We start from the raw sequence: 144,179 nt of genomic DNA, 5'->3' as shown, positions 1-144,179 counted from the left end.
TGGAAATGAAATTGAAGCCATATCAGTCACCATCCATGTCAGAAATCATTTAGTAAGGAGAATAATTTTATGCAACTTTGAGAAGCAGGGATCATCAGGAAGCAGGTAACGGCAGAAATTAATCAAATGACGATGGGCCTGATAACCGGAAAAAGACCATCCCGGGGTAAGTGCCCCAGCAGCTCAGACCACGCACAGCCTTAATGGTCCTTCTTCCCTTCCTGATTCTGTTTCCTCACGTGACATCCATGAAATTTCCATATGATGTAAAGGCAACCAATGAAAGCTTAAAAGCCTGAGAGAGAGACCGGAAAGGGGGAGTGAGCGAGATAGGGAATTTTAATTCTGGAGAGCAGCTAGAGTTTGTTGGACTCTTTTTTCTTTTTAATTAATTTATTTTATTTTATTTATTTTTGTTTGCTTGGGTCTTTGTTGCTGCACGCGGGTTTTCTCTAGTTGTGGCGAGCGGGGGCTACTCTTCGTTGCAGTGTGTGGGCTTCTCATTGTGGTGGCTTCTCTTGTTGCAGAGCCCGGGCTCTAGGCGCGCGGGCTTCAGTAGTTGTGGCTCGCGAGCTCCACAGCATAGGCCCAGCAGCTGTGGCACGAGGGCCTAGCTGTTCCGTGGCACGTGGGATCTTCTGGGACCAGGGCTCCAAACCGTGTCCCCCACATTGGCAGGCGGACTCCCAACCACTGCGCCACCAGGGAAGCCCCTGTTTGACTCTTATAATCTATTAATGGCTTTAACTTAATGAAATAAAATAATTCTGTAGGACATGAAAATGAGAACTAAGATGAAAATAAAAACAGATGCAATGATCCAATAAATTTCTCCATATTAGGAATGTAAGCCTCTTAGAAATACCTACTTAAATCCTTTAACCTCAGCTTAACAAGAGTAAAATGCAGCTCACACCCAGAGGCACTAAAATAACACACTTTGAAATGATATTCAGCTTCGCAGACAATGAAGGCAACACACATTTAAATAAAGTACCATCTCACACTTACTGAGCTGGGAGATGCAAATTAAAATAATAAATATAATGTTGGCAGGAGTTGCTAGGAGCCCTATAAATTCCTGTAAAGAGTGCAATAGGGACTTCCCTGGTGGCACAGTGGTTAGGAATCTGCCTGCCAATGCAGGGGACATGGGTTCGAGCCCTGGTCGCGGAAGATCCCACATGCCGCGGAGCAACTAAGCCCGTGCGCCACAACTACTGAGCCTGTGCTCTAGAGCCCAAGAGCCACAACTACCGAGCCCACGCACCACAACTACTAAAGCCCGTGCACCTAGAGCCCGTGCTCTGCAACAAGAGAAGCCACAGCAATGAGAAGCCCGCGCACCGGAACAAAGAGTAGCCCCCGCTCGCCGCAACTAGGGAAAGCCCGTGCGCAGCAACGAAGACCCAATGCAGCAATAAATAAATAAATAAATAAATAATTTTTAAAAAAAGAGTGCAATAAACTTGGGAAACAACCGTGCAATCTTCAATAAGAGTCAGGATGTTGATCACAGGCTGGGACCCAGTAATTCCAACTTTAGAATTGGTACCCTCTAGATGCAACGGAAAGGGAAAAAAATTGTATGTGTAAAGATGTTTTTAATATGCCTTCAGTAATGTGGAAATGGCTGTTTTCCAACTATAAGTAACCTAAGAATGATATATAATAAAATAATTTGAAATTTGAAATACATGAGCTATGTACATCCTGGAAAAGTATTTATGAAGTCATTTTGAGTGAAAAAGAAAAATTAAAATGGTAGATCCATTCACTTATTCAATAAAAATTTGTTAAATGCTTACTACTTTCTCATACCCCGGGGACTTAATTACATATCCCATCCTCATTTGCCATGAATATTTCCACGTTAAGCACATAGACCAAGGCCACAAAGGTTTTGGTGGTGTGCTAACATGAGGAATCATTTGCTTGGGAGAAAAAAGTGGAAGAAATATTAGGAAAGTAAAATTTCAAATGGCATGTGCAATGATTGGTAAAAGTTTGAATATGTCATTTTTCTTTTGTAAAAACTTGTGTGAGAATCTCACCTTTATTTGACTTCTAAGTATAGGGTAAAAAGAAATGTCAGGAGTGAAAGAAAAATGAAATCGAACAAAAACTTTCAAAAGATTTCAATATGTCATTTTCCGGAAAGGGAGAACACCACAAAATAGATGCGTGATGTAATCTTTTACAGCCACTCCCCTTCCTAGAAAAATGAAAGAATTGCCTATGAAATAACACTAAGCTAAGCAGGGACTAGGCTTAAATAAAAATGTTTTTTTTTTGCGGTACGCGGGCCTCTCACTGCCGTGGCCTCTCCCGCTGCGGAGCACAGGCTCCGGACGCACAGGCTCAGCGGCCATGGCTCACGGGCCCAACCGCTCCGCGGTATGTGGGATCCTCCCAGACTGGGGCACGAACCCGTGTCCCCTGCATCGGCAGGCAGACTCTCAACCACTGCGCCACCAGGGAAGCCCAAATAAAAATGTTTTAAGCAACAGTGAACTTCCTCATTGTCTCTCATTTTTGAAAAACAAAGAAAAATGAGCTAATGAACTATTATGATAAATAATTTACCTAAAAAGTTATGCCACCAAAAAACTCTAGAAAAATCATTCTCATCTTTAAAAGAGAAGCTAGATAGACTGCCAACCGGCCATTGCAAGAATGGCCCTCAGGTGTCTGGGGATCCTGGCGGGACTGGCGAGGGAGGCCCTCAATGGTTCCTCCGTCCAACCTCGCAGCACATACCCAGGAATGTGTTGGAGGAGGGAAGGTTGCACCTGCAGCAAACAGGTAGCCAGGCCCCCCCAGAACAGAGGGGGAGGGGCATAGGCATGGGAAAGCAGGAACACAGAACTCAGGGAACAGTGATGCTCTCTGCGCCCAGAGACACTCACTCCACATGGGCGTCATCAACCTCAGCTGTCCATCACTACCGGGAACTTTGGGGGCCTGGAAAGTCATACCTCTGGCAACACGCCACATTATCTCCTGCTTTATGTAATAGTCTCTGGATGTTTTCGAATCAATTGCCGTTAAAGAAAATACATATTTTCTAGTTGTAGCTGTTGGCATCTTTCTGTCACATCACCACCCAAATGTGACAACCACGGCAGGTCTCAGGAAAACAGTACATCTCAGCAATAATTGCACTTGAGAATCACCTGGGAGCCTTTATAAACCAGCAACAGGGCCCAGGCTTTGGAGATATGGACTTAATTGATGGGACCCAGGCAGCAATATTTCTAACTCGCAGGTTGATTGCAATGATGAGAACCACTGACAACACCATAGACCATATACGGTTTGATATTTTAGCATCCTATAGACATGGTTCCAATCCATAACTTATCCCTACTACACTCTAAACACCTGTTACCCACTTTTCCTATGTTGGTGCTAATACTTCATTAGGTAAGACCTTGGGATTACTTTTAACTCACACAAGTAAGGTTACTGGACTTCTTATTCTGTTTGACCTAGTATTAACAGGTGGAAAGAAAAACACTTTTTATTTTAAAACCTTGGACTGTAATAAAATGTACCAAAAGACATAATTTGTATCTTCTATAAGAGTTCATTTAATTGGTGATTTTAACACAGGCTATTTAGCTTTTAATTATGTCATCCTGAATTCTGATCTTCCACCTTCAGACAAGGCAATAGCATCATTTTCCTTCACTCAACTTTTAGGAAGAAGACTCAAAAACAGCCCTTTAAATTGTTGCTCCCCTTGCAGGGAATTTAAGCAGCCTCTGTCAGTAATGAAGTCCTAATATAGTCTGGCAGTGAATACTAAGGATGAAGATTCAATCAAATCAGAAGACACTTTTGCACTGCCCTATTTCTTCTGAAATTAAACAACCAAGAAATGATGGGCTACATGAGGTCATCAAGACAAAACTGCTGTCATTAGAATTGAAGAGGTCTAAGAAATGAGTAGAAAATGATCTTTCTTGCAAGCATTAATTAAAATCATGTTAAAAGGCTAAAAGGCAATGCCTATGAGCACCTGCTAAGTACACAGAATCAATCAATTCACACGAGGCACACTGAGGGTAAGCAAATGGTTAATGACCCAACTTTTAGCTTCTTGAAAGTTGAAGTAAAAATAGAGCTCAAAAGTCTAAGAAATGTCTTGTAGGCAAATGGTTATAACTCGCTCTTTTAGGAGAGCAGCCCAGTTGTTTAAGATCCAATATCCTCAGTTGGAAGACATTTTTTCCAAGAGAATCCTTGGAGCCAAAGCAGAGAAGTGACAACTGTGCATGTCAACATGAGTGAAGGAAGGAAAGGATTCTACTTCATCTCTTTCTAGAGATTTCCATGTAGCCCCTGAAGAAAACTCAGGAGCCATGGGTTCTTTGTGGAAAGCTCCTCCATCCATTGGGACTCTCAAACGACCTTTGACCTCCAGCTTTCCCTCCTGCCATCCTCTCAGCTCACAAATGCCCATCTAGCTCATCTCCAAAGACCAATTCATGTGCCATCTCTTTTGGGAATTCCCGCCCCCCGCCCCCCCCTGCCCCCCATTATATTCTGGCAGAAGGAATCTGTGGCCCATTTGGTACTTGTTCTGGCCACTTTTGCATATAATTGTGTGAAAACTCACAGTGAATAGGATATATCCCACCCCAGGACTTAGAGCAGCGCCTTCCCTATCAGTAAGTGTTTAAAACGGATTTGACAAACAAATGGAAACTGGAGGAGATGTATCGAATGAGTCTCTCCTTTAGAACACCTGGAAAAGTGCTTATACTTTCCTTAACAATTTACTGAAAATTTTCTAAGTCAGTTTTTCTTAACCAAGTCTGTGAGGACCAGGGATGGGTGTTAGGGCATCTGTGAACCTCTTGAAATTGTGTATAAATTTAATGTTTATTCTAGTATGTGGCTCTCCTCCCCTCCAACCTCCCCACTGGAGAATCTTTACAGCTTTTTTTGAGTCTTTAATGTAACCATAATCCAAAAATCAATTGTAAAAATCAGTCCTACATATATTTTTATATAAACAATAAAGTATAAGAGTTTCTTGAAATGGTTAAGTAATGCAATGAGCCACCTAGGGCAGTCGCCACCTTGGGTATCTATTAAAGAAAAACAATTCTCTGTTCTGATTACTCCATACAACTATTCCCTGAGGGCCAGAATGAACCACATGACTCAGGATCTTCTAGTATTGAAACTAGAAGGGGCCTTAGAGATCAGCTAGTCCAGTGGCTTGAAAACTGTAGAATGCACAGAATCATCTGGAGAACATGTCAGAACACTGACTTCTGGGTCCTGCTCCCACAGTTTATGCTTCAGTAGGCCTGGGAGGGGGCCTAGGAATCTATTTCTAACCAGTTCTAGGGGATGTTGACGCTGCTGGTCTGTGGACCACACTTTGAGGACCAATGATCTAGTCTTATTTCCTACTGTATATATGACAGAGACCTTCAGAAGCTGGGTGTGACCTGCCCAGAGTAGCACAGCCAAGTTGGAGACCTGGGTTCTAACCACACTCTGATTGGCAGGGTCCTCTTAGGCAGGTCACATCTGGGTCTCTGAAGCTTGTAGATGACTAGCACAGACACAAAAATCTGTCTTAGCTGGAGACATTCATACTGGTTGGTAATACTAGTTTCACCTGAAACCACAGAAGTTATGAAGAGAAAAGAATTTCTTATTCCGCTCATCCCAAGCAGAAAATTAAGAGTTTTGTTGATTTTTTTTCTTCCTCTAAATGATAAATCTCTGTGGCAGTTTTATTGCTGTGGCTAAAATGTTCTTTTGAAACAAAAACATTATGTCATCCTTCTGACAATGCAATAAGAATATTCTTTTCAAGGGGTCACTTTCATAGTGTTCTAATAATGACATATTTTTCTATAAACCTTTTAGATAACTTTTTTTTTCCAATCATTTTTAAGGAGTACATTTTCCAGCACTTGGAAATATCCTCTCCCAGCCCTCCCTATAACTAAATAAGACCATAGATAAAAGCATGATCTACAAGATTTGGCTTCAACCAAAGTTTCACCTCTATCTTGTCTTATCTTAGACTGCCACGGGTCTAACTTCAGTCTACTGTTTGTTCCTAACCTCCCCCTCAATGCCACCAGACCCTTCCCAAGCCTGCTTTGGTTTACACGCATTGGTCTTCCTGCTTCTAGGATCTCTAACCGGTATTCTGGACCTGTCTTGTAACCCTTCTGACTCAGGACATGCAAATTCATCTTCCTGTAATACGACTTGGCTTTCAGAGGAACAGACTCCATTGTCCTGCTTCATCCGGAATATAACCTTTTAGTATCGCGTGTCAGACTGACAGTACTGTTTCCAAAGCGTTGCAGAAAACAATGAGCAGAGCACATTATAGTTGAAATGTGCTTTACTCAACATCACCATGTACGAAACTGCTGAAAAGCATCTGTAAAGCCTTCCCAGAATTTTAAAAAACTTTTTCCAATCCCACAGTGCTCATTCTCTACCGTTTATGAAAAATTGCAATTATTCATTATACTTTAAACAATGAACTTCACATCAAATGTGAATATAAAATACAAAACCCCATCTCTGTTATATTTTCTTCCAGTCATAACCACCATCACAAGTTCTCTAATGCAGTGTATTCAGAATTTAGGAAGATTGTACGAAAACCCGGCAAATCAGCCTCATCCTGGATGGGAAGGATATCAAACTGAATGGACCAAGCTATATAACCTAGGAATGAGATGGATCCTGCTTTGTCCATAGTATCATTGTCTTCCACAGAGTTTTACTTCTAGGCACCCCTGAGCTGAGCATGACTTTGTTTTCTGACTCTGGGCTTCACATCACCCAAGACCAGGGGAACAGCAGCATTTTATTACTGATCTCACATCCACATCACAACCATCTATTTGAGTGCCTTCTCTGTGCCAGATCCTGTGCACACATTGCTTCAAAGGTTAAGTAACTTCCAAGGGCTCCAGATCTGGGAAGTGACAGACCTGAAGTGATATTTGAATCCAGGTCTCATCTTACTTAGACTAGCAGTTCTCAAAGTGAGGTCCAGGAACCCCTTGGGGGGTTCCTCAAACACCCTTTCATGGGTCAGCAAGGCCAAAAGAATTATCTGAAAAGGCTATTAAAGTACTTCTCCCTTTTCCAACGATATTTCTGTGTGAAGCTGGATTTTCTCGCCAGACTTCAACCAGAACAATGTATCGTAACAGCTTGAATGCAGAAGCAGATGAGAATCCAGTGGTTTTCTTTCTATTAAATCAGACATTAAGAAGATTTATTAAATATGTAAAACAATGTTACTCTTCTCACTCAATTGTTTGGTTTGGGAAAACAGGGTTATTTTTCATGAAAATATGTCACTTGTGTTAACATGTAACATGGGTTTACTAATGTTATTTTTAAATGGATTAATGCATATTTTAAAATATTATTAGTTTTGGCTTCTAAAATGGTAAATATCAAAAGGCATAGATTACTTAAAAAAAAGCTCTTTGTGGATCCTCAATAATTTTTAAGAGTGCAAAGGGGCAACAACTGCCCAAACTTTGAGAATCACTGCTCTTAGATAACACTCTGATTCATCTTGTCACCTCCATTGCAGAAGGAAAGTTCTCATTGCTGGAGAAGGGGGTGGGTGGGAAAGAAGACCCCTTGCTTTTAGAAATCCAAATTCCTATAGCACTTATTATACCATAATACACCAGGCACTTAACTAAATGTAGAAGGGAATAAATGGTCTTAGAAGATACACTTGTGCTCAGCCCCTTCAGCTAAATTGAAAGTTTCCTGAGGACACAAGAGCATTAACTCCCTTGGAATCTAGAACATATTCAGTCTTGAATAAAAACAGTGATTAACTGGAAACCTAAAAAAGAGTTGGTATCATGAAGGATTTCATAAGTTTTACATAGGTTAATAGTAGGTTGCCAAGGAAAGAACACACATAGTATGGAGAGACACAGTCTTGAGTTCAAATCCTGACACACCTGGATAAGTTATTTGATTTCTCTGAGCCTCAGTTTCCTTACCTGTAAAATAGATCTGTGTTCCTAATTCACAGGGTGTGAGGAAAAGTAGATACACTGTATATGTATAACATCTGTCATGTAGGAGGCACAAAAGAAATATTATTCCTCCTGGAACCACAATGGGTCAGTTCTAGGGCAAATGCTGCACATCTGAAAATCCAAATACTCGAGGGGACATTTTTCTCAAGTGAATTTCTCAACTCTCTGCATCTCTTGGCTGTTGATGTCATCAAGCTAGGTCAATTTCCTGTAGGTGTCACGTCAGTCTAGTTTTAGTCCTTTAGAGACATACACACATTCTGCTCTTGGAACTCACTGGCAACAGATATAAGCACTGGGAATTCCCCTCTATGAGAACAAAATCTAAAGAAACTGAATATTACACTATAGTGATCTTTTCAAAGTTGTAAAAACTTATATTATCGACAGTAATACAACTCCACTTAGTGGTTGCTAAGTAAAAAGTCTAAATCTTAAAGCTGGATGCAATATAAACACTTTCAAAATATAATCAGATGGTATTATGGGAAGTATTAAATTAAAATGTTAGCCTAAAATTTAAGTCCCTGTTTATTAAAAGAAAAAAAAAGCAATTTCAGGTAGTAAGTCTAAGTTTACCAACTGTGACGATATCCCAAAGTGTTTTATTTAAGATTCTTCTCTTGTTACACCACCGGAAAATTGGATCTAAATCCATTTACCATAGGCAAAGAAAATGTTTACAACCTAAAACTGTATTTACACACAGCTGTAATGTAATTTTGCCTTAAAAAAAAAAAGGTATAAAAGTAAGAATCTGTGAGGGGCTTCCCTGGTGGCGCAGTGGTTGAGAGTCCGCCTGCCGATGCAGGGGACACGGGTTCATGCCCCGGTCCGGGAAGATCCCACATGCCATGGAGCCTGCGCGCCCGGAGCCTGTGCTCTACAACGGGAGAGGCCGCAACAGTGAGAGGCCCGCGTACCGCCAAAAAAAAAAAAAAAAAGTAAGAATTTGTGGAAAACGAGGGAATGAAAAAGAATGTTTCTATGTCCCTAAATTCCATGAAGCATTTGGAACCACAAAAGCATTTTATGAAATTATCACTATCTTTTGTTTTGCATTCATATCATAAAGGAGTCCATTCAGCTAATGTTTGCCCTTTCCTTATAGATATACTATTTTTTAACCTAAAACTTACACTAGGTGGAGCCCCATGTACAAGATTTAGAGTGATTTAAAAAAGGGAAAGGAAAAAAAATTAACAATTGAAAGCAAAACCCAAAAGGCACTCATATTTTCTCATTTTTTAAGAACGTACCCTCAAAATCTACAGTACCATCAGAAAAGAATTTTTCTTTCTAACAATTAAAACCATGACAGTGAACAGGACCATCAACATTTACTACAGAGAAGCACTGAGTGCAAAGCTGCTGCTACAGTCAAGAGCTGTAAGGTTCTGAATTCAATGCAAACATTACATTTCCTCTGGGGAGGAGGTATACGGGGCATGGGAGATAAATCTTTTCTGGATCCTTGTAAAAATATTTTGACAATGCTAATGTTCTCCCGTGTCTAAAGTGGGCACAGTCCTCAGATCCGTCATGACATTCCAATTAGAGATACACTGTTGTGAAAAACAAGTCTCTTAAAAACATCAGAGCATGCGTAAAAGAGAAAACATCCAATATAACAGCACAGGGAACTATGTTCAATATCCTGAGATAAACTAAAAGGGAAAAGATTATGAAAAAGAATGTATATGTACGTATAAATGAATCACAGTGCTGTACAGCAGAAATGAACACAACATTGTCAATCAACTATACTTCAATAAAAAACAAAACAACAGAATACGTTCAAACCTCTAAGCTGTCCATGACGCAGAAATGTAGGAAGCCCTAATCACACATTTAGGAATGTCTGAGGAGGTAGGGGCTTCTGAACTGAAAAAACCAAAACCAAAACCAAAATATCGCATGTTCAATTATGGGTCGGTAGGACCTGCTGTTAAAAATAGGTTCTAACTACTCTAGAGCCTCTCGGTGGACTCAAGCCGGAGGAGATAAGGCGTCAGCGATAACCCGCCAGACTTGGCCATCACTCACTGCTGATGGATAAAGGCACCACGATTGCCCCACAAATATCTCCCTTCACCGCTGCTAGGTCAGCTCCCCCGCGCGCTATCTCAGGGCTGTCTTTCCAACGCAACGTGCTCGAAATGCAAAGTTCAGACCAGCAGCAAGAACCCTTGCCCAATTCCCCAACGCTTGTGCTGACACAGCTGACGTGATTCTGTCAGTTTACTAGGCAGTAAAATGTTGCAGAGTCTCTTTAATTTTTTTTTTTTTCCCAGACCTATACAAAATCTTGGGCCAGGCCGGACCTAGTTCTGCTGACAGCTGAATTATGTAGCACAGTAACCTTTGAACAAGTACAATTCATTGACCTCACATAAATTCTCCCCTAGAAAGTCCAAGAAATGGGTTCAATCAGGGTCAGGTAGGCATGGAGGCAGTTAGCACCTACCCCAAGAATCCAGCATCCATCATAACTGGGGATTTATACCTGTTCAACCAAACAGTTATGGAAAACAGAAAATTATGTTCTTTGATGTTTGCTTCGTATTTTCCACAGGCAAGCTGATTTTGTCCTTTGCAAGCCATTTACTAAATTCAAATTATTCTGCTACATAAATGATTTATAGAAGCAAAACTAATAGGAGTAAAGAAGAATAGCACTTTGGAGTGGATAATCTTTGATGACAGAGGTGATTTTTTAAAAAGAAGAGAAACTATCTGAGCTTTGGGTTCTCAAGCCATTCCTTGGTTAAAACAAAGACTGGATGAATTGGACAAACTACATTAAATAGAGAGCCTTTTTCAATATCTATAAAACTGACAGCTTCTATGTAAAATCGGTCATTCAACTTTTCATATCTTCATATCAAGTTTTCATGTTGATGCAAAGCTATTTGTCCTTCTCCTCCAATGTCACCACATTGGAGTTTTCCAATTAGTTTTCCAATTAGTTTTTCAAATGGAAAGGGGGTGGGACCTGCCCTGTGGCACAGAAAATACACACTAACACATTTCCCCCAAACACTGCACTTTCCCCATCCCTCTTGCCAGTCTTGTAGCCAGTATTAATACTATGATAATAGAGTCTTACAGAGTAAAGCTTATATTCTAATTGTTCCCTAAAAGATGGAGGTTAGCCAGGCACCTTGTATCTACTTCCGGCATGATGGATACAAGGGAAGTGATGCTAAATCCAATAGGGAAGATCAATACAGACTCGACAGATTTACAGCCCTTCAGCCCTCCTCTCTTTATCTCAAGGGTAGCATCTTCAGAAGAGTCAGCAGAGGAGAATGGATAACTGATGTTTTAAAACTTTTAAATATGGGACTTCAGGACCATCAGAAAAAAATGGTTGAGAGAGACAACTACAGACTAAAGTAGACTGTAGAATAACTTTGCCGAGCTAATAATCTCACTCTCTATATGCCAGGGAGGGAAGAACTTGATGAATCAATTGTTTTCATTTTGCTGACACTCCGTATTCGTCCTGAGAACAAGTTCTTTCTAAGCAAAGTAATGTTTAACTACTTCCTTATCACCAACACTGCCTTATAAGCATAATTTAGAACTCTGCTATTATAATTCAGTTTGCTTTGTTTTTTTCCTTTTCACTAAAGCTTTGAGAGAGAGACAATGTCTTCTTCATCAGCACTGCCATCATCTTAGCAGTTAAAGATAAGGTAGAGAAAACAAAGGACCTACATGTACATGGAAGTCATTAAAAGGAAACAGGGGTCGCCTTTAAGTGAAAGGGAGGTGAACAAAGACACTTGCTTTTGAAAAGACAGTGGAAATGAGCTGAGGCACACCTCCATCCTGCACGGGGCTCAGAGTCACCGGTGGGGACAAGGGTGCACAGTGAACCTGGGAGGTGATTAGAAGCCAACATCACAAAGCAAGACCTGTAGGGCTTCCCTGCTGGCGCAGTGGTTGAGAGTCCGCCTGCCGATGCAGGGGGACACGGGTTCGTGCCCCGGTCTTAGAAGATCCCACATGCCACGGAGCGGCTGGGCCTGTGAGCCATGGCCGCTGAGCCTGTGCGTCCGGAGCCTGTGCTCCACAACAGGAGAGGCCACAACAGTGAGAGGCCCGCGTACCGCAAAAACAACAAAAAAAGAAAAACAAAGCAAGACCTGTAGGCGGCTGTAGGCCCAGCCCTGGAACTGAAATATAGCCCCATGTTTGGTGACTTTTTTCCCTACAGAAACCAAGCCTGAGAGGCACAAGCATTATTTCATTTTCAGAGTCTGGAAGTGGAATAGAGAAGAAAGAGTTATGATTCTCATTTCACTGGCCATTGTAGGTTTTGATAAGAGCACCCCTCCTTCCAATAAATAGACGTCCTTGGTTGTAGAAGCTATAAAAGTTGAATGAGATATTATTTCAGGCAGAAAAGTAAAAGCTACCATTTCCTGGAAGAGTCAAACTCAAGTCTCTGGAGGTTCAAAGCTCAGCTCGTATGACATCTCATTCCAAAGTTTCATTCTGCTTTGCATTATGATCAATCCTCTAGACAGCTTTATCTACCAATGGTTTGAAATCTCCTTGATATTTGATTTTTTCTTTAAACAATTTTTTTGGGTCCCACACTGGCTACTATAGTGCTGTGTATCTTTCGGGGAGTCAACAAATATTTATGAAATGAGTAGCAGAAATGTCAGTATTTGGAATAGTTACAAACAATGCATTTGCTGCTTTTAGGGCTGGAAGCCTGAAAGCTTAAAGGGTCTTAAAAAATTGTATCTCCTTATTCAGAGAAAAATCCATTTTATTAAAACCATTTCTATTAATAGAGCAGATAGAAATCACCCACGTGTTTCATTTCCTCCTCTTATCCCCAATTTCCCAAATTCACAGGCATTTTCTCTTTTTCAGTTAATTTCACAAAAAAGTTCTGTGCCTATACGGTGGACACCATGATATCCTGCCCGGATCCCCTTACAGGAACAAAGGATTTATAATCCTCCAGCTTCTAGAAATGCTGCCAAAAGGCAGTCCTCAGCTGTCAGTCCTTTGTGGGGTTGCCTCCACTGAAGAAAACTGTCTTGCACAGGTCACACCTCCTTCCAGTAGGGGTAAGGATGCTCGGGCCATCTAGCTCTAATTGGGAACCACCTGGAGGTCATTCCAGCTATAGAGGTCCCCATAGGGTGAGCTGAGACCTTTGTGGGGATCACAACTTCTCCTTCTTCCCAGTCCTGCTTTCCTCCTTGGCCTTGGTCCCAGGAGCTCTTGCTAAGAAACACCTTGGCCGCCAATGTCCATTTCATAATCTATCCTCAAGAAACACAACCCGTGACAGCCCTGCAGACTGTAGGCGTTAGGCGTAAGGAATTGTTAAAGACGAAATCCCAGTTCTTCCTGATTTTATAAAACCAAAGAGGGCATATATAGATAAATCCATCACTCCCTTATGACATGCAAAGACACAGGGAGACACATGCAGGGTGCTGTAAAAGTCTGATGGATTCTTATACCCAGTAGGGTGGGAGGAGAGGATGCTTATCAGGTCAGAATTCTTGCAGGAGCTGTGTGTAACAGACAAGCAGAAGTTACTAGATAAAGACAAGGGAAGGAGTGGGAAGCAGGAGGAAGAAAATGAGAGAAATCATGGATACATGTGAGTTCCTGGGATACTAATGGCAGGACACACATGGGACACAGCAGGAGTGACAAGTGACACAAGTCTGGGGCTAAAAGCAAAGTGGCAGATGCATCTGGTAGGTGGTAACAGGATCGGGGGAAACTTGTGGGTCATCCTAAAGAGCTTTGTTCTTGACCTTTTTTTCAGACCGATACACAAGACAGATGACTTTTCATGCAAATTATACTTCCAGATTTTTCCAACTCCTCACCTCTAGCAAAATTACTTGGGAATATAAAGCAAAAAGCAGAACAGACATTTCAGGAGGATGAGGGTGGTATGGATAACCCCTTATATAAACATGTAAGTACTAACATCATCTACTATATACAGAATCAGTCATCTTATAAGACAAATCTTCAGTGCATAAGATTTTTCAAAATATCTTGTTTTATATTGAAAGAAGAACCTTGTCTTTTTTTTCAGACCTCCATTACATGGGTAATATTAAAAAAGTAAATAAACATGGGCTCTTGAAGAGTAACTATGTTATTTTTTGTTATTGAAACAAATGAAATGTACAGGTTTTAACTTTTTAGTTGTATGATTCTTCCTCCTGCAAGTTTTACTCCTTATCATCACTTCGATGTTTACTTGGTCATCAAAAATTACTGTCATTACGGGTCAGAATGTTCATAACATCACTGCATACAACACAGTGTTGGAGCTCTCTTAATCTATCCCTGTCTTCCTTCTTACCTAGAAAGTTTCCACGAGTAAAATTACATTGCCCAAGTTAATAACTACAAAATCACAACTCACAAGCGCTACAGAAACTCTTGATAAACAGAATTATTAGCTGTACACCAGGAACCGTTAGGTGATAAGACAAATAAGGAGGGCTGATGATTTTATACACAATCCCCAGCACACAGCCAGATGCGGCATCCGATAGATAGATAGACAGATAGATCTTTATCTATCTCACACACAGAAGAAATAATATGGAATAAAAGTGAGTGCAAATAATAGTGCCATAGAGGTAAACTTGAAAACAGTCTATTTTACTTAAAAAAAATACTTTTTAAACTTTAATACTTAGACTTATTATTAAGAGCCCCTTACCTGTGACACCCAGACAAATGATTAATGCTCACCAGGCTGTTGCAAAACTATGGTGGAGAGGCAGTACCAGAAGCAAGATGGAACCACTGGGGTGTTTAAAGCAAGAGGGAGGCATGGGCAGATTTATAGCTTGGCTATGTCTCTCTGGAGCAAGATGGAGGATGGTATAAAGATGAAAAGAAGGGTTTGGCAAGCTGCTGCAAAACTCAGGTAAGATGTTATGAGTATCTGCACACCTTGGGTAACCGGAAATCCCAGCATCTTGTCCAAGATGTCCGTGGTCGGGCTCCAGCAACTCCTACCCTTGTCAATGGAGACCCTTGGGAGATTCAAGCAGGGTGAGCTAGGCGACCAAGATAACTTTCTGCTTTTTATGTCTCTCTGATTTTGAGAAGGGCCTTATTACCCTAATAAAGCAGAAAATTAGCTATTAGAAAAGTACTCATGATGGATTTAGAAGCTCAATAACCCTCAAAAGCAAGAGTTGGAAACCTAAATGGAATTTGTAGGTACAGGGTTTATATGAATTGGGAAAGAATTTAGCTTCTGTTCAATTTTTTTTCCTGCAAAACTACTATTAGTTCTATCAAAATATGATTATAGGGCTTCCCTGGTGGCACAGTAGTTGAGAGTCCACCTGCCGATGCAGGGGACATGGGTTCGTGCCCCGGTCCGGGAAGATCCCACATGCCGCGGAGCGGCTGGGCCCGTGAGCCGTGGCCGCTGAGCCTGCGCGTCGGGAGCCTGTGCTCCGCAACGGGAGAGGCCACAGCAGTGAGAAGCCCGTGTACCGAAAAAACAAACAAACAAACAAACAAAAAAAATATATATATATATGATTATATTGTCAGATACAAAGATATCAACTCCTCTTGAAACAGAAATCTCTTTCATAGGGCAAATCACCCTACTAATTGACAAGTCTTTTACTATAACCACTCCTGCCCCGCCTTCACTCCCTGCCACGACTCATGAAAGAGCTTTACATAACTGCCGGATAAAAGACAAATTTCGTTGTACGGGACAAAGTATTGTCTGAGATGCACCAAAATTCTGTCTTTGAAGGTACAGAAGAGTCCAAGAGTATATTAAAATGGTTAAAAGGAAATGTGTCTAAATGAAAACATTTTATGACTAGGACCCTGGTGGCCTTCAGCAGGTCAAGCTGTACCTCAGTTTACTCATCCATAAATTCAGATGATAAAAAGTTCCTGTATCATGAGGTTGTTAGGAAGGTTAAATGAGATGCATGTGGAGTCCATCACCCAGCACCTGGGAAAGAGGAAGTGATGAAGGTGATGCTGAGAATAAGGGCGCTGATGACATGTGATTGTGCACATCCCAAAAAGTAAACCATGTCAGGGTGACAAACCCACTAGCTTTTTTTTTTTTTAAGAAAACGATCCCATATTGACCAAACCAGTAACTCTTTAGGCTGCAGAGCCAGCCTATCCCCTCCCTATAAATGGAACAAAAACAGATTAAAAAACCAAATGACCCACACATCAAAAGATTCCTTAATAGACTAGAAGGGAGCCTTAGAAAGTGAAGGAAAAGGAGAGGCTGGTGGGAACACACATGCCCTACAACAGAGTCGGATGAGAAATAATAAGCGAACACCCCGACTTGTACTTTGCTGCTTTTAGGACCAGAGATTTCTGAAGATTCCCAGAGCATCTCACAAATACAGTGTTATCTTCAGAAGGCTTTCCAGGTCCCAGACAAAAGAAGAATTCACAAGATTTGGGGCATGATTAATTTAAAAGAAGTAGGTTCTGGTTACTGATTATTATTGGAAGAGAAAGTGAGATTTTAAGGATGGTTGACCAGTGGGTTATCATTTACGAGAAGGAGGGCGATGGAAAGACCCAGAGAGACACACAGAGGAAAACACACAGTGTGAATCCCATAAGGAGATTTTCGATGTGGAACTGAAAAATGATAGCATAACCCATTAGGCAAAATAGCTGATTAGGTAGTAATTGTGTCAAATCAACTACTCACAACCCAACAGAGTAAACTCAAATGATACATATTCCTTAGGGTATGGATGGGCAACTAAATCATCTAAGAGAAAGATTCGCAAATTACTTACACCACAGTAGAAAATCTTACAGCCATCCACGCCAAGTTTCATGCTAACATTCAATATAATGTTAGAGATTCCAGAAATAACAGATGGCAATAACAAGTGTATTTGCTCCCAGCAAGTGAAATCCCACCACCTCAACTGGCTAAGATGGCAGTTTGAAATTTATTTGAAATTTAGGCAGAGGGAGACCCAAGATGAAAGGGGAACTGATAACCAAGACAGTGATTTTCCTGTGGAAATACACCCCAACTGATTTCTTTTTTCCAGGAATTAGCCATGCTAAGTACTTTTAAAATATGGATAGAAGCTATTGGACCAGCCACTTCTATAATATCAGGCTAATCAAAGGCTTTTTAAAAAATCTTGCTTCCCACATGCTTGATAACTAGAAAGAAATGTAACTAAAAATCTATTTTTTTGTATTCAAAACCTGCCTGTCATCTGGTCTCCATTCCACAGCAAGAAACCCACCAGCAGACATCAACCCTCTCTCCCCTCCCTGGTCCTGCATGTGCAATAGGTGAGTGCCCAGTACATCCTTATTGCCCAGTTTTGGAAGAGCAAAGTTAGAATTTGATATTTAACAGTGTTGCTACCTTGAGTTTTGAAACCATCGACTGAGAACCAATTAAAGTGGGAAGATTTCATGTCAAGATTCATGACTCATTTAATATAAATACATCAACAATGTATCATTTCCAATACCTTTATATTAGAAACGATCCCAGCATTACAAAAACAAACACATTTATATCTGCTGTAAATGGTAATTATGAATATTTGCGGTGTGTGATTTATAGAAACAATTGAACAAGAGCCTTAGAAAATTCCATTTGATTTGTTATAAAGAACTATTCTTCAAAAATCATATAGGGCTTCCCTGGTGGCACAGTGGTTGAGAGTCCGCCTGCCGATGCAGGGGACACGGGTTCGTGCCCCGGTCCGGGAAGATCCCACATGCCGCGGAGCGGCTGGGCCCGTGAGCCATGGCCGCTGAGCCTGCGCGTACGGAGCCTGTGCTCCACAATGGGAGAGGCCACGACAGTGAGAGGCCCGCGTAAAAAAAAAATCATATAAACCCTCCCCTTCCAAAAATAAAGAAAACCAACGGCAAAACGTTAAGGTGCATGGGGTGCACGCACATGGGCACTAAGATGCTAAAGATATTGTCACATCAAACAATTTCACTTGGCAATTTTTTTCTTCCCCAGACAAGAGAGAAAAATCAACAGCTTAAACATTAACTTCAGGACTCACCCACATCGCCCGTGTCACATGCAGAGATAACAGTTTTCCAGGTGATGGGCAGGTCACGTGCCATGTTCCGAGGGGCAGCAAGACAGGGAGGGTGAGCAAAAAGGAGAAGAAAACACAGATTAGAAATAATCCAACAACTGGTGGTAACTCACCCCTATTCTGAGCATGGTAATAAGAGTTCTCTCCTTTCTAAACCTGCCCCATTGCCAAGACACTGTGGGTTAAGGACAAAGTTGCTATAGAAAAGCAAAGGTAGATAATTCACAAGAGATACAAAGGGATCTCTTGTTAACATTTTCATTGAGCAGCTGCAAATAAGAGAAAATGCATGCAGACCACATTTGAATATGTAATAGATGTTTCCAGAAAGAGACCATGAAAGAGTTGTATGAACATATAGGGACGTAAAAATAATTAAAGCAAGTCTGGACTAGAATGGGGGGGACGGGGAGGGAGTTTGAGACTGGGGCCAAGTAAGGACTTAGGCTAATTCAAAATCAAAATCAGAAAACCCAGTAAAATTATTTACACATTCCCACAAGCATTTGACTAAAATAATTCCAATTATACATTTTCCAAGAATATAAATTATAACTCATTTTAGAATGTGCTGAAGGTCAGAGCCATAGAATATAATTTGAATTCATCAATAAAAAGACCAAAGAAATAAGTTATTATTATCTTTTTTATAGAGGCCATGAAAAACTTTTACATGGCATAAAATTTCTAGGCTATGTTGTTTTTCAACCCTACAAGCCATAATAGTTGCTCTGTTAGGGAAGAAATTTCACAGCGTAAAGTCACATAAAACATAATATCAAGTAGATGGAACTCCCCAAACAGGCTTCATTTAAGACAGAGCATCTGTCACAGGCTTTCCACATGACAGTCACCTTGGAAGACCAGGCAGTGCCAAGGTCATGCTAGAGGGATTCTGTGATCCTTGGATCAACCAGGGCCTCCTGGGCCTCTGCCCTACAGATGTAAACTACTAATCCATTACATCAAAAGCTACTATCAACTCAGAAGAACTGAAAGCAAGGTCTCGAAGAGATACTTGCACACTTGTGTTCATAGCAGCCTTGTACACAATAGTCAAAAAGTGGAAGCAACCCAAATGTCCATCAACACATGATGGATAAACAAAATGTGGTCTGTACATAGACTGGAATACAATTCAGCCTTAAAAAGGAAGGAAATTCTGACATGTGCCCCAACATGGATGAACCTTGAGGACATTACACTAAATGAAATAGGCCAGACACAAAAAGGACAAACACTGTGTGATTCCACTCCTATGAGGTCCCTGGAGTAGGCTCATTCATAGAGATAGAGAGTAGAATGGTGGTTGCCAGGGGCTGGGGGGAGGGAGAAAGGGGGAGTTGAAGTTCGCTGGGAAGATGAAAAGGGTCCTCGGGATCAGCTGCAGAGCGATGCAAAAGGATGTAACACTGCTGAACTTAAAGATGGTTAAGATACTAAGTTTTATGTTATGTGCATATTACTACAATTAGAAACAAAAAGCTGGGCTTCCCTGGTGGCGCAGTGGTTGAGAGTCTGCCTGCCGATGCAGGGGACGCGGGTTCGTGCCGCGGAGCGGCTGGGCCCGTGAGCCATGGCCGCTGAGCCTGCGCGTCCGGAGCCTGTGCTCCGCAACGGGAGAGGCCATAGCAGTGAGAGGCCCGCGCACCGCAAAAAAAACCCAAAAAGCTACTGTCAGAATGATTACTGGAAATTTTGGCCACCCCGTGTAGACTCAATCTTCAAAGGAAAGAATGAATAAGAGTCTAAGTCACAGCAGAAAGTGTTAAAAATACTGTAATTTGTAAAACAAAAGCATCCTAGCACAAACTCAAGAAACCTGGTCTTCCTTCTCAGCCGATGGCGGGATGAGAGCAGTTACTTAAAGGGCACTGGGTGAAGTCGTGACAGATATGCCTGCAAAGACCAGAGAGGGTCGAGCTGTCAGCACTCAGTCCACAGCCCTCTCCTGTTCCATCCAAGTCCACGGACAACTTGGAAAGTGCCCATGCGAGGTCTTCCTCCATCTAACGTCCATCCAAACTTTTAAAACATCCAACGTCCTTTGGATGTTTTAAAAGTTTAATGACTTGGCTTGTGGGTAGCATCTGGTTTAATCTCTCCTAGTAATGAAATGGTGAATTTTCTTCTCAGTGAGAACATGCGAACTGTCATGTTACTGGCCAAAGGATACAGTTGATCCTCTCTGGTATATTAACTATTTTTATTTCCTAAAGAATCAGAAAAGAGAATACGCGGTGCATACACGAATCACTATTATAGAGTGAGCTTACACATCTGCTTTCTATCACCTTCTGCCAATTTCTATCACCCTGTGCAAATGGTCCCTGAGTGCATGGGTTGAACCCTCAGTGACGGGAGATGGCCAGCATGGGGGGAGGACTTGGGGAATCCGAGGTGTGGGTTCAGTGGTCCATTAAAGAAACTGGGGGGTGTTGAGCAAGTCGTTAAACATCTCTGTTTCCTTGAGTGGAAAAGGAGAATAGTAGATGTCCTGGTTTTCTCATCGAGTTGTGGTAGAGATGATATGAAATGATGTTTGAAAAAGACCTTGGGGAAATAGCAAGCAGGGCAAATTCAGAGTGGGCTTTGGAATGTCTGCTTCTCAGCAGGAATGCTCAGCTCCTTCCTTGGATAAGGAATGTCCAAATAGACAGGACATGCTGTAGCCTCAACTTCAATTTCCAATCTTATTTCCCGTTATCCATCAGTCATCCTATTGGCTTATTTCCAACCAACCTATGGGCCATTAGAAGGCTCATGAATCTAGAGTAGGTTCCTAAAGTGTGATCCAGGACCCCGGGAGGTCCCTAAGCCTCTTCCAGAAGGGCTGTGAGATCAAAACAATTTTCCTAGTCATACTAGGACATAATTTGCATTTTCGCTCTCATCCTCTCAGGGGTGTACGGTGCAAGTTTCTAGAAGCTACATGATCTATGAGATTTCACTCTCAGCTTCTGACATGGAAGCAGAAGCCTACATAAGAATCCACTCTTTTCTCCTAAGCCAGACATTAAATAGAATTGCAATAACACTCTTTACCCTAAATTGTTTTTGTTTTGGAAACACAGTTAACTTTCATAAAAAGAATTGGGGGGCTTCCCTGGTGGCGCAGTGGTTGAGAGTCCGCCTGCCGATGTAGGGGACACGGGTTCATGCCCCGGTCCGGGAAGATCCCACATGCCATGCAGCGGCTGGGCCCGTGAGCCATGGCCGCTGAGCCTGCGCGTCCGGAGCCTGTGCTCCGCAACAGGAGAGGCCACAACAGTGAGAGGCCCGCATACAGCAAAAAAAAAAAAAGAATTGGGTTTATGTGGCATGGACTTTTATTTGTAAGTGAATTAAAAATAAGTATTCAAAAAATTTCTCAGCTGTATTTTCCAATGCAATACATATCAATAAATATACCATGCATAAACAAAGTTTCCTTGTGGTCTTCGATCATTTTTAAGACTGAACAGAGGTCCTAAGACCAAAATGTTTGCGAACTGCAGTGTCGAGAGCACAGATCAGGAGGGCAAAGGATGAGAGACCAGGCTGCAGAAGGAAGCAGGAGACCCCAGAGGCCACGTGCGGGACTCTGGTCTTTACCTAAGAACTAGTCTATACATTGTAGAAGGCTGCAGTCAGGCTAGTCTATACATTGTAGAAGGCTGCAGTCACTGTCTCTTTCCGGGTATGCGATAGATGTACAGAATCACTCACCTACGTTTCCAGCCTCTAATGATTCATTATAGAAAATGAATTCATAAGGCTCCAACATAGAGCTTCATCCACCTATAATGAATCTCAAGGTTGCTTTCAAAAAGAATAACTTCCTCTACATGGTCAGTGCAGTGCCTGCATCGTGCTTACCTTTTAAAACCCACGTTATGGTTAATTGAGAAGTGGCAAATGTTTATAGAGGAGCCCACATTCCAGTGGAACCAAAAACCAGGCTCAGAGCTCTAAGGATGCTCTGTGGAGTGGGAGGAAATAGAGCTTCTAGGAAAGATGGTCCTTCCTGACTTCAGTGAGGCCCTCCCCTGCTGCTTGCAAACCTTCTCTGCTTCCTTGTTGGCCTCTTGGTACCTGTCCCCTCAGAAGTGGTTGCAAGCTTTATCCACCCTCAAGTCCCTTCTGCATTCCCCTAACTCTTAGGGAAAAAAAACCTCACTTCTCTTTTCACCCAGGAGCTAGAGGCAGCCAGCTATGGGGTTAATATCCATGACTATAAAATAAAATTTATGAGTTGTTAACTTTAGCGTCGGCAAGATAAAAATAATCTTAATATGCAGTTTCCAGGAATAAGTAGCAACTGAAAGCGTGATTATGATTTTAATAACAAGAAAATAATTGTATGTCCATAAAATCAGTGAGAGAAGACAGATCTAAGGCATGTCAAGGTAAGGAAATGTGTGTGAAGGGGACGATGGAACACAGCCAGGAAACAAGGCTGGTCATAGCAAACATTCTTATCCAAGTACATTTCCAGGGACACCTGCTGGAACAGCATCACTGAGGGGACAGCCTGTACCTTAAAGAGAGCAACCGATAAGGTGCTAGAACCTTCCATCAAGACTGAGATGGTAGAACATCAGGAGAGGAGGGCACATCTTTAAAAATGCTAAAGACATATGAGCAAAAAATGCATGGAGTTAAACTTCTCAATGGATCTGATTATAGCTTTTCTTTAAAGGTGCTTTGTTTTAAGGGTTAGGGGTAGGGTTAGGGTGTGAAGGAGGGAACCGGTATGATTTCATAGAGATAGTCTGTATTTGTGTGTGTGTGGGTGGGTGCACCATGTGGCATGCAGGAACTTAGTTCCCCACCAGGGATCAAACCCGTGCCCCCTGCAGTAGAAGCGCGGAGTCTTAACCATTGGACCACAGGGGAAGTCCCAGACAGACTGTATTTTTGAATCAACTTTGGCTTGGTGAGTCACTTGCCCTGGGCAAGCCTTGATTTTGTTGTCTCAACATTACTACAGAGGTGTGGGGAAAGCCAGAAATAAAGGCATTTTCAGCCCTTAGATCAGAATACTTAGAGCATAGTAGGTGCTCAGTAAATGGCAGTTCCTTTTCTTGGTTTCTTCCCTTTTTTCTTCCCATCACAACTGGCCATCCAAGAGCTGCTCAACTTTTAGGTAACTACGACGTATATGTAACAGAGAGAGAAACAGAAAGGGAGTGAATGAGTATACAGCGAAGATGGATGCCTGTAATTCATGAATAGACTAAAAACAGAATCCTCTAACCCGTGATGATTTGGTTGAAACTCTCCGCCCTGACATCTGACGTTGGATGTGGTAACTTGATTGATGTGGCTTCTGGAAACTCCTTCAACTTTAACATTTGTCTGGAATCTGTGATTGCATTTACCTACTTACTCCCTTTTCTCAAGGACAACCCTTTTCGGTGTCATGAAATCCTTCCCTCCATGGGTCTGAAAGCCCCTTCTGCCTGGAATGTCGTGGTTCTGAGCTCTCTGGTTCAACCCCTCGTTCAAGGGGTCTTCCTGATTTTCTTTACATGGGTTCCCTGCCCTCCCCTGGTTCCATCTGTGGCTTCTTTTCCTTTCATTCCATTGGTGACCTCATGGGTTCTTGAGCAGGCTGACTTGCACCATGGTCACCTGGTTCCTTACATAGAAAGAATACACCACACCCCTGCCCCACCTCCCCCAGCTGCAGCTTCTACACCTCCGGCTCCCACAAGCCCACCTGAGTTCTCTGTCTCAAGCCCACCATGTACATGGCCACCTCACTCTCTCTCTCCCCACCCTCCACCACTCGGCATTTGTCTGACCCCCAAAGCCCTACTTTTCCTCCAAGTCCAGGGCGAACACAGCCCCCTCCGCCAGGAAGCCTTCCCAGCCTTTCTGTCAGAATTTAGTGCCCCCTCTCTGGTGTTTCCCCCAAACTGGGGCGGTCACTTAAAAAGTGCACGTTTTTATTATGCAATAATTTCATATATGTAAATATACACGTGCAAGTGTAATAATAAAATGAACACTTGTGAACCCATCACCTAATGTAGTAACACAAGACTGTTACCAAAATCTCTGCATCTGCCATTCAGTCCTCCTGCCCTACCCCCTGGCTGCCACCAACATAGGTTTTCCTAAAGAATACTGTTAAGTTTTGCATGGTTTTGAAAAAAAGAAGCCTTATAAAAATTGTATTATATCATTCAATCTTCTGCAGCTTTTATTTTGATCATCATTATTAATGATTCATCCACATGGTTGGTTAAACCTATATACTTCATTCATTTTTGTGGCTTCTATAATATCTCATTTTGTGACTGGGCCATTATTTACTTATCCATTCTCCTGTCCAAAGACATTTGTGCTGTTTCCAATTTACTGCTATTATGGGTTGTTTTTTTTTTTTGCAGTACACGGGTCTCTCACTGTTGTGGCGTCTCCTGTTGCGGAGCACAGGCTCCGGACGCGCAGGCTCAGCGGCCATGGCTCACGGGCCCAGCTGCTCCGCGGCATGTGGGATCTTCCCGGACCGGGGCATGAACCCGCGTCCCCTGCATCGGCAGGCAGACTCTCACCCACTGCGCCACCAAGGAAGCCCATATTATGGGTATTTTTGAAACAGTTTTTGGTGCATATGTGTGACAGTTTCTCAATGGTATATAATTATATGCAGAATTACTATGTTGGAATATGTGCACAGCTTTATAAGAAAATGCAAATTATTTTTCAATATTATTGTTATCAGTTTATCTGCTTCTCTCCAGTGATGTATAAGATTTGATATTTTCATAAAATTCTCTTTTGAAATTCATCATTATCACATTTTGTATCATGTTTACTGGCATTTATATACTTGTCTCCCTGTGAGATGATAAGCATCATATTTTATTCACACTTTTATTTTCATGGCCCACATCAGTAACTTGCTTGTAAAAAAATAAGTGAAAACCAAACTGAAGTAAATACAACAACCTGTATTTGAGTTACAAGACACTATTTTTTTATCAAAGTATAGTTGATTTACAATGTTGTATTAGTTTCAGGTGTACAGCAAAGTGATTCAGTTATACATATATATTTTTTTCTATTCTTTTTCATTACAAGCTATTATAAGATATTGAATATATTTCCCTGTGCTACAGAGTAAATCCTGTTGTTTATTCATTTTATATATAGTAGTGTATATCTGCTAATCTCAAACTCCTAATTTATCCCTCCCCTCACTTTCCCCTTTGGTCACCATGTTTGTTTTCTATGTCTGTGAGTCTGTTTCTGTTTTGTAAATAAGTTTGTTTGTATTATTTTTTAGATTCCACATGGAAGTGATATCACATGGTATTTGTCCTTCTCTTTCTGACTTACTTCACTTAGTATGATCATCTCTAGGTCCATCCATGTTGCCACAAATGGCATTATTTCATTCTTTTTAATGGCTGAGTAATATTCCATTGCGCGCACATGCGTGCGCGCGTGTTTATGTGTATATATACATCACATCTTCTTTATCCATTCATCTGTCATTGGACACTTAGATTGCTTCCATGTCTTGCTTCCAGTTCATAGTGCTGCTAGGAACACTGGGGCACGTGTATATTTTTGAATTAGTTTCCTCTTTTCCAGATATATGCCCAGTAGTGGGATTGCTGGGTTGTATGGTAGTTCTATTTTTAGTTTCTTAAGGAACCTCCATACTATTCTCCATAGTGGCTGTACCAATTTACATTCCTACCAACAGTGTAGGAGGGTTCCCTTTTCTCCACACCCTCTCCAGCATTTATTATTTGTAGACTTTTTGATGATGGCCATTCTGACCAGTGTGAGATGATACATCATTGTGGTTTTGATTTGCATTTCTCTAAAGATTAGCAATGTTGAGCATCTTATCATGTGCCTGTTGGCCACCTGTGAGACATTCTATTTTTTAATGCAAATAGCATGAAGGGTTATGGAGTTATCAATCCCTTGCACACATACAAAAATATGATTAATTTAATCAGGTGGCTTTCCTACTATTACCAGGTTAGAGCAGCAGAACTAAGAAAATGGTAGTTTTATTTGAGAAAGAGAGAAGGTAACACATTTGGAATGAGGAATGTATTTTGGGAAGAAAGCCTAACTATAAGCATAGAAGTGTGACTCAGGATAGTATGTGGACATCACAGCCCAGAGAAATGGGCAGAAGATGGATGAGGGATTCAGGAACGGATGCTATCTGTGCATCCAAAGATTTGTGCCTTCGGCTGCCCCCATGGCTTCCTGGGGCCCCACTGGCTTCCTGTCTGAGTCCCACCACTGGTACTAATAGTTCCAAAATGTGCTCATGACATAGACTGAGTATAGCTGTCTGAACTAGCCTGGAAACCTAACCATAATTTTCAACATCTTCTCTCCGGGCAAAGAATTCAAAATTCCAAACAAATACTGACAAATGCACTTTTGGAAAAGGGATTCATCTGTAAAATGGGGAATGCCTATATTCCGAAAGTAGGTCTCTGCCTTTTATCAATCTAATCTTTTCACCCGTAGGACCGAAAAAGCCAAAGGCTGAAGAACACAAGCATTTCTATGCTCTAAAAAACAAAATGCACTACAAACATTAAATGACCCTGTGATCATTGCTTGCCTTCTGCTTTGAAAAATAACTCAGAAAAGGAGAGCCAAAACTTGCCAAAGTATGAGATTTGCGGGCATTCCTTATGGGGGGAGGTGCAAACGTTCCAAAGACCATAGGCTCAAATGAAAAGGAAGACTCTGTAGGCAGCATTGCTCAACCTGTTCCAAAGGGCACAGGACTACTAAAGCCAGGTTTCTCCCCGGCATGAGTGCAGTTGAAAAATAAAAGGCTTCAAGATGTTCAGAGGTCACTGACCTTGTCCTGTACGTATCTTTGATGCTGGCTTTCATATCAGGAGCAAACTGATACTTTAGTAGGTCAATGCCAAAAAGCATATTTCTGAATTCAGCGTGTCTCTTTGTGAACAAAGAGTCAACACAAAGTGGGGGAGAACCACACCATAAATCTCGAGCAAGCAACCCCATGCGGACAAATTTAGCTTGTGGCTACAACCAGGAACCCATCGGACCGTGAAGAGAAGGCATCTGGAACGCAGCTCAGTGTTTTCAGCCCGGGTGGAACACATGTTCTCACAGCTCTCTGACTATTGGGTGTAAAGGGAAAATCAAACCCCTCGCTGAAGTTACAAGGAGAGGTTTAGCAGAGACAGGATCTTTAAACTATCACTCTGATGAACTCAGCCACTTAAACTTTTTTGAAAACGAGTGAACGGATGTGCTTAGTTTCCATCCCGGTTGACGACGCTAAATCAAGTCACTATGATTCTTTGCATTTATTGAACACCCACTATGTCCTCTATGTAAAAGGACAGCCCCACAAAAATCTGGCTCTTGGCTGTTAAGAGAGTTTTGGGATCAAGAGGTAGAAACTTCCAGCTGTAAAACAAATGAGTCACGGGGATGAAATCTATAGCACGGGGAATACAATCAATCACTATGTAATATCTTTGTATGTTAACAGAGGGTAACTAGACTTATCGTGGTGATCGTTTCGTAATGTATTGAAATACCAAATCACAATGTCGCGTACCAAGAACAGACATAGTGTTGTAGGTCAATTATACTTCAAAAAAAAAAAAACAAACTGAGAAAAAGAGATCAGATTTGTGGTTACCTGAGGTGGGTGTCGGGTGAGAGGGGGAAATTGGATGAAAGTGGTCAAAAGGTACAAAGTTATGAAATAAGTAAATACTAGGATATAATGTACAACATGATAAATACAATTAACACTGCTGTATGTTATATATGACAGTTGAGAGAGTAAATCCTGAGAGGTCTCATTATAAGGAAGAAAAGGTTTTTTTCTCTGTTATTTTTTATCTATATGAAGTAATGGATGTTCACTAAACTTACTGGGGTTATCATTTCATGTTGAATGTAAGTCAAATTATTATGCTGCACACCTTAAACTTTTACAGTGCTGTAGGTCAATTACATCTCAATAAAACTCAAAGGAAAAGAAAAGATTTTTGGTTTGTTTGTTGTTGTTGTTTCAAATTTATTTTATTTATTTATTTTTGGCCGTGTTGGGTCTTCATTGCTGCGCATGGGCTTTCTCTAGTTGGGGCGAGCGGGGCTACTCTTTGTCGCAGTGTGCGGGCTCCGCATTGCGGTGGCTTCTCTTGTTGTGGAGCACGGGCTCTAGGCGTCCGGGCTTCAGTAGTTGCGGCACGCAGGCTCAGTAGTTGTGGCTCATGGGCTCTAGAGTGCAGGCTCAGTAGTTGTGGCACACAAGCTTAGTTGCTCCCTGGCATGTGGGATCTTCCAGACTAGGGATCAAACCCGTGTCCCCTGCACTGGCAGGTGGATTCTTAACCACTGCACCACCAGGGAAGCCTGTTGTTGTTGTTTTGAGGTAGGGACTAGGGCAATATTCAGAGGCAGTGGGCAGAGAAAGGGGGAGAGCATATTTACTTGACACTAATTTTCTATGAACACAATGCAACTTTCTTTATTGATACCCAGCACTCACTTTCATTGGCATCCAACACAGTGAAGTATAATGTGAGAGAATGGTTATTTTCCTTGTTTCATTTTTTTTCTATTCTCAACTCTCTTTCTCAATCTTGTTAAAATTATACTTTTGGTCACAGCAATAATTTTATGAGTCAGATACTTTTTCCACATCCACTCATTTCCAGGTAGTAAGTGAACTGCACTCCAATAGGACGTCACCGGTGGCTCAGCCCAGCTGTTCTTTGAAGCATCATACAAGCAGCTCACCGCTAAAGCCACTTGCTACATTTCCAGCCCTGCCCAGTGGACTTTTACCTTCCACTAGACTGACAGCTGGTCAGATGTAACCAACACCCCATTTCCTTAGGCCAAATGGAGTCCAGGAGAAAGCATTTTGAAAGATGTGCTATACTTTAGCCTGTGCTTATCACTTCAATAGATTTTAGTGAAAACCACACAGATAAATCATCTTGCCAGACTTTGTGAAGATTATCCAGAATATCTCTAAAATCATCCAAATCTAGGCAGAGAGGTGAAAGGAGAGGAAAATAAACATGAAATCCTGGGTAACATGGTTTAACAGGGAAAGTGCCGAGCCAATTCCGAAAAACGAGACATTGACTGTCGTCAGGCTAATGTGACCAATTATCTGGAGAACAAAAACTATATTACCTGTGCTCCCAAAAATAATACTATTACTATTATTATTGTTATTAAAGAATTCTTTAGTATATATTTTGTCTTGTTTCATTTTTAATTTATTTTATTGAAGTATAGTTGATTTACAATGTTGTAATTTCTACTACACAGCATACTTAGTATTTTTGTACAGCAGACCCTGTGCAAAGTGATATTTTCATTTCCTTGGGCTAACATTGTGTTTCAATAATGCTAACATGTAAAAACTATCATGAAGTTTATGTGATGTTATCAGGTTTAAAAAAACAAAAGGTTTTTAATTCATGATGATGCTTTAGGGTTGTGGATTTGAAAGCTGGAGCCACTGTAACTCCATCATAAAGATGAATAAACCATCATCTAGGGAAATTAAGTGCTGACGAACCCACAATCTGGAAAATGACATCACTGCTTATTTTTCCTGAAACACACTTAGTTATCTTCTAATCATATCTAGGGGCGAGCAAAGCTACACTTGAGACAAAATACTACATGAAATAACCTGAAAGACAGGCATATACTCATATATTAAAAGTACGAGACATAAATCAAAACATCGTGATACTTTTTCACTGAGTGAAAAGGTTTGACATCTGGGTCACACATACACTTCAGCAGCATTACTCACTGTTGAGTTACCTAATTCATTTTTATCTTTAATATGTTTTTCAAAGGAGCAAATAGCTAAGAATAGCACAAGTTACTCATCCTTTATAAAAACAACGTATTCCATAGATCACGTTGGAATATGATAATATTCCCCAAGATTCATAAAATTTGTGAAAGTATCTAAGCCACCCAACCTTTGAAGAATGAGATCTCTACATTTGTAGCTTTTGTTATTCCAACATCTAACCATAGGAGAAAAAGTTAGGGGTCTCCTGGGAAAGAACCCAGGTCAAAGGAGAAGAGAATCAAGGTCCCAGGTTAGTGTGGGGTGTGGTGCTTAGATGGGAAAGCTTCCTACTTGCCCACCTAGCTTTTTGTCCTCTTACACCATCAAACTCACCCCACCCGTACCCAGAGTAAGCTTTCTATTTCTAGCCTCCTGTATTACTCTTCTGCATACATCCCTCCCATGGTTCCCCACTGCCTATTTGATAAACTCCAAGATTTCACAAGCTTGCAAGTTGGGTACACCTGTTCACGCGTTTACTATGTGCCAAGGATTTCATATGAAACCCTGAAAGCTGGAACAGATTTGGAGTGTGATACAGAGTATGCCTGGCTCCATCCTCCATCCTGACACCCAGATGCTCATGTCTGGGTCCTGAGTGAAAGAGCCACTTCACCTCAATCACAGAATCCACCAAGTGGCACTGTTGTGTGGTGGTGTCTCCAAGAAAAGGGGATGAATGCTGGACCTCCCGGGCCACGGGGATAACACAGCCGACTGAGCAGTGATCCAGAACCTGCACCCAATCCAGACCTCAGGAGAGCTGAGGTCACCTCTTGGCCACGTGGGTGCCTCTCTGTTGGGTTCAGGCCACAGTGGTTTATCAGCATCCTTTGGTGCATTTGGGATCTTTAATGTCAAAGGTCACTAGTGTGGCTTGAATAAAAGCAAGTGAAAATGGGGGGGGCGGGTACAGACAGCACAGAGGGGATGTGGTCTTGGAAGCAGGGGAGGGATTCCCCAGGGATTCCTAAGGTCGGTTAGGAGAAATCTGACTCTGTTTAGAATTACCACAATTGCAGGTGGTGATAGAGTCAGTTGTCTTAAAGTTATTAAGCTTTTTGGCCTGGAAAAAGTTATATCCACTGAAAATTAAACTGCTCTTCCAAGAAATAGATCAGCTCTGTCCATTTTACCTAATTATCTTGGTGATTAAAGGGTCAATGTTCATCACCTCAAAATCAAGGAGTCCAAATGAACTTGTCATGGATTATCTTACTGCAGACAGAGGATAAATGTCTACACCACTCATTATTTTTGCAACATGAATGATGCACATATAGAGAAGGTATGAATGATGCATCATTCATAACAAATAATAATAATATAACAATAACATTTGTTATACATAACAAAATAACAATTTCTAATTGACTTTAAAATGCAGAAACTTTTGCAGTAGGATTATCAGGTTTATCTTCCTAACTGCATTGTACCTTGGTTACTATTTTTTCTTTTTCTTTTTTTTTTGCGGTACATGGGCCTCTCACTGTTGTGGCCTCTCCCATTGCGGAGCACAGGCTCCAGATGCGCAGGACCAGCGGCCATGGCCCACGGGCCCAGCCACGGGGCACGAACCCGTGTCCCCTGCATCAGCAGGCGGACTCCCAACCACTGCGCCACCAGGGAAGCCCTGGTTACTATTTTTTAAAAAAAACTTGAAAAGTGCCAAAAAGAAAATTACATTTAAACATACTCAGGATTACAGTTCATTTTTTAATGATTAAAAAATAAACAGCGTCAGAACCAAAAGTCTGAGACACAAATATTGAGACTAAAATTTGATTGGTTAAATACACATTTCATACTGAATTAAATGTTAATATAATATACATCATAGGACACAAAGGAATGGGTACACTTGTTCAAGCACTTACTATATACCAGACATTTTGTAAGTATTTTTCCTAGTCCTAATAACAGCTCTGCTAGGTAGGTATTACTAAACTAGTTTTGCAGAAGAAACCTAGACTCAGAACACTTAGGTGATGTGTCCCCAGACATTCAGGAGAAGCTGCGGGCACAGGACTGCAGCTGGGTGAGTGTGGCAGCTTGATTGTCCCCACCTGGCACTCAAATCCTGATCTCAGGCTCTGTTTCCAAGGAAATCCAGAATAACATGTCTCCACGATATAGAGACACTGACATATGTGTATGGGCAGGGGATGGAAGCTTAGTTCATAGACGTGTAGAAGGTGGGTGAAAGCAGGGAGAATGCTTTCCAAAAATGACATTACTGTATTTAAACAGTTTCTAAGGATCCGTGTTGAAAGTCATTGTTAAGACTTCGATAAAAGGGTGTTTCAGGAATTGGCATGAAAGGAAGACACTGAGATACAGAGGGAAAACAGGCAAAGTGTGGCACCTCATACGTGTCCCCACCCCAATATCCACCCACATATGATCGTTGTTTTCCCATCTTTCCCAAAAGGTACTCTCCGCAGAGCTCCTACACAGTGGGATGGGCACTGACCGTAACAGCAAGGCTCTCCTGCTCATTTTATGTTGTATCACCATGTTCACACTGCTCTTTAGGGTCTGCACGTGATGCATTTTAAACATTCTCATTTTGTACAGATATTATCTTATCTGTAAGACAGATTTCTATAAGAAAGATAGATTTTGGGTTTCTCACAACCCAAACTAAAAAGGGCATCCAACATTCAAAAAAACAACTATCTTTGGTGGAATGCAAATGTATCTCGGTCTGTTTTAACGCAGACCTCTAGCTTATCCAAACAGTCCTCGTCCGTACGGGCTCCTGGTTTGATGATTTGGCGCTGCAGAATTTTGTGGCTGCTGGGGGGAAAGAAAGACGTTCTCTTTTGAAGGTGAATATTAGTCTCTGACTAGATATTTGCTTGCATTTGTGCACCCCTATGTTCACGGCAGCACTATTTACAATAGCCAAGACATGGAAACAATCTAAATGCCCCTCGACGGATGAATGGATCAAGAAGATGTGATATATGTGTATATATACACACACACAAAGGAATATTACTCAGCCATTAAAAAGAATGAAATAATGCCATTTGCAGCAACATGGATGGACCTAGAGATGATCATACTAAGTGAAGTAAGTCAGAAAGAGAAAGACAAATACCATATGATGTCACTTATATGTTTAATCTAAAATATGACACAAATGAATATATCTATGAAACAGAAACAGACTCACAGATATAGAGAGCAGACTTGTGGTTGCCAAAGGGGATGGGGGTGGGGGAAGGAAGGATTGGGGGTTTGGGATCAGCAGATGCAAACCGTTATATATAGAATGGATAAAAAACAAGGTATAGCACAGTGAACTATGTTCAATATCCTATGATAAACCATAATGGAAAAGAATCTGAAAAAGAATATATATATAAAACAATCATTTTGCTGTACAGCAGAAATTAACAGAACATTGTAAATCAACTAGACTTCAATAAAGTTTTAAAAAACAAATATTTGCTTGTATTTGAATTAGATCATGTGAATCTTCCATGAAGGACTTTTATATCAAAGAGGTTACAGAGATGGAGAGATTTGTATGGCAAAATGCTGATTTAAAAAAAAAACACAACCATCAGACTAGTAATTAAAATATTATGTCTCACTTTGAGATGCCATTTAGTTTTTGTTTGTTTTTTTTCATTTTCTCTGTGATATAGTAACACTATCATTTCCATTAGCCAGTTTGGAACAGTGTCCTGAATAAGAATCACACATGTGGCCAAATGTTTTCACCCAGTGGATGACCAACATCTTTTCTATTTTGTAATATATTTATGTAAACCCTATAAACACCATGTGTGGGGACTTCCCTGGCGGTCCAGTGGTGAAGACTTTTTGCCCTCCAGTGCACGGGGTATGGGTTCGATCCCTTAGCAGGGAGCTAAGATCCCACATGCCTTGCAGCCAAAAAAACCAAAACATAAAACAGAAGCAACATCGTAACAGATTCAATAAAGACTTTAAAAATGGTCCACATCAAAAAGACATCTTTAAAACACCATGTGTAAACATTACATAGCACAGATACAACAGCCCTTGATCACTTAGATCATCCAATTGCTCAGATTCTAGAAGAGGTTTGAGAGTATAATTCCAACATTACATAATAAGCGTCTCAGTCCTAACCATTCAAAACCTCAGCACCTGATCATGTCCTATTTTTTTTCCTACTTCTTCCTTCCTCGTGTGCAATGGGCTGTTTATTTGATGAGGATTGATTTATCCTCTGAAGTTTGAAGGCTTGTATATTTAACTGTTTGGAAGCATTTCTCTTCCTAGAACAAGCAAGCTGGCAAGCTTTTTATAATAATTTGTTTTTCCACCTGTCCTCAAACATATTGTATACACAAGAGGGTTGGCTTAGTCTTTTTATTCTTCTCGATCAGAGACATTCAGACAACTACCCATGCTAATTAACACAGGCATGATTATATATTTTGATAATATAGTATGTATATTTTGCAAATCAAGGAGCCATGAGAGGAATCAGATGAAAAGCTTCCTAAAAGGAATTCTACATCAGACAAATTCATGAGCCCCAGACAAGAATTCTTCCCTCCTTCTGGATACGTTCAGCATTTACAGGCATCTTGCCCAGGATATCTGTTTTCTTTCAGCCCAGTCACTGTCAGCTTTGGCTTCCCCACATTCTGGTCTGTTTTGTAAAACTCCGTCCAACTCACATGACTAGAAGCTCATTTCTACAATGAAGAATGTCAATAATGACACAGATTCCTCCAGCTACCAAAGCTTAAGTTATTCATTTAATTAGACAAAAAGGACATAGAGGGTAGTGTGTGACTTTCAGATAATTGCCTCTTTTTCACTTAACCTTCGAAGACCCGATCAAGGGTTGGCTACTTCTTCCTCCCTACGGACTTGACTTGGGTTTGGAGCATCCTTCTTTCATTGTGTTTCTCAGGCATCACAACATAACCATTCAGTGAATGAAAAGTGATGGAGCCTCCACTCTGGGCACCACTCAATGATGAATACAAAGATGAATAAGTTGTCCCATCAACAGGAACACACTACAGAATAAAGACCTGGTACGTGCCACATAAGAGGAAAACGCAAAGATCTGCTGAAAGGGGAGGGAGCCCTTCTGAGAATGATCAGGGAAAACTTCAGAAGGGAAGTGGTGTTTGAGCTGGACCTTGAAAAACCGGTGGGATTTCAAGATGAAGATACGGAGAGGAGGGGTATTTCCGTTGAAGGAAATGGATGGGCAAAGGACGTGGAAATAAAATTTAAAGGTGTGCATCCAAGATGGGGACGGGTGCAATGGGTTTCCTGCCAGGGCCAGTGGGAGATCACACTGAGTGCTGGACACAGGGCTGTGAACACAGATATACAGGGTTGAGATCTTATCCTTCAGGAAATAGGAGAGACCTGAAGTTTGGAGCCAGGCAATGATGTGATCAAAACTGTCCAATCAAAGGACTGAGCTGGAAGCCCGGGTTAGGGGGCTGGGATGAGAGTGGGATGGGATGATGACCACAACGGTCCAAGCAGGAGGTGACAAGAGTCTGGGGAAGGACTGGTGACAATAATATAGAAAGGAAGTGACAGTGGGAGTCACCACAACAAGACCACTGGCATTTCTGTGTGTCTCCAGGGCAGCAACGTGAGAAGAAGAAGGTGTAAAAAATGAAGACCAGGCTTCCTGCCTGGCGACTCAGGACATGTACTGGGATAAGGGAGGAAAGTAGGAAATTGATGAATGAAAGTTTTAGACCTATTCAGTCTGAGGTGACTGTGGAACAGCTGGGTAAAAATATCTACTTGGCAGTTGGAAATGTGAGACTGGATTTCTAATGGAGGCTGAAGAGAAAGACCTGGTGATAATTCATCCAGCCAACCTATACTCCTGGGTCTAGCAAACCGGAAGCTTGATGCCAGGGTAGCTAACCTAAGAGCCAGAAATAACACGCCATAATAACAAGTAAATGTGAGGTATTTACATGTGATTGATTCCTCACCAGGAAGTATCCTTATCCCTATTTTACTGATGGGGTCACTGTGGCTCAGAGACGTTACATAACGCGATGGAGCAGCAGTGAGGGGTCTGAGTTCTGAGTCCTGCCCGTGCTTCCCCACCACACTGAGACACGGCAGCTCTCTCCCTCCTTCTGTTTCCGAATTCCCAATGTGAGTACTACCGGGCATTCCTTTGCCCATTCATATCTTTCCTCCGGTTCTGATCTGGGTTCATGCCACTTGACTGAAATCCTCCTAATCGACCCCAATTATATGCAATGCTATTCCCTATCACATCACCACGCTTAACCTAGTTAGCTCCTCACTCTCTCGCTACTGAGGATTCCAAGGTACTGTACTTCTAGCTCCGGTGTCCCGATTTCTGTCCGCAATCCCACCGGGATATGAGCCCCTGTATTAGCTTTGGGCTCTGTGACCGGTGGCCCTTCAGCACACAAGTGGCCCATCTATCAGGCCTGCTTTGTACCTCATGTCATCATGACACCGAATGCTGTCAAACAAAAGCCTCACGTGCTACTCAAGTAGCATTAAAACACAGAGATTTTCTTCCTCTCAGCAATCTGGTGGCTGCTTTCATTTCTCTATCGCCATTTCCCTGACTCCCTGGCAAAATGACAAATCAGAAACTTTCTAACAGCCATTGATGTTCCTCCATCTTTACTGTGAAGAGCACGGTTCGATAGCTTTTACAATCTCCAGCCCCTTAAGCAGCTCTCCGTGGAAAGTCATGTTTTCTAACTAATTGTGGGTCTTGCTGTTCTTGGTTAACTGGTTCTGAACTGGAAAATTCTACGTTCCATGTGCTCACTCTCACAGTCTCCATCCCACTGCCTCTGAGAGCGCTGGAGTCATAAATGGGTTCTCACCGTGTGGCAGGTGAAAATGATGAGGAAGTGGCTGCCCACAGTGGACCGTGACTCATCAGGCTCCCTGGATCTTTTTTTTTTTTTGGGGGGGGGTACGCGGGCCTCTCACTGCTGTGGCCTCTCCCGTTGCGGAGCACAGGCTCCGGACGCGCAGGCTCAGCGGCCATGGCTCACGGGCCCAGCCGCTCCGCGGCATGTGGGATCTTCCCGGACCGGGGCACGAACCCGTGTCCCCTGCATCGGCAGGCGGACTCTCAACCACTGCGCCCCCAGGGAAGCCCATCCCTGGATCTTTTTAATGAACCACTCACTGCCAACCGCCCTGACTTCAAGTTCTACACAAATCATTCCCTGCTTGAGTTTTTGCTCCTTTTTTTAAAAATTTTCAGAGATAGCATGTTAATATTCAGTGTGTTGTGAGCAGAGCTGGCAATGCGGTGTTAGGGATAGCATGAAGAATCTTAGGATTCAAGAAGAAAAGGAACACAGAGGCTTGGAGACGGCTCTTACATGTAAGAAGCGTGGGCGTGTAGGAGAGAGAGGGCTGAGTGTTATAGCTCAGGAAATGGCACTGGAAGGAATAGATAAACAGGCCGAGCTTCGAGAAAGTTCTTATTAGTCAGTTTATATAGTTCTCTTCCCCCTCCAAAGCCAAAGCACAGGACCATCCTCAGTCAAGTGCCCCTTGTTGCTGCCACTCAAAGCGCTGAGATCTCTTAACTTTCTCCCATTGTCTACCCAGTAGCACCAAAATCACGTTTCCTTTTTGGCCCTGCCAACCAGCATGTATGGGCAGAGGCCCTGTCATGTTCAACCTTGAGTTCCTAACATTTGAATAATGAGTTTATCTAAAGTGGATAGAACCCTTGTGAAAGTAGTGAGATCTCCATTTCTAGAGGTATTCAATCCGAGACTGTTACAGAGGGACTTTAAACATGCAACGGTCATGCTGTTATTTCTAAACTTCCCAACACCTTAAGTGCGTTTTTATTTAAAGTGATTTCACAAATCCCAAATAGTTTAAAAATACAGGTAAACAATGCACATTCGGCCTCATAATGACTATTATAATTGGTTTAATATTCTGATTTAAAAAATGACTGACCCTAGAAATTATTAAATGTCTTTTCAGGCCAACATTTTAAATTATAAGTATCAGTCTATATATGTTTGTTGAACACCTACTATATACCAGGCCCTGGGGGGAAAAAGGATGAGACAGAGCCCTGCTCTCATTAACTTACACCACAGTCTGGAGGAAACCTCCCTTATTGCGGCTGAGGTATCACAGTCTAGTTATGAAATTTCGCTTTACACCCCTGCTCCTCTGAACTGAGAATGTTTTCCTGAGGGTACTACAGTTCTAAGAATCCTCTTTAAAAGTCCTCTTTGGAAACTAATGTTACAGGAGAGGATCTTTAACCCCTTGGTGTCGCTTAAGTCTCTGAACGTATGTAATTGATCCAGGTGGGAAATGCCTGTGGCAGGTGAGAGGGGGAAGAAGGCCTGCAAGGTCATTTCCAAACCAACCTGAACCTGACCGCTTCCCTGCTGTAAATTAAGGGTATGTGCACCCGTACTCCCACCCCTTCCCAACCTCCACCTGCAGCACAATTCCAGCTTGGGAAGGACGAGCCTTGCCGGGCCCTCCAGTAACTGTCATTAGGAGAAATGCACCCAGACCCTGCGCTACCAGATTAGAGTCTGTTTCTAATCAAAGGAATTTAGATTTAAACCGGAATTATATTGGGGATTTACAGTCCTTTCTACTTTCATTCATTTCATGGATTCCAGCCCTCTCCCCGCCCAGTCTTAATCCAGTGCACTTCGGAGGGAATTATACAGTTGTCCACGAGCCCAGGCTGGGGGCGCAGGAGGCTGGAACCCTCGGTCCCCTAGGGAGAGCGGCGCAAAGGCCCAGGAGCCGGACCTCTTGCCTGGGTCAGCCTCGCCTTGCCTCGGGGATCTTTGGCGCTCAACGGCTTTACCCGCCGGATCCTGCGTTCTCCCTTTCCGACTCTTTTCGGCGCCGCCCTCGCTCCCCGGAGGATTTCGCCTCCAGCACCCCTGGCTTTCGGGGCGCAGAGGCTTCACTTCTGCAGAATGAAAAGCGAAAGCCGCGGCCGGCGGGCCGAGGCGCGGACCGAACGCGCCACGTGGCTGCTGCTCGGGAATCCGCAGGGGCCGGGAGGGCTGTCACCACGCGGCGCGGACCCCGACCACAACTTCCAGCGCTAGTCGGGCGCCCCCGAGCTCACCGCAGCCCCGACGCGCCCTCCCACGCCGGCGCCTAGCCCTCCGGCTCCAGCGGCCCGGGGCGCCCTCCGGCAGCTGGTTTCCAGCCTCCCCACCGCCCGCGCAGCGCGTCCGCACGCCAGCCCCCGGTTCCTCCGCCTCCGCGCAGGACGCGCCAAAGGGAGTTCGGATGCTCAGCGACCCCAACTTCGGCTTCCCGAGTTACACGACACCCTCCCTGGGGTGCGGATTCGCCTCCACCAGCCTCTACCCGAGGTCCTCACAGCCGAGCCGCGGGAAGATGAAATGCCCGGCGAACGGCTTTCCTCTGGATTTTGGAAACCTGCCCCATTCGCCTCGGGAGCGACTCGATTCCCCCACCCGCACCCTCCGGCCAGATGATTTTCACCCTGGGTCGCGCCTAGGTGGGGGGCGGGGGGCGCTAGCAGCTAGAGCGGGAGGAGGAGAGGGGCCAGCAGCGCTGAGTTGCTGGCATGCAGCTGCGCGCCGCTCGCGGTGAGGGGCGGCGGAGCCCTGCGGCGCGGCGGGGCAGGAGAAGCGGGCTCCTGCGTCTCTGCCTCACGGAGGATCACAGACACACACACACAGACACACAGACACACACACAGACACACACACACACACACACACACACTGCCGCCAGCACCCCCATGCTAGAGCCCGTAGGCTGAGGTCAGAGCCAATGTTCACTTCACGGCAGGGGCTGAAACGCCCAGATGGAGGCAGAGCCCCCCGCCTCTCCTCCGAGGTTTGCAACATCCTAGGAGGCCCCCAGTTTCCCAGAGCGAGCAAGGTCTGGCTACAGAGACTCCGCTCCCTTGGCCAGCGGTTCAAGCTGCAGGGGGTTGGGGATGGATACAGCGAGCACTGGAGAACCTCCGCCCTCGGCGCAGAGAACTGGCCTGCCCCACTCGCCCTCAGCGGACCGCTAGAAGGCCGGAGCCGGGGAGGCAGACCCCGGGGCGCTCCATCTCCGGCGAGGGCAGGGAGGGGAGTAACAGCAGCAACGACTCCGCGCGTTGGCCAAGACACGGAATCTCCGAACAGGCTGTGCCGCCGGCGCGGAGGGGTGGAGGCGAGTAGGGGCGGAGGAGGAGTTGCGGGGCAGAGAGGGATGACGTCCTTCGGCACTCGGGGCTCGCAGGGACTTAAGATTCGTGCGCTCGCCTAAACCGGCGCGCTCACTCCGAAGGTTCGCAGAGGCGCCGCGCCCGGCTCCCGCTGCGGCTCCCGAACGGCGCGCACGGGGGCGATTCCGGCCCGCTGCGACCAGGGTGTCAGCCCTCCGGCCACCGCCGAGCCCTCTCTGTCCGTCCCTGCGGATTCCAGGCGGGCCCGGGAAGGCAGCCCCTGGCCGGGCCAGCCTCGCCCCTTCCTCGCCTTCTCCCTCCTCGACCTCGAGCCAAGGGCAGGCGCCCACGCACCAGCCCCTGCCCACCCGGAGAGCTGGAGTCCCGACCTGCGACCGTCTGCGAAGAGGGATGGGGTAGGGGCAGGAAAGGGGCTCACCTGGGTCACCGGGAACGTCCCTCTCCGGCCCCTCCCGGAGCCTGTTCGCCGCTCCCCGGCACAACCTTCCTGGAAGAAAAAAAGTAGCGCAAGGGCAGAGGAGAGGTAGGGCTGCTCACAGGTCCCTGCGCAGCGGCTTTTTCCTTCGGATTGTCCCGGATCCGGTCTCGGGTTCGGCGGCGGGAAAGGGCTCCCAGAGGTTGGAAGGGGCCTCCAGACCCGGGCCCTCTCGCGGCGGCGGCGGTGGCACCTCCAAGTTGCCACCTGCAGCGCGCGCCGGGCGCCTGTGACTGCCCGCGCCCCTAGGCCCGCGCCGGCCCGCCCTCGCCGGCCTCTGGTTGGCTGCGCCCCGCGCCCGGGCGGTCCCCGCGCTCGGCCCCGCCCCGCTCCTGCCCCAGAGCCGCGGTTCGCGGTGCGCGGCTCCTGCCCGGCCACCCCGGGCTTTATAGCTGGCGAGTTCTAGGAGCTGCTCCGGCTTTTGCAAGCAGGGGAAGGATCGGGCACACATACTAACACACGCGTAATTTTGTGTCGGCTGCGGATTGGAGGAGAGAGAGAGAGAGAAAGAGGATGTGAGAAATGCCCTTAGTGTGCCTGAAGGGGACCCGGTAACTCGGTTTCGTTTGCTGGTATTAAATGTGTGCAATCCCTGAAAAGAGTTAAAGCCACAGAGGCAAGCATGCAGGGATGTGAGTCGGAGAGTGGTTGGAGGTTTTTGTTTTTGCTTAAGCTTCGCACAAGTTCACACGAAGCGCTAAAATATGAAGATAAGTCCTGGGTCGCAGTTTTTTCTCACCCAACCTGCATCAGTGCCGCGGAGAAGCCTTGGGCTCCAGCGGCCCCTGAGCCACCCACCCCCACTGGTGCCCACGGAACCTCCAGGCCTGAAGGCCCAGCGTTATCAGCCACGTGCTTGCTTGATTCTACGCCTCGGAGTACAGGCCATGAAAACTCCTGCCGGTGCATATAGGAGGCCTGCGTTTTGCACAACTCTTGGGCCTTTTAAGTAAACAAAGGGCACATTATCTTTCTTTTCCCTCCCACTGCTGCTCCAAAGACTGGGATAGGAGTTCACTGCGCCATCTCCCAGGGCATTCATGCGCACTCTTCCCTCTGCAGCTTACTATCTCCTGAAGTCACGTTTTCTGGAAAATTCAGTGGGTAAAGTCTACCGGAGGAGAAAAACATATAAAAAAGATGAAAGTACCACTCTGGAAAGCTATCCAATCAACCCGAAACGTCTCACTCCTAGGTGTATCTATGGGAAAGAGGTACATTGCCAAGTACCTATTAGTTTAATAACATTTCAAAATTAACTTCCCAAATAGCACATTTTATAGCCCATCAGGGACACGCCTGTGTTTTGTGAGCACAGGTGTGGCACTGTTAAGCGTGACAAGTGCGCACACGTGGTCCTGTCTGGCTGTGCTTTGTAGACTCCTCAGTAGGGGGAGGGGGGAGGAAAGGGGATTCACTAAAGGAAGTCAGGGGGCAGTTGGCACCGGTCAAGGAGCCACTTCCTGTCAACTGTGGCTAAGTGACTCGGAATGCTGCTTCATGGCACTAGCTCCTTGCATCTTAAGGCAGATTTTGTTTCATGAGATCCTAACATCTTGGGTCCCCTTTGGAAAATAATAGCCAACTTTTTTTTTTCCCTGCAGCCAAGTGCTAACGTTTACCTCTCTCAGGAAGAGGCAAGCCTGTCCTTATTCATCTTCTCGAAACTTCTTGAAACCCAAGGAGACTAGGGCCACGCAATTCAGAGGCAAAGCATTCACGAGGAGCTATTTCCATACTCCACGTTAAGTGCTTGCTAAATGCACTGCACTTTGACCTAAACTGTCTGAAACCCTGCGTAGAATGAAGGTGTGGCTTGGCTCAAGTGTGAGTGCAGCTGAACTCAATACCCGGAGGTTTACCTGATAAGAGGTGGGGTGGGCTGGGGTGTGGATGGCAGCCGTAGTGATATTAATCCATCTAAACATCTGATGTGTGGACAGCCGGGGAGGCACAAACAACTAGACAAGATGCACTTCCTTCATAGTGGGGAAGGAGCTTAAAGGCTCAAGTGGATGAGAAAGCAACAAGAGAGAGAAGTGGAGCATCTGTGGACAGTGAAAGAAATCAACCGATGGTCTTTGGTCCATTGAACATGCCAGTGGCTCAAGATTCTGAAGGAGGAGACAAGAGAGAGTCGTTGGGACTCAGAGGCGGGAAATATGAAGCTAAGAGTCCCGGAGTGGCATACGGAGTCAGCACACATAGGGCTGACTCCAGGCTCCATCACTTCTGTGTGATGTGTTTGGTTTCCAAGTGAGACATGCTGTTTAAGCTTCATTCTCTTCATCTGTGTGAAGGGGATCAGGGTGCCTGTCTGCTAGAGCCGTGGGAAGGATTAACTGAGATAATGCATCTGTAACGCCGGGCATATAGAAAGCGTTCAATAAATAGTAGGTGTTATTGTAAAGTGTCTAAAAGGGGCTTAAAGGTCACCTAAGACTTTTAATATTTGTTTCTGATAGGATATTTCTGGCAGGTGCTCACCCTGCTTCTGTTTTCCCTATGATGAGAATCTCACTAACTCCAAATCCATTCCCTCTCCCTTGCTTGAAGATGAAATGTGGAAGAGTTTTTTTTTGTTTTTTTTTTACTGGTTGGTTCTGTTTCTACCCATGGTTGTCGTATAAATGTCTAAGCCCTGTTTCACAGGAGAGCACTCCAGATCGTTTAAGACAAATAACAGGTCCCCTGCGTGAGTTCTTTTGTCCAGACTAAAGTGCCCTGGGCTTCCAGCCTTTCCTCATATGACCTGGTTTCACAATCTTTCACCATCTCTTACCCTCCAAATTGCCTCTGACCTCCTTAAAAAAGAACGCAGTGCTCCAGCCCCATCTGCCAGCAATACCTTTCTCAATGTCTTAGCGAGGCCTGTACTTTTGTACCCATTTTGAATGGGAGATTGACTCTTTTTTTTCTCCTCTTAAGTAAGTATTTAATACATTGGTTTTCAGACTTTAGGCCAAATCTAACAACTTTGTTTGTAAACCTAGAAAGCTAAAACTAACCATGTTTTAATATTCTTGACTTAGAGACTACAAACTATTCCTTATGAGCTAAGTCCTCATTTTTTTTTTTTTTTGAGGAAACAGTTTCCCTAATTGTTACCAGTTTACATTGATCTCTCTTTTTCTCTAGATGGATAGATGCTCATGATCAATATTCTTTCTTCCGAACCATTTAAGAGCAAGTGTAGACGTGATGCGTCATCGTCCTTAAATACTCCAGTGTGTCTATTTCCCCCAAACCGGAATTCTCTCCCACATAAGCACAGAACAACCAATCCATAGAACCCCTTCAGATTTCACCAACTTTCCACAGAATGGCTCTTTTTCATTTTTGGTCCCGAATCCAGTCTAGGATCACACATTACATGGAGGTGATGCGTCTGGTTCTTCTCCTTTAATCTGCTACAGTTCTTCGGTCTTTCCTGTCTTTCATGCCCTTGACAGCTTTGAAAACTACATGCCTTTTATTCTGTAGATTTCAGAGATCTCAACCTGGATCCATGTGATGTTTCTTCATGTTTGACCCAGGTCATGCATTTTTGTCAGGAATAACAAAGAAATGATACTGTACTCTAGGCAGTTCATTTACATTGAGAAGTATCCCACCGTTGTGATATTAACCTTGATCACCTGGCTTGGCAGACGCTGGAATCCTCCAGTATGAAGTCAGCATTTTGCCCTGTAATTGATAAGTATTTTGTAGGGATATACTCCTAGGCTACATCAATATTCTGTTTCTCATTGAAAATTCACTCAACCAGTCTTAGCAGGCATTGATGACTCCCGCCTGAATCAGCACCCAGCCCCACTACGATGGTTGCCAAATGACTATCCCCCATTTGCTTCATTCCTTTTGCAACTATTAATCGGCATTCTTCTGTAGAAAATATTTCCCTTCCCTGCATTTATCTATTTATGTCAGTCTAGACTCAGGAATTCCTATTCCATCCAATGAATCATTTTGTTACTTTCATTATTTATCTTGATGCTCAAATCACCTGGATTTGGCCAAGGGGTGTCTCTTTAAGATGGCTCTTCAGTCCCTCTGACATGTCCCCATTCTTTGGGTACCTTTGGGTACCTTCTAACTTTCTGGCACATCAAGATGTTCTGGGATCATTTTGGAATCAGCTCTCCAAGGAGCCCTGGTTCCTTTTCATGGAGGATGGCATTTAGGAATGAGATCTGGGCACCCAACATGCTACTGGCATGGCGTAACCTCTAGGTTCTCTCGGCGGATAGAGTGAGGAAATAATTGACAAATGTTCACACACAGGCACACATGCATTTATGTCTACTGCTATGTGTGTGTCTATCTATGTATCTATTTCTCTAGCCATTTATAACTATATACCTATGGAAACATATAGAGGGAAATCTATCTCAATATCTATTATATAGAGATATATAGATAGCACACCAATGTTGGACTCCTGTGTTGGACCCTGCTTTCCTAAAGACTATCGTCAGCCCAGCAGCCTAAATCATGCTTTCAAAATATGTCATATCATTTTCACTTCCCTCTCCATGGCTTCTACTTTGTCAACGTAAAAATTCCAAATCCAAACAGATCTGCCTCTTTGGTCTCAATGCCTCTTTTTCCTCATGTCTTCCTGCTCTCCACCTTGGGCACCCACTCCAGGTTACTGGCTTCCAAGATGCTCCTGAAACTTGCATTCTCCTCCCTCTACCTGAGATGCTCTTCCTCAGGGGTCCCTCTAATTTCCACCATCTCCAGGTCTTTGCTTAAAGGTGTCTTCCTCAGTGAAGCCTTCTCTGGGCACCATATTTGAAATTACACTCCCTCCTTCCAACTCACTCTCTCTCTCTCTCACTGCTTGATTTTTCTCTACAGCACGTATTATAGTCCAACATTGTATGGACTGTCTTATTAATTATTGACAGTCTGCCCCTCCCCTGCCATGACTGTAAACTCCACAAAAAAGGAAATTTTGGTCTCTTGTTTCCTGCTACACCCTCAGTGCCTATATCAGAGCCTGATATACAATAGACCCTCAATAAATATTTGTTAAACGAATGGGTGAAATTCCGGGAACACATAAACACATTTACAACTGACTAGATACACCCACAGGCTAAGTGGTTGCCAATGTGACTTGAGAAATTGAAGCCAAATAGTGTAAACGTGAAAGGTTTCATAGAGAGGCCTATATAATTAAAACAGAGTAAAGTAAAAGATTATCAAGGATGTAAAGACAGAAAAGGACTACGTGTTTGATGAATATGAGGTAAAGCAGGTAATCCGGAAACAAAGTGTTGTTAGGTATCATCTGACCATTTCGTGGACCAAAAGGTGAAATTACATATCACCAGACATCAAAATGAAAAGTTCTACAAATATTTCCAAATATATTCTTTAAGATCACGCAGTCTGTTAAAAGGAATTTGGATATTTTCCTCTTGTGAAACAGGAGTCTTTTGGAGCAGAAAGAACTCATTAAAGGGGTTAATGATATTTCAAATTTAGCACCATCTTTTTCTAAAGTGGCAACTCAGATCACAAGGGAAATGAATCCCTTTCTCCTACTATTAAAGCTCTGGGTCCAACTTGGGCCTTATAAGCTGAAAGTCCTTAGAAAACATTTATACAAAATGAAATGGAAACTCATCCATATTGGACACATTTTCAGCATCGATTAGTCATCCAACTTTTAATGTACCTTATTCTGCATACTTTAGGAGAATCTGAGTGTACATTTCAGAACTGTTCAGAGAGCCAGGTTTGACTGAGGCCAGTCCTACTATTATTTGACGACTCTGCTTGGAGACAACACATATGATACAGTGATTTATATTTGGAATTGCAAAAACAGTTATTTTTATTTTCTGTAATTCCCTCAAGGTGTCTGGGTAGATATTGCAGTAGAACACAGTGAATTGAATGAAAGATACAGCTCCGATAGAAATTTTAGGTGTTCTAACTTTTAAAGTTTTGCAGCACATCCTTAATGGAATGAGATAGTTGGAAAGAGGTTTATTTCTCTTAAATTCATCTCATTAGTGGGAGCCTTTGAGATGAAGTTTGGGTTCTGCAGAAATAGCTATCTGGCTTATGCATTCTTTCGAAGGGAAGACCTTTCCATGTTTTCTCGAAGGAGTCATCCTTGCTAACACAAAGGCTGGCAAAACTCAAGGCCTCCTGATGCACAAGCTGGAGACTGGCCTTTGCAGCATAAATCTTTTCCTCCCAATACTGATGTCCTGCTCCTTCAAGATGTTAAGCAAAAAGTCAAATAAAGTTGTGATTTCTTGAAATGTCTTGCAACTTCTTCCCCAGTGCTGTTTTTTTTTTTTTTTACCAGCAGTGTAATCTCAGGATTAACCTCTCTGAATCTCAGTCTCCTTAGATAAATTGGGAACGGCATGGAGGACCTCATCGAATAGGTAGGATTAAATGAAATAATTTGATGAAAGGGCTTCGAAACTAGAAAGAGCCCTAAGAATGACAGTGTGCTGTCATCACCGCCCACCATCTTCCTTCTCAAGCCACTTGTATTGAATAACAGCTGAAGTTTAAAAACACTGATGTGAAGCCTGTACTCTTTTTCTTTTTTTACAGTCAGATACTCCCATCCTCCTGACCAGCTTTTCCCCCAAGTGAAATCCTACTGTAATACTTAAAACCATCGAATCTCCCATGATTCCTCCAGAACTTGCTAGGTTTGGCGTGGCATAAACCAGCCCCAGAATGGTTTTCCTTTAAAAAGAAAAACAAAAAACTATACATCATAAATAAAAGTTTCACCAAGTTGCTGAGAGCAGAAAGTTCCAGAGTAAGCTCTGCCCTTGGCAGAAAAATATCAAACAGCAGTGACTGAGCAATAAACCTTCCACATAACTGCAGATCATCAACTCATTGTAAAGATTTAGGACCTGACGTTTCCTGCTTCTTGGCTTGATGCATGCCAGCCTGTGAAAAAAACTCTCTAGATGCAGAAACTGTTTAGGTTATTTTCTGATCTGGGGCAAGGCATACGAACTTAGCAATACGTTGGAGTTAATTATCTGAAAAGTGAATTCTTTGCCACGTTTTACAAAGCAAGAAGTTTTCGAAATACAATATAAGATGGATTTAAAATTGGCCGCTGTTGCCATCTGTCTCACCTTAAGCCGGTGCTGATAACTGGACTGAATATTAATCTGGTTTCTACTTTTGTCTTTTTAAAATCAGAGCTACATTCTTTGCCATGAGGAGCCACGTACTGTAGCTGGTTGGTGATGTTTATTTTCATTAAGTGAGATTCAGTAAGGCTTCTGGACCTTGTCAGTCTCTGTCTCTGGCCTCACCCTGGCTCTTTTCATCCTGTCAATTATTTGGGTGCTGGGGCCGTCCACTGGGGAGGGGCCGGTGCAGAACTTTGCCAGACCCAAGGTGCCACAAGAAGGATCTGACAGAGGTCTGGCTCAGGCATCTCTAAAACACGAAGGGCTCCTTTGGAACAGTAAGGAACTAGGTTATAAAGAGTTTCCTAGGCAGATACTGTCTGAGTGACACCTGAAAAGGGTAGGATTTGCTGCAGAGGTTTGCTCCATCATCAGATTTTAAGCAAACTTGTTAACGTTCTCTTATTTCACATATGGTTGATCCATGAAAAGAACAATGCTGATTTTAAAAATATAATCCAGAATTTCAAATCTATAAGAAAAGGATATTTATTCCAGTGTTTCAGGGTTTTCCTGGGGCTGCCTCGAGTCACCTGGGGACCTGTCAGGTTTGGCCAGATCTGCCCCCAGATCATTTCCTTAAGGTGTCCACCTCTTCTATCGCCTCGGTTTCCAAACCCCCGTCTTCCCTTGCCTGGGCTGTCAGTAGGCTCCTAACTGCTGTGGGTTTTTTGGTTTTTTTTTTCCACCCTTGCTGCCTCTGGCACATTCTTCTCATACCAGCCCAGGGATTCTTCCTTTGCTTAGTTCTTTTCAATGACCTTCGGTTCACCCTAGCTAAAATTTGAAAATGCCTAAAGCAACCTAGTCTGGGATTGCTGCCAGCCCACCCAGCAACTGTATCTCCTCCCACTGCACTCTGCCCTCGCTTGGAGTCCAAGATGGCAGTGAGCGCTTGCCCACCTTTTCCAAGCCTCCTTCTCTGGACTTGCCCTGTTCCTTCTTTTGCCATCTCTTCTTCCTGCCAAAGCCTCTTCAACCCACGAGGCCCAATTGAAATGCACTTTTCTGAGAGGACTCGCCTCACGCCTTGCACCTCTCAATTTAAATCAGATTCCACGTAACCTTCTGTGCAGTTTTCCCAGCACTCACCATTCAGTATTGATTGACTGGTGTGCTTTTCAGACTAGACAGTAAGTTCCGTGATGACAGAGATGGGATGGGTTTTTTTGTTTGTTTGTTTTGCGTTTCCCTTTATCTACAACTTCTGAACCTAGAAAGAAGCTATCCTGTGTGGATTCTCACCCAGCTCTGGCACCAGACTGCCCCCAGAGTGAATCCTAGCTCTGTCTTTCTGACCTGGGCTAACTGACCTAACACCCTTGTTTGTCAACTTTCTAAGCAGCGCAAAGGGACCACTGAAATACCTACCCCACTGGATTTATCTATCAAATTGGGACATAGCAGGAAATTGTGAGGGTTCACTTAGTTTATAGGCACAAAGCACCTAGAAGAATTCTCTGTGCATGAGAAACAAAGTTATTATTTCAGCAGGGGCTCAAAAGTATTTTGGATAGAATGGATTCATTCATACTACTTTGGTCACAGATTTCCTCATCATTTGGGAGAATTCTTCCTTGATTATATAATACAATATAGGGAAAATAAAATTCTCCTGGTAAACAGAATTAAGGGTGACAACCTTCCCTTCATCAAAAAAGATAAGCACAAACAACATCGAAAGTGCCAGACCTGCCATACACATCAATTCATTCGTGGTCATGGATTGTTTTTTTGACCCTTTCTTTACCTTTCCTTCACAAACTAAGCCTAAAATGGCTCCCATAGAATCCCAAATTTGGCAACTCTTTTTCTTCCCCAGCTTTATTGAGAGACAATTGACATATAACATTGTGTAAATTTAAGGTGTAGCACGTGATAATTTGATACGCATATTTATTGCGAAGTGTTTACCACAATAAGATCAGTTAACATATCCTTCATCTCACAAAATTACCATTTTATTGTTGTTGTTTTAGCCAGAATATTAAAACTCTACTCTCACGGCAACTTGCAAGTATACAATACAATATTGTTAACTATAGTCACCATGCTGTTTCCTTAGATTCCCTGGAACTTATTCATCTTATAAGTGAAAACTTCTACTCTGACCAGCATCTCCCCATTTCCTCCACCCCTCAGCCCCTGGCAACCACCATTCTCCTCTCTGTTTCCATCAGTGCAATCTTTTGGATTCCACATATAAGTGAGATCAAGTAGTATTTGTCTTTCTCTGATTTATTTCACTTAGCGTGGTGCCCCAAAGATTCATCCATATTGTTGAAAATGTCAGGATATCATTTTTTATGGCCGAGTAATATTCCATTGTATAGATAGACAGATGGATAGATAGATAGATACCACATTCTTGGAGCCCTTGTCAAATATTAGTTGACCATATATGCGTGGGTTTATTTCTGGACTCTCAGTTCTGTTCCATTGGTCTTTGTGGCTGTTTTGTGCCAGTACCATACTGTTTTGATGATTTTAACTATGTAATAAAGTTTGAGGTCAGGAAGCCAAATTTGGCATTTCTTTTGATGAAAAAATGAAAGAAGGGTCTGGAAAATCTCAATTAATAAAGAGAGAAGAGATATTTTGTCCTTTGTTTCAGATGATTTTATTGTCATCACAATGTATTTATTAGAAACATTACCATGGAGAAAATCAAGGACAGAGCTGCTGGCTTCTTGGCTGATGTCAGGAAAACCTGCCTCAAGTAATGTCAATGACCTATATTTTTGATATTTCTTTTTCTCTTTAAATGAATACATCCATGACATGAATTGCGAGAAAACTGTAACAAATAACATTTGTATTGCTCAAATCTTACCTCTCCAGAGTTGTACTGCCTCTTTTTAAGCTCAGTGCATTTCTTATGGTTATTTTACAAAACTTGTCCATTATTCATGACAACATATTTATCAGTTTGTAGTTCACAAAGTTTAGAAAAACCATTGCGACCCTTAATGCTAACATAGCCTGTTGTGTTGGAATGGCTTTTCTAATAATATACTGATAGCTATGATTTAGATGTACAATTATATACCTTAGAAGTGGGCAAAATGATTGAGTAGTTTTTAAATGCCATCATACCATACCTCCTGGAACAATTTTTTAAAAATAAAAAGCATACGTATTTGTGAGCAGACTTCTCACTGGATATTGAAGAAAAATATCCTCTGAGTTATAATGTTAATAGTTTCCAAATTCTCTTAAGACGTGAGTTAGCTGTCTGCTTTACCAAATTTTGAAAAGCCTTTTGTATATAAAATTATACCTTCATTTGGGGCTTCCCTGGTGGTGCAATGGTTAAGAATCCGCCTGCCAATGCAGGGGACACGGGTTTGAGCCCTGGTCCGGGAAGGTCCCACATGGTGCGGAGCAACTAAGCCCGTGTGCCACAACTACTGAGCCTGTGCTCTAGAGCCCGTAAGCCACAACTACTGAGCCCATGTGCCACAACTACTGAAGCCTGTGTGCCTATAGCCCATGCTCTGCAACAAGAGAAGACGGCAATGAGAAGCCCACATACCACAATGAAGAGTAGCCCCACTCACCGTGCAGCAACTAGAGAAAGCCCATGCGCAGCAGCGAAGACCCAATGCAGCCAAAAGTAAATTTAAAAAATATATATATATATACCTTAATTTAGTGAGTCAAACCCATACCTATTTTGGTTAGAAGACTGGAACACAATTAATGTCCTCAGTTGTTGGCTGGTTTATCCTTGGCTAAATTTAGATGCATAAAATCATTTTATATTAAAGGCCATTTTACTTGTTGTTTGGTAAGTTCCATTTCTGATTTAAAATAAGACTGCATATCTTTCCACACTTCCCACTTCCCATCCGCAGATGATCCCACTATCAAATTTGCTGTTTTAAATTTCTGACAAGCTTGTGCTTGTATATATTTTTCTAAATTCAATAAGAACGCTGTTTTACTTATTTTTAAATGCTGTAGCCCTGCATCTCAGGTCATATTTCTCAAGGGCTCAAGTGTTAGAATACTGACTCTGCAAATCGATACCTAGATATGAGTCCAAATAGTCCAAACAGCTGCACAAGTGTTGCCGTCAAACCTGGATGATAAGGATGGCTCATTCAAAGTGTTAGATTGTGCAAATAGCTCCCCAGTAAGGCAAGGGCAGTCCAGGGTGCAAAAGTCTGTTGTTCACTATTTGATGATTTTTACGATACCTACACATGTGGTGATTAAAATAATCTCCGTGTTCAGAGTACAGATGTATATCCATTTTACTGCCCCAGTGTGGATCTATGCCTGCTGATATCAGGCCATGTCAAATGTGGTTTGGCGTGTTCCACCTGCCTAGCCCTGGAACTTGTCTTGATTTAGGCAGCTCAGAGCAAGGTTGGAGTGGTTTTCCTCTGCTACAACTTGAGCCCCTTCTTTTTTATTGTGGTGTAATGTACATAACACAAAAGTTACCACCTTAACCATTTCTAGACACACAGTTCAGTGGCAGTAAGTATTGACATTGTACAACCACTGCTTGAGCCCTTTTGAGTTAAGCAGTAAGACAGACCATCAAGGTTTCTTTGGGTGCCTTTTCTCTGTCCAGCAGTGGTTGCTGAGAATACACAGCTAACCACAAATACCTGGAATTTCTGGATATTTGAAATGTCCTTCTACATAAAGCGTTCCTGATGTTGTCTTGAATGACTGTTTAGAATAATTTGGAGTTTCTCAGTTACTACTTACAAGTACAGTTGACCCCTGAACAACATAGGTTAGAACACAGGTCCACCTATCTGTGGATTTTTTTTTTCACTAAATTTGAACTACATTATCTGTAGTTGGTTGAATCCAGGGATGTGGAACGTTGGATATGGAGGAACCACCAACCGGAAAGTTACACGATTTTCAACTGGGGCAGGGAGAGCGTTCGGCCCCCCAAACCCTCATGTTTTTCAAGGGTCAACTGTATAGAGCTTTGTAGAAAGCTGCTAACATTAAGTACATCCATCAGTACCAGGAGATAGCTGTCACTTTCCCTTAAGAGTGGAGAGAACCATAATTCAAAAAGATACATGCACCCCAGTGTTCATTGCAGCTCTATTTACAATAGCCAGGTCATGGAAGCAACCTAAGTGTCCATCAACAGAGGAATGGATAAAGAAGATGTGGTACATATATACAACGGAATATTACTCAGCCATAAAAAAGAACAAAATAATGCCATTTGCTGCAACATGGATGGACCTAGAAGTTGTCATACTGAGTGAGGTAAGTCAGAGAAAGACAAATATCGTGATATTGCTTATATGCAGAATCTAAAAGAAGGGTACAAATGAGCTTATCTATCAATACAAAACAGAAATAGAGTTACAGACATAGAAAACAAACTTACCAGGAGGTATGGGGGGGGCATAAATTGGGAGATTGGGATTGACACATACACACTACTATACATAAAATAAATAACTAATAAGGACCTACTGTATAGCACAGGGAACTCTTCTCAATACTCTGTAATGGCCTATACAGGAAAAGAATCTAAAAAAGAGTGGATATATATGTATAACTGATTCACTTTGCTGTACACCTGAAACTAACACAACATTGTAAATCAACTCTACTCCAATAAAAACTAAAAAAAAAAAAAGAGTGGACACTTTATTCTCAACTTCCCAAATTTTTAAAGAAATTAATACATCAGAATTACTTCTTATTTTGTCAGATAATTGCAACCTTGGGTGCAAACAAAACCACCAAACGTGGTATTGTTGTTCGATGGCACAAAGAATATCTAATCGGGCTGCTTTTGCAAGACAGGCGATGAGGCAACCTTGAGAAAGCACTGCTTCACTCGTTCTAGGAGCGCCTTCCTCGACAAGATGGAACCGGCAGGCTCTGTGTAAAGGCAGCTTTCCTCCACAACTGTCATTTGGAGGCAGGAAGAGCCCGTGCCAGGCAGGCATAGCATTTGCCTCTGATTTGGCTTCTGGACTGAGGTGCTGCAAAACAGACCAGCGTCTCGGATTGCTTTCCGGGACTTGTGCGTGGCCAAATGAACCCAACGTGTGTGGACACGCACTTTCATTTGAATTTGTCATTTGACTTCCCCGTCTAGATCCACTCACTTTTGCTGAGTGTTTGCTCTGAATGAGTGTTCAGATCGTAGGTAGACTACTGCTCTTTTCTTTTCATCGCTTCAGTTTGCTACTGTGTGTGCAGAGAGCCTGCCAGAAGTGTGTCCCAGCCCGATGTCCTCGGAGCGTCTTTGGGAATACCGGAACTCATATTACTTTTCCTCCTATGACCTTCACCGGACTCACCACCATGGTGACATGGTACCTTCTTTCGGGATATTTCATGAGATACCAATTTCTAATGAGCAAGTCTTTCTTGGAATAGCAGCTCGCAGACTTTGGTTTTACAATCTTTTTACATTCTTAAAAAACTACTGGGGGGGCTTCCCTGGTGGCGCAGTGGTTGAGAGTCCGTCTGCCGATGCAGGGGACACGGGTTCGTGCCCTGGTCCGGGAGGATCCCTAATGCCGCGGAGCGGCTGGGCCTGTGAGCCATGGCCGCTGAGCCTGCGCGTCCGGAGCCTGTGCTCCGCAGTGGGAGAGGCCACAACAGTGAGAGCCCCGCGTACCGCAAAAAAACAAAAAAACAAACCAAAAAACCCCAAAAAAAAAACAAAAAAAACTATTGGGGATCCCAAAGAGCTTTTGCTTATGTGGATTATATCCACATTTATTATATTAGAAAATAAAAGTGAAAATTTTATTTATTTCCAGTTTTATTGAGAAATAACTGACATCCATCACTGTATGAGTTTGAGGTGTACAGCGTGATGGTGTGATTTACATAAATTGTGAAATGATTTCCATAGTAGGTTCAGCTAACACATCCATCTTTTCATATAGATACAATAAAAATAAAAGAGAAAAGAAAGGGAAAAGGAAAACAATTTCCTCCTTGTGGTGAGAACTTTTAGGATTTGCTCTTTCCAACTTTCCTGTGTATCATATTGCAGCATTAGTTATAGTCATCACATTGTACGTTACATCCCTAATACTCATTCACCTTATAACCAGAGTTTGTACCTTTAGACCACCTTCCTCCAATTCCCCCTGCCCATCCTCTGACTCTGATAACACAAATCTGATCTCTTTTTCTATAATCTTGGAAGTTTTTTGTTTGTTTGTTTTCGATTGCACATATAAATGAGATCATACGGTATTTGTCTTTGTCTGACTTATTTCACTTAGTATAATGCCTTCAAGGTCCATCTATGTTGTCAAAAATGATAGGATTTCCTCATTTTTTTGGCTGAATAATATTCCATTTATATATATAATGTGGTGTATATATATACACACCACAACTTCTTTATCCATTCATCCATTGGTGGACACTTAGATTGTTTTCATTGCTTGGCTACTGTAAATAGTACAACAATGAAATGGGGTACAGATATTTTTCTAGTTAGTGTTTTTATTTCCTTTGGATATATATATATATATATATTTTTTTTTTTTTTTTTTTTTTTTTTGCTTTATGTGGGCCTCTCACTGTCGTGGCCTCTCCCGTTGCAGAGCACAGGCTCCGGACGCGCAGGCTCAGTGGCCATGGCTCACGGGCCCAGCCGCTCCGCAGCATGGGGGATCTTCCTGGACCGGGGCATGAACCCGTGTCCCCTGCATCGGCAGGCAGACTCCCAACCACTGCGCCACCAGGGAAGCCCTGGATATATTCTTAAAAGTGGAATTACTGGATCATATGGTAGTTCTATTTTTAATTTTTTAAGGATCCTCCATACTGTTTTTCATAGTGGGTGTACCAAATTACAATTTAAAAAAAAATCAAAATACAAGCTGTCAGATGATGTCATTCCATGCCACGTAGCCTCCAGAAAACTGGATTGTACTCATGAGAGAATAAGGGTAAAAAAGATAACAATGTCTTAATTTTGTTGTGAAGGTTGTTTGAACTCAGCAGTCGCCCTGAAAGGGTGTCAGGTACTGCTCAGGGTTCCCAAGACCACACTTTAAGAACCATTTTCTGGGAATAAATAAATCCTCTTCTTTTTTTCCCTTTCCTTTTTTTTTTTTTTTAAAGCTCTTTATACTCTTTATAACAGTGCTATTTCACAGACTCCAAAGGATATATTTTAGGAAAAGATATTTGGTAACATTCTTCTAAACTTGGAATGTAGGTGGGAAAGGTGTTTGGAAAAGGAAGATTTTTAAATAACCCTTAAGATACTTTTCTCATAGTTAGATGAAGTCTATTTTTTTCCCACCTCCTACATCTCACAAAGTTAGTCCTCTGTCAAGATCAGAATCTTCATAGTTAAAGAACTCTAGTATTGAAATAGCAGATAAAAATTCATAGAAGCAAAACTTCTTATTTCTACCACTGTGTTGAAGTTCAGTTAATGGGCTTTGTGGCTATTTGAGCCCTGTGTCTGAAACGCCATCAAAATAAGGATAAAAAAATGTCTTCCTTTGATGCTCATTCTGCAGGGAATGGGGGATGGGTGGGAATTGATGACTTTTCAGGAAAAAAAAATGCCTTCAGAGCTGCTTGCCGCTGGAGATTTCACGGAGAAGCCACAGGGAACCAGAAGGGACTGAGCTGTAACAGCGACAACAAACTCAGAGGAAAGGTGGTGGATTTAGGAATTAGAGGGACTGGGCTAGCACGTGGTGGGGTGGGGCGGGGACATGTGTGCACAGATCTATATTTATACACAGCGAGTAGCCACTCAATAATGATTTGAGTTTAGAGGTCAACCTTTGACTGTCTTGACTTCTACTTACTAACCGTGTGAACCTGGACAAGTGACTTCGTCCCTCTGAAAGTATTCTTCTCACCTGGAGAATGGTATTCTGATACGTGCTTTGCCAGGTGGTTATAGAAAAGGTGAAATAATAGTTTCTGCACAGGTAGACGCTTAATAGGTGATAGCGGGGAAGACGGCCAGGAAATGAAAAGCCACGTGGCTGATGAGGATAAGCCTGATTGTCTACTCCCTACCTGCCCCCCCCACCAGACCACCAGAAGTCTAAGGGACAGGCGAACACTAGCAACTTCACTGCCACCTAGGTCCCCAACTTGGCCTTGACCACCTGAGATCATCCCCAAGACTCTACAGGCACAGCTGAGCCCCGTGCTTCTCTGCATGATGTCGGGCTGAGGGGTAGATAGCGAAGGCTCACACTGTTGGAATCTTCCCAAGACCAGCTCTGCAGGGGCCAGGAGAGTGGCTCCTTCCTGGCCAGACTCTGCTTTCCAAAGTCACGTGCAAAATCACAGTATCGGTTGGTAAGGTTCTTTCGCCAAAAGGTCAAACCATCAAATGCCTCCACTGAAAATGCCACAGGCCAACCGCCCTGGCATTTTACACCAAAGAATATGGAAACCAGGTCTTGCTGCAGAGTTTTGTCTTCCCTGGCAGGATTATTGTGTGTCTAAGTTAGGGTGTTAATCCTTCAGATGAGTCACTCATGTCAATGGCTAGACATTTTCTCATTATTTATTAAGAATGGTGTGACTTTTTATTTCCTACCATCTTCCTTCCCTCTCTATGAACCCTTGGCAACTATCTAATTTGTCAGCATTGGCAAATTTCACTTATGTGCTACTTTCTGCATCCCTCAGATAATTAACAAGGGTGTAAAACATGAAGGGGAGATCAGAAAGAAGTGAGACACATTTTGGGAGTTTTTAATGACATAAGACTACATTTAAAGATGTGAAAATGACTTTAAGAAAAAAAGCATACCTCAGTGATAGGACTCTCCACTCTTTCCAGCCAAGGTTATCATTCTGAGCAATGATTAACTGAAACTTTTCTCAGAGAAAAGGCATGACTGTAAAACATTAGATTGTTCATTAGATGTTGGTCAGGGTGCACAGTGTCAACTTTCATCTTGCTAGGTGACTCAGGAAATGACACCTGACCTTCAGGTAATCTAGGGACATCTATACAGGGTTCAAAGAGAGGCAGGGAAGAGATAACAAATGTTGGTGAGGGTGTGGAGAAAAGGGAACCCTGGCGCACTGTTGGTGGGAATATACGTTTGTGTAGCCACTGTGGAAAACAGTGTGGAGGTTCCTTAAAAAACTAAAAATAGAAGTACCATATGATGCAGCAATTCCACTTCTGGTTGTGTCTATGTGAAGAAAATGAAATCACTCTCTGGAAGAGATATCTGCACCTTCTGGTTCATTGCAACATTACTCACGACAGCCAAGACTTGGAAACAGCCTAAGTGTCTGTCAGTGGATGAATGGATAAAGAAGATATGGGATGTATACAATGGAATATTATTCAGCCATGAGAAAGAAAGAAACCCTGCCAATCGTGACAACTTGGATGAAACTTGAGGGCGTTATGCTAAGTGAAATAAGTCAGACAGAGAAAGACAAACACTGCATGATCTCATTTACATGTGAAATCTAAAAAAGCCACATTCAGAGAAACAGGGAGTAGAGCCAGGGGCTGGGGGATGGAGGAAAGGGGGAGGTATTGGCCAAAGGGTACAAACTTTCAGTTATAGGATTAACAGGTTCTGGGCATTTAACGTACAGCATGGTGATTATAGCTAATAGCATGTTAGATTCTTGAATATTGTTAGAGGGTATGTCTTAAATGTTCCCACTGCAAAAAAAGAAATGGTAATTATGTGACAGGATGGGAGTGCCCCCTAATGCTAAGGTGGTAATTATTTTGCAATATATGAATGTATCAAATCAACACATTGTACACCTTCAACTTACATAATGTTATATGTCAATTATATCTCAATAAAGCAGTGAGAGAAAAAAAAAGAGAGCAAGGCAAAGGAGATGGGAAGGAAATAAAAAAAGTCAGACCATTCTCAACTAGCCAAGACTTGGTGAAATATGTTACTCTCTTTTTGGCTGCAAGTCAGACTGTTCTTTTGGAAATGTCCAGTTTCACAGGAACTGGCCAAGTGACACGGGACACATGAACTGCCTGGCTTCCCTTTGAAGTTAGACAAACTGAGATCACTACCATCTCATTTTATGCAATGACTAGAAGCTATGATCCCACAGTAACCAGCAGCCTTGAAACTTAACTTGTCAGCTGAGTGCAGTGGACATCAGTGAACTTGTATCAATAAAGGATTGGGCACCTCCTATGTGATATTCCATTTTTGCCACTGAAAAGAGAGTTATTCCCCTTAAGAACACACAACATATTTTTAAAGAATATAAAGTAGGGGCACGTGACAAACTGGACAAGGATAGTTGTCCCTAAGGGCTCTCAGGATGACTTTTTTTTTTTTTTTTTGTGGTATGCGGGCTTCTCACTGTTGTGGCCTCTCCCATTGTGGAGCGCAGGCCCCGGACGCGCAGGCCCCGGACGCGCAGGCTCAGCGGCCATGGCTCACGGGCCCGGCCGCTCCGCGGCATGTGGGATCTTCCCGGACCGGGGCACGAACCCGTGTCCCCTGCATCGGCAGGCAGACTCTCAACTACTGTGCCACCAGGGAAGCCCTCTCAGGATGACTTTTTGAGGTGAAGGAAGAAAAGACCAGAAGCACCAGTTTTTAATTTCAGTGAGAGCTGAAGGAGGGCAGGGGAGGAAGGGGTCAAGGTGGGCTCAAGCCAGGAGGTGAGCAGGGGTGGGATTTGAATGGGCAGAAGAGAAAGGGGAGAGTATTCCAGTCCAGAAGACAACATGAGCTGAAGAATGGAGATGGGTGGCCATCGAATGTTCCTGAGACCAGGAGGAGACTATCCAATCTAGGGAGGAGGGAAGAGATTTGAGAGGAGAGGTGATAACAGACCAAGGTTTGTAGTCAGGAGAGAACCTGAACCATTGCTGCAGGTGAGACCTCACAGGATGACATAAAGAAAAGAGAGATTTAGTATTTAAGAGTTTTGAACTTGGCTCTGACAGGTTGAAAGTCATGATTAAGGAAAACTCACTGGCCAGCAGAATAAAACCTGGGTCGAAGGGGGAGGCACGAGGTAGGGATTTTCAGTAGAAATAATGGACAGAAAGTGGAAGCAGCTGGTATCCAAGGGGTAAAGGAGCAAGGTGAGTCACACATGGTTCTGGGTTAGGGTCTAAGATTATCCTCAAGTTCATTGTCCAGGAAGATCCACCCAACAGAGGACAACAAACGCTGAGCAAGCCCAGATTCTGAGTCAGATAGACCCACTTCTAAATTCAGGCTTTGCTGCTTACTCCAGCTCTGTGACTTAAGGCAAGTTACTTTAACCTCTTCAAGCTGTTTTCTCATCTGTAAAATGGGGATAATAGTGCCCACCTTGTGGGATGATGTGAAAACGAAATGGGAAGGTGCACTTAAAGCCCTCTCAACATACTTAGCGCTCAGTACGTTTCTTTTAGAATTTTTAATAAAAATTGATTTTAGTTAAAACAGCGACAAAATATAAATATTAATTGGATTAGATGCTCTTTGAAGAAAAACGAAGAGATGTTAATTTTCTACTAATTTAATTTCTATTTCTTTGGTTTATTTGTACCAACCATTGCATTGCATTCAGAAGGCAATGTTTCATTTTCACTCACGCTTTCTTGTTTGAAAATCCTGCCCTACTCCCACCTTCTTCCATGGGCTCCTATTGCATGAGTGGTAATGGCATTCATATTTATCAGGTTCTTGAACTTCAGCAGGGCTCATTAAAACATAGATTGCTGGGGCTCACCAGGAGTTTCTGATAAGATCCCAGGCTATGCCAGTGTTGCTGTCTGGTCAGTCTTTGAGAACCACTGCTGGAGAAAAGGGCCCTAAGGTTTTCCTCCCAGGTATATAGGTTTGGATTCTGGCTTTGCAGTTAACTCCCTCATTCCATCAGCTGAAGAAAATTTGGTGGTGATGGTGTTTCATGGGGGAGGGAAAGGTGGTGTATTGTTTTCATTTCCTTGGTCTTAGCTTTGGTACTGTTTCTTGAATGTAGAAAAGCAGAAAAAACAGAAATGCATGTACACTTTTTTTTTTTATCACATGGAAGAGTTACAACAAAGTTTTGTTTTTCTATCAGAAAGTAATCTCACATACTATACATAGAGAATACTAAAGATGCCACCAGAAAACTACTAGAGCTAATCAATGAATTTGGTAAAGTAGCAGGATATAAGATTAATGCACAGAAATCTCTTGCATTCTTATACACTAATGATGAAAAAATCTGAAAGGGCAATTAAGGAAACACTCCCATTTACCACTGCAACAAAAAGAATAAAATACCTATGTATAAATCTACCTAATGAGGCAAAAGACCTGTATGCAGAAAACTATAAGACACTGATGAAAGAAATTAAAGATGATACCAACAGATGGAGGGATATACCGTGTTCTTGGATTGGAAGAATTAACATTATGAAAATGACTATACTACCCAAAGCAATCTACAGATTCAATGCAATCCCTATCAAACTACCACTGGCAGTTTTCACAGAGCTAGAACAAAAAATTTCACAATTTGTATGGAAACACAAAAGACCCCGAATAGCCAAATCAACCTTGAGAAAGAAAAACGGAGCTAGAGGAATCAGGCTCCCTGACTTCAGACTATACTACAAAGCTACAGTAATCAAGACAGTATGGTACTGGCACAAAAACAGAAATATAGATCAATGGAACAGGATAGAAAGCCCAGGGATAAACCCACACACATATGGTCAACTTATTTTTGATAAAGGAGGCAAGAATATACAATGGAGAAAAGACAGCCTCTTCAATAAGTGGTGCTGGGAAAACTGGACAGCTACATGTAAAAGAACAAATTAGAACACTCCCTAATATCATACAGAAAAATAAGCTCAAAATGGATTAAAGACCTAAATGTAAGGCAAGACACTATAAAATTCTTAGAGGAAAACATAGGTAGAACACTCTGACATAAATCACAGCAAGATCCTTTTTGACCCACCTCCTAGAGAAATGGAAATAAAAACAAAAATAAACAAAGGAAACCTAATGAAACTTAAAAGCGTTTGCACAGCAAAAGAAATCATAAACAAGATGAAAAGAAAACCCTCAGAATGGGAGAAAATATTTGCAAATGAAGCAACTGACGAAGGATTGATCTCCAAAATTTACAAGCAGCTCAATATCAAAAAAACAAACAACGCAATCCAAAAATGGGCAGAAGACCTAAATAGACATTTCTCCAAAGAAGATATACAGATTGCCAACAAACACATGAAAGGATGCTCAACATCACTAATCATTAGAGAAACGCAAATCAAAACTACAATGAGGCATCACCTCACACCAGTCAGAATGGTCATCATCAAAAAATCTACAAACAATAAATGCTGGAGAGGTTGTGGAGAAAAGGGAACCCTCTTGCATTGTTGGTGAGAATGTAAATTGATACAGCCACTATGGAGAACAGTATGGAGGTTCCTTAAAAAACTAAAAATAGAACTACCATACGACCCAGCAATCCCACTACTGGGCATATACCCTGAGAAAACCATAATTCAAAAAGAGTCATATACCACAATGTTCAATGCAGCTCTATTTACAATAGCCAGGACATGGAAGCAACCTAAGTGTCTATCAACGGATGAACGGATAAAGAAGATGTGGCACATATATACAATGGAATATTATTCAGCCATAAAAAGAAATGAAATTGAGTTATTTGTAGTGAGGTGGATGGACCTAGAGACTGTCATACAGAGTGAAGTAAGTCAGAAAGAGAAAAATAAATACCGTATGCTAACATATATATATGAATCTAAAAAAAAAAAAGGTTCTGAAGAACGTAGGGGCAGGACAGGAATAAAGACACAGACATAGAGAATGGATTTGAGGACACAGGGAGGGGGAAGGGTAAGCTGGGACAAAGTAAGAGAGTAGCATGGACATATATACACTACCAAATGAAAAATAGCTAGCTAGTGGGAAGCAGCCCCATAGCACAGGGAGATCAGCTTGGTGCTTTGTGACCACCTAGAGGGGTGGGATAGGGAGGGTGGGAGGGAGACGCAAGAGGGAGGGGATATGGGGATATATGTATATGTATAGCTGATTCACTTTGTTATACAGCAGAAACTAACAAAACATTGTAAAGCAATTATACTCCAGTAAAGATGTTTAAAAAAACCCCAATGATGTAATATAGAATTAAAAAGAAAATCTATATTATATAGAACTTGTGATGCACGTTTTGTAGCATTTCTCCAGGGTCCTGTTCAGAGAACCTGGAAGCAGTTTTTAAATAGATTTTAAGAATATATTGTGTGTCCAAACTGCAAACAGAATCAGAAATTGGAAAATAGAGATTGGGGAGACAACGGAAAAGACTTCATTCAGTCGATATACTGAAAAGCAATACTGGGCATTAAAAAATGGTATCACACCTAACACTAGAACTTTAAGGAAGCAGATCTATGATAGTAATAGAATTCCCACATTGTTGTGTGTTTTCGCATACCAGCAGAAGAGGCATGGTTAATGAAGAAGGAGTAAAATGTAATTTTTTTCCTCCATCATCCCCCACCATTTAATACCCATGTCAAAGGTTTAAAACGTCTCATTGTTAAATGCAGTCTGTATAGCAGGTGTTAATACAATGTCAATGATTTCACCTAAGATGCTCATCAAAATTATGTGGAGTCTTTTTTCAAATACACAGGTGTGACCCCCACTGTCAGGAATGTGGTTTCAGTAAAACTCAAGTAAGAATTTGGACATCTCTTGTTGGCGAGTTTTTTAATGTATTAAGACAGTTAAGATATTACTTTTTTAGACTAGTTTTATGTTCACAGCAAAATTGAGGGGAAGGCACAGAGATATCCCATATCCCTACCCTGTCATGTGCAGTCTCCCCCACTATCAGCATTCCCCACCAGAGTGGTGCATTTATTACAGTTGATAAACCTACACTGACACATAAGTATCACCCAAAGTCCACAGTTTCCATTAAGGTTCACTCTTAGTGTTGTATATTCTATGGGTTTGGACAAATGTATAATCACATATATTCTTCATTATGGTATCATATAGAGTGTTTTTAGTGTCCTAAAAATCCTCTGTGCTTCTCCTGGTCATTCCTACCACCACCACCACCCTCCACTTAGCAACCACTTATCTTTTGACTGTCTCCATAGTTTTGCCTTTTCCAGTGTCATACAATTGGAATCATTCAGTATATAACCTTTTCAGATTGGCTTCTTTCATTTAGTAATGTGCATTTAAGCTACCTCGTGCTTTTCCATGGCTTGATAGCAAGGAATAATATTCCATTGTCTGGATGTACCACAGTTTATTCATCCCTTCACCAACTGAAGGACATCTTGGTTGCTTCCAAGTATTGGAAATTATGAATAAGGCTGCTATAAACATCCATGTGTAGGCTTTGTGTAGACATAAGTTTTTAACTACTTTGGGTAAATATCAAGGAGTGAGATTGCTGGATCATATGGTAAGAGTATGTTTAGTTTTGTAAGAAATCACCAAACTTCTTCCAATGTGGTTGTACCATTTTGCATTCCCACCGGCACTGAATGAGAGTTCCTGTTGCTCCACAGCCTCACCAGCATTTGGTGTTATCAGTGTTCTGGATTTTGGCCATTCTAATAGGCGTGTAGTGGTGTCTTGTTTTAATTTGCATTTCCCTGACGACACATGATATGAGCCATTTTTTCATATGCCCATTTGCCATCTGTATGTGTTCTTTGGTGAGATGTCTGTTAAGGTCTTTGGCTCATTTTTCAACTGGGTTGTTTGTCTTCTTATTGTTGAGCTTTAAGTGTTCTTCATATATATTGGATAACAGTCCTTTATCAGATGTGCCTTCTGCAAATATTTTCTTCCAGTCTGTGGCTTGTTTTCTCATTCTTTTGCCATTGTCTTTCACAGAGCAGTTTTTAATTTTAATGAAGTCTAGCTTATCAGTTACTTCTTTCATGAACTCTTGCCTTTGGTATCATACCTAAAAAGTCATTGCCATAACCCAGGTCATCTAAGTTTTCTTATTTGTTATCTTCTACGAGTTTATAGTTTTGTGTTCTACATTTAGGTCTGTGATCCATTTTTTTTTCTACTTAATTCAATCCTTACAACTGCCTGGAAGTTTGGTATTATTATTAATTAATTAATGAATTAAAACATCTTTATTGGAGTATAATTGCTTTACAATGGTGTGTTAGTCTCTGCTGTATAACAAAGTGAATCAGCTATACATATACATATATCCCCATATCTCCTCCCTCTTGCATCTCCCTCCCAACCTCCCTATCCTACCACTCTAGGTGGGATCACAAAGCACCGAGCTGTTCTCCCTGTGCTATGGGGCTGCTTCCCACTAGCTATCCATTTTACATTTGGTAGTGTATATATGTCCATGCCATTCTCTCACTTCGTCCCAGCTTACCCTTCCCACTCCCCGTGTCCTCAAGTCCATTCTCTATGTCTGCATCTTTATTCCTGTCCTGCTCCTACGTTCTTCAGAACCTTTATTGTTTTTAGATTACATATATATGTGTTAGCATACAGTATTTGTTTTTCTCTTTCTGGCTTACTTCACTCTGTATGACAGACTCTAGGTCCATCCACCTCACTACAAATAACTCAATTTCGTTTCTTTTTATGGCTGAGTAATATTCCATTGTATATATGTGCCACATCTTCTTTATCCGTTCATCTGTTGACAGACACTTATGTTGCTTCCATGTCCTGGCTATTGTAAATAGAGCTGCAATGAACATTGTGGTACATGGCTCTTTTTGAATTATGGTTTTCTCAGGGTATATGCCCAGTAGTTGGATTGCTGGGTTGTATGGTAATTGTATTTTTAGTTTTTTAAGGAACCTCCATACTGTTCTCCATAGTGGCTGTATTAATTTACATTCCCACCAACAGTGCAAGAGGGTTCCGTTTTCTCCACACCTGTGATCCATTTTGAGTTTATTTTTGTGAAGGATGTGGCATCTGTGTCTAGATTCACTGTTTTGCATGTGGCTGTCCAGCATCATTTGTTGAAAAGACTATCTTTGCTCCATTGTATTGCCCTTGTTCCTTTATCAAAGATCAGTTGACTATATATGTGGTTGGCACCTGTATTTTTAAAAGGCCTCAAGGGGCATTCTATGAGCACCTTCTAGGTGCCCCAAAAGAAAGTTTTGCCAGTAAGAATTATAATAAATAGCTGTTCACAAGTCAGGAAATAATAGAAAGAAGAATGTTTTCTCTTTTACTTAAGTCAAACTTGGAATATTTCAGGACATAAAAGATAGATGCAGTAATGTTATCTGCTATATTTGGATGGAATTGAGCAAATCTAAAGAGCATAAGTTTTGCAGGTTATTCTTGGTGTCATCTTTGAAAGAATTACATAAGGCACATGAAAATATTCCTCTGATGACAGATAAAGGACCTAAAAATCCAAACATGCATTTTATTCCCTTTCAGACCCAGTAAACGAGAAGCAGATTTCAACCACATACAGAATTTAATATGCACAGAGCTGCCTTCACTCCCTGGAGGCAAATCTAGTTTCTGGTTGAAATCATGTTACCATTGTAGCTGTTTCTGTTCTGCTTATTGAGAGGGTTCTTGCCACAATGGTAGATGCTAAAATAGACTTCTCATGAGCTGGATCACCATCAGACAAGAGCAGTAGAGGTAGAAAGGCCCTTGTGAAAAATGAAGAGGAAAATCAACTCCTGACCTAGTTCCCATATATCTTTTCCTTCTGGGGTCAGCATCTTATTCTCAGTTTGAACATTTGTAGAGTAGCCCTCTCCATGGAACTTTCTTGACTGTAAGAACCAGCGACATGAGTTGGTTAACTTAGTTACTTGTTGCATTTGAACAGTCAAGTGCAAACCAGGAAACAGAAAAGGAGGGTAATCTTGGAACCATAATGATGCCCTGACATTCAAAAACTTTAATTCCTATTGCTTCCATTACCGAGTGCCAGAACAGAGTCATCAATGCAAGTGATCATGCCTGAAAAAGCTCTTCCCCAGTGGCATAAAAAACTGAGATCTTTTATATTCATTCAATGCTTGAGAAATGGGTGAATTAAGTTTTGAGTGTAGAGTAGTTGGAAAATATTCTAAAGCTAAGATGATTGAAAAGATTGGAGATACAGATAATCCTGGAAACTTCATAAGTATGAAATGATATAGCTTTCAAATATTTTATATCAGAAAATCTTACCTTATAGTTTTTTCTCGGCCTGCAAAATCTTTCCCAACAATCTTTGATTTTGCAGTGTTAAGAGTGTCTGGTAAATTTGTTATCAGGAGAAATAGAGTAGTAATGCTGACAGATGTTATATAAACTTCTATTAAAATCATCTTACAACTTTTAAAGTTGAATTAGTATCTTTCAGACCATGAGCCTGATTTCAATTGCACAATGGTTAACATTTCTCTGTAGACAATGTCTATGACGAAGTATGAGTTTTTTTGTAATCAAAATGACATTAACAATGTTATTATGATATTTATGTATGCAGATATTTCCAATTTTAAAGCAGTACCTTTGAGATACAGGGGAGCAGAACAATGTAATTTTTTAAACTGGTATATATCATTCATTAAAAGTAGATATTCCTCTAGGCTATTAGACATGGTTAAAACTCTACATTGAGCTCATTTTCTGTTTAAATGGAATCCCAAGCAAAATATTAGAGGGTTCAGGTCACACTTTCGTAGGGATTTGATCCCAGAGCCCTTAGAATGATAGATGAGGAGACCAAGACACCTCACTGTTGTCTGTAAGCTCATCACGCATTATCTGCTTTCCATAACTCTTTCCCTGGACTTAAATTCTATGGCAATGACCAGAGGCCTCTTCACATGGAATGGGCCAAAAATCTAGTTCCATAGAACTACAGTCCTTTTTCACCAGACTGAAAGGGATGTGATGGAGCGTTAGAAATTATTTTGGAGCGAGAACTAGCATATTCTATTCTGATTCATGCTCTGAAGTGAGCTGGACGAATGCATGCTTAAAGCTGGACAATTTATGAATAGAATAAAATTGATAACACTGCCAGCCTCAAGGCATTCCTTTTCTGGAAGGAGAACTGTTTCTAGACCAGAGGGAATACAATGTTAAGGGGAAAACGGAATAAAAATAAAGGGAAATGGCCAGTTTAAGTTGCTGCAACAGCCCGTAAATGTTGTAATCTACCAAGAACATTTCTTTGCATGAAGTGGAAATGGCTGGATTATATGGTAATTCTACTGTAAATTTTTTGAGGAACTGCCGTACTGTATTCAAGGGAAGTTTTTTTCATAAAGATTATTTTTGTGTTATTTTATTCCATGTTTCATCTTGATATGACTTCTATGTCTTGCAGTTCTACCATCCCTATTTCAGCTTAGATAGATGCCAGTACTTGAGGTTGACGCTATTAATTTTTGCGATCGTTTCATGACAGAAGAACTTTGGTGGTAAAAACCTAAATAGGCTGAAGGAAATATTAAAATGCTACAACCAGAAGAGCGGAGACACTAGGACATCTGGAAATCATTAGCATCAATCAAGAAATTGTTGCTTTACAAATCTTGCTCTGAGTATTCCTTGTCAGTTATAAAAACTAGCTATCTAGGAGGAGAAATGAAAAGGTAGTTTTGCTGAGTTAAGAGTAATTAGCTTAGACCCCAAGGAGAGCAGATGTTGGCTTTCATTTTTTAAATACCAGACTGGAAAGTCTTGTATTATGGTATCAAATTATGATATTCCAGGCAAGGCACTGCCAACAGTGTTCTCAGGCTTATTTCAGAGTAGAAGCTTTACCACCTGAGGTCTCACGGTGACACATAATCTAAATAGAACCATGTAGTAATAGCAAGGGGCAGATACAGGAAGTCCTTATTTTTGGGAAAAAGAACAAATGTCCATTAGGGATGAAGCCAATTGATAACCAAAAAATCCACTTTATTTCATCCAATCAGAAATTTATCTGAAATGTCACCATGGTGTTGAAGTGTACACTACACATGAAATAAAGAGAGATTGGGTTGTCTTCTTCCTCATTAGAGGAGAATTTTAGGTGCATGTAATTTTTGTTAAATCCTTGGATATTTTGTTCCGTAGAAAAGATGAAAGTGGAGAATTCAATGTTTCCCAATTTTGTTGAATATGTATTTGAAACATCTCAATTTCCAACTTCCAAAACAAGCTAATGACTTTTCAAATGGCTTTGTAACCTTTCAACCTTAGACAAAGACTTTTAGAAGTGATTTTTCATAGGAGGAAAAAGAAAGGAATCTCATAGGAGAAAAAAAAAGGAAAATGTTTCTGTTAAAATCACTTATTGTAATACAGTAAGTCATTAGCTTGTTTTGCTTTTCTACGGAGGTGGTTGGCAGTGAATAAATTTTGGTTCCAATGTGGACCTAGATTCAGTTTTCAGTGGTTCACCAGATCTGTAACATTGTAACTTAAAACACTGATGCAGACTCTGAAATCTCAGCCCCAGAACACACTCAGTCCAATCACCTGTCCTTCCAATTTCTTTTCTTTTTTTTTCTTTTTTTAAATTACATGTCTTTCTTTAAAATTTTAAAAAAAATTTATTTTATATTGGAGTGTAGTTAATTTACAATGTTGTGTTAGTTTCAAGTGTACAGCAAAGTGATTCAGTTATACATATACATATATCTATTCTTTTTCAAATCCTTTTCTACAGAGAAAATCTACAGGACATTGGCAGTCACCGAGGGAGATTTCACAAAGGGTTATTATTTGCCACTTTAATTCCCACAGAAGCGAAAAGAATATTTAATAAGTCCAATTATTAAGGTTACTAGCAAAAAGTGTTTTGGAAATATGTATGTTCACATACACACTGACTACATTCTGTGAAAACACTGAAAGGTATGGTTGTGTCTATTTGTACAGTTAGTGCTGGCTCTCATTAAGTATCAGAAAGGGACGCTTTACGGTGTTTTACTTGTAGCTATTAAATAGTTAGGATTGAAATATGAAGGATTAAACGATATGCTTTTTAAAAACGTCCCCCATCTTCAAAGTTGGAAATGTAATACTTAGGTTGATTTTACAGCTTCCGTGCTTCCTGTAGGAGCCCTTCACATCATGCTGTAGAGTCTGGGGAGAATAGTCCATTTTTATACCTGCTGAGCAGATGCAAAGCAGTACTTCAGTGATGGCTTCAGAAGGTTGGCTTCACCACCACCCAGCTGAGCTTCACAGCCCCACCGCTCTTCTCAGCTGCTTGTTGACTGACCCAGACATTTAGAAATGAGTCCTTGTGAGCCTGCTCCGTACCGAACACGATGGCAGCTGCTGGGTCACAAGAAAAACAAGGGAGGAACCATGCCTGCCTTCAGGGAGCTGGCGGTGGACAGAGAACTACAGCACGTAAATCACATCCCTTGCTGAGAGCTTTGAAGGAAGGGTTCAGGGGCTTTGGGAGTTCAAAGAAGGGGGCATCCAGTGCAGAGAAGAGATTGCAAAGTGGACACCTGTTGGGAAGCCGGGAAGAGAAGCCCATGTGGTGCTCTAGCGGTTTTAGAATGTAACTCTTCCAGGGCGACTTGACTGAGTTGAATCTCCTGAACCACAGGGCAGGGTGCAGGGGGGTGCCCTGGGGCAGGATGGCCTTCTCAGAGCCCTTGTCTGCAGCTCTCTGTCCTACTCCACTCTAGGCCACCTGAAAAGCGCTCCATCCTTCCTCTCAAAGGTCACCGACGTCACCCTAGACACAGATTTCTTAACCACTTTTACATCTTTTACATAGTTGAATACTTAAGGTCTGTTCTCAATTTTAAACCCAATTCTTATCGGCAAAGCACTTGAGGCAAGTGCCTTAGACTCTCACAAAATCAGATTCATTTGTCCAATGAGGCTTTTCTTTATTGTGGTAAAAAATATATAGCACTAAATTTTCCATTATAACCATTTTTAAGTGTACAGTTCAGTAGTGTAAGTACATTCACACGTTGACAGCCAATCTCCAGAACTCTTCATCTTGCTGAAAACTAAAACTGTACCCACTGAATAACTCCCCATTCCCTCCTCCCCGCCAGCCCCTGGTGACCACCCTTCTACTTTCTGTCTCTATGAATCTGACAACTCTAGGTCTCTCATGTAAGTGGAGTCGTACAGTTTTTGTCCTGGCTTATTTCACTTAGCATGGGGTCCTCAAGGTGCATCCATGTTGTAGCATATCTCAGAAATCCATTCCTTTTGAAGGCTGAATATTGTTTGTATGGACCACATTTTTTTTTCACATTCATCCGTCTATGGACACTTGGGTTGCTTCCAACTCTTGGCGATTGTGAATAATGCTGCTGTGAACATGGGTGAGCTGGTGACTTTTTTTTTTTTTTTGATGTGGATGATTTTTTAAAAGTCTTTATTGAATCTGTTACAATATTGCTTCTATTTTATGTTTTGGTTTTTTGGCCACGAGGCATGTGGGATCTTAGCTCCCCAACCAGGGATCAAACCCATACCCCCTGCCCTGGAAGGCGAAGGCTTAACCACTGGACCGCCAGGGAAGTCCCAGTTGGCAACTCTTTAAACAATCATACACCTGAGTGAGTTTTCACCTATACATACAGAGTCAATGGATGAGATAGAAAGAATTGTTGGGGAAAAGATTCAGGAAAGCTGAGTGTGAGATCCAACTGGATCTCCTATTCGATGTGTGACTTTGGCCCAGGCAAGCCCCTCTTTGGGCATCAGTTTCCTCGCCTAGGAAAGCTCCATCACTAAGGTCCACACATGATACTAACCAGCACTCAGAAGGCAGTGGTAGGGGGTAGCAAATTAAGGGCTGGGTTAACATGGATGCCATATAATGTCTTTATTAATTGGGCTGTCTTTAAATGACCTCATGCACATGTGGGTCTCTTTTTTTTTTTTCTCTTAATCTTCTCATCCTGGGAAAGAAGGGGGAAATTAAGGTCAGCAACTTTACAAAGGAATTTGGAAGTGAGATAATAGGAGCTTTTTTCTACGTGGGATCCTATGAAAAGAATGATCCTTAACTTCCCCTTATGAAGTGACACATGCTTAAGAGGGTCTGTCTAATAGTAAAGCAATTTTCATTGGAATATAAGTGGAATCCTTTGTCTCTGTCAAATGCAGTTTAGTGAAATGGCTACAAAAAGCCCAAATTTAGAGCATATGACAGTCCTAGTTAAAGACCCAGCTAAGATCTTCATGGCCTATGACTTACATTAATCCCAGAAGACTGGATCCTCGCTCTGTTTCACAAGTTGTGAGTGAAATGGAGAGAGAACCATCTTTTCATGCATCCACAGAATCTCCTATTTGTCCTTACAGGTTCCTTTAGTGTTTATCCTTGAAAGATGGTCTACAGGCTCATTTCCTAAGAATCAAGCATGACACTGTCCTGTCAAAAACACTCTTCTTACACACAGAGAGAGGCTACATTTCAAAAGAAAATATTCCAATAGTTGAAATTTTCTTGTGCAAAAACACAGAATGTCAAGGAAGCCAGACTTACTGGGTTTGTATGTTAACCTTCAATTTACAGAAGCTTTCGGTTTGCCAGCTAAAATATAGGACACCCCATATGAATATCAGATAAATAATGACTATTTTTTTAGTATACGTATGTCCTAAATAGTGCGTAGAACGTACCTATCCTAAAAAGCCAAACTGTTATTTATCTGAAATTTAAATTTAACCTGACATCCCGTATTTTTACTTGCTAAATCTGGCCACCCTGAGGCTGTGTGAAACATCATGGTTGATTTGTTCAGTTTCAGAAATGTCAGAACTGTTAAGAGTAGGGGATTTATTATCTAAGAGGCCCTCATAAACATGTATACTCATTTAAACCACGCTTTACTGATTAAGACACAAAACTGTAGCAGACTAAGACTTTTGTATGAATTTGAAAATAAAGGCTTTTTAAAAAGATAATTGAAAATCACAGTGCAATGTATAAAAATAAATATGCCTGCCACACTAAAAAATACCCAGAGGAAGTGCAATCAAAATCAGGTAGAAGAATTGTTCTAGATTCTATTTCCTTTTTCTTTTTTTTTTAATGGAAATCTACATCTAAACAACAGCTGAAGACAGATGTTTCTCTTCTCTTAGCCCAGAGTTACATAATGAATTAGAAAGAGTATAGAATACATTTTAAATGGAGAAGATAGTTTTTATAGATGTAAAAGTTTGTGGTAAATGGAACAGTCAAGGGACTAATAGCATTTTTACAAACCAATGATTTAAAGATTTTCAAAACCACCTGAACAGGTGCCTCACAAGCAATTCGCTGTTGCAGAATAGCTCAGAATATTTGACTTGGTCCGTGCATCAAGTTCCAGCATCCCCTCTACCTGTTTGCAAGTCAACTCTTAGAAGCTTGACCAATCCTTCCAGCCAACGATGGGCTCACAGCTACAGGACTGTCCATTAGTCGTTGGTGATAAGCCAGGACTATAGCAGACAATGTGAGATTCCTTGAGCCAAAAACTACAATTGAATCAAAAAGGGACACACTCAACTGCACAGGCTGCATTACTGTAAAACTATAGGCTCCCAACCTGGCAAAGAAGGAAGGGCCCTGTCCCTTTGGAATGCCAGCTTTATGGATGGTGCAACACTGATGGGAATGAGGTCTTGAGTTTTAAATGTTTATTGATCAGCTGTGTCCAAGAGATGAGCTAGCATCTGTTTCAAGCAGGAAAAGATTCTGGTTCTTCCCCCCTTCTCATAAATGAAATGAAAGGCTGAAGAAGGCTCAGCCAGTGATGTACACCTCACTAGGCACCTGCTATTAACCAAAGCTAACCCCCCAGCCTAAAGCAGCTTCCTACTGGGGAGTAGTATAATGAATGAGTATGACAATGAATGTCTTGAGAGTTCTGGAAAGATTTTGTGTCTTCCTTTCTGGGAGGGTGAGGAAGGGGAGGGAATTCATAATGAACCCTTTCAAGATCAAAGAAAGGGGAAAGGGTTCCCTCAGTCCTTGGAAAAGAAAATACAATGACCTGCTCAAGTCACACACCTCCCTTCATCCTTGACTCCCCTTCACTCTTAAGCCTCTCACCCAATATATCTCTACATCTCTTATTCTCCTCACGAGATTCTCTCAGATACACCCCATCCTCTCTGCTGGCCCTTGCCTTAGACCAGCCCTTATCATCCATTCTGTGACCTTCCTCAATGGCCTCCTTATCAGCCTCCTTCCCACAAGGTATTTCCACTCTTGTGTACACTACCTAGTTATTAAAATTACATTTCTAGACAAACTTATGGTTACCAAAGGGGAAAGGGGGGGGAGGGATAAATTAGGAGATTGGAATTAAAATATACACATACTACATTTAAAAGCGATAACTGAGGGCGGGCTTCCAGGAAGATGGCGGAAGAGTAAGACGATGAGATCACCTTCCTCCCCACAGGTACACCAGAAATACATCTACACGTGGAACAACTCCTACAGAACACCTACTGAAGGCTGGCAGAAGACCTCAGACCTCCCAAAAGGCAAAAAACTGCCCACGTACCTGGGTAGGGCAAAAGAAAAAAGAATAAACAGAGACAAAAGGATAGGGACGGGACCTGCACCAGTGGGAGGGAGGTGTGAAGGAGGAAAGGTTTCCACACACTAGGAAGCCCCTTCGCGGGAGGAGACTGCGGGTGGCGGAGGGTAAAAGCTTCGGGGCTGCAGAGGACAGCGGAGCAACAGGGGTGCGGAGGGCAAAGCGCAGACATTCCCGCACAGAGGATCAGGGCCGACCGGCACTCACCAGCTCGAGAGGCTTGTCTGCTCACCTGCCAGGGCGGGCGGGGCTGGGAGCTGAGGCTCGGGGCTTCGGTCAGAGCACCCGGAGAGGACTGGGGTTGGCAGCGTGAACACAGCCTGAAAGGGTTAGTGCACCACGGCTAGCAGGGAGGGAGTCCGGGTAAAAGTCTGGAGCTGCCGAAGAGGCAAGAGACTTCTTCTTCCCTCTTTGTTTCCTGGTGCGCGAGGAGAGGGGATTAAGAACGCTGCTTAAAGGAGCTCCAGAGACGGGCGCGAGCCGCGGCTAAAAGCGCGAACTCCAGAGACGGGCACGAGACGCTAAGGCTGCTGCTGTCGCCACCAAGAAGCCTGTGTGCGAGCACAGGTCACTATCCACACCCCGCTTCCGGAGAGCCTGTGCAGCCCGCCACTGCCAGGGTCCCGGGATCCAGGGTCAACTCCCCCTGGAAAACGCATGGCGCGCCTCAGGCTGATGCAACGTCACGCCGGCCTCTGCTGCCGCAGGCCCGCCCCGCACTCCGTGCCCCTCCCTCCCCCCCGCCCCCCTCCCCGGCCTGAGTAAACCAGAGCCCCCGAATCGGCGGCTCCTTTAACCCCGTCCTGTCTGAGCGAAGAACAGACGCTCTCAGGCGACCTACACGCAGAGGCGGGGCCAAATCCAAAGCTGAACCCCTGGGAGCTGTGAGAACAAAGAAGAGAAAGGGAAATCTCTCCCAGCAGCCTCAGAAGAGGCGGATTAAAGCTCCACAATCAACTTGATGTACCTGCATCTGTGGAATACCTGAATAGACAATGAATCATCCCAAATTAAGGAGGTGGACTTTGAGAGCAAGATTTATGATTTTTTCCCCTTTTCCATTTTTTGTGAGTGTGAATGCTTCTGTGTAAGATTTTGTTTGTATAGCTTTGCTTCCACCATTTCTCCGAGGGTTCTATCCATCCGGTTTTTTTTTTTTAATTTTTTTCTTAATAATTACTTATTATTTTAATAACATTATTTTATTTTACTTTATCTTCGTTCTTTCCTTCCTTCCTTCCCTCCCTTAGACAACGAATCATCACAAATTGAGGAGGTGGAGTTAGAGCAAGATTTATGATTTTTTCCCCTTTTCCTCTTTTTGTGAGTGTGTATGTGTATGCTTCTGTGTGAGATTTTGTCTGTATAGCTTTCCTTCCACCATTAGTCCTAGGGCTCTATTCGTCCGTTTTTTGTTTCTCTTAATAATTATTTTTTTATTTTAATAACTTTATTATATTTTATTTTATTTTACTTTATCTACTTTCTTTATTTTTTTCCTTCCTTCCCTCCTTCCTTCCTCCCTCCCTCCCTCCCTCCTTTCTTTTTTCTTTCTTTCTTTCTTTCTACTTCTACTAATTCTTTCTTTCTACTTTTTCTCCCTTTTATTATGAGCCATGTGGGTGAAAGGCTCTTGGTGCTGCAGCCAGGAGTCAGTGCTGTGCCTCTGAGGTGGGAGAGCCAACTTCAGGACACTGGTCCACAAGAGACCTCCCAGCTCCACATAATATCAAATGGCGAAAATCTCCCAGAGATCTCCATCTCAACACCAACACCCAGCTTCACTCAACGACCAGCAAGCTGCAGTGCTGGACATCCTACGCCAAACAACTAGCAAGACAGGAACATAACCCCACCCATTAGCAGAGAGGCTGCCTAAAATCATAAGTCCACAGACACCCCAAAACACACCACCAGACGTGGACCTGCCTACCAGAAAGACAAGATCCAGCCTCATCCACCAGAACACAGGCACTAGTCCCCTCCACCAGGAAGCCTACACAACCCACTGACCCAAGCTTAGCCACTGGGGACAGACACCAAAAACAACGGGAACTACGAACCTGCAGCCTGCAAAAAGGAGACCCCAAACACAGTAAGATAAGCAAAATGAGAAGACAGAAAAACACACAGCAGATGAAGGAGCAAGATAAAAACCCACCAGACCTAACAAATGAAGAGGAAATAGGCAGTCTACCTGAAAAATAATTCAGAATAATGATAGTAAAGATGATCCAAAATCTTGGAAATAGAATAGACTAAATGCAAGAAACATTTAACAAGGACCTAGAAGAACTAAAGATGAAACAAACAACGATGAACAAAACAATAAATGAAATTACAAATACTCTAGATGGGATCAATAGCAGAATAACTGAGGCAGAAGAACGGATAAGTGACCTGGAAGATAAAATAGTGGAAATAACTACTGCAGAGCAGAATAAAGAAAAAAGAATGAAAAGAACTGAGGACAGTCTCAGAGACCTCTGGGACAACATTAAACACACCAACATTTGAATTATAGGGGCTCCAGAAGAAGAAGAGAAAAAGAAAGGGACTGAGAAAATATTTGAAGAGATTATAGTAGAAAACTTCCCTAATATGGGAAAGGAAATAGTTAATCACGTCCAGGAAGCACAGAGAGTCCCATACAGGATGAATCCAAGGAGAAATATGCCAAGACACAGATTAATCAAACTCAAAAATTAAATACAAAGAAAGCATATTAAAAGCAGCAAGGGAAAAACAACAAATAACACACAAGGGAATCCCCATAAGGTTAACAGCTGATCTTTCAGCAGAAACTCTGCAAGCCACAAGGGACTGGCAGGACATATTTAAAGTGATGAAGGAGAAAAACCTGCAACCAAGATTACTCTACCCAGCAAGGATCTCATTCAGATTTGATGGAGAAATTAAAACCTTTACAGACAAGCAAAAGCTGAGAGAGTTCAGCACCACCAAAGCAGCTCTACAACAACTGCTAAAGGAACTTCTCTAGGCAAGAAACACAAGAGAAGGAAAACACCTACAATAACGAACCCAAAACAATTAAGAAAATGGGAATAGGGACATACATATCGATAATTACCTTAAATGTAAATGGACTAAATGTTCCCACCAAAAGACACAGATTGGCTGAATGGGTACAAAAAAAACCCCATATATTTGCTGTCTACAAGAGACCTACTTCAGACCTAGAGACACATACAGACTGAAAGTAAGGGGATGGAAAAAGATATTTCATGCAAATGGAAACCCAAAGAAAGCTGGAGTAGCAATTCTCATATCAGACAAAATAGACTTTAAAATAAAGACTATTAGAAGAGACAAAGAAGGACACTACATAATGATCAAGGGATCAATCCAAGAAGAAGATATAACAATTCTAAATATTTATGCACCCAACATAGGAGCACCTCAATACATAAGGCAAATACTAACAGCCATAAAAGGGGAAAGCGACAGTAACACATTCATAGTAGGGGACTTTAACACCCCACTTTCACCAATGGACAGATCATCCAAAAGGAAAATCAATAAGGAAACACGAGCTTTAAATGATACATTAAACAAGATGGACTTAATTGATATTTATAGGACATTCCATCCAAAAACAACGGAATGCACATTTTTCTCTAGTGCTCATGGAACATTCTCCAGGATAGATCATATCTTGGGTCACAAATCAAGCCTTGGTAAATTTAAGAAAATTGAAAATGTATCAAGTATCTTTTCCGACCACAATGCTATGAGACTATATATCAATTACAGGAAAAGATCTGTAAAAAATACAAACACATGGAGGCTGAACAATACACTACTTAATAACGAAGTAATCACTGAAGAAATCAAAGAGGAAATCAAAAAATACCTAGAAACAAATGACAATGGAGACACAACGACCCAAAATCTATGGGATGCAGCAAAAGCAGTTCTAAGAGGGAAGCTTATAGCAATACAATCCTACTTTAAGAAACAGGAAACATCTCGAATAAACAACCTAACTTTGCACCTAAAGCAATTAGACAAAGAAGAACAGAAAAACCCCAAAGTTAGCAGAAGGAAAGAAATCATAAAAATCACAGCAGAAATAAATGAAAAAGAAATGAAGGAAATGATAGCAAAGATCAATAAAACTAAAAGCTGGTTCTTTGAGAAGATAAACGAAATTGATAAACCATTAGCCAGACACATCAAGAAAAAAGGGAGAACACTCAAATCAATAGAATTAGAAATGAAAAAGGAGAAGTAACATCTGACACTGCAGAAATACAAAAGATCATGAGAGATTACTACAAGCAACTCTATGCCAATAAAATGGACAACCTGGAAGAAATGGACAAATTCTTAGAAATGCACAACCCTGCCAAGACTGAATCAGGAAGAAATAGAAAATATGAACAGACCAATCACAAGCACTGAAATTGAAACTGTGATTAAAAATCTTCCAACAAACAAAAGCCCAGGACCAGATGGCTTCACAGGCGAATTCTATCAAACATTTAGAGAAGAGCTAACAGCTATCTTTCTCAAACTCTTCCAAAATATAGCAGAGGGAGGAACACTTCCAAAGTCATTCTACGAGGCCACCATCACCCTGACACCAAAACCAGACAAGGATGTCACAAAGACAGAAAACTACAGGCCAATATCACTGATGAACATGGATGCAAAAATCCTCAACAAAATACTAGCAAACAGAATCCAAGACACATTAAAGGGATCATACACCATGATCAAGTGGGGTTTATTCCAGGAATGCAAGGATTCTTCAATATACGCAAATCAATCAACGTGATACACCATATTAACAAATTGAAGGAGAAAAACCATATGATCATCTCAATAGATGCAGAGAAAGCTTTTGACAAAATTCAACACCATTTATGATAAAAACCCTGCAGAAAGTAGGCATAGAGGGAACTTTCCTCAACATAATAAAGGCCATACATGACAAACCCACAGCCAACATCATCCTCAATGGTGAAAAGCTGAAAGCATTTCCACTAAGATCAGGAACAAGACAAGGTTGCCCACTCTCACCACTCTTATTCAACATAGTTTTGGAAGTTTTAGCCACAGCAATCAGAGAAGAAAAGGAAATAAAAGGAATCCAAATCGGAAAAGAAGAAGTAAAGGTGTCACTGTTTGCAGATGACATGATACTATACATAGAGAATCCTAAAGATGCTACCAGAAAACTACTAGAGCTAATCAATAAATTTGGTAAAGTAGCAGGATACAAAATTAATGCACAGAAATCTCTGGCATTCCTATACACTAATGATGAAAAATCTGAAAGTGAAATCAAGAAAACACTCCTATTTACCACTGCAACAAAAAGAATAAAATATCTAGGAATAAACCTACCTAAGGAGACAAAAGACCTGTATGCAGAAAATTATAAGACACTGATGAAAGAAATTAAAGATGATACAAATAGATGGAGAGATATACCATGTTCTTGGATAGGAAGAATCAACACTGTGAAAATGATTCTACTACCCAAAGCAGTCTACAGATTCAATGCAATCCCTATCAAACTACCACTGGCATTTTTCACACAACTAGAACAAAAAATTTCACAATTTGTATGGAAACACAAAAGACCCAGAATAGTGAAAACAATCTTGAGAAAGAAAAATGGAGCTGGAGGAATCAGGCTCCCTGACTTCAGACTATACTACAAAGCTACAGTAATCAAGACAGTATGGTACTGGCACAAAAACAGAAAGATAGATCAATGGAACAGGATAGAAAGCCCAGAGATAAACCCATGCACATATGGTCACCTTATCTTTGATAAAGGAGGCAAGAATATACAATGGGGAAAAGACAGCCTCTTCAATAAGTGGTGCTGGGAAAACTGGACAGGTACATGTAAAAGTATGAGATTAGATCATTCCCTAACACCATACACAAAAATAAGCTCAAAATGGATTAAAGACCTAAATGTAAGGCCAGAAACTATCAAACTCTTAGAGGAAAACATAGGTAGAACACTCTATGACATAAATCACAGCAAGATCCTTTTTGACCCACCTCCTAGAGAAATGGAAATAAAAACAAAAATAAACAAATGGGACCTAATGAAACTTCAAAGCTTTTGCACAGCAAAGGAAACCATAAACAAGACCAAAAGACAACCCTCAGAATGGGAGAAAATATTTGCAAATGAAGCAACTGACAAAGGATTAATTTCCAAAATTTATAAGCAGCTCATGCAGCTTAATAACAAAAAAACAAACAACCCAATCCAAAAATGGGCAGAAGACCTAAATAGACATTTCTCCAAAGAAGATATACAGACTGCCAACAAACACATGAAAGAATGCTCAACATCACTAATCATTAGAGAAATGCAAGTCAAAACTACAATGAGATATCATTTCACACCAGTCAGAATGGCCATCATCAAAAAATCTAGAAACAATAAATGCTGGAGAGGGTGTGGAGAAAAGGGAACCCTCTTGCACTGTTGGTGGGAATGTAAATTGATACAGCCACTGTGGAGAACAGTATGGAGGTTCCTTAAAAAACTACAAATAGAACTACCATATGACCCAGCAATCCCACTACTGGGCATATACCCTGAGAAAACCATAATTCAAAAAGAGTCATGTACCAAAATGTTCATTGCAGCTCTATTTACAATAGCCCGGAGATGGAGACAACGTAAGTGTCCATCATTGGATGAATGGATAAAGAAGATGTGGCACATATATACAATGGAATATTACTCAGCCATAAAAAGAAATGAAATTGAGTTATTTGTAATGAGGTGGATAGACCTAGAGTCTGTCATACAGAGTGAAGTAAGTCAGAAAGAGAAAGACAAATACCGTATGCTAACACATATATATGGAATTTAAGAAAAAAAATGTCATGAAGAACCTAGGGTAGGACAGGAATAAAGACGCAGACCTACTAGAGAATGGACTTGAGGATATGGGGAGGGGGAAGGGTAAGCTGTGACAAAGCGAGAGAGAGGCATGGACATATATACACTACCAAACGTAAGGTAGATAGCTAGTGGGAAGCAGCTGCATAGCACAGGGAGATCAGCTCGGTGCTTTGTGATCGCCTGGGGGGGTGGGATACGGAGGGAGGGAGGGAAGGAGACCCAAGAGGGAAGAGATATGGGAACATGTATATATATAACTGATTCATTTTGTTGTAAAGCAGAAACTAACACACCACTGTAAAGCAATTATACTCCAATAAAGATATTAAGAAAAAAAGTGATAACTAACAAGGACCTACTGTATAGCACAGGGAACTATACTCAATATTTGTAATAAACTATAAGGGAAAAGAACCTGAAAAAAAAATATATGTATATATAACCGAATCACTTTGCTGTACATCTGAAACTATCACAACATTGTAAATCAACTACGTTTCAATAAAAAAAAAAAATCTAAGAAAATTACATTTCTAAACTGTACACTGGGTCATTAGACCCATTTTCCCATGAGGTTCAAATTCCTCTTCATGACTGTAGAGCCCTTTCTTACCTTTGCAGCATCTTTTCTACCACTACCCTCATTCCTGAATGCTATGCTCCAGGTATTCTAAACACATCCCCCAAATGTGTCGTGTTCTTTCAGGCACAAAGCTCCCAGCCCTCTGGCCTCTGATGAACCAGTTCTTCAAAACTCGGACCAACCACGTAACTCCCTGGAAAGCGCGGTTACAACTCTCCCCGCTGGCCCTGCAGCTCCCTCATGGTTCTCAGATTGTTTAAAAGCTACTTGTAACACACTGCACATCACAGGCCTTGGAGAACATTTGCCACAATCGAGAAATAAATCCTGATTCTTTATTACATTTCCTCTCTTAAATGCCAGCTTGGTGGTAAGATGTGTAGGAAGGGCCCTTATGTGTTTATGCCTCCTTGATTCTCCTCTGCCTTCTCGCCTTCTCCCCAAGCCCTTCCTTAGCTTCACCCCCAGAATCAAGTGGCCACAAGAGTGCCCTGCAGATTCTTTCTGGAGCATCCTTACCATTTCAGCTCCACTGTCCGCCCCCCAGCCCTGCTCCAACTCACATTTCTCATCACCAGGGTGTGTAACCTGAGGCTTGGAGCCAGAGTTGGACAGGGGGCATGGTATCCTCTGCCACAGGGGTTCCCAAAGTCTGTTAACCATCACTGAAGGAGGGAGCAGAACGGAAAACACCCAGACAAGCCAACGGGATGGGAACTAGGGAATCAGCTCATCTAAAGCCGAGGGAAGGGAAGCCAGACAGAGGCGTGGTTGCCACTGCTTTTTGGTCTCGTGGGAATTCCGGCATCACTGGTGTCGTAACTGTTAATGATGCTAACCCAGGGTGGATACCTTTGGTGTAACCCAGCGTGCCAGCAAACACTATTTTCTGCCTGCATCTCAGTCACCCTCAGAGATTCTGTCTTCACTTCGCTGCAGAGCTTCACGTAGGTCAGGTCCTGGGCTCACATATTCTTGTGAGATGAAAACAAGATACTTTCCCGCAAATTCTGCAAATTGTTTTAAAACCCGGTCTAATGGACAAGGACGTGAGTCCCCTTTCAGCGTCGGGCCACCTGCTCTGCGAAGTTCAGAATGGAATGTAAAAGATGGTCCTGCAGGGCTGCGCTGGGGAGAAAGCCGAAACCCGCCGCGGCTCATCCTTGGAATGAGCTTTGCACGGAAGCAAGGTTAATAGTATGTTTTACGCAGCATTTTTAATGCCAAATTTACCTCGTCGCGGGCTGGAGCTGGAGCTTTTGGACACAAACACGAAGGCCCAGGTCTCTATGTGGCCTGGTCGTAGGGAAGTCGGTGAGCGACGAGCCTGAGGCAGGGACGCTGCTCTCTGGACGAACTTCCTGCCCTGCTTAGGATCCCGCCCCCAGAAGGCCAGTGGGAGGGGCCAGGAGGTCACAGCGCGCCTGTCCAGTCGCCCTCGGCCTCCCGGGGTCAACGTGCTCACTCTTTGAAAACCATCAATGGGAGGAGAGTTTTATCTCACTTTCCCTCTCAGATAAGTCTAGGTATAAACTCACTCAGGGACTCTGCAATGAGTCCCTGAGTGAGTTTATACCTAGACCATGGTCTGGGGACCATCAAGTCTTTGTTGCCAGATGTGCAGAGCTGGGTTCCTATGTGGGGGAAGAATCACGGAGGCTCTGGGCTTTCTCAGAGGGTGGGTCCTGCCCCTATGCCGGGCTTAGGGCTGCCTCACCCATGAAGAGGCTAGACATGAGTATAACTGGAGAATCCAAGGACTCACAAATATCGCCCGTTTGAAACTCTTATTCATAGATTTGGCAACATGGATTTTGTGAGGATTTAATCATACAAAATAAAAATTTTGAGGCTCTCATGGATAAGGATAGGGTAGAGAGTGACACTGATTACCTTTCGTGAAAGGTTTGCATAAATGAGAGCGTCATGAGCAAAAAGAAACAGGATTTTCTGTCAGCAAGCTTTGGGCTGACGGGTGCTTCTGGAGTGAGTCCTCTTCCAAGCGGGATCAATATGGCAGCCAAGGTCATCTGAACCCGGAAATGCTCTCTTGACGGGGCTGCTTCAGAGTACCTTCTGTTTTCCCAGCCTTGGTATAGAGCTGCCAGGATCCCTAAGGAACTGAGAACCCACTTATAACGTCTTTGTATTTAATAGGGCTCCCTTCCCACTGAGACTTACCCAATCAGACAAGCCTCCCAAGACCCAGATGGGCTTAGTGAAGAGCAGATTTCCCTAATTAATTGTCTGATGTACTTGGCAGGTCAAAATGTCAGTTCCCATCTTCTACGAGCAACGCACCCTGATTGTGCTGATCATGAGTAGACTCATTGAGAACAGAAAGAAGTCAAGTGGTTTCTCTCTGAATTTTCACCCAAAGCTAGATTATTTCTTACTTTTCCTTCTTAGCTCTGCATATTTGCGGGGATTCGTTTTTTCCCGAGGGATAAATCATAACCACCATCTTGGCCCATATTCCCAAATCTAGACCTCAAAAGAAACTCAAGGAAAGATCTTTCTTGCTCTTGATATTATTCCTCTTCTAGTTCCATTCAAATCCGTAAGGGGATTTCAGACCTTCATTGTAAATCTTATTGACTAGGTCTGTATGATCTCTGTGTGAAGAGGGGAATAATTCACTGTATAAGCAATGCCTACGTTAGAGAAAACTCATGATAGCTCTGAGCTTGCTGGCCTGAAGGGCATGGGGTAGATGGGCAGATAGGGACTCGTTCTGGTGTGTGTGTCTTCCAGATAGCAAATGCTGTGTTGTCTCTTTTAAATAAGCCACACCTGTTTCTCCTTTTTTTTTTTAATCCCTTATGAGGGATCTGAGAGGGACAAGAATGCCCCCTTCTCTATAGTTCCAGGCATCAGAGGCACCACCACGGAGTGCAACACTCTGGGCTTCATCTAGGGAGAAACCGGAACCCAGCCTCTGATGTGATGGGATTCTCATCTGTGGAGATCATATGCCTATAATCTCTTAGGTACCTAAAGAGCTTTCAGGTTTATCTTCTCATGACTGGGTATCGCTGTCACTATGCCGCAGGATGAGCTCAAGCTCGGGTCTCCTGATTCCAGATCCAACGTCCCTTTCCACTTCTGGAGAACACTTGCCATTAGTGGAAAACACACAAGATGAAGGAGCTTCTCACTTCAACTCAACAAGCACTTGCTGAGTTTGGGGCTTGTACACCAGCAGGGCAGCAAGTTTTGTCCCTGGGGGAGCCCCCAGTTGGAGAGACAGGCAAGTAGGCTGTTAGGTCAAGTGACAGGTGCTACACCTGAGTGGGGCAGGCGAGGGCCAGTGTGACATGAGCACATGAAGAGGGACGATTGTGGCACGGGGAGCTTTCCTGGTGGACAGGAGGGCTCAGGACACAGGGCACAGATAGCATGGGGGCCGGGAGACTTGCATGTAGCTTTCCGTGGGTCAGAGTGGAGAATCTGGGGGGTATGGAGTCTGGAGGGGTGACCTGGATCCATCATCCAGGTTCTTTTCAGCCAGGCTAGTAACAGAGCACAGATTTTATCCTACAGACAGAAGGGAGCCATAAAGCCTTAAGCAGGGGGTGGCTTGAGCAGGATAAAGCTTTGGGAGGATCCCCCAACCTCAAGGAAGAGCTCTGCTCCTCCTGTTGGCTCACAGCCCCTCGCAGCTTCGCAGGGCTATGCTTGGTGCAGGTGTTTAAGCATCACAAAAGTAGTCTGGAATCAGCCAGAAGAAATAAGAGACCCGTGACCCGCATTAGAGAAAAATTTCTTAAAAAATTTTTTCTTTATGGTTAAAATGTTATAGTTGTTTTGTTTTTTTTTTTAAACTTAAATAGTTTATGCGTGACTCTCCTTGGATCATGTACTCCTTGCATTACTCCCTCTCTACCCAGCACAGCACCCTAAAAACATAATAAATATTTCAGAATGTTCTATATTAGGATGTCAGAGACTGAACACTGCTCTCCACCCTGGCCTAACCCAGCCTGGGAGCTCATGGGAGAGGGTCAGGGACGTCTTCTCTCTGCACCCCCCTCCCATTCCCAGACCCAGATCAGTGAGAGGTGAAGTTATTCCTACCAAGGGAAGCGTAGGGTCTTAAAGTTATGAATTAAGTTTTCTCTCCTCTCCATCTGCAGCTTCAAACCTAAATATTATCTTGTACTCAGTTGTTGAGGTCATCAGATCCCAACTTCGTAGTGAGGACAGTGAGGCCCAGAATTAGGAGAGTAAAGGGTCTTAACGTTAAATATAGAGAAGTTTTATGTATTGTTATGATTCGATGGCTTTCTGAAATATGATGGGAAGGGTTGGATTAAATGGAAAGCTCTAGAAGAAACAGACATTAAAATGTAATTGAAAAAGACTCATCAAGTCAATTGAACTGTAAATTTTGGTTGACACTTGAACAGCAAGGGTGTCCACCTGTATGGGGACATTTTTCAATAGTAAGTTTCACAGTCCAAAATGAACCATATATACAAAGGGCCAACAATAAGTTATTGGAGGATTTCTGACTGCAGGGAGTGTGGGTGCCCCTAACCTTGCATTGTTCAAGGGTCAACTGTACTTGTCTTTCCCCCTCCCTGCAGCTCTTCTTAAACTTGCTGAAATTGGAAATATGTATTCCCACACACGTGTATACTTACATATGTCTGTCTCTCTCCCTTCCTCCCTCCCCTTCCCTTTCCCTATTTCCATCTTTCCTTCTTTCTTCCTTCTTCCTTTCTTCCTTTCTTTCCTCCTTCCTTCTTTCTTCCCTTTCTTTCTTTCTTTCTTTTTTTTATGGACTATTGCCCAGCCATAAAAAAAGAATGAAATAATGCCATTTGCAGCAACATGGATGGACCTAGAGATGATCATACTAAGTGAAGTAAGTCAGAAAGAGAAAGACAGGGGCTTCCCTGGTGGCGCAGTGTTTGAGAGTCCGCCTGCCGATGCAGGGGACATGGGTTCGTGCCCCGGTCTGGGAAGATCCCACATGCCGCGGAGCGGCTGGGCCCGTGAGCCGTGGCCGCTGAGAGCGTCCAGAGCCTGTGCTCCGCAACGGGAGAGGCCACAACAGTGAGAGGTCCGCGTATCGCAAAAAAAAAATAATAATAAAAAAAATAAAGAGAAAGACAAATACCATATATCACCTATATGTGTAATCTAAAAAATAGTACAAATGAACTTATTTACAAAACAGAAACAGACTCACAGACATAGAAAACAAACTTATGGTTACCAAAGGGGAAAGGGGGTGAGGAGGGATAAATTGGGAGTTTGGGAATAGCAGATACAAGCTACTATATATAAAATACATAAACAACAAGGTCATACTGTATAGCACAGGGATCTATCTTCAATATCCTGTAATAAACCATAATGGAAAATAAGAAAATTGAATTGTATTTACACAAACAAAAGCTAAAGCTATTGCAAAATCTTGGGATTGATTTTTCTAACTAGGAACCTTAGTAAGGTTTTTTTTTAACTTAAAAAAGGATTTTTTTTAACTTGAAAAACGAGCTGAGTATCAAAATTGATTTCAAAATTTAAGAGCTTTATTTAATAATCATTATAGATCTAGATGCCTTTATCTTAAAGTAGTCATTAAATATGATTAGCATAAAAGTAGATAGCTAGCAAAAATGTCAGTATGACTTGATAGATAGAACTCCAAATTATCAATAATACTGCAAGGTGGCCACAAACCCAAGGTTCCCTAAGTGCTGGTTAAACAAACATGTACTTGATTCTCTGTGATCTCCCCTATGCACAGAAATGGGGAACATCTCTGAACCCCAAACCTGTTCTGTAAATCCAAAGCGAGAGGCCTGGAACCAACACAAATGTGTGTTTTGCAAGGCAATCCAAGGAGAAATGAGGAGAAGATAAATGATTTAACAAAAAATTTCTGGATGTCTGTGCCTCTCTGTAGGTGTCTGAATCTTTGGAGTATGCATAACTCCATCTCTGCCTGTTTGGGTGACAGCCATGGAACATGGAGGGAACATTCTTGGAGCAGAGCAAGAGGAGGTTTTCTGCTTCCAAAGTTTCCAGTCACTTCTATGGGGGCTACCTTTCCTTTTTCACAAAACACCTTTGTCTTGAATTCCTATTCCTCGATGTGGCTTGCTAAGATTTTATTTTTATTATTCTGATGATTTTACAAGACATTATTTTTAACATTATTTAATACTGGAGAGTGGCCTTATCACTGGAAAGTGATATTATCTCATCCGGGTTGTCCAGGCAATTACCACCTTCTGAAAATAAATAAGAGGGAAATTTGCATCGAAATAAGGGCCTAAAGGCAAAAATAATTCCCATTTTTCATCACCACAAATGAATCACTTATTAGCATGGGATGAAGTAATAAGGATCGTCACCCCTGATATTGAAAGACATTTGCCTAAAAAGCTAGCATGTTAGAAAGTGTAACATTTATGATAGAAATTCTCTTAATAGCTCTGAATATGAACGATTTCAGAGTACATTTGGGAAAACATCCCAAGGATATCAGTGTTTTATTTTATAATTGTTTTGGAACGAAATAGAATTTGGTGCCAACGTTTTTACTAATAAAGGAAGGATTCACCTAAGCAAATAGCTATAGCTGTGAAAAAGTCTATTTGAAATCCTTTTCAATGGTTAAACGTATTAGAGGCAAAGTGTACATTTCCCCCCCACCAATGGCAAATTTTTAAAAGTTCAGGTCACAGTGATGCAAAGAATTTAAGGTAGAGGTCTAGCGATAGCAAGTATTAGTTATACTGTCAGGGTCTCATTTAGCTGGGAGAAAATGGACTTGTCAGGAGCTCTGCCATTTTGCTATAAAGGATTATAGCAATTTCACTATAAAGGATTAGGACAGCTACCTGTTGCTGGGAAAGAAGAAGTGTGAGGACATTCCAGTTCAGCTCTTTTTCATAAAAATGCTCTGTTGCTTTCCAGTGCTCTAAGGTCTCCCCAGAGACTCTGAGCCCTCTCCCTCTCCCCTTTCACCTTTAAATACCCTGCAGCTCAGATGTTCAAAAACCTTGGAGCCACCTCTAGCAAAGTCAGAAATTGTATAAAGAACGGAGATAACGTCTAGTTTTCAAGGCATGTGAGTTTCTGAGTCTACTTGAGCAAATGACTTTTCACCAGCGTCAATGTCATTTGTATTGATATATTCCAGGTACCTATTGTCTTACTACTTCCTTGCTACCCAAATTGTTGTCCATAGACCAAAAGCATCAGCATCCCCCAGGAGCTCATTAGATGTAGAACCTCGGGCCCCATCTCAGACACACTGAATCAGAATCTTCATTTTAATCAGATTCATATCACATGCATTTTAAAGTTGGGGAAGGCTTAGTCTTTTTGACCTCTGAGATTCTGCGCACTTCTCTGTCTCGGCCCCTAAAACTCGTCTTCACTTTCTAATATGGACCCTCACATGCTGCTTACCATAAGCTTGGTTTCCTTTGGACCTGTAACAGGAGGAAAATGTGTACCTGTTTCCAGTCATGGACCAAAGCTTCCCTGTTTTTATTCCTTTACTTGAGTCATAGAACTCTCTCACCATCTAGATACATCTGAACCCCAGTTACTTGTAACCCTATTGAAGGCATATCCCATGAGATGTGTGGTCAAGAGAACATAGTTCAGTGACTAAAGAGTTCTTTCAAGATAAATTTCTAATTGTATTTCTTAAATATCATGACGTGTACACTTTAAAAAATTCCCTTTTCCTCTCACATCTGCTTTCTTCATAGACCATCACCCTCCTACCCCCCTCTCTCCCTCACTCCTCCCAAAACTCTCCTCCTTCAAAGCTGAACCTAAAATTTCTCCCATAGACCTAGCCTGCCTATTTTTCCTTCTAGCCTTTTAATCTTTTTTTCCCCTCCATTTTACATCTAGAAGGATAAAGAAACAAGTTGGTCCTGATGGAATCTTCTGGAAAAGGATGGGGAGGGGAAGGGACAGAATGAACTAAGGCCACGATGCAGAGAAAGCCTGGGAACACCTGTGTGTTAATAACATCCTCTCTGTCCCTCCCACCTCTTCACGTCTGTATTTCTCTCTCATTTCAGCTCTCATTAGATTTCAGTTCTTTCTTTTTTCATGAGCATTCAGCTAGAAGCATTTCTCAGCCTCCTGGATTCTAGGTGGGGATATATGATTAGTCCTCAGCAGTGAAATGTGAGCCCAAGTGGGGGGGTGTCACCTAAGGCCGAGGCATCTATGAGCGATGGGCCTTTTCTCTTGTCTTTTATTAGTGGTGAGATATAGAGGAGCTAGTGGAGGACAGTGGTCCTAGGGCACTGGTTCTTTAGCGAGGGTGGGGGAATAAGGGGGTGGGAAGGTAGGAAGTGGTTTTGAACCTCATGTGACATTTGACAATATCTGGAGACATTTCAGGCTGTCATAACCAAGGGTGCTACTGGCATCTAGTGGGCCGAGGCCAGGGATGCTGCTAAACATCCTACAATGCACGGGACAGCCCCCACCATAAAGAATGTTCCAGTCCAACGTGTTAGTAGTGCTGAGTTTGAGAAGCTCTGTCCTGGGGGAGGGCAGAACCGCCAGATGGCCGGAGCCTGGATCCTCCCATGAGCACCCCAAAACCCAACTGCCGCCACACAGAACTGTGAGAGCAGCAAGAAATGAACCCTTTGTGGGTGAAGACACTGCACCTTGAGGGTTGTTTGTTTCAGCTGTGAGCCCCCTCAACTGATAACCCAGAGCTCTACCGAGATCTGGGTCCCGGTGTGATCCTGCCGGTCTGCTGTGCAGGCACACCTGTGCAAGCTTTACTGCAATGGCCCGTTTTATCCAGAGACTTTGGAACAAGTTGGGCACTGTTATGAAAATGTCACCTTTCAGTTAGAAGCAGCAGACATTCACCACAACCTCTCCCATTTCTGTCACTGCACACCTGAGCCCACTCCAGGGCTGTGGACAGGTACACGTGGTTATTAAGGAATCACAGAGACTCAGGACCTCTCTGTCATCTGCACCCCCATCCTTAGAAAAATGTGAGGCTAACTGATCCCAAGTGCCTGTGTGAAGTGGCTTCATTTGGGCTTAACATCACGGTGCCACCTCCATTTCAATACTTCCTCCAATGAGGGAAGGCATATCCTTCTATGGATTCAGACTCAAAATATTCATTTTGGCTTTATAAACATCACAGACAAGTGAAATGGAAGACACATTGTCCGCAAGCTTCTGTAGCTTGGAAAATAAAAGGTGACCGTCTTGCCACGGTATGGCTGTAATTGATGGCCATGGACCACCAAACTGACTCCTCGTTTTTTAGATGTAAAGAGAGTGATGCCAAGTGGCCAAGGGACTCACCCAAACAGGAGGATGGAGGTCAAACCCGACATCTCTTAACAGCCCCTGTTGTCCTGGTTACTTTCAGAAGCAACGGTCCTGTTATCGTGTTTGTGCGCCTCATTTTTTCATGTATGAAGAATTTTCCTGCTCCACAAGGCAATTAGAGAGGAAGGCTCTGCAGTGTCATATTGATCTCTCCTGTTCAGACGTATGATTAGCTGTTAACATTTCATTACCATCAACGTTTTCCCGGGTTCTCCATGACCCTTGTCTTACGATGTTCCCAGGCCTCTGAATGCTGTGAGAGAATTAATTTTGCTGTCTGATGTGAGGATGTAAAACATGGAGCCCAGAGTCTTGATAGGAAGGTCATATTGGATAATCATTCTTCATATGAAGTGAGCTTTATCGGGAACCCCGACAGAGAACCGAGTTAACAAAGCAGCCCTCTCTGGTTCCAGCAGAGAGGCGTGAGGCTTGCAAATAAATGCTGATTCTAAGAAGCGTTATACTGAGTTATATATGAATGTAACTCTTGAGTGTCATTCTTATGGAAGGGAAAAGACGCCAATTACTTAAAGGAGAGAAATATTCTGCTGCGTTAATTTGAATGTGGAATGCGGTCAGGTGTATACACTCAGGTACTAACATGAGTCTCTCTTAGTTTCCCCCAAGGCGGGTGCTACTGTCAGCTCCTGAAAAGGGCAGGGCAGGTAACAGTTAGTAACTCACTCAGGACAGGATCCCGTGATGGATTATTAAGAGCAGACTCTAACGTGTCCTTTGAATTCAAAGATGACGCTGAAGCGACAGCAAGAGGATTCTTCCAGCCCTTTCCACACTGCGCAGGTGTAGACGTCCTGCATGTTCAGCCACAGCTGTGTTTTTAGCATCTCTGAGGTCTACAGCTCTGTCCCTCTCAGGAAGCCTCTGATAAAAACAAAACCTTGCTCATTTTTTGATGAAGACAAACTCGTCTGTATGATAACTTGGCTCCGCTGGCTTTTCAACTCTACTGCCCAATATGAATGGTCTTTTTTCCTGTTTATACCTCTTGTTGCAAACTCAAACTCAAAATATTCCTCCCATTGAATGAACAAACTCATCCAGAATGATTTGGGGTCCAATGCACTGGAACTGTGCAGGAGCAAAAAGGAATTTAAGGCAAGTCAGCTGGACACAAACATTTCAGGTGTCATTGTGGGTGATTGTGGTATTCACGCAACATTTTGTATGGCTTCCTGCAAATTCTGATGAAACTCGGGAAGAGACTGAATATTTGGGTATGTTTAAGCCGTACAGAAAATGGGCCAGCTGAGGACAGGGTAAGAGGCTATATCTGAATGAGGGATATACTGGCTTGATTGGTAAATTGGTGCACATTATAGGGTGGGAATGGGTTGGTTAAGAAGAGAAAAGACAAATATCTTATGATATCACTTATATATGGAAGCTTAAAAAAAGGATACAAATAAACTTATTTACAAAAGAAAAAAAAGGAGAGAAACATCTTGGTGCTTAGTTAGCTCTCGTTGACTAAAGCTCAAAGGAGAGCTTTCGTTTTATTATATTTCCCACCCCTACTGTCCTTTCCTCCGTCCCTTTTTCACTTCTGGAATGTCTTCCGTGGAAATGTCCCTTTCCCCAGCCTCTCCACTTAGGCATCCGTTACATATGCTTACCACCTGTGGCTTTCTGGTTGGATGTGGAGAACTTAGAATATTCTGGAACTCTGCCTTGGGAAACAGACCCATTTATTTTGCATGTCAGTTTTACCGCTTAGTGGCCATATGTTCTTAGATCAGCTATTTCATTTTTTTTTCTGAGCTGTTTTTTCATCTGCAGAATGTGCATGATAATAGCATCTACTTTGTAGACTTTTTGTGTGAATTAAAATAATGTGCGCAAAATGCTTAGCAACAGGCCTGGCACATAGCAAGTATTTGACAGACAGTAATTGTTGGTGGATTCTGCTTATGACTATACTATTGTAATTGTTACTAGCATGAGACTGGGCAGCTCAACCTTCAAAGTGTATCTGGAATCCAGCCACACTCACCTGCCTCTCGGCTGCCATCCTTGCTCAAGGCACCATTGTTCCCTGGCTTGGACTGCTGCAGTATCCTTCTAACCCGACTTCCTGCTTCCACCCTTTCTTAACTATTTCCCATACGGCAGCCAGAGCTCTCTTTCATCGATAACACTTGCTTTTGTCAGATCATATGACTCTCCTGCTAAAATCCCCATTGCAGCTAGAAGCAAGTCCATCCTCTTCCCTAAGGCCCCGGCATGCTCATCTCAGGCCATGCCTCTCTCCCATCTCTCTTTGGTTCCCTGTGACTTGGCAGTCTGGCCCACCTGCCCCTCCATTCTGCATATTCCTCCTGCCCTGGCGCCTCACACATGCGTGCTCTTCTCTTGTATTCGCGTGCTTGCGTCTTCCTGTTGTTGAGTAATCAGCTCCAGTGCCGCCCCCTCATCTCATTAAATAACAGGTCGGACTGGATGAAATCGCTGCTAGTTCTTGACCTACACTTGACCTACAAAAATGACAGTTTTATATGATTCACCCTAATAACTGTCCCCTCCACCCCTCCATCACCACACTGTCCATATGGTCTTTTATTCTGTTTTACTTTGTCGGTGTGCTGTCTGTACATCATGCAGGTATGAATCCATGTCAGGAAGGCAAATAGATTCCATTTCCTATAACAGATCTTATAAATGGGTACTACCTGTTGATGCACCATGTTGAGAAAAATTCTGAGGTTGCAGTCAGACTCAGCAGAAAGAATCCCATGATTGGTTAGTAGCAGGATCTTCTGTGGCCGAGGCACCCACCATTCCCTCTCGGAGGAATTTGCGTGTACGTGAGGACTTTCATCAGTGCAGGTTGGGACAGGGTCTCTGCCCCTCTTGCCCAATGACAAGTTCACGGTGCTGTCTTATTTCCGTCAAGCAGCTGTATCTTCTTACCCACGCACTTTGAAGGCCACTTACTGGTTTCCAGTGGCACGTATGTAACTTACTTGGAAAACTTCCAGTAGTATTTTACTGCTGGTACCTAAAGACCACAAAATATTCTAAGTCTCCAGATAATTTTCATATGACCCCCTAAAATTCCTTTAAAAATTAGACATTTTATGCAAGACTGATTTTATTATTAAGAAGGGTGGGTCAGATAGGACACCAGGGAGATTTTTAAAAATTAGTAAGCTTCTTTCAGCAGCCACGGTTGCTTAATAGCTTCCAGAAACTATCCTTAGCCTTCTTAGAATAAAAGGTTTAAGGTACAGTCACGGAGAAAATATATTGTTTCATACTTCCTGTTAGCTAATTGTTGTGTTCAATTTCCGTCAATTATGGAAAAATGACGCAAAGCATACGATTAATTTAAAACACCGACTTGAATCTGTTTAAACCTTGAATCCAGTAGACACCCAATGAAATAGACTTGGCCTCATTCACCGTGCTCCAGACACAGGTCTTTAGGATTTATTTTCCCCTTAATTGTGATGGCCATGTAAGTTGGGTCCAGGGAAGTTGCTAGTCACAAACACTCTGGAAACACTGCCTGACAGGTGTGCCGTGATGCCGTGTTTTAAATGAGTACTTCCAGCCTACTCCTCTGGGCTCCTGTCCAAATTCTGTGTGAATTCGCCTTCACTGGGACAAAGGAGGCAGATGGAAAACCTGCCTTTCTCCCTCATTGCCCGGCAGGTACTCCTGTCTCAGTCAGATGGCTGTGGTCCCTTCCCCAGCCCTACCACGTGCCTGCCCTGTTCACCTCTGCTTTGCAAGAAACCTTAATTCTCACTCCATCTAAGCTCTCACCTGGCTAAGCACTCAGCGTGATCCATTGCAAGTAAACACAGCTCCTCTGTCTCTTTTATGGTCTTTCCATAATGCTCATTTGTTTAACTGGCTAGAGAGTGAAAAGCCTTCCCCAGCGAAAAAATGATCTCGTTTTTCTTTGGGCGGTCTCTAGACAACCTGCTTCCTTTCCATCTATTTTTATCCTGCTATCTTGTCACGTCTCTTCTATCTTGTAATTTCATGCCATCAAGTCTTAATCTTGGGTTTTGACGTTTTGTGTGTGTGCCAGGGTATTGCACCTTATCTGGGTTCCACGTTCCTGGAAGCAAGGGAAAGGATCCTGCTTTATATCTTAAAACAAGTAGCAGAGTGCCAATGGGCATAGAAGTTTCTTAGTTAAATCACTGCAGGAGGTAAGAAATAAAGAAGAGAGAGGAGTAAGGAAGGGAGAGGAGGGGGGAGGGAAAAGAAAAAGGAAGGGAGGCCACGATTTTTCCTGAAACCCTAGAACAGCACAGTGCTTGCTTTAAAACAGATGCCAACACGTGTGTGAGATTAATATACAGAAATACTCAGTCTGGCCAGTGTCCTAAAGTTGCAAATCCAGTTCTCTTTCTCTCTCTGAATATACAAAGTATCTGATCAGACTCCATTCCAAAGTGGCAATTCCTGAGGATACCAAACAGACTAACAACAAAGCAATTAGACCTCGGGAGCTGATGACCCACAGCTGAGGATGGGGTGCGTTTAACACCCACATGAGCCACGTCACTGCTGAGTTAGAAGGTGCTCATCAGATTTCACATCTGAGAACAAGGACCTTTTAAAAGTGAGAGCTTCAGAGTTGAAAATCACAAGTTCAACAACTTTTCAATCGAAACATATGAATGTATTTATCGAAGAGGGAGAGCTTGTAAAATAGTCTAAGTAGAGGGGTGCTCTCAATTCAGTGAACCAAGCTTCTTTCGCCCCCAGTTAGGAGCAAACTTGTGGAATGAGATGTCAGTAGAAATAGAAAAAGAAGCTTCTGGGACACTCAGCATCAATGGTTCACCAGGACAGATTCACAGAGTCCAGAGGAGTGTGTGTGTGTGTGTGTGTGTGTGTGTGTGTACACGCACAGGTGTATTTGCTGGACTATAAAAGTGCACACCCTCAGTCAGGTTCATTCCTGAGCTGTCCCAGAAGATGTGACTTCAGGCGCAACAAGTCTAGTCAATTCAACGTTTACTGAGTGTTCTGCGTGACGTCCTGGAGAAGTTTAAACCGATGTTTCTTTTATGTGGGTGCAGCTACCAACACCTTCTCTCCAGACCAATGTGGTCCCACCCCCACTCAACGCAACATTCCCATTTCACCTGCCCGTTTGGGGAAACCAGGTTTTCCCCCCTAATTACAAGGGTACTATCTCCCAGATGAGAAAATTTGCCAACTGTATGCAAGCACCCAGGTAAAAACAGACAAATGCATAATCTTACCACCAAAAGAGATCTGTTGTTTCTCTAGTTTATATTTTGATGTTTGCTCTTGGGTGGTTTTTAAATATAATATCATGATTTTCCTATAATGTTGTTTTCTGTTTCTTAGAAATAGATTATATGGCAGGAGGTTTTAGCTGATTATAAAATGGGATTCTGTCTGAATGGTAATTGAAACTATGGGTACACCCAATGCGCTTTCAGGGGAGAATTTGGTCATGGCCCTGGGACCAAGAGGGAAAATAGGGAAATGAACTCTGCTGGGTGTGTCTGATGGAAGATTTGTGGTATGGGAAGTCTTTCCCTGTCCCAAAGTCACAAAATGTTCTACTGCATTGTGTTCCGACTACATCAGAGGTTTTTTTTTGGCTGCATTGGGTCTTCGTTGCTGCACGCGGGCTTTTTCTAGTTGTGACAAGCGGGGGCTACTCTTTGTTGTGGTGCGCAGGCTTCTCATTGCGGTGGCTTCTCTTGTTGCGGAGCACGGGCTCTAGGCACGTGGGCTCAGCAGTTGTGGATCATGGCCTCTAGAGCGCAGGCTCGGTGGTTGTGGCGCATGGGCTTAGTTGCTCCACGACATGTGGGATCTTCCCAGACCAGGGATTGAACTCTTGTCCCCTGCATTGGCAGGCGGATTCTTAACCACTGAGCCACCAGGGAAGTCCCATGCATCAGAGTTTTTATATTACACTTTTAATCCATCTGGTATTGGTTTTGCATGTGGTATCAGGGAGGGATTCCATTTTAATTCCCCCATTTAGTGAGCCAGTGTCCCAGCCCCATCCCTGAACAACTCATCCTGCCCCAGCTGATCTGTGAGGCCACATCTGTCCCCTATGGTGATCCTGTATATGTGTATGGATCCGTCTCTAGCTCTCTTTTTGTTCTTATCCCCATATTCATGTCATTATTACCATGGCTTTATAATGTCTTAAGAAATCTGCTAGATAAGTTCTTACTTTGTACTCTTCGTTTTCAGAGATGAGTTGGTTATTCTTGGGTTGGTATTCTCATATAAAGTTTAGGCTAAGTTCGTTGAATTAAAAAAATACAACTGGAACTTTTAATAAGATTATATTTAATTTGTAGATTAATTAATATGCGAGTTGGACCCATTTATATTTATTGATTACTATAATATCAGGGATTGTTTCTGCCGTTCTTTTTCGTGTACTCCATTTTCATTTTCTCTGTTTTGTTTCTGTTTTCTCCTTTCCTCTTTTCCTTTAGATAGAGTGTTCTTCTGATGTTTTAAAAACTAAACATTCTGTTTTTGTCCTTGTGTGTCCTTAACCTAAAATTGTTCATGATTATTTACCCCTATTGATTTTTTTTAAGCTCAACAATATCTTTATTTCCCCACTGACTAGTAAGTACTTGAGCACATTCTCATGTCCTTCTGGTCTCTCACTCCTCCAGCCCTCTCTCCCGTCAAGTTACTATTGTCTAGAATTCTAGCTGTGGGTTGTAATGAATATTCTGTCTTGTTTCCCTGTTTTCTCTTTTTTCATCAACTCATCACCCCTGATGGTGTCCTGTTGATACAGTGACCTGGACTGTGGCTGCTGACTTGTTGGAGAAGGTGTCTCAGGACATCTCAAGGAAGGATGGAGAGTAGGACCTAAACTCTTCCCTTATCCCATTGTCTCATTGCTGCCTCCAGTCACTTGCTCCCACGGACATCAGTTCAAAACAACCTTCGTCCTCCCAGGGCTTTTCTCAATTTTAAAAGTTCCTGGAGCACATACTTCCCTCTAGCTTCTATAATTTCTCTAGGGTTGATCCTGGGAAGAAAGCCAGCTTCTGTGCAGAAGTCTGACAGTTCGTATTTCTTTATAGAAGAGGGTACAACTCCTCTGGGGAAGGAAGACCTGAATAGAACAGAGCCTTCCTCTGCTCTGCTTTATGGCTTGGAGGACGTCAGAGAGACTGCCCTGAGCAGGGCAGAATTCTTGTCCTAGAGCTCCTGTAGCTGCGGCAGTGGTGAAGTACCCACTCGGGAGGACAACAAGGAGACAGGAACGGAAGGATATTGACAGGTTGGCTTTGCTTTGTTGTTTGTTTTTTACTGAATATGTGAGAAACCTCTTGGAAATTCCCCTCTAAAAACCTGGGGGGAGTCTGTTGAGGGTGAATGGGTGGGCATATATTCCCCCTGAAGTTCTGTGGCCATGTAGGCAGGGGCTATCAAGGCTGTGAAATGTAAATATTGTTCTATCATTAGCACTAAGACATACTAGGTATGTCCTAATTACTCTCTCCATCACTTTCCTCTCTCCCTCCAGCCTCCCTCAACTGGATTGCAGGCTCCGAGAAGGGCAGGATCCTTCACAGATTTGTTGACAGTTATATCCCCAAATCTGACCCAGTGCTTGGCCCAGACGCATATGTGCTCAATAAATGTTTGCTGAAACTGTACAAAAATTGAAGTTTTTCTTTACTAAACCTATGCTCCTATCAGTCCCATATGAGAATGCCTGTTTTCCCAAACCACTACCAACACGTTATTATTATTATTCTTTATAAATATTGCAAATTAAATAGATACCAAATAACATGTCATATTTTTAATGTGCATTTTTCTAATTCCTGTTGCAGTGGAATATTTATCACAGGTTTAGTTTTCATTTGCACCACCTCTATTGTGAATTTCTCATTCATTTCTTTTGTCTGTTTTCTATTAGAGTGTTCATTGTTTCTTACTGATTTTAAGAGCTCTTTCTATAAAAATAGCAACTCTTCTTTTTTAAAAAATTAATTAATGAATTTACTTTTGGCTGCGTTTGTGCGCGGGCTTTCTCTAGGTGTGGCAAGCAGGGGCTACTCTTTGTTGCGGCGTGAGAGCTTCTCATTGCGGTGGCTTCTCTTGTTGCAGAGCACGGGCTCTAGGCATGCGGGCTTCAGTAGTTGTGGCGTGCGGCCTCAATAGTTGTGGTGCGCGGGCTCAGTAGTTGTGGCTCATGGGCTTAGCTGCTCCGTGGCACGTGGGATCTTCCTGGCCCAGGGCTCAAACCCGTGTCCCATGCATTGACAGGCAGTTTCTTAACAACTGCGCCACCAGGGAAGCCCAAGATAGCAACTCTTTGTTATACATTTATATTCAAAAGGTTATTTTTTCCCCTGCTGACCGTATGCCTTTCAATTTTGTTTTTTGATAAAGTTAATTTTTTACATTATCAAATCTATCAAAAGTTTCCTTTATAGTTATGTTCCAAATATACTTTCTTGAATTAATCTTTTAAATTTCTTTCTTCCTTTTTTCCTTCTTTCCTTCCTTCCTTTTCTTCCTTTCCCTCTCTCTTTGTCTCTTTCATTTTTCTTAAAAACATTTAACACTCTAAAATCTTTTACCAATTATTCTGGCACCATTTTTCTTGGGCATCATTTCCTCCACTAATTTGAGATTTCAGTTTATTGTGTTCTAAACACAACAAATTCAAACTTAAAATTTTCAAAAAGGAAATTGAAGCACAGGAGGAATAAGCCTCTGTCTCCAGTGATGGGAGCAGCTTTGAGGTTGGGCAGCTTGCCTCAATGGCCTGCATTCTTTACTGAAATTAGAGAATGTTGTTAGAATGAACGAATTTACAGTTTGTTATGAGAAATTTCTGGAATAGAATAAACGAACTCATACAATGACAGAATATAATGTTTATTTCAACAAACGGACCCCCCGCTTTGCCCGTCTTTTAAGCTGGTTGCACGTTCCTCTCTTGTGTGTGCTGCAGTGCATGCATTTCTTATGGCTTCAGCACTGGTATGTCAGTCGGTTTCTAAATGTCTTGTCTGAAAGACACGTTCATAGCTACAGTGGGTGAAGCAAAGCATCTGAGCAAAGTACTTCAAAATTTAGAACAGGTTCAAAGAAAAAATAGTAAGAGTTGGTGACAGTTAGTGTGGCGAAGGTTGTAATTTGCATTAGAAATGCAGGCTCTCAGTGTGGCTCTGGGTCCACTCTGATGGGAAAGAGTCACCAATGGCTCAAGTGTCCCAGGCCGCCCTTGACACGCATTCAGGTTAACGCAGGGCAGTTCAAAGCCACTGCCTCCTGAAGGTCACAGAGTTTGGAGTGACAGCCTTCCTGGTAAGCAAGGCCAGGAAAGAATACACAGAGGTAACCTCTGAGGAGCTTGGTGGCCCTCCTGGCATCTTGACAAAAACCACGCGAACAACGTGTGTTCATTTATGTATTTATTTATTTGAAGGAAGTATTATATTTTTATTGAAATGTATCACTTAAAAATCCAAAAATGTTAACAAATAAGTATAAAACTTAAATGAAAATCTACTTTTTGAACTAAAATCTACTTTTTGAACTGGGTAGCATTATTATTATTATTATTATTTGCGGTACGCGGGCCTCTCACTGTTGTGGCCTCTCCCGTTGCGGAGCACAGGCTCTGGAGCGCAGCAGCCATGGCTCACGGGCCCAGCCGCTCAGCGGCATGTGGGATCTTCCCGGACTGGGGCATGAACCCGTGTCCCCTGCATCGACAGGCGGACTCTCAACCACTGTGCCACCAGGGAAGCCCAAGGTAGCATTATTTTTTATGAACTAAAAAATAATGCTACCCAGTTTCACTGAGGTTACCTTTTTCTAGTAAATCACTTCTTTTTCAAAATACTTCTCACTTTATAACTTTCCTCTGTTTAAAATTTGCTAAGTGGGATTGGGTTAATTAGCTTAATTCTTTAGGATGAATATAATGGATGCAGTTTGAAGGTTGTCTTTATGATCCCTCTGAGGCTGTTAACTTTTTACATGGCAAGCTGCTGGCTCTGTCCAAATCCTTTACAATTTAATTTATTTTTTGATTGGAAAAAAAATGGGATAAGAATCTAGACACCTGGCTTACTGTAATCCATTGATACTGTATGGAAAGCAAATGTCTTCACTTAAAACAGCCTCGGACAACTGTCCTGCAGGAGCCCTGTCCTGGAAACAAGAGACAGCACACTAGCCATGCTCACTTGCCCATAAAGAGGCCAGCTATGAGTCTGCCTGCCCCACGTCTTTCGCAGCCCTTCCTTCCCCAAGATGTGGCCTCCATTATCATGAGTGATGGGCTAGCTCACAGATGAGGGACCTGCAGCCAGATGGCCAAAGGCAAAATGCTCTCTCCCATCAGCCCATTAGCACAGGGCAAGGGTCTGCTCATCTCTGATCTCTTGGTGCCAGAGGGAGTGATGTTCGGGCGAGCAGCTCTCCCCAGGTAGACGGTGTCACTAATACACCCTGATGGTCACAAGACATCTGAGACCCCCAACTAGGAGGTCACCCCAGCATGACGCCGCTCAGAGCTTAGGCCGAGGCCAGTGGAGACTAAAGGGCAGGGCAGTGTCATGGAGAGGGACAGAGTAGCAGTCAGGACCCCCAAGTCTCAAACTTGCCCTGGGCTGCTGGCCTGGACGTCTGCACAGGGAGTTCTGCCCTGTTATCGGATAAAGCAGGCTCTGTGGTGGGGAATCAGTGCCAGTCAAGAATCAGAGACCTGAAAGAATAGGGTGAGAACTGCTGGTCCCAACTCTGGGTCCAGAAAGGAGGGTCACCTGTGGACATCACACATCTGTGGGTGGCAAGGCTTTAAAGTTCCACTTGGCAAGATGTTCACACTTTGTGGCTCTGGGGGTGCGGAGAGCACAGCTGCTCTGCTACAGTGGAGAAAGCTCCCCTCCTGGGTTCCACTGATTTTCCCCCACGAGGTGAGACGAGCGCTCTGCATAAAGGGCCACCACTGGTGTGAGAGCGAAGCCTGCAGTTTCATCCCAGCGCTTACGGCTTTGCTGCCTATGGATGTCCTGCAGCTTCATCTACCCCATCCTTGCCCCAAACATCTCAGTCACTTCCGGGCCATTCTTTCAGCCCCCCCATGATTCTGAAACCTGCCCCAGCCATCTGCTCCGACCTCTTCTTGCTGGTGTGATGGAGTGATTTGAGGTGGGGAAGCGGGGGTACTGGGAAGCGGGCTGATGGACCTCCCAGCGTCCACGTGGGGCTTGGACTCAGCGCGGCCCTCAGCACTTGGCCTTCTCACTGCCCCTCCGGCGGGAGCCTGCTTCTGTGATCATGTCTGATGTTAAAAATGGGTCACGCCTGATAACTGAAAGAAGGGAAACTGTAAATCCCCAAAAAGCTCATTAACAAAGAACACAGGCTTTGACTGTCAGCGACCAGATCCTAAGCCAAGATGAAGCCTTGTTAAATCAAGTGCAGTATTTGGAGAGACAACCCACTTCAGTGCAGGCACCTTACACTGCAGTTCCCTGATGGCCCAGGGTCAGCCCCACCGCAGCGCGAGCTCTCGCCCGGGACAGGTTTCCTCTTTACCTTGTCTGGCCTGAAAGGCTCAGCAGATTTCTCTGGGAAGGTTCTGAGATGTGTAGTTCTCACTCTGACTGGTCGTGACTAAGCCGCAGACTCCTTTCCCTCCTTCGTTCTCTATTTCATGTGACAACAGAATCTTGTACTATGTCTAGGTCAGTGGTGCTCAAACTTAATTGTGCGATCCCATTCCTGGGAACAGATCCAAAGGAAACAAAATCTCTGTCTCAGAGAGATTTGGGTACCCTCATATTCACTGCAGTGTTATTTACAATAGCCAAGACATGGAAGCAAACTAAGTGTCCATGAATGGGACGAATGGGTAAAACAGTTGTAGTATACGCACAATGGAATATTATTCAGCCATAACAAGGAGGAAGCCCTGCCATTTGTCACAACATGGATGGACCTTGAGGGTATTATGCTAAGTGAAATAGGTCAGATGAAGAAAGACAAATATCTCACAATCTCACATATATGTGGATTCTAAAAAAAAGCAGAACTCATAGATACAGAGAATAGATTGATGGTTGCCAGCGGTGGAGGTTAGGGGGCGAGAATGTGGTGAGGAAAGCGTAAAAGTGGTCCGAAAGTAAAAACTTCCAGTTACAAGATAAGCAAGTCACAGGGATGTAATGTACCGCATGGCGACTATAGTTAACAATACCCTATTGTATATTTGAAAGTTGCTAAGAGTAGATCTTACAATTCTCATCACACACACACACGCAAGTGGTAGCTACATGAGGTGACAGATGTGTTAACTAAACTTAAGGTGGCAATCGTTCTGCAGTACATGTATATATCAAATCATTACCTCGTACACCTTAAACTTATATAATATTATATGTCAATGACATCTCAATAAAGCTGGAAACTAAAAAAAAACAAGACATGAAAAACCAATCATCTGAAGGGCTTGTTAATGCAGAGTTCTGGGCACCCCCCCCCACATGGGTTTCTGATGCGGTAGGTCTGGGGTGATGCCTGAGAATCTGCATTTCCGACAAATTCCCGGTGAAGCTGATGCCGCTGGCCTGGTGCCCACACTTTGAGGATCACTGACCTGGATGCCGTATCCTGAGGACGTCAGTGCAGATTTGTCTTTGTTGGATTTCTCTCGGGAGCTGAAAACAGGCAAAATTTTCAGGGCAGGGAATGTGTTTGGGAGATGGTCGTAGGAAGCCCTGGGAGCGGTGCGGGGATGAGAGAAAGTGAAGGGGGGCAGAGGAGGAAGGTTGCCTCAGGCACAGCCTGCCGCCATCTGGGGCAAAATCCCACTGGGGAGTCGCAGGAGACAGTATAGATCAAGCTTCTGAGTTCTCCCAACAGGGGGCAGCCTGGGCGATGCTCCTGCCAGAAATTGGTTGACGGCTTTATTTGTCCCGCGCTTGTGGCCCAGGCGGTGCAGGCTCTGGCTCAGGGGACGGCCACCTGGTGGCCACAAACTGGCACCTCCTGTGTGAGTCAGGGGTGCCTGGAGCCGGGAGGCCCTGCTGGGGTGCTGACAGGCATGGCCACGCAGGCCTTCTAGGAAATGATATCCCACTTGGGGAAATAAATGATACACACAGGAATTTTTAATAATTCCAGACAGAGAACTTGAGCATTTCAAAATCAACAGCCATGTTAAAAAGTTTCCTGTGGGATCTCGGAACATAGGGTCAGGTTTTATTTTTGGTGGCCAAGCCCTTTAATTCTCTGGGAGCAAAAACCACGTCCCTTTGGCTCCAGACCCTTCCATTAGAGACTGGCCACCATGGAAACAGGATACCTGTTTCCAAAATTAGGACAGAAACCAGGGATCCCTCCCAACATGCCTCCCCAACCACGCATATCTCCACATCCATGGTCATCACCACCACTGATGTGCGTACACAGATACACTCACACGTGCACACACAGACATACATGCACGCACGCGGTTACTGGGCTACTTCCTCTTCTTCTCCAGCACCAGTCTCTGTGGCTGATCAGATTCTCCCAGCCCTACCCTCCTCACACCCAGGAAACTGGCCTTTGGATGCCCCAGCTTCCCCCTTTTCCCTGTCACCCTCCTTGATGCAAACCTGGTCTGAGGTTGGGTGAGGCTGGGGAGACCAGAGGCTGATGTTAGGTTGAATTAAATCTTACGTTTCTGCAGCTTATGGGTTGCATGACCTCCAGACAAGTTCCTTGGCTTCTTAAACTTCAAATTTTTCATCATAAAGTGGGGAGAAGAATTGTTCCCTCTCGGGGAGTTGCTGCAAGGGTTAAATGCCTTGGACTAAGTGATCACTAAATCTTAGCCCCTAATGTCGAGCCCAGTTTCCCAAAGCTATTGTAAGGGTTAAGTAACACGAGGCCTAGGAAGTGACCAGCAATTCCCAGCTCACAGGAGGCACTTCAGAAACAGTAGGTGTCGTTAATAATCATTACTCTCCAGAAGCGTAGAGTAGAGGGAGTCTTTGCCCACGGGTTGGGCTAAATTCAGGTAAAAGGTGCCAGCCCTCTTGGAGATTAACCAGGTCCCACAAGCCACGACTTGCTTCTGCCCGAGGCCCAGAGTACGTGGGCAGCTTTAGGTGGCCTCAGGGTGGGTGAGTAGGGACCCTAGCAACCTCGCCACCGCCATTGTCCTGCCAGCAGACAGTAATTCCTTGTTCATAAGAAACTTGCTTTTGCTTTATGAACATGCATTAGAGCACGCCTTAAAGAACAAAATCAACATTTGGCTGTCTTTGCGGACTATGAAATTACTCACATTTTAATCTACTTGTTACGCTAAGAAAAGAGACTTCTAATTTAATAGATTTCACAAAAGTAAGTAATTCAAAAACATGTTCTCAAACTCTTTGAAAACAGAGGAAGGCATGGAATGATGTGCTAGGCAAACCCTGCCAAGTCACAGTGTGGGGATTCAGGGTGCGAGGATGCCCAGCCAACCTCCCGTCCCCACCCCAGCAGGATGGCTCTGTAATTGGACTGCCTTGTAAAGCAAATGCTCCTCTGGGGGGTGTCAGGCTCCCGTCCCCTGAGTAATACAGGACCAGGTCCTCTTGCTCTTAGGCAAAACGCCAGCTGGACCAAAATATGCACAAATATCTATGCTCTAATCTCTTCCCCAACACCAAATTAGAGACTTCCTGTAACCACATTATAAAATCCAGAATGAGGAGATGTTACTGTATTCTTCCTGTATCTCGTCACGGGGCAGAAATACGATCACCATCTGCTGAATGGCTGGAGCTCTCTGCTATCAGAGAGTCATGCGATGCCCGTGCATGCGAACAGGGAGAGCCGATGGAGGGGGTGGCAAAGGCGTTTAGGCTTCTCCGGCTCCTGGAAATGACTGCACTGATGGCCTGAGAGTTTGTTTAAGGTATTCATTGCCGAAGAGAATCTCGAGTCTATTTTTAAGGTATAACATACAAATATCAAGTGCACACACCTTAACGAGATAGCTTGATGAGTTTTGTACTATCTGGGCAGCCGTCATCCAAATCAATACTTAGGATACGTCCGTCACCTCAGAAAGTTCTCTCAGGGTCCTTTCTTGCCAATACCACCACTCCACCCTTGCAGCGAGTCACTGTTCCGCCATGTACCACTGAAGTTCTTGAACTTTGGGATGATATAGTATATATTTTCTCATATACATGGCTTCCTTCATTTAAAATAACATGTCTCAGATTACCTCATGTTGTTGTATGGAACAGTAGTTCTTTTTTATAGCTGGGCAATATTCCACTGTATGTATAACCACAGTTCATCTATTCACCACTTGACAGACATTTGGTCTGTTTTTAATTTTGGGCTCTTATGAATAGATCTGATGTGAATATACTTTTTTATAGTTTCTCATATTTTTAAACTTTATATAAATGCCATTGCGCCATATTCTTTGCCACACATTACTTTTGGGAGATTGATTCACCTCGATATACAAACCTCCCATTAATTCCTTCTTACCACTGGATAGAATGGGTAGTTTTTTTGTTTTGTTTTGTTTTTTGAAATTTTGATTTTATTTTGTTTATTTTTTTATACAGCAGGTTCTTATTAGTTGCCTATTTTATACATATTAGTGTATATATATGTCAATCCCAATCTCCCAAATCATCCCCCACTCCCTGCCACTTTCCTCCCTTGGTGTCCATACGTTTGTTCTCTACATCTGTGTCTCTATTTGGTGTGAATATTCTTGTACAAGTCTTTTTTGGGGGGGACATTCACACTCATGTCTCTTGAGTGTATATGCAGGAGTGATCTTGCTGGGTCACACGGTAAGTGTCTGATTAACTTTTTCAATTTTCCTAAATGGATACACCACTTTACACCTCACCAGCGATGCATGGACAATTCCGGGTGCTCCAGGACCTTGACAAGCCAAGTCCAGCTTTCTATTGACATATATACACTAATATGTATAAAATGAATAACTAATAAGAACCTGCTGTATAAATAAATAAATAAAATTTAAAAAAAAGGCCAGCTTTTTAAAAAGTCAATCAGTGATCAAGAGAGTATGGTACTGGCACAAAAACTGAAATATAGATCAATGGAACAGGATAGAAAGCCCAGAGATAAACCCACACACATATGGTCACCTTATCTTTGATAAAGGAGGCAAGAATATACAGTGGAGAAAAGACAGCCTCTTCAATAAGTGGTGCTGGGAAAACTGGACAGGTACATGTAAAAGAATGAAATTAGAGCACTCCCTAACACCATACACAAAAATACACTCAAAGTGGATAAAAGGCCTAAATATAAAGCCAGACACTATAAACTCTTAGAGGAAAACATAGGCAGAACACTCTATGACATAAATCACAGCAAGATCCTTTTTGACCCACCTCCTAGAGAAATGGAAATAAAACCAAAAATAAACAAATGGGACCCAATGAAACTTAAAAGCTTTTGCACAGCAAAGGAAATCATAAACAAGACAAAAAGCCAACCCTCAGAATGGGAGAAAATATTTGCAAACGAAGCAACTGACAAAGGATTAATCTCCAAAATATACAAGCAGCTCATGCAGCTCAATATCAAAAATAGAAACAACCTAATCCAAATATGGGCAGAAGACCTAAATAGACATTTCTCCAAAGAAGATATGCAGACTGCCAACAAACACAAGAAAGGATGCTCAGCATCACTAATCATTAGAGAAATACAAATCAAAACTACAATGAGGTATCACCTCACACCAGTCAGAATGGCCATCATCAAAAAATCTACAAACAATAAATGCTGGAGAGGGTGTGGAGAAAAGGGAACCATCTTGCCCTGTTGGTGGGAATGTGAATTGATACAGCCACTGTGGAGAACAGTATGGAGGTTCCTTAAAAAACTAAAAATAGAACTACCATATGACCCAGCAATCCCACTACTGGGTATATACCCTGAGAAAACCACAATTCAAAGAGAGTCATGTACCACAATGTTCATTGCAGCTCTATTTACAATAGCTAGGCATGGAGGCAACCTAAGTGTCCATTGACATATGAATGGATAAAGAAGATGTGGCACATATATACAGTGGAATATTACTCAGCCATAAAAAGAAACGAAATTGAGTTATTTGTAGTGAGATGGATGGACTTAGAGTCTGTCATACAGAGTGAAGTAAGTCAGAAATTCTGAGAAAAACAAATACCATATGCTAACACATATATATGGAATCAAAAAAAAAAAAAAGGTCATGAAGAACCCAGGGGCAAGACGGAAATAAAGACGCAGACCTACTAGAGAATGGACTTGAGGACACGGGGAGCAGGAAGGGTAAGCTGGGACGAAGTGAGAGAGTGGCATGGACATATATACACTACCAAATGTAAAATAGATAGCTAGTGGGAAGCAGTCGCATAGCACAGGAATATCAGCTCGGTGCTTTGTGACCAGCTATAAGGGTGGGATAGGGAGGGTGGCAGGGAGGGAGACGCAAGAGGGAAGAGATATGGGGATATATGCATATGTATAACTGATTCACTTAAAGCAGAAACTAACATATCATTGTAAAGCAATTATACTCCAATAAAAATGTTTAAAATTAATAAATAAATAAAAATAAAAAAGACATTGGTGACTTACAAAAGAAAAGCATCTCTTAAAAAGAAAGAGAAAGGAACACAGCCTGAAGAAACTTTCTTGGGTAACAGTGAAAGTGTTCTGTTTCTCAGTTTGGATGGTGGTTACGTGGGTATATACAAATGTCAAAATTCATTGAAATGAACACTTAATATCTGTGTATTCTATTGTGTGTTAATTATGATGCAATAAAAATTAATACAGAAAAAAATAAAAAGTCAATCATGGGCTTCTCTGGCGGCGTTGTGGTTAAGAATCCGCCTGCCTATGAAGGGGACACGGGTTCAATCCCTGGTCCGGAAAGATCCCACATGCCACGGAGCAACTAAGCCCGTACACCACAACTACTGAGCCTGAGCTCTAGAGCCTGCGAGCCATAACTACTGAGCCCACATGCCGCAACTACTGAGCCTGCGAGGCTAGAGCCTGTGCTCTGCAACAAGAGAAGACACTGCAATGAGAAGCCCGCGCACCGCAACGAAGAGTAGACCCCACTCGCCACAACTAGAGAAAGCCCGCATGCAGCAATGAAGACACAGCGCAGCCAAAAATAAATAAATTAAAAAACTAAATTAAAATAAATGAATAGATAAATAAAAAGTGTTAAAAGTCAATCAACAGTCTGTTTCCTATGTTTACTCCATGTGCCTGCAGAAAATGCTTGGCACTTATGGAGCGCCTCTGATGTGCCTATCAAATATTTTTATTTTACATATCACAACAACCCTATCAAGAAGGTATTTTAGTTTCCATTTACAGAGGAAGAAAGTTAAACAGTAGCTCACTAAGGCTACCAAGTCACCACACCAGTGTCCAGTCCGTACTCCCAGCTCTGGGGGTGTAGCTGAGGAAGAGGCAGCAGGACCCTCAAAGCGCCTGTACCTTCCCCATAAACTTGCTGTTCTGGGGCGGGGGCTGCAGCGTGAGGACTCATGTGAAGCCACCGATTTAGAACCTGTTTATAAAGTGGTTTAGCCTCACTTCTCTCTGGAGTCAGATATCAAATGAGGTAACCTGTCTCCAAGACCTGCAAGAAAAACGCTTACATCATTTACATTGCTTATTTCTTTTTAACCTGTGTGAACACAGATTTCAGTTCCTAATATCACACTGACTGGGTTTGCCACTGTGGGAGATAACTTTAAAAAAAAGTGAGATGACTTTGTGTAAAAATGCCTGGAGAATTCCCAGCCTGACAATTCTGCAACCGTGGTTTTCCCCATTGCCGATAAGAGCCAGGCTGAGGGCTGTGGGCAGGTGGGTGAGGAAAGCTAATGTTTTTCTAAATCAAGAGCTCTAGTCTAGGGGCTTCCCTGGTGGCACAGTGGTTAAGAATCCACCTGCCAATGCAGGGGACATGGGTTTGAGCCCTGGTCCGGGAAGATCCCACATGCCGCGGAGCAACTAAGCCCGTGTGCCACAATTACTGAGCCTGCGCTCTAGAGCCCGTGAGCCACAACTACTGAGCCCACGTGCCACAACTACTGAAGCCCGCACACCTAGAGCCCATGCTCCGCAACAAGAGAAGCCACCACAGTGAGAAGCCCGCACACGGCAACGAAGAGTAGCTCCCGCTCGCCGCAACTAGAGAAAGCCCGTGTGCAGCAATGAAAACCCAACACAGCCAAAAATAAATAAAAATAAATTAAAAAAAAAAAGGAAAAAGGACATCTTTAAAAAAAAAAAGAGCTCTAGTCCAGGTGGGTTAGTAGAGATCGCTTCCCGAAAATGGTGTGTTAGTCAGGGTTCTCCAGAGAAACAGAACTGACAGGAGAGAGACATGGGAATTATTACAAGGGGTTGGCTCACGAGATGATACAGGCTGATAATCTACCATCTGTTGAGTTGGCGCCCGGGAAAGCCAGTGCTGGAGTTCAAGTCTGCAGGCCTGAGGACGAGGGGAGCGACGGTGTGAATCCCTCTCCAAGGGCAGGAGAAGACTGATGTCCCAGCTCATGCAGGCAGGCAGAGAAGGGGCTGATTCTCTCTTCCTCCATCTTTTGTTTATTTCAGGGATAGGATGTTGCCCACCCACATTGGGGAGGGCAATCTGTCCTCCAGAATCCACCAGAATCCATCAAATGCTAATCTCATCCAGAAACAGCCTCACAGACACACCGAGAAATAATGTTTAACCAGATACCTGGGCATCCCTTTAACGATCACAAATAGAATCTTTGGCAGCTATGACCTGAGCAGGCAGCATTACCATTCTACGACAAATACGAAGATTATTTGGGTTTGATGATAAAATATATGATACCATTCGTTTTTATGTTGGGGTCGGGAAGGAGAAGATCTGATTTTCTTCGTCAACCACTAGGGACCAGGCTCTTATACACAGCCTTTCTTTTTTTTTTTTTTTTTTTGGTACGCGGGCCTCTCACTGTTGTGGCCTCTCCCGTTGCAGAGCACAGGCTCCGGACGCGCAGGCTCAGCGGCCATGGCTCACGGGCCCAGCTGCTCCGCGGCATGTGGGATCTTCCCGGACAGGGGCACGAACCCGTGTCCCCTGCATCGGCAGGCACACTCTCAACCACTGCACCACCAGGAAAGTCCTACACACAACCTTTCATTTAATCTTTACCCTGGCTCTAGACGGGAGGGATTTTTATCTTCATTTTTTTCAGATGACAAAGTCGAGGCTCAGAGAGGTTAAGTGACTTTCCTATGGTCACGCAGCAGGAGCAGAGCAGCAATTTCACTTAGATCTGCCTCAGTTCAAAGCCAGAACTCAGTCTATTATATTATGCTGTCTCTCCAAAACAGACATTTTTGTATCACATTTAGATAAATTAATATTACTTGCTTTAAAAAAATCACAAGTGTTTTAAAAGCCAGTATTTCCCTTAATGTACAGTATGAATCAATGTTGTAAAAAATTATACTGGGCTTCCCTGGTGGCGCAGTGGTTGAGAATCCGCCTGCCGATGCAGGGGACGCGGGTTCGTGCCCCGGTCCAGGAAGATCCCACATGCCGCGGAGCGGCTGGGCCCGTGAGCCATGGCCGCTGAGCCTGCGCGTCCGGAGCTTGTGCTCTGCAACGGGAGAGGCCACAACAGTGAGAGGCCCGCGTACCGCAAAAAAAAAAAAAAAAAAAAATTATACTTAATACTCTCTGGACAACATTCATTATTTTTATGAGGTATTCTTATCTACAGAAGAACACAAGTCTATGGGCTCAAGAACCTGGAAAACGGTATTAGTTTAATTAGAAAATAGATCAAACAGCTGTTCACTAAGATTCTAAACGAAAAGCAGAAACTCCAATGGTCTGGCCTCCAACCCATCAAGACCTTCGATCAACAAGAGCCTCTTCATCCCCTCAACAGCAAATTACAAAAAGAAAATGGAAAGACTTATTTTTAAATCTCAGCTCCTAGAATGTATCAGGATTTGCCCACATCCAGGTTCTATACTTTCCAAACCTACATGAATCATCTTATCATCGGCGTTCAGGAAGGCTGGCCAAGATTTACTGCCAAACTTTCCATCTCCCAAGGAAGATTCTGCGGTGTTGTTCACTCTTCTATGCGTACAAAGACAGGAGAATGGAGTAGCTTGTTTGAGAAAGGTTTTCAATCACAAGGATCGAAACGGAAAGGATTTCTTACTTAACTCTCAGTTTCGTAGGACATGAAATTAATCAAACTACCCCATTGACCAAACATTCCTCTTAATCAAGGTTTTACTGTGCTCCCCTACTTGCTCTGTGTGTGTGTGTGTGTGTGTGTGTTTTAAATCAAATACATCATTCTGGTGACACCGACAAATACAGAAGAAAAGGCTGATGTGGTGCTCCAAGGACAAAAGACAACCCTGCCTGAAAAAGTGTCAGCGTTACACCCCCTACCGGACTCTTAGTCTCCCTCCCCACCATGTTGCGATGGTTATGAAATTCCTGAGCCCACCTGGGCGATGCCCACCTGGGCAACGGGACTTGTCCCAAATAAGGAAAGGCATCTGCCCTGTCCCACTCCCACCCTATAGAAGGAAGGTATATGTGCCTCGACCAAGTAGTAAACGAAATTTTCACCTCGGACCATTCCTTTGTTTTCTGGCTATAAAAACTGATCGATAGCACATGTTCAGGCTGGACTCTCCCAGACTACTAGGAAGTCGGCCCGCTGTTCTGACAGCGGCCCTTCCCTCTAATAAATTCTATCTTCTTTATATCCTGCCTTATGCCTGGAAATCCCTTACCAACCTGCATTCGGGCCACGATAGCTGAGACGGATGGTGAACTGAGCAGACCTGGTCACAGGTGTCAATGGCTCTGCAGATCAGCGCAGAGGAGAAGATGACGAGAAGCCAAATGCAGCAACAAGTAGCCTCTCAGAATTATTTACCTGGCATGGGCACTGAATTTTTTAAGCTGGAGAAACACGCGTCCTCACATTTCTTTGTGGAACGCCATCAGAAATGCTTTCTTTCTCACTGAGGAGGGTGCAGAACAGGGCTGCTCATTCCCGCCAGTGACAGCTCATCCTCAGGTGAGCCCAGATCGGATAGTTTTCTCCTCAGAGATGGGCTTTGTGGTTTCCTCGATGGCCCTTTGTTTTATAATCTGAAGCGGTAGAAATTAGGTAGGCCCTTCAGATAATACTGTTCTCAGATGTCCTCCTGTTGGTTCTTTTGAGCTCTGTGACCTTGAGCAAGTTACTAAGCCTCTCATCCAACTACCCCATCCAACTACCCTTCAACTTTCTCCTCTGCAGAATGGGGGTGTCACTACCCATCTGGTGAACGTTCTGCGAGCACAGGTGTAATGAGTGGACATCACAGTGGGTTGGTACCCAGTGATGACCCCGATCTCACTTCCTCTTCTCACTCCCCCTTCAGAGCCATCCTGCCCACTGGCCCTGCTTTCATCTTCCTCAAGCACGGCTCTGCTCACCTCCCCACTGAGGTCAAAGCGTGCATTGGCTCCCCGCTGCAGAGCCTTTGCCTAGATTCCTGTCTGTATGTAGCATCTGTTTTGGGTGCCACGTGCCATCTGCCCATGGGACTTTGCTCACAGGCTCACTGACCTGCATCTAAGGCCTCCCAGAGTGGGGCCTCAACAGCTTTTTTTAATTCACGCTGAACTGTGGATTAAAAATGTGAACTACTCTAATCCTTATCCATTTCTTGTATTTTTCAAGCAATTTCAAGGAACGAGAGGATTTTCTCCTTTCATTTATTCACTCGTTGAATGAGTGTTTGCTCTGCAGCAGACATTATTCTAGGTGTTGAAGATACAGAAATGACATGACAGATAATGTTTGGTCCTCATGGAGCTTACAAGAAATGCGCAATAAGATAAGCAAGATTGTTTTAATTTGTGATGAGTGCTACGGAGAAGAGTACTGTGGCAATAGGCTAGCAAGTGCATGGGCGGGGTAGGCTGGGTTGGCTGGGGCAGGCTGAATGATGACCAAATGAAGAGGTGACAGCCTTTATAAAGGTCAAGGGGAAGAGCATTCCAGAGAGATGGTGGCAAATCTCAGGGGACACAAAGGAAAGCTGGGGCGAGTGAGCTTACTGGTGAGAGAAACAGCAAAGAAGATTGAAGGGGCAGGTCGTTTAGAAGACTGTAGGACAAAAAAAGCCTTTTGAAGGTTTAACTCTTTGCTCTTCTGTGCAAGGCCTCTGTCTTCAGTGCCGGCACGACCAGATCGAATCACTTTCAAGGTCCAATTCAAATGCACTTTCTCCGTGAGACCTCCCCTCATCTTTAGCTCTCCTCTCTCCCATTTCTTGTTAAAGGCCAGTTTTTTCGCAACATGGATGGACCTAGAGATGATCATACTGAGTGAAGTAAGTCAGACAGAGAAAGGCAAATATCACATGATATCACTTATATGTGGAATCTAAAATATGATACAAATGGACTTATTTATGAAGCAGAAACAGACTCGCAGACATAGAAAACAAAATTATGGTTACCAAAGAGGAAAGGTGGTGAGGGATAAATTAGGAGTTTGAGATTAGCAGATATAAAATAGATAAACAACAAGGTCCTGTATATAGCACAGGACAATATCTTATCTTATAAATAACCTATAATGAAATCAGATCAATATCTTATAAATAACCTATAATGAAAAAGAAGATATATATGTATACCTGAATCACTTTGCTGTACACCAGAATCTAACACAACATTATAAATCAACTATGCTTCAATTTATAAAAATAGTAAATAAAAAAAAATTTTAAAGACGTTTTTGCCACCGCTAAACTCACAGGGTAATTTATCGATCCCAGGGGTTTGCATCTTTTTGCCTGGAGAAACATTTCCCTAGCGGCTGAATGATTTCAGTTCTATGAAACAAAATATGTGTGATCAAAAGATGTCCAAACCTTAGGCATTTCTTTAGGGATAGAAGTAAAAGCAGTGATGACATCTACCTATAACTTTACTCTCAAGCCACAGAGGACCAACTTCAGAAAATCAGACAAAAATATTTCTAGAAAATGGTACAAGCTATTCAATGTCTTTGGTACAAAGGGCTGGAAAAAGAAAACTACTTGGTCTGGACAGTTCTTTTCAAAAAATGTTTTCGCCAGACCTTTCACCAAAGGCCTTTCTCCTTTTGCATATTTCTGAGTATTCAGCTGAGTAACAAAGCTTAGTAAGGAAATAACAGCTGTATGTTTTTCAGTTGCTCTTTCTAATGACTTTTCTTTATGGTGTCTGAGTTAAGGTTCTTTAACACACACACGCACACACACGCACACACACGCGCACACACACACACACACACACAATAAAACAAAACAAAGAGAAGCCAGTAAAATGAAATCATCCTCGGCATTTCTGGGCCTGAATATAAGGTTGCTTCATTTTTCTTATATAGTTCACTAGCTTTCTAGTGAACTATAAGCTTTCTAATCTTAATTAATGACCATAGAAAGCTTCAGAATTTGTTGTTCAGTCTTTCTGGCCCCATTGTGCCCGGGGCTTGATTCTCCTACTCAATATCAATATTTATTGATATTCATCGAACATTAGCAATGCACTTAGATGCCATTGGGAGACCAGCATCAGCTGTGATCACTCTCCAGTGAATTCAGCCTCTGAATGAGACAGGACTCAAAGCAAAGAAGGAGCCTATTTCCAGAAAGCAAGGATGACATCATGCATCATGTCAATATCATAAGGCCCACCAATAGCAGGGCTTGGGAGGACAGAGCGTGCCAGGCTGGCCCTGCTATATGGGTGGGTCTTATGGTATTTCCAGGTGAGCAATTTGGTTTTGCTTGGTTTCCGTGGGAAGTTGTGGGGAGAAGGAAAGGTGGGTGGCGTGTGATTCACTGGGGGCACATTTCTTAGGCTGCAGAAAGAATGTTCTCCAAGCTTGCTGGGAAATAAGTCTTGAATCTATGAATTTAGTTTACTGCATCTTGACAGTAGATGTGCTTGGAATGAATGAACAAATGCAAAGGGCCTGAGGGCCCACTGTGGCAGCTCACACAACAGGGCGGGGTGCTGGGAACCAGAAGAAGAGCTCTCAAAGCCAGGGTTACAGTTTGTAGAGATATTAGGTCCTAGCAAAAAGCGAGGAAGGGGAAGTTTTGTTTTTTAAGAAATACGTTTTTATTGAATTATAATTTTCAGTGAAATTCCCAGATCTTAAGTGCACACGTTCAATGAGTTTTGAGAAATGCACACACACCTGTAATGCACATTCCCATCAAGATATAGAACACTCCCTCCGCCCCAGAAAGTTCCCCTGTGTCCCAACTAGTCAATCCCAACTGGCCACCCCCTTACCTACCTCAAAAGACGCCACCATTCTGATTTCTGTCTCCATAACTGAGTTCTGCCCGCTCTTGAATTTCACATAAATGCAATCACCTAGGACATACTCTCTGATGTCTGCCTCCTTTCACTTGGCATGTTTTTGAGTGCCATCCATGTCATTAGAGGTATCGTTCCTTTGTAGTCTGAGTAGTATTCCGTTGGACTGCACTTTGAAAGTCTATTTTCCTTTTGATGGTCATTTTTTCCGCAGTTTTGACTACTCTCAGGAAAGAAGCTGTGAGCATTCTTGTAGCAGTCTTTTTCTTTTTTTTTTTTAGGATCTCTGATTTTATCGATATTTCTCTCGGGCCATCCCTGGGAGCACAGTTGCTGGGTATAATGTAGTTACATGTTTAGTGTTATAAGAAAACAAAGAGTTTCCCAAACTGCTTGTATTATTTTATACCCCTGCCAGCAGTGCATAAGCATTCTAGCTGCTCTGCCTCTCACTAGCTTTGATATTGTCGGTCTTTTAAATTTTCATTCCCCCGATGACGGATGATGTTGAATACTTCTTCAAGTGCTTTTGGCCATTTCTATGTAGGAGGATTTTTTGTTTTGTTACCTTTTTTTTTTTTTTTTTGCGGTACGCGGGCCTCCCACTGTTGTGGCCTCTCCCGTTGCGGAGCACAGGCTCCGGACGTGCAGGCTCAGCGGCCATGGCTCACGGGCCCAGCTGCTCGGCGGCATGTGGGATCTTCCCGGACCGGGGCACGAACCCGCGTCCCCTGCATCGGCAGGCGGACTCTCAACCACTGCGCCGCCAGGGAAGCCCTTTTTGTTGCCATTTTTTAATTGTTGTTTTTGCTTTTGACTATTATGTTGTGAGAGTTCTTTATGTATTCTGTATACAAGTCCTTTGTTAGATTTATCTAATAGGAATATTTTCTGATCGTTTATGGCTTGCCTATTCATTGTCTTCATGATTCTTTCTCGTTGAGTAGAAGTTTTTAGTTTTGATGAATTCCAATTTATCACTTTTTTGGGTAGTTAACATTTTTGGGGTCCTAAGAAATATTTACTTACTTCAAGGTTACAACATTCTCTTCAGTGTTTTTTTCTAAAGATTTGTAGATTTAGCTTTTACGTCTAATTAATTTGGGGGTATGAAGATTACAATCGTGAAGCAAGGGTTAAGGTTCGTTTTTCCTCCATATTGATTTCCAGTTGTTCTGACACCACTTTTGTGGAAAGACTTTCCTTTCCCCATTGGATTTCTTTGGAGCCTGGTAAGGCCAGCATCTGTTAGGAAGAAGTCATTGGTGACCTCAAAAAAATGGGGGAGTCTGGAGGGATGCCAAGAAAAAGAGAAGAAAGAGCCTTAACTAGACAGGAGAGAGTTTTAAGAGAAATCGATTAAAGCCAGATTATAGAGTACAGGAAGCAGATACTATGGAGAGGGTAGATATAAATCACACATCTAAGGAACTTGGCTATGAAGAGAAAGGTAAAAATAAGACCAAAATTCAAACAATCATGTCCAGGTCAAGCAATCAGAGGCATATTTATCATCAACAACAGGTTAGGGAACTAATAATGTTCACTTGGGAATTTAAAGGGCTCTGGCTGGAAAATGACTCAGATGACCTCCTTTTTTATAGAGACCTGGCCTCTTGCATAGAAAGTTCTCTGGCATTACAGTGAAGCCAGGAAAACTTACTGGAAAATACACATTGATTGTGGAAATACCTATTCAGTATACAAGACTTTCTTGGCAGAAGTAAGGTATGGATGAGTGAGTTGTCTGAGTGAAACAGCTAGTCCACCCAGCAGGCTGTGAGCAGAGCACCCAGGGGCTGCTGTGTCTGAGCCCTTGTGAAGAGGGACAGCTACAACCACCTGCTTTGCTACATGAAAGTCTTCTTTAAACATTCACATGGATCAGGAGAACTGTGCAGCTATGTTCTTCAAACCCTTAGCTACGTGCTGTATCCCACATAGGACACTATAAGGACTTATTACAATTTGTTCCACAAAGCAGCTACTAGCAAGAAGGAAAGGAAAGAATAATAGCATTTCCTGATTATTAACTGTATGCGAGGCAGGACTGCTAGACACTGTTGCACAGTCTGTGCACTATACAACTGCATAACCCCAGGGGGCACTATTCCCATCCTAGCTCCATGTTGTGCAGTACAGTGACCTTGGTATCAAATGCTGCTCTGTGCTCTTTGTAAAAACAAGTTCACCGAGTCCTTGAAATCACCCTGTGAGATGGGCATCACTGTGTCCATTCTGCAGTTGAAAAAACTGAGGCTCAGAGAGGCAAAGCCGCTTGCCCAAGGTCATTCAGCTGGTAAGTAGCAGAGCTATAATTTGTAGATCTGTTGGCTCCAAAACAACATCTCTGTGGCCTTAAAATGTTGGGACTGGCAATGATCATCTTTAGAAGGCAGGTTAGTACACTATTTGGGATGGAACCAGTGGCCTTCAGGACGGGTATGGAATAAAAAACATTGGACTGGAAGAGAGAGACGGGATGCAGGAGTAGGAGCTAGCAGTGTGGCTAGCGGGTGATGGTGAGAAATCTGGGTTTGGCAGAGGCTGGAGGCAGATGGTCCGGCCACCCAGGCACACCCCACCCCCCGCCACGTGGGAGAGAAAAGAGCCAGCTACAAGGTATCCAAACTGGTCCAGCCATGATTGGCTTAGGAAAAAGCCCAGGTGAGTTGATCCACTGAATCAGGGAACCCAAAGGGGAGTGGGGGCTAAAGGGGGCTGGCCCATTGCTCCAAACCTGGAGCAGAAATACCCAGTTCTTGTTGGGATCCCACTGTGTCCTCTCAGAGAGGAAACCTGGCTCAAAAACAAAAATAACGGCTTACAATTTAGAGATCAAATTCTGATTCCCACATTCGCTGGCTGTGAGACTTCAGGCAAGTGATTGAATCTCAGTTTCTCACCTGTAAAATGGGATTACAGTATCAACCTGGGAAATCGTTCTGAGGATTAAATGAGATGATGTAACTTGGGGGCATAGTCAGCACTTGGTAAACATCAGTCACTCCGTGGTTCAGGGCATGTTTGATGAGACATGATCCTGGTGATAACAGTCCACTTATGGAACCTTCGACACTCCTGGCTTGCTGGCCGCTGCATTGGCCCCCGTCCTTCAGGTCCAGCCCTGGGAACTCAGATGCTGCTAGGTCCACAGCGGGCTATTTATGCTCCTCTTGACATTTTCCTTTACCTGCTCCCACTCGACCTCTCTTTCCAGGACACAGTGCACATCAAGACAGCATACTTCTGTGGCCCAGTGACAAGGAGAGCTGTGTCATCTCAACTCCTGGTCTGAGCACTTCCAACTGTGAGCTCCTGGAAGGGGCAGTTGGGTCTCCTTTATTTTTGCATCTTCAGACTTGGACCCTCAAAGCCCCCACCACCACCCCATAAACGTTGACTGGACGAATGGCCAGTTAGTGCACCCACTTGCCCAGGCCCTGCATTTCAGGTCTGGTGTGAACCTGGGGCTGGTGAGTTTCCACGGAGTCGGGTAAGGAGGCTCTGCCGGCGGAGGGCACCAGTTGGAAGGGGAGCTGGGTTTAGCTATCTGCTTCCGAACCAGACCCTTGTTGCAAGCCATCCCTGGTGGGTGCTCTCTGCATGCCTCAAACCCATCAACTGAATAAGCAGATGCCTGGCGGTAACAGGCTGCCCGATTTCAGATGGCAACCGAGCCCGGTGGGCACCTGGAGCAAGCGTCTCCCTTGCACATGAGTGGCTCTGTCAGGCACAGACATAAACCTTCCCTTTTCCCGGGCAGTAAAAGAACAGAGCTTCTGAAAACGGTGGAAAAACAAATCAAGCAGGGCTTGCACTACCGCGAACCCTCTCTCTCTCCTCATAAAACAAAACGAGACTGGCTCTGCCATTCCATCTGAATTAGTCACTGGTCAGTGCCAAGGTGACTGGTTAAACACTTGAGGGAAGAGATCAGATCCACAAGGTTAAACAGTAAAACTTGGGGGATAGCCTCTCATCAGAGATGAGGTAGGAAATGAAGAGTGTTTTCAGATTTCCAGTAAATGGGATGCTAAAATATTCAGCCATTTGGATATTGCCATGTTATCAATCCAATTAACCTTGCTTCATGCTACAAACTGTGTTCGGTGATACTGATGTGGTACAACGTGACATGAAATGCCCCATTGCTGAGGATGGTCCTGGATAAGAGAGAAAATACAGCTCTCATAGTCCTGAGTTTGGAAAAGAAGTGAATTTCAATTCTCAAGTTATGAAGGCAGAGATAACCTATGATGTGGTTGCAAACAAAGACGATTTTCATTTTATGAGCAACATAAATTTGTCAAAATCGTCAGCGTGTAGGACTCCGTATTCTGGATGATTAACAGTGATAATGGGAAATGAGTTTTAGTATTCCGCGGTTGAAATGACCCTGTTAGTAATGAAATAAAATTGGTGCACTAAAAAGTTTTCTTGAGGAAAGGTTATCTATTGAATAATGTCCACTGAATCTTATTACATTTTTTTTCAATTGCTTTGTAAATAGAGAAACAGATGTTTCTTTTACAGGAACTCTGCTTTCTCACAATTACTTTTTTTTTTTTTTGTTAATGATAAGAAATATAAACAAGTATAAAGTACAAGTTAAGTGTGTTACTTGTCCTACTTCTGCTGTGTTTGAACATTTCCAGAAGTTGATTTTATGAATATTTTATTATCAAAAAAAGACATGCAGGAGGGAAACTACCAAAATATCCAGGTAACTATTAGGTCTTTGGTTTTGTTTCAATTTAATTTATCTATCTCTTCTTCTATTTATCTATCTTTATATGTAATAGGAACATTTCTCACACCTCACTGCATTGATGACTCTTCTATAAATATGACAGTGGCTGAAATTATTATTATTATTATTTTTGTGGTACGTGGGCCTCTCACTGTTGTGGCCTCTCCCGTTGCGGAGCACAGGCTCCAGACACGCAGGCTTAGCGGGCATGGCTCACGGGCCCAGCTGCTCCGCGGCATGTGGGATCTTCCAGGACCGGGGCACAAACCCATGTCCCCTGAATCGGCAGGCGGACTCTTAACCGCTGCGCCACCAGGGAAACCCTGAAATTATTATTAATATATATACCTTCAAGGTTCTACGTGAAAAACTCATTAAAATTTTGGCAAGATAGCACAGAATCCAGAAAAAAATTTGATTTGGTATTTCTGTTTCAAATAAATGCAATTTATACACCAGTTCATCGGCAATCCTCAACCGAAAGCAAGGTGAAAACTTTGAAAAATATTTCCTAAAGTCTATGGAATTTATGGGACTTCCCTGGTGGGGTGGTAGTTAAAAATCCGCCTGCCAATGCAGGGGACACGGGTTTGAGCCCTAGTCCGGGAAGATCCTACATGCCACAGAGCAACTAAGCCCATGAGCCACAACTACTGAGTCTGTGTTCTAGAGCCCATGAGCCACAACTACTAAAGCTCATACGCCACAACTACTGAAGCCCATGTGCCTAGAGCCTGTGCTCTGCAACAAGAGAAGCCATGGCAATGAGAAGCCCGCACACCACAACGAAGAGTAGACCCCGCTCGCCGCAACTAGAGAAAGCCTGTGGGCAGCAACGAAGACCCAACTCAGCCAAAAATAAAAAATTAAATAATAAAATAAAAATTAAAAAAAAAGAAAGTCTATGGAATTTAGGTGTCTGCTTTGAAGGAAAAAAGGAAGTAGTTCCCATTTAAATGGTTGCCAAAGTCACTGGAAAATAAAAAACCTGTTATATTTGTTTTACTTATTTCAGGCTTAGGAAGGAAATGACAGAGTTCAACCTTTTCTCATAAAATATAATCCTGTAACTTATAAACCTGACTGTTACTACTTATGGAAAATGAGATATTTTCCCGACATGGTTTATAATTTAAGTATATGTGAGAGTCAACATGATTTGATATCCTGAGATAAATCATTACAGCTCTGGCTTTAGTAATAAAAGGAATTTATTGAATTAGGTGGTGGCTTGTGCCCATGAGTCTAGCTTTGAACAGCGGAAATGCCAGGGTGCATTTACAGTGGGAGAAAGAGCCAGAGGAAGGAAATACTTCAGTGGAAATGCCAGGGTGCATTTACAGTGGGAGAAAGAGCCAGAGGAAGGAAATACTTCTCTCCAGGTACAATCAGTGATGAACATGCAGAGGATGCCCAGGGGATGAAGTGAGGGGGACCAGACCGAGGCTGGGCAAGGTCGTGATGACATTTCCTCACTCACCTGTTCATTCCAATTAAGGCCATCAACGCCTGTGCCTTGTGGGGTGTGGTGTCTGCGGGTTCCACACCCTCTTCTCATCCGTGTCCTCTATTCCCTGTTTACCTGGGAGACCCTAGAGCCAAGAACCCTTATGTTGTATTTCTTAAAATTTTATTGAAGTGTAGTTGATTTACAGTGTTGTGTTAATTTCTTCTGTACAGAAAAATGACTCAGTTACACATACATATATTTATCATATTCTTTTCCATTATGGTTTATCACAGGGTATTGAATATAGTTCCCTGTGCTGTACAGTAAGACCTTGTTGTTTATCCATTCTATATATACTAGTTTGCATCTGCTAATCCCAAACTCCCAATCCTTCCCTCCTCTACCCACTCTCCCCCTTGGCAACCACAAGTCTGTTCTCTATGTCTGTGAGTCTGTTTCTGTTTCATAGATAAGTTCATTTGTGTCATATTTTAGATTCCACATATAAGTGATATCATATGGCATATGTCTTTCTCTTTCTTACTTACTTCACTTGGTATGATAATCTATAGGGCCATCCATGTTGCTACAAATGGCATTATTTCATTCTTTTTTATGGCTGAGTAATATTCCATTGTATATATGTACCACATCTTCTTTATCCATGCATCTGTCGATGGGCATTTAGGTTGTTTTCATGTCCTGTAGAGCCAAGAACCTTAACTGTAAAAGCCTGACACATTGCAATATTCCAGAATAAATATGTATATGTCCTGAGGACTTCGCTAGTCATGATGGGACATATAGTAAAAGACAGATTCCTACCAATAGAAGCTCACAAGCCAGTCAGAGAAAGAATGCAGACAAAATAAATCAGTAACACAAGGTGGGATGTGGTAAATCCCTGAAAAATAAAGACCTGAATTATTACAGGAACGAAGAAAATGAATGGGGAGAGGAGGAAGAGAATGTAGAAGTTATCCAATAGATGGGGATCAGATATCTGATAGAAATCTTTTTTACGTGCAATGTAATGACACCATCAATTGGGAGTTAACTGCTTAGACTACAGATTCTAAGTGTTTTTTTTCCTCCTTGTATCTCTATTCTGCCTGTCATTCAATACCTGGCCAAAGCAGCATTCTGTAAAAATCAGGTAGGCTGATTACCTGAATGTGGACGGAACCGCTGACAGTGGATGAGGAGTCAGACTCCCCGGGGACTGGAGGGAAGAGGTGGGCACCGGGCAGGACGGTTTCTAAGCAGAGGAAATGACTGCGGTGTTAAGAGAGCTGCAGAATGCTGCTGGACAGGAGGGCTGGGGGAGGGGAGGGCGGAGTGGAGAGGAGGTTAGGAACTCAGGACAGACGGTGGAGGATCCTGACCCCCTTTGTCAGCCGCTTCAATTACACTCCCCCGTCAGGACTGGCTGTGACCTGTCACCCCTTCCTCGGAGCTCCTCTGACCCCCAGGGCTAGGCTGGGCGCCCCTCAGCACCTCTCCTTGCACCCATCCCGGGCCCAGGCACGCTTTATTCACTGGTTCGTCCCGTCTCCCTCCTGGTGAGACCGCACGCCTCTGTGGACAGGCACAGGGATGCTCTTCACCTTCCAAGTCTCAGCACCAACCAATAGCTATTGAGTGAACGAATGAACACCAGCAGTGGGTCCCACGGACATTTCTGAAAGAGGGACGGGGTGTGATGGGAGGAGTACTTCCAGGAGGTTTAGCGGAGGCAGGAGACAGGGCTTCAGGTATAACCTTGAACCCTGAAAATAACCTTGAACATGGACGTCCGTGGAGCAACTCATGGCAAGACCTAGGGCTGAGCTGATGTGGGCTTACGGCTGATGGGGGTGGGGGATGATGAGAAGAGTGGGGCTGATCGCATTGGAAGAACCAACAGAACTCGGTGGCTGAGAGCAGGCAAAAATAGGCCAGTGGATAAGGTCCAGGCAGACAGTCTGACTTCAGCAGTGAGGGAGACAGAAGAGCAAAAAAGCAAGCTGAGAGGAGCCGGGTATCCAGGGAAAGGAGCTGGCGGCGGAGAGGGAGCAGGGTGGCCCGAAGGAGTCTGATAGAACGCACCGCCCATCTGCAGATGCATAGGGAGGGATGGGCGGTCCAGGTGGGGGGACAGGAACAAGGGTAGGGACCAGGTGTCCTGGAGGTCCTGCAGCAGAGCCTCGAGCGTGTGAGAGCAGGAGTTCTCCAGCCCCGTCCTGCGTCACCAGATTCCTGCTCACCCCGAAAGGAGGCTGCCTTCCCAGTTGATAGAAAATGGAAGACTCATAATGGTCTTTGCATCGCAACAGGGAACAATAAATAACTAATTTCCAAGAGCTTGTTTCTCTTAAGGGAACATTCACCAGCATTTCTAAGCCTATATCGTTGGATTGCTTTGAGTTCTGCTGGAAAATGGTGCGGAGTCGACCTACGGGGTTTATTTTTAGTTCTTGCAGGGATGAATGACCATCCCCTGTGATTTAACAGTTATTTGAGTACCCCTTTTGGTAGTAACCTGCAAAATCAATCTGTGGTTAGCACAACTTAGCTGTTCAAAAGTGATCATTTTAAATTCTATTTCAGAAGAGGGGAGGCAATGGGCTGGCACGTGGGAAGGGATGCTTGCCCCAATGTCCAAGGAGTGGAGGTCTCAGCCGTGCTGGGCCTCAGAGGTCAGCTGGTTCTGAGGGGCAGGCATCCTCTGCCCCTGTGTTTATCCATCTGTGAAATGGGACACTGCTTGTCCTGTGCTCCCCTTACAAAGAAAGCACAATGATGTATAGATCCTAAAAGAGGGTTCTTTCTGTCCAGTCCCTAAAAAGAAGGGCATGGAACTGCAAGAACTGACTTAGAAAGATGTGCAGGATAACTAGGGGTAAAAAAAAAGTATATACATATACTGTCTATAATATATATACACATACGCTATGATAAATTTTATAAAGTAATGGTAATTATTATGTAGATATTCATATACGCATAAAAACTCAAGGAAATCCACATAAAATAATAACTGTGATTATTTCTGGGATGCATGATTACAGGGGACATTTGCTTTTACCTCATATATTTTACCATTTGTATTTTTACAAGCTTGCATTTCTTTCATAATCAGAAAAAAATTTTGATGCAAGTATAAATAGATCAATGAAGAAGGTTCTCGGCCTGTGGAAGCCCATTTTGGTCCAGTGATCAATGGATACTCTTAATCAGGCTTCATCGTCTCTGGAAAAACTCTGACACAGCTAGGGTTGCAAGACCTCCAATAGCCTTTCCCCCAGACAATTTACTTTTAATGTTCCCACTTCTTATCCTGGGGCTCTGATGCCAACTGGCTGTCAGAGTCCCGCTGATGTCAGTTCACGCCAGATGCCCACACACAACGGGAGTTTGTCAAACTTTTAAAGCCCACTATGATTTTCTCTTATGGAAAAATGCCTCCTCCCCAGGACTAAGCAAGTATTTAGAAAAACACATTTCCTTGCCTAAAAGTGGCTGGAGAGCAAGCTTTTTTTTTTTTTTTTTAACACCAAGAGATTAAAAAACTAAGATTTGGCAAGATTTGTGTTTCTCCAAACAGGAGTTAAGAATCAGGGCAGCGGCAGGCACGTGTTAGGATGCCCTAGGACCCGGTTCTGAAGGGCACTGCAGGGCTCGTTGGAGCCGACTCAAGCTCTGCATTATGCGTTGTCTGGGTCTGTTGTGAGTTGGGGTACAATTATGATGAGAAGGGTGGAATTAGTGCAGCTTTGTTTGTCAATTACTGCTGACTAAAGTGAATTCTGGTGTTTGGTAACTAGGCTGTAACTTTTAAGATACTTGGGAGGACGATAAAAACACATTCGTAATACTCCCCGGGCGTATGAAGGATGCGCTGTGAAGGAGTGACAGGAAACTCACTTTCAAAACTCCGCCTAGTTTACTGTATTAAAGTATCTGAATCTAGCTACTCACCTTGATTCGTAGTATTCGAAATTCCTGCATCTCTCTTTCCATTCTGCTCACTTAGACTCACAGAGAAACCCTGCATCTTACGATGTTCATGTCCTTCTTAGACTCCGAAAGTTTGATGCGATTTGTTAGTTGAATGACATCTTCTTGGAAGTCTAGAGAACCTTTATAAAGCACTAGTAAAAGTTGGTGATCGCCACAAGAACCCCTGAGAGAAAAGTTTCATTTCATACTAGGTTTAGTGTGAATTATTTACAGAACACAACATTTTTAAAAAGTAGTTGGACGCATCTTTCCTTCCCCCAATTCCAAACAAAGAACACTGTCAAAGCATCACATCTTCTAGCAACAGAGACACCAACAAATCTGCTGTCTCAGTCCAGACTAAGAGGGCTGCTTGATGCAAAGGTGATTTGCAGCATCAGATGGGCACGAAAAAGGATGTCATTGGGTTGCGGAGACTGAGGCTCGAAACTGAGGGATTTGTTACACGTCACACGGTCTGTTATTATCCAGCCGGGAATGGAACTCTTTACCTCTCAGCCAGACCACCTTCCGCTGTGCCAAACTGCCTGCTTACCAGGGGCGTGACTCGCTACCCCTCTCGGGAACACTGGCTTTTTCAGCAAGGCCTCCAGATGCTGACTGTGGGAATTTCAGACATCGAGGACGGGCTGCACAGGGAGATTTCTGGGCTCACAGACCTACTGGCGCTCTTCCAAATCCCTGCCCTGGGTGATTATTCTGCTGTGTTGCTTCCCCTTGGAAAACCATGGCTCGCTTTTCAGCAAGGTTGGATTTGAATGAGACATCATGTACTCGGGCCTCCAGAGTTGGAGGATGTACACTCAGTTTTCTTCGATTAATTGGTAAGAAGGTCCAGTACTGTGTATGTGGCCTTTATCCTATTTCAAGGGTACCTTTTCACATCATCAACATTTACTCAAGGCAGTGATGTATTGGAGCTGATTCCTGCCTGATCACCAGAGCCCAACTGTGTATCTCGCTTCAACTCCGGTTCAGTGACTTCACACGGGTATCTTGAAATCACACGTGGAGAGAACACTTACATCACGCAAAAAATAAAAGTGAAAATCAGGGATTTTTTTTTTCCTTACAGAACCTATTTACTAGCACACGATTGGCCCCAAGTATGCATTTTTCTCTTAGAGCAAGAAACTTTATTCATTTGGTAAACCAAGTTGTGCTTGATACACAGTAAGCACACAATGGATGTTCATAAAGGAATGAATGAATGAATGAATGAATGGGCCCCTTCTGGATATATACAGCATTCCATGCTGGTTTTTGAGACTCACCTGGGTGTGAAACTATGCTAATTTTGGATTCTCCATCCCTTTTTGTTTTATCTTGTATTCATCTTGGTCTCTCTAATACCAGTTCAGGATGTGGGGGACTTTCCTACAGATGTCTTTCCAGTGTCCCTTTTTCCGGCAAGTGAAAAAATCAAACATTCCCTCTACTAAAATGAGGAAGCATGATTTAATTGTCACAAAAGGTAATTTTGACTTTTATGGTATGATATGAAGGAAAACATTTTTAGGTATTACAGGTTATTTTTATTTTTAAAAGCAGAAGCAAATTCCAAGTGGAAGAGCTAAACTATCTGGCATAGTCTCTTTAATATGCTGCCTCTCTGATTACTAGCTCCAGAAATTATAAAGAATCGGTTTTAAAACTGATGTTCAAATTCAATGTGATTGTGCTTTGCGTCTTGTTCCAGTAGAGACTCTTGCTGGTTTGCTTGTTGGGAGCCAAGAAAAGCAGCAGTTTTTGCTTTGGAAAATCCTGTGAATATTTATATAGTGTCTCTAAGCTGCAGGGAATTTAAGAAGCTCAGAAGAGTTTTGCAAAGTTTTTAAAGCAGGGAGTCACTGTATTGCCATGACTAGGAATACATTGTGTCAAACTTGAAATTTTGGAGTGCTTTCCGTTATTCTCTTGGACCTGGCCTTTTGAACGTTCCTGAAGTAACTTGACGTGGTGGTTTCTACTTCCTCCAAGTATTCCATTCAAGATTATCTGCACTAGTTTGCTAAACTTCCACCAATAAAGGCTGAGAGTTTTGGTTTTGGCTTTTTATAAATACTTGTCAAAATCACCTCCCCACCTCCAAAATAATTATAGACCAGACATCACCACTCATAAGTCACCACTCATGTAACTTAGCCTCAAAATTCTGTTGTTCTTGGTTGAGTCTTACAAACAGAATATTGCTTGAAGGAAGCTGGAGACGAAAGTTTTTATACTATATTATCCCATTTATATAAAGTTCAAAAACAGACAAAATTAATCCCTGGTGTTAGACGTCCACATAGTGGTTACCCTTTCGGGGACAGGGACAGAAGTGACAGAGGAAGCTTTGTGGAGTTCAGGTGATGCTCTGCTCCTTGCTCTGTTTTCTGGTTATACAGGTGTGTTCACTTTGTAAAAATGTATCAAACTACAAACTCACGATCTGGGTACATTTCTGTATGTAACTTACATTTCAATACAGAGTTTACTTTTTTAAAAAACAAAAAAACTGGCTGATTCTCTTTAAAAAAAAAAAAAAAACTGATTCTCTTTGAGATTCTGAAGAGCTTCAAAGAGTGATTCTAAGTGAACAAGATTGGCTTCCAAGAGGATATTACTGCAATGAGCCAGTGACTGAAAGGGGAACAGAATCCCTACAAAGAAAGACTTGGTTGTACCATACGAACTCTGCCACCTGACTCTATGAAAGAAAAACTTGTACTGCGTGGGGTTCAGCGATTTTTCTCAAGGGACCATTTCATGCTTCCCCACCCGAGGGGTTGTTTGTGATTAAGAACCCAACATTGTCTTTCTGCTCTTTAAAATATGATTGGAAAATAAGAAAGACATTTAGGGGGTCATATAGAAAGACATTTAGGGGGTCATATAGATAGGTCTATGACAGTATCAGAGGCTCCTGTGTTTTCACCCCATCCTAAAATCCACTCAGGAACGCTGAGCTAACTAGAAGTGGCCGGCTAGCATTAGTCAATAAGTAGCTTGGCTCAGCTGAAGGTTAAAGCAATGCCAGATCAATAAGAACTCTGAAAATTATTTCTTTATTTCCTTCTATGGCCAGTAGACATCCACGAAGGACAGAATGTCAGCCTTCAGTCAAGGAGGCCTGGAACGTTTCATTATTCGGAATCGAGACGTTGAGAGAGAGCAAATGTAAACAGTTCCAAGCTCCTTCTGGATGTGATGTCAGATTTTCAGTTTCAAATGGAATAGACTCGGAGAAGGTTTGGCAAAAAAGGCCCAGTCCTCTCAACCAAAGTTGTTTTTTGTTTTTTTTTTTCCTGGAGGGAGACTTAGAAATGAGGACCATGCTGTCGTTTAGAGCTATTAGCTGAAACTGCAGCTTTTAGGAAATGATAGGTGGTTATCTTTCATAATCTTACATACTCAAGGAAAAATGAAAAGAATATTGAAAGATAGGAGGAAACACTTTGGAGGAAAGATATTAACCGTTTGGTCCGTGTGACCTTCTAATAATTCATACGGATGGCTCTTCGGTTTCAAGTTTATGGCTATATCAGACTGAAATGAAACTCCTTTCAGTACCTTGTGACCTTACAGCCCCACTGTTCACCATGACCTGGCTGCAAGGGCTTCGAGCCTTGGGAAAGCAACAGCGCAGGTACTAAATGGGGAATAATATACTTCCTAAAACGAATAAACCCCTCCAGCCAGTTAGGAAGTCCACTTGGACATATGATGGCTGTCGTGACTTTTGAGAAGTGAGGGGAGCGTAATATTATAGAGTCATCGCGGATTTCTTTCTTTTTATGATTAACCTCAAACTGATCACTGAAGGCGATGTCTGTGCCCTCGTGGTCCGAGGGCTCCTTTTCTGAATGTCAGGTGTGGAAAGACATCTACACCTCAGGAGCAGTTCATGCCTGCTTATTTTCCTGGAAACTCCTGGCTGTTGGATGCCCAGCAACATTTCCTGAGGGGGAAGCAATCTGGGACCAGAGAGTGGTTGGCTTTTCTTCTTTTATTTTAGGAAGATAAAAGACTACAGAATTTCTCTATCTCAAGACAAAAGTAAATTCAATTACCATGTCATCCAGCCAGGAAAACTGCAAGGACAGGTCTCTCATTTCATCCATTTCCCAAGTGTGCTTGTTTGATTCTTTCTCCCCCAGAGCTTTTTTGTTCTCGCATTCTCTCTGTACAATCCTGATGGAATATTGGCTCGCTGGGAATGAATTCTCGGCATTTCGCATTTGTTTGTTTTTCCCAAATTACTCAAGAGAGTGGAATGGTATGTTCCAGCACAGGGATGGTCTTCTGTGGTGACGGGTGAGTTTTCGGAAATGTGCAGTCGCGTGAGCAACTGACTCCACAATCTCATCAGACCGTCAAAGAACTCCGTGGAAGCCAGGCCTCCCATGTGAGGGCGGAGCCTCCAAATTTCACTGCTGCTTGTTTGTCTTCCGTGGTTTTCCCAGCTCTCTTCCTCTGACCCCCTGCACTTGGGACAGATTTCAATTATAGCAAAGATTGCGTTCCTGTGCACAGGCTTTTTCTGGGCCCCATCCAAGCTCTCTCACACTTCTTCTAGCTATAATACCATAATAGTATTCATATACATAGACATATATATATATATATATATATATATATATATATACATACATACCACAGCTTCTTTATCCATTCTTCTGTCAATGGACACTTCGGCTATTTCCATGTCTTGACTGTTGTCAATAATACTGCTATGAACATTGGAGTGCATGTATCTTTTCGAATTAGTGTTTTTGGTTTTTTGGGATGTATACCCAGGAGTGGAATTGCTGGGTCATAGGGTAGTTCTATGTTTAGTTTTTTGAGAAACCTCCATACTGTTTTCCACAGTGGCCGTGACAGTTTACATTCCCACCAACAGTGTACGAGGATTCCCTTTCTCCACATTCTCACCAACATTTGTTATTTGTGTTCTTTTTGATGATAGCCATTCTGACAGGTGTGAGGTGATATCTCATTGTGGTTTTGATTTGAATTTCTCTGATGATAAGCCATGTTGAGCATATTTTCACGTGCCTGTTGGCCATTCCCATGTCCTCTGGACAGATCTCGATTACAGCAAAGACTGTGTTCCTGTGCAGAGGCCTTTCTCTGTGTCCTAATCACGCTCTCTCACATGTCCCCCAGCTAGCTCTTTCTTAAGTTCAGTTCTCCACTTAAATATCACGTCCTTTTGAAGCCTGTCTTGGCCTCTCTCCGTGGAATTGAAGTCATGGGTCCTGTTATCTTGGGAAACTCTCCCTTGGTTTTTCCTTCACAGTGCTAACTCTTTACATGCCTTTTTACTTAATTGATTTTGTCTATTTCCTGACCTAGAATGCAAGGACCATGAATTCCCAGACTAGGCCTCTTTGTACACCGTCCTATCCAGGGCCTGGCGTGGTGCCCACTACATGGCAGACACTTGGCAATTATTTGTAGACATTTAATTTTCCTCTATCACCTACATGAAGGCTGTAATTCCCGGACAAACCAAATCCGTCAGAACACTCTACCAGGAACAGTTAGAAGCTGGCCAACAGTCATGTGACAGACTTCAGCTGCTCTTTTCAAAAACAACTTTTTGGATGAGTAAATTCAACTTTATAATTTTTCAAAGTGATTGGCTATGGACTTTAACCAAAGGTACCAAACCTTCCTTCAAATTTTATCTTCCAGTTAGGGCTAGTACTACTACAAATGCTCTATTCATTCTACTGCTGATTAAAATTGGGTTTTACAGAAATAGACGCATAGACTTAGAAAACAATCTTATAGTTACCAAAGTGGAAGTGGGGGGAGGGGCGGGTATTAGGAGTTTGGGATGAACATCTACACACTACTATATATAAAATAGACAACCAACAAGGACCTACCGTATAGCACAGGGAACTACACTCAATATTTTGTAATAACCTATAAGGGAAAAGAATATGAAAAAGAATCTAAATATGCAGAATATAACTGAATCACTGTGCCGTACCCCTGAAACAAACACAGCATCGTAAATCAACTATACTTCAATAAAAAATAAATTACGTTGGGTTTTAAATTCATGAAATAATAATTGTTTCTGATAAATCAAGTAAAAGTAATGAATTTATATAACTTAGGTCCCTCTGGTAACAGGCCTGGCCAGACAAGAGTAAGACAGTCATTTGTCTCTTCTGCACCAAATTTCCACCTTTCCTTTCTCAGTGGCTCCCCCCCTCTTTCCACTTCCCTCTGGTGCTCAGACCTGTTCTTGTGTTCTTCCTCTCTTTTTTTTTTTTAATTAATTAATTAATTAATTTGTTTTTGCTGTGTTGGGTCTTCGTTTCTTTGCGAGGGCTTTCTCTAGTTACGGCGAGCGGGGGCCACTCTTCATCGCGGTGCACGGGCCTCTCACTGTCGCAGCCTCTCTTGTTGCGGAGCACAAGCTCCAGATGCGCAGGCTCAGTAGTTGTGGCTCACGGGCCTAGTTGCTCCGCGGCATGTGGGATCCTCCCAGACCAGGTCTCGAACCCGTGTGCCCTGCATTGGCAGGCAGATTCTCAACCACTGCGCCACCAGGGAAGCCCTCTTCCTCTCTTAATATAAAAATTAATCTTTGAATCCTTTACTCACTCCAAAGAATGCATAACTTCTTTAAAAATCATTGTCCCGGGCTTCCCTGGTGGCGCAGTGGTTGGGAGTCCATCTGCCGATGCAGGGGACACGGGTTCGTGCCCCGGTCCGGGAGGATCCCACATGCCGCGGAGCGGCTGGGCCCGTGAGCCATGGCCGCTGAGCCTGCGCGTCCGGGGCCTGTGCTCCGCAACGGGAGAGGCCACGGCAGTGAGAGGCCCGCGTACCGCAAAAAAAAAAAAAAATCATTGTCCCATCTCAGGATGTTTAGAATAGTAGAATCGAAGTGACATCATGGATTACATACGCGACCTCCTCGTTTTTTTGTCCTGATTTGCATTTTCACATATGAATATGATGCTATCACTCCCTCATACAACGTCTTCCCCTTCGAGAATCCTCTGCCCAGCAGAGCAGGGTCTTGGGCCCTGGCTCCCTGCTGTGCTGTGTGCTCGGGACCCTTTGCCAGGTTGTGGAGCTCACGCTTGCTTCTCTGCTGGGTGCGGACAGCTTGCTGCTCCCCGGCTCACTCCTGTGTGTTAATCTCCTGAGTACTTGTCTGTCATTCCCTGGGACAATGGACAGATTCTCATCTTGCCACCTGTACCGCCAGCCCAGCCCAGGCAGGGCCTGGCGCAGTGTAAGATCAAAACCAACACAGTGAATGAAGGAAGCTAAAGACAGGGAGGGCTAAGGGTGGAATTTCAGGGATCAACCAGAAGAAAAATATAATTATCTGGGGGCTGAGATGTTGAAACCCCCAAAACTTGTATCTCCTGGCAGCTGCGTACTTTGCCTGTGCTCTCGGTGTTCCCACCTTGTCTGGACAGTTCTTTTTGAGGATACATGTCACACACACTTGGAGGGCATTGGCTAGCGTTCCTCCATTGGTCAGTCAATAAGTGTACTTTTTATTTTCTGCTGTACATCCCACTGAGTAATATTTAGAGACTCAGGCTAACTGGCTCTCTCCCCTGCCCCCCAGAGACTGCCCCTGCAATCAGTACTTTATTCGTGCCGCACTTCCTCGGCTGAACGAATCTGCCCCGTCTAGCTGGGGATGCCTCTCTGCCGCCCTAGCCTGACTTAGGGTTGGGAGCGAAGTGGATAGTAGTTTACCTCTGCTGTCTGGAATGTCTTCCCCGCCTCAACTGTTGTGCCTCCAGATACTTTTCCCTTTTGGATTTGAGCAAGGAGACAACCCGGAAGAATAAGCAGAGGATGGACGTTTGCAATTTGGTTCCACTGACAGTCCAATGAGGAGGAAGTAGCATGGCGGTCAGGGGACCTGGTGGCCACTAAGCCCTGCTGCCTTCTGTGATCTTGGGCACAGCATCTAAGCTCTCTGTGGCAGGAGGATGAGGCCAGGGTTCTTACAAGTCATGCAGGAGGCGGCCCAGTCCATGTGACTGGCCTGGTTCATGGTCAGTACTCTGCCATTATTCACTTCCATCCCTTAAAGGGGACACCTGGGTGCTGGAAGCCATGAGTTCCTGGATTGGACAAAAATTTTCCAGATTCCAGGATACAGTTAGCACTGGACCACACTTATTTGTTCTAACTTTTCCCCTTTTCCCTCCCTTAACTGAGATACCAATAGCCTTACACAACTTAACCCTCTACGCACAAAACCTCCTGAAAATCCTCCAGCATGACTGCCCCTACCTGCTGAGAGTTTGCAGTTTCTTCAGGGTACCTTTCTAGAAGCTAGCTAAACTTCCACGTGTCGAGTCTCCAGCTGTATGCTCTTCAGGCAAGCAGGTGGCCCTTTCACCTGCTTTTGTTGTTATTCAGCCGAGATTCATCCATTGTAAGGCAGCTTAGGCGTCTGTGACACTTTGTGAGTGATGAACAATGACTATAACTTTGCCAGAGCCAGCAACCTGATGAATCCAGCTTGGGTAGAGCTCTGACTTTGTGTATGGGGGGGGGTGGGGGGGGCGGGGTGTGAGTGTGGGTGTGAGTGGAACCCTTGACAACAGCTCTAGGGACACAGCTACATACTTACAGTTGTGAAAAATCCATCTTGTCTCCTCCAGGTTCCCATAGAAAAGGTCACCAGGCTCTTAGAAACACGATTTGCCTTTGTGGAACTTGCAGTTTCCATCACGGTTTTCCTGCAATCCCGTCATTCCAGGAGTGAGTTTTCTTGCTGACGATGCTCCCCACACCCCAACTCCTCAGAAGACTCAGCAAACTTTTTTCTGCCTGGTCTTTGAGGCTTTATTTCTGGAGAAGCCGCACCTCCGCTCCCCCGTGGCCTCCAGGAGCAGAGGGAGAACAGGACACCGGTTTGTGGAGTCACCCTGGGCAGCCCCTGACCCCCTCATCGCGTCACCCCTCACAACAGTGCTGTGGAAAAGGTACTTTGTTTTGTGCCTTGAAGGCCCAGGGAGCACAGAGCTGGCTGGGGTTACAGGACGGGCTGGGGCAGAACCCGGCCATGGTTGACCCGGTGTCCCTCTTCTTAGCCGCTCCCTGAGATTTGTGGTTCTGGAGTGAGAGGTAGGGCAGGATGGGGAGTCAGGTTGTAAGGAAACTCAGAGGACACCCAAGCTTCCTTCACTGATGAGGAAGTGAAAGCCCAGCTTGGTGACTTTTGCAAAGATGCACATTTCTGAGGGCAGAGCTAGGATGACAGCATGAGTCCCACTGCCCAGTCCAAGGCTTACAGCAGGTAAGACCCCACGAGCCCACCCTCCACCTCTGTAGATTGGCTGCTGGTGAAGACCTGTGAGATGAGGCTACTGCCCTTGTTTGTGCTGTTGATCACTGTCACGGCCACTCTAGGGCCCACACTCTTCCTGGTCAGCAGAGAACAGGCCCTAGGATGACAACAAACGTGGAATAGGATGCCTCCCTCTGATGCTTTCAACCTGAGCTGAAAGCTCTGAACCACATCGTGAAGTCCACTTTACGGAACATTTGTTTTCTTGTGCTTGTAGGAATTGTTTTCTTTCCAAAGAAAACGAGGCATGTGTGTTCACTGCGGAGTACAGATTTCATCTGTGGAAAAGAATCATAGTAATAATGGCTGCAATAATATTGAGGTGAATTTTTCTAGCTTATCAAGGATGGGGAAGGCCGAGGAAGGTCATTGTCTCTGATCAGCTGAGAGAAGAGCTCCATCTATGATGGAGAGAACCCAGCTCTTCCCTGCTTCCACTTCAAGCTGCTATGTTTTCAGGAAAGAAAAAAACATGCAAGAGTCTCCATGCAGATGGCTAAGACTCCTTCCATCATATTGGTTTCCAGTGGGCTCTACTTGACAACAAGGGCTTCTAGGTGGGGTGGAAGGAAGACAATGACACCCCCAAATAGGCCTCCCTCTCCTGCTGGTGCCTCCATATTTAGAGCTGGTACTCACTGGGCACCAGATTGAAGGGGATCTGTTTGTTCCTTATGTTTTATATTAAAACATCTATTTAGTTACATTATAATATTTTAAGACCTGAAGGGGAAATCTATAAATTCTGGTTCTTCTTTTATCCACCCATGTCTGCCTCCTTACCCTCCCAGCCTCCCCGAAAGATTCCAGAGGTGATGTGGACCACTGTTCACACAACAGACGTGGAATCAGGCTGGGGATTCTGTGAATAGGTTCACAGAGCTGAGTGGGGCTGCTTTGAGCAACAAGGTCAACGACCATAACCATGTCTCAAGTCCCTATCGTGTGCGGTACGATTGCTAGGAAATTTGTGCAACACACATTTCATATTTACTTAAATAACACATGTATTATAGAATTGCTTCTCCTCTTCTGCAAATTCTGTTTAAGTGAAACAATCCTTTTCAAGCATTTCAGCTATTTCTTCTGGCATTTTTCTCCATTTCTCTAAATATTCTACTTGTATTGCAATTCATTGACTTTTTAGATTTATTTATAATACACTGATTTTTTTTTTTTTTTTTTTTTTTTTTACTGTGAATGGTAAGGGTTTAGCTCCCTCCCTGTCCCTGGACTACATACACATTTCCCTTCATCCATCTTCTCCTGGTAGTTAGATCACAGTTTCTGGTTAAATAAATATGTAATGCTTATATTATTTATATGGACATAATATTATATATAGTGGAGCAACATAGCATGATGTTACTTCTTTCTTTTACAACTTTTTTTTCACCTCTGGAGTTAATACGGCTGTGATTTTGTTTGTTTGTTTATTTTTCTATGGACCTATCACTAATTCATCTCTAACACCATAGTAAATGTCTTCTCAGTATGTTACAGTGTACCAGACAACATATGCTTCCTTTTTTTCCCCCCTTAATTTGATGATACTCTTTGTGAAGTCCACCATTCTGCTACATGCTGGATTGGACATTCCTACCCTGATGCACAAATACCATCCTGGGACTTCTCTTACGGTCCTCCCTGACCTTTTCTCCTGTACTAAAACTACTATCTTCATCTTCTTTGCTTCCCCTACTCCCTGCCTTATGTTACTATTGTTGAAAGAGAATTAGTGGCTAAGTAAGAAAAGGCTCCTGGGAGGTAAACTTTTGAGACCTTGACTATCTGAAAATATTTTCATTCTACGCCTATGTTTGATTGATAATTTGAGTATGGAATTCTAGATTGGAGGTACCTTTCTCTTAGAATTTTGAAGGCATTGATCCTTCTAATAACTCTGAGCATATTAATGATAATTTGTTTGAAGTTTTCTTCTGATCACTACATTATCTCTATTTCTTCCAAGTTTCTTTGTATTTTTATTTGCTTATTTCTTTTTCTTTTGTGTTAGTAGATTTCCTCAAGCATCTGAAAATTATTAGCTGTCTGTATTTATTTAAAAGGAAGGCATTAAAATGCTGGGTGGAGGTTCTTTTGTGTAGATGAGAATTGTCAGCCAGTAGAATTAGCAGTAGGGATCATGTCATTTTGTTGGAGGACCCCTGAATCAGTGCCTGTAGGTGTTTTTTCATTGGCTGAATTTACCTGAAAGGAGTCCTGCTGTCCCCTCCCTTGTGGCACGATAGCAATGGAGGGGGGCAAAACCAAGCAGGACTCTGTGGGGTTCCTGCTGTGTTCACTCTTTGCCTGGCAAAGAATAAAGCTACTCTTTTTCTTTCCTCCAAAACTCTCTCTGTATTTCTGTTTGGCATTGGTGTACAGAGAGACAATATTTTGGCATCAGGGAAAGGGTTAGGGGAGTGTCACATCCCCATAAGTAAAGTTTCACTAATTCTTCCTAGTTTGGGCATGGGGCTGTACCCCAAGCTTGGCTCTGCCTGTGTCCCAAGCCCAAAACATCTCTGGTTCAAGCTCTTCAGAGAGGAAATCTGGAGGTTTGATGTTTTGATTTTAAACCTTACCCACACCTTTGTCTTCAGAGGTTCTAGGTACCTCCAAGTTTTTGAGCATTTTTGCAGGCCAATGAGTCAGCTTGCTCACTATTGATTTCTTCTCTGCCAGCTGAGTTCCATAAAATTTCCAACTTTCAAAAAAATTTTAACCACTCTCCTCTGCTGTCACCTTTGTCCTTGTAAGTTTATCACCTCTCTCATTCAAAAATTAAAAAAAATATTTACTGTAATTATAGTAGAATTTTAGGAAGAAGTGGCCTTAATGTATATTTCATTCTGCCATGTTTAACTGGACTTACCCTCACTTGACTCAAAGAGATTAAGAATATGTGTAAGGCCATACAGCTCAGTATGTGGCATGGCTGGAATTTCAACCCTCTAGGAAGGAAAGAAAAGGAAGATAAAAGAAATCAGGACTGAGACTGTGCACGGTGTCTAGTTAGAGTAATGGAGTAATGGGTAATGGAGTGATGAGTTGGTCATAGAAGGTGTTGCTGTGAAATGTGAATAGAAGTGAGGGGGCAGCTACATGTAGTGTCCTTGGACAGTGATTCCGCCTGACTTCTCCCTTCTTCCTTTCATCTGTTTCTCTGTCCATCTTTTTTTTTGTCTTCTACATCCTTCCCTCCGTGAATGTGTGTGGAGAGACTCCCATGTGTTAGGATTGAGGTTAACATACAGTGGTTCATAAGACAGAGTTATGCTGCCTGCCCTCAGTGGGCTCACAATTTAATGGGATTAAACAACATTTACAGGACAGCACACTCAGAGCACAGAGGAGGAACGGACATGTAGCCTAATTCTGAGTGTCAAAACAGTTGGCTTTTCTGACTACTGCCAGAGTTCCTTGTCCTTGGACCCATTTGTCCCTCATGTCAATATCATCTTTGTCATGACAATCATCACTGTTAGCATCACAGCTATTTATAGAAAGTCTACTATTTGCCTGGTACCACGGTAGACACTCTATGTAGCTTAATTTAATTCTCACAACAATTTAACAAGATAGTTATTATCAACTTGAGAAAACTGATGTTTAGAAATTACATAGATCATCCCAAGTCACCAATCAGGAAGGCTTTCTGGTGTGCCCTTTTCCTCTGACTTTTTAGATGTGCCTCCCTAGTACCCAATGAAGGTCATTATCATTGTGCTTAGCCATCGCAAATTTAAACATTTTTAAATGTATGTATATTTCTAGGCTGTGTGCTCCTGGGAACCATTCCATTTTTAACTGTGTGTGCCTAATGCCTAACTCAGTATCTGGCACAGGACTAGAACTCATTAAATAAATAATTGCTTACACAAGGCAAAGCCAGAATTTGAACCCAGAGTTTTCAAATTGCAAAGCTCATGCCTTTCCATTGTGTGACATTGTCCTCCAACTTCTCTCCTCAGTATTCCCTCTCCTCCTTATAAGTGAAGGTTCACCTTTCTCTCACTCTTACCTTCTGCCCCATAAATGCTGAGCCCCAGCTGACAATCATCTTCCTGTTTCTCCAGGAAGGCTTGTGATTAAACCAAAAAGCACAGACACATCTTTTTCAAAACCAAATAAATGCCTTTTGGAAAAAGCCTTCATTGCCTTCAAATGCAGTCATAGCATACACGTAAGCATCAAAACAAACTTTTTGTTATAAATATTTACTACATTATGGATAGAGACCTAGGATTCCCTCTGTTTTAAGGGATTTTCATTTTAGTGGACTCTTTTGAAACCAGATTCACAAATCATTGTAACTATTGGCCATGCATGGAAATATCTTGCTTAAACAGAACCCTGTGTTCAAATGGCATCTGTTCTGAACCTTTAGTTTGTCTACACAGAGCTGCAGAAGGCAACGCAGATAAGTGATGGTGTGGAACTGACGCATCAACAGTCAATCAAGAGATTGCCTTTCCTGAAAAACTCCCACCAGTTCACAGGAGCTTGAAACTCAGGTGAAAACAGCAGGTGGAACAGGTGCTGGTACGAAGACACTGTTGCCTCCTCCAGTTCTTTGCCAGGTCCTTTTTCTTTGCCAGGTTTTTAAATGCTTGCTTTTAGAGGCAGAATCACAGAGGAACAGACCTGGAGTCTGGGGACACAGAGGGCTGGGTTAGATCTGGCTGTGCATTTGGAAACTGGGACATTGGCAAGTGTGAAGCACCTGAATCCTAAATCTAGATGTCCTCATCTGTAAAATAAGACAGTGTTGCAAAGACTGAATAAAGAACTCATGTAAAACATTAGTGCCCTTTGGGGCAGGTAGGGGTTGGGCAAAGACTCTTCATTCCCCTTGAAAGGAGATAACGAATCACACATGGTGATTCCACAAGCCACCCCCAGATATCCTGATTCAGTGTGAGGCCTGGGCTGAATGTCTCAAAAGTGTCCCAGGAAAATCGAAGCGGAGGACCACGGCCTTCAGTGGGGTGTGGAGCCAGTTTTCTCAGTTGAGACACATTTTTTGGCTCCCAATCTGGGATTAAGTGGACCATCAAGCTTGTAACAGGGAAGAACAAATCTGACCCCAAACTGGATCTGTTCCTTGCACTTTAACCTTTGTATTCCATTGCTTTTGCTGCAAGTTAAGAATGCTGCCTAGAGCCTGAAATATACAAGATATCCCATTCTCAAGGCTCTGACCTTTAAAGGTACAACACTTTTCCATTCCTCTCCAGATAAAAAGTTGCAGAACAGAGAATAACATTTGTTTTGTTAGAGGTTTACAGGAACATCATGACCTGACCTACATGGACAGATGCAAGAACAAAGGATCCTGAAACCAACAATTTTTCAACAACAAACCACACCCCCTTCCTTTTTAGTATAAAAGGGGCCTGACTTCTAACTTGGGTAAATGCTCTTTGGGACATGAGTCCACCATCTCAGTCTGCTGGCTTACCTAATAAAGTTGCTATTCCTTGCCCCAGCAACTCGTCTCTTGATTTATTGGCCTGTCGTGCAGTGAGAAGATCAAGCTTGGACTCGATAACAAGTTCAGGATGCAGTGTGCAATATCACTCTCTAGTCATAAAGTGTTTTACAAATATTATGTTTATTCTTTCTATATCCTTGATGGTAAGTTTGGCTTTCTGAGCTGTACTTTCTCCTTGAGGATGCAAAGATAAAAAGATTAGTTCAGAACATCAATGGCAGCAACAAGGTTAGAATCTGGAACCTTTATCGTCTAAGCTGAACCTTATGGTCCTTACGCAAGCAGAATGACTACTGACAATCTGAATAATGACTGCACTAAAAACGTCAAATCAGGCTCATACATTATGTTTTAATACAATATTATAAGTTGGCCGCACTAAAAAGCAAATATCAATCTTATGGTTTGTATTTAAGAATACGTTGAAAATTTCATTCACTCATTTATAGAAATTATTAAGAACTAGTCCTCCAACTTAGATGTTTTTAAGTGGGAATAGAGTCGAACTCAGAGATATGTACAAGGGGAAAAGAAAATTGTACCAAAAATAGGTTTCTAGGTGCAAAATAGGAAAATGGTAATAAGAGATCCTGGGAAATTCCAGAAGTTTTTATTTAAGTGAGAAAGTGATCAAGTTGCTTTAGTAACTGACCAGGAAGCTCTTCTCCCAAACGGCCAATCTTATGCTGAACTCAATGAGAGTTTAATATTTTGGGTCTTGTTTTCACAACTGCTTTATCTAAAAAACCCAAATTAGAAAAATAACAACAGACCAGTTATCTAGACATGATCAGCTGCTGGAGATTTTGTTTAAATGTAATTTGCTCCCCATTCTTCTGTCAAGAGATGAAAGACATGGAGACAATATACAACATTGTGCAAAAATCAGTTGCTGAAGGTTATGAAGAGGCTAAAAGAATCCAAATAATAAAACTCTTCCTATAACACAACGATCTTTCCATGATGCTTTTGTCCCATTCTTCCTCAGTTCCATAGAAAGGAATAAAAAGTATAGTGTCCACCACTGTAGATGCCCCGGGTATAATTTTTGCAATGAAATATCATGAACTGTGTCATAATATAGAGGCCTTTAATTATAGTCATTTAACACATTGTAACTCACCAATGATTTTTGCATTCAGCGTGTTTCAAACAGCTGAGCTTTAAAAATGTGGAGATTTGTTCACCACTCATTATCCACAGGCCTCTGCAGCTGTGCAGCCTCCTAAATATGGTTTTCCTATGGAGCTTAATGACTCCTCAGAAGCAAGATGGAACCAAGGAAACAGCAGCAAAAAACCCACCCAACTGGAGAGGGAGTTAGTCCAGGCATGAAAGTGGGACTGTGAATAAGCCTGAAGCAAGGCAGGCAGCGAGCCACATGGCAAGTGGGCCCTGGGCCATGGCTGAATGTCATATGCCCTCTTACCTCTTATCTTGGGTTCCTGGAGAATCTGTGTAGGTTGGGGAACTCAGAGGGTACTTTCTACAGAGCAACACCCACCAGTCCCAAGCACAGGTGTGAATTGCATGGTGAGGCCACAAGATGACTCATGCCACTTCTAGCTCCCCTAGAACCCCCAGCCTCCTCTCTGACATGACCCACCCAGTGTTGAGGCCAGTCCCCTAGCAGCAATAGGACAGGGAAGGCTATTGTCCCCAGAGGGAAAATGTTACCTGAGAGGGACATCAGTTCTCCCTGCATTTCCCTCTGAATTTTTTCCTGAAATATATTTCCCCCCCTTGTCACGAAAACAAAACAAGTTTTCGCAATAATTTAAAAACAGATAAGCAAAAAAGAAGGGGAAGAAGAAGGAGAAGGAGAAAGAGAAGGAGAAGGAGAGGAAGAAGAAAAAGGAGAAGAAGGTACGAGAAATCCCATTCATTCCACAAGTCTGATATAAGCACTTTTAGCCTATGAAGTATGTCCCCTCAGCCCTTATTCTTGGTGAGAACAGCCTTCTACATAGACTTTATGCATATATATTATCATTTCCTTAGGATACAGCCCTGCAGGGGATTTCACTACCTCAGATGCTATGCATGCTTTAGATCTTTTTGATAAATATTACAAAATTGTCCTCTAGAAAACTCATTATTTTATATTTGCATCAGAAGGACATGAGTGACCATTTCCTAACACATTTGCTTACAGGGAATATTAACTTGCTAATTTGAAAGTTGGAAATCATTTCACAGTTGTGTGACTTCATGTTACTTTAGCATTCCCCTTCAATTTCCACCACCCCTTTCCATCCCCTTGGGGGTTGGTCCTCGGGGAGATGCTCTGAACAGCCACCCCCTTTTCTTTCAGGCTGACATTTTCAGAAAGGATGTTACTGCAGAATGAAGTAGAAACAAGAGGAAACTATTATAGAAAATTTAAACAGCATAAAAATTTAAAAGTCTGAAGACTAAGCTATTCTAACT

Source organism: Delphinapterus leucas, chromosome 14 (genome assembly GCF_059928025.1).
Source record: "Delphinapterus leucas isolate spDelLeu-1000000601 "Yukka" chromosome 14, BTC_Dleu_Yukka2, whole genome shotgun sequence".
NCBI lineage: Eukaryota > Metazoa > Chordata > Mammalia > Artiodactyla > Monodontidae > Delphinapterus > Delphinapterus leucas.
Note: the sequence above shows the minus strand (reverse complement) of the source record.